At 37.9% G+C, this 144,179-nt stretch overlaps 1 long non-coding RNA gene across 3 annotated transcripts; it reads right to left on the bottom strand.

The window, feature by feature from the left end:
• Positions 1–16,267: 16,267 nt before the first annotated feature.
• Positions 16,268–112,949, bottom strand: LOC124275440. Of its 3 annotated transcripts, XR_006898289.1 has the most exons (5): positions 112,820–112,949; positions 111,877–112,024; positions 102,088–102,204; positions 29,642–29,718; positions 16,268–16,540 (listed from the first exon to the last, which is right to left on the bottom strand). It is a non-coding gene; the product is annotated as an uncharacterized LOC124275440 (long non-coding RNA). The 3 variants fall into 3 exon arrangements; XR_006898287.1 differs by lacking the exons at positions 16,268–16,540; positions 29,642–29,718 and having other exon boundaries at positions 101,376–102,204; XR_006898288.1 differs by lacking the exons at positions 16,268–16,540; positions 29,642–29,718 and having other exon boundaries at positions 101,376–102,204; positions 111,841–112,024.
• Between the last annotated feature and the right edge of the window lie 31,230 nt (positions 112,950–144,179).

A 144,179-nucleotide genomic window follows, 5' to 3' on the forward strand; every position in this document is an offset into this window, starting at 1 on the left:
AAGGTCTGTAGATTACATATTTTACTAGACATTCCATAAGGTCTGTAGATTACATCTTTTACTAGACATTCCATAAGGTCTACAGATATACATCTGTAGATTACTGGACCTAGACATTCCATAAGGTCTGTAGATTACATATTTTACTAGACATTCCATAAGGTCTGTAGATTACATCATTTACCAGACATTCCATAAGGTCTGTAGATTACATCTTTTACCAGACATTCCATAAGGTCTGTAGATTACATCTTTTACTAGACATTCCATTAGGTCTGTAGATTACATCATTTACCAGACATTCCATAAGGTCTGTAGATTACATCATTTACCAGACATTCCATAAGGTCTGTAGATTACATCTTTTACTAGACATTCCATAAGGTCTGTAGATTACATCATTTACCAGACATTCCATAAGGTCTGTAGATTACATCATTTACCAGACATTCCATAAGGTCTGTAGATTACATCATTTACCAGACATTCCATAAGGTCTGTAGATTACATCTTTTACTAGACATTCCATAAGGTCTGTAGATTACATCGTTTACTAGACATTCCATAAGGTCTGTAGATTACATCTTTTACCAGATATTCCATAAGGTCTGTTGATTACATAATTTACCAGATATCTACTTGAGACTGGTATAAAAAGTCTCTAATGATATACATTCACTCGAGATGATGGGGGAAGTGGTTGCTGAATGTCTCTGACCACGCTCCAGTTCAAGATCATAGAGAAAGTCAAGAACCACATCTACTTGATATTGGTGCAGAAGGTTTGTGACCAAGTCTCTAGATCCAGATCTTGTGGAAAGTCAGGTAAAAAACCCAAATAATAAGACAAATATATTTTCATCTATATAAACACTTCTTTCAAGTATTGGGGCAATATGAGGTTCAACACAATTATTTCCCAGAGTAGATTTTGACTTGTTGCATGTTCGGCAAAAGCTTGTAGCGTCTTGTCTGCAAGAGAAACTCTGGGTTGTTTTTCATGATAAGATGCTTTCACCTTCATAGACTGATCAAACAATGAGCCAGAGCATTCCTTTTCTTCGATATATATTTTTCATTGTCAGATCTGAAGGTGTAAGCGTGTAATTTGCTATGCTGGAAAAGTGTGTTAACTGCCTGTTTGGATTAAGAATCTGTCCACATTAGCTCTGCTGTTTACAAAGATCCTCGTGGATAATTTTACAAAGCTGGAATGTGAATCATTTTTGTTTACTATCACAGTATTCCTGTATTGAGATTGTGGGTGATCCCACAGAACTAGATAAGAGTCATGATGCAGTAGTTAGGAATTGCCGGTGTGTACAACAGTAAATAATGGATACAACAGGTATGTGAAGGAGATTAGTAAGGATGATGAATAATTTTCTACAAATAAATTCAATCATGCGTGTGTGTTAGGTTTTTAATCATATGAAGTTTAAAGTTAATATTGATCCCATCATGTTTAAATGTAGTGGTTGTGTTGAGTGAAATAAAGTGTTTGAAAATTATTGCTTATTATTTCAGTTAAGACAAGTTTGGTTTTATTTTTTTAGCTTCTAGAAGGAAAAGCAACAATATAATTTGCATTTAATTTGATTACATGCTTTTCTCCAATCCTGGTTCAGTTAAGTTGCATTCCTTAATTCTATTTTAATAGGCTTTATGTCAGGAACATACTGCAAGTAGCTTCATAATCATTAGCCATATTAAAACACATCCTCATGGTAAACATTTATAGTTTTAGATACAGGTATCACAGATCAAAACCTCTTTATTGATGTGAAATAAGTGAAATGTATGTGGAGATATAATGTTTTTCACAGATTAGATTAAAGTATTCTGTAAGCTGACCAACCATACTGTAAACAACATCATTATCATAAAATATTTGTATGGGGTAAACATCCTTGGTCCTGATCACAAGGCGTCAGCCATATAGGTTGAAAGGAGTATGGTCTGAATAATGAATTCCTGTGAGCTGAAAAACAAATGTCGCCAGACTTATACCCTTCATAAGAGTGAGCAGGTGATAATGTGTACAAACTTTTTAAATCCCTCTTTATGAGCAAATGGACAAGGTATCTGGTGATGTGACTGACAAGCTGGTAGCTGGATTAACCCCCAAGTCAACTCAGATGAAGAGGTATTAACAAGGGTGGTGATATGAATATGTACAAAGATATTGAGGATGGTAGATAGAGGCTATCTAGTTTCAGTTGTTTGGGATGCTAAATATCCTGTATTAGGAATAACCTTTTTATTTAGCAAGCCTCAAAGAGTTAAACACAATGTGTTTGTTCCCAATACAGTAATTAGTAATACATGCACACATGCTTTATGACTTTGTTATTATATAATATAATTTTTAAATTTTGTGTTCCTCTTCTTTAAGGTAACCCGTAAAGGTCCGGGTTAGAATATTGATCTTCAGTAACCCATGCTTGTCGTAAGAGGCGACTAACGGGATTGGGTGGTCAGGCTCGCTGATTTGGTTGACCATGTCATCAATTCCCAATTGCGCAGATCTATGCTCATGCTGTTGATCACTGGATTGTCTGGTCCAGATTCAATTATTTACAGACCGCCGCCGCCATGCAGCTGGAATATTGGTGAGTGCGGCGTAAAACTAAACTCACTCACTCACTTTAGGTGCTGCAATTTACAATGCAGGGTTATGTCCCTTTGACATACAAGTGACCTATGATCAGCGGTTTGAATCCTAGTTATGTCTCCAGGTTTGGCAGCACAATAGCCAGGTTTGGGAATTTCTCAAAGTCGAAAACATCTGAGATGTGCATCACTTTGAGTTTTCCAAAGCTGACCGCCATGATAAAGATCCATTAAAACTTGCTCACTAAAATTTTGTAATTGAAACACCTGTTCACATCTCTCCAAAGTGAATGCCATCCAAGCTCCTTTAAAGAAATATTCCCTGTACCAAAAAACACTGAAACAATCTCTTCTCAACTAGACTCCGATGAACTTTTACCAAGCTCCACTGAAGCAATCTACATCAAGACCTAAGCTACAATAAAGCTATCCCTTCAACCACACTCCACTGAAACAATCTCCTCTTAACCAAAAGTCCACTGAAACAATCTCCTCTTAACCAAAGTCCACTGAAACAACAAAACATAATTGAAATCTAAACCAAGCTCCAAACCCAAAAACCATTGCCACAATCTCCTTTCAACCAAACTTAGGTGAACCCTCAATCAAACTCCACTGAAACAATCCCCCCTGAACCAAGCTCCACTAAAACAATATAACCTAAACCAAAAGCCACAAAAGCAATCTCCCCTCAACCAAACTCAGTTAAACCCTAAACCAAGCTCCACTGGTTTACCATCACCACTGAGACAACCTCCCATCATCCAAAGTTCACAGAACTGTTAGTCAAGCTCCAGTCACACCTGGCCACATCCAAACTTCAACTAAACCATTTCTCATCGACCACACTCCACTGAAGAGGAGAGGGATATTCACCTGAAACCCCAACCAAACTTACTGAAACAATCTGCCCCCCAAAACTTTTACTGAAACATCTGCCCGCAACAAAACTTTTACTGAAACAATCTGCCCCCAGCTAAACAAACTTTTACTGAAACATCTGCCCCCAACAAAACTTTTACTGAAACAATTTGCCCCAACTGAAACAATCTGCCCCCAGCTGAACTTTTACTGAAACAATCTGCCCCCCAACTGAAACAATCTGCCCCCCAGCTAAACCCCAGCTTTTACTGAAACAATCTGCCCCTAACTGAAACAATCTGCCCCCAGCTAAACTTTACTGAAACAATCTGCCCCAACTGAAACAATCTGCCCCAACTGAAACAATCTGCCCCCAGCTAAACTTTAACTGAAACAATCTGCCCCCAACTGAAACAATCTGCCCCCAGCTAAACTTTTACTGAAACAATCTGCCCCCAACTGAAACAATCTGCCCCCAGCTAAACTTTTACTGAAACAATCTGCCCCCAACTGAAACAATCTGCCCCCAGCTAAACTTCACTGAAACAAGAGATAAACTACTTGAGATAAACTTTGATCACACTCAGATCAATTTAAGGTAAAATCACTCACAGATTTCCACTGAAACAAAATCTGATGAACCCCACTCAACTACATTCTACAGAAACAAACACAGCACTGGAGCAAATGTTCTTATCTAAACTCAATTCATCTAAACCAAACTCTACATAACAAATGAGCTCAGTATCAGAACACGGAACTGAACCAGGAGTAACCCAAAGCAACACAGATTCAACTACATACCAACCTGATATAAAAACTGTTTTCTTAACAGCTAACTCCAAAATAAAAAAGTATAATGCACTCTATTCTTGACAGGAACAAATGAAAAAAATCCAAAATATTTATTATATCAAATCTGATACCGTCAACTTCAAGCAACATGCCTAATGCTGACTGTTAGATACTTTCCTACAGCTCATCAGAGCTTGGCAGGCACTACCCAGTGGCACTTGAGAACAAATCCACATCCTCTGAGGTATTGCTTATGTTACCGTGCAGAGAACAGCAAGTGCTGACAGCATGATATGGAACTCACCTACATATCAATTCTGGCTTCACTCTCAGACATCTAACCCCTTACCCCGTCTGAAACTTGCAGGAATTTTTTTATGAGTATTTTTACCTCAACTGATGCCCGCTTTTTATCAGCCAACACCAGTCAGACCATCTTAGCTGTAGAGTGTAAAGCATTTATTGACGTACCCCCCTTGGACTTTGACAGGACTATGCTGAAAAGGGGATGAAAGTGGAGGTACTTGTTACCTACAAATTCATACCAATCAAAGGAGAGATAAAATCTACTTTCGTAATGACTTTTGGCAGTTGGGGACCGTTCTCCAGACATTTTTTAATTTTTTCTGCATGGTTTAAGAGCATTGTCTGAAAAAAAAAACATGCCCCGTTTAATTACGATTGTGAGCACCCTTAAACAGGTCGGTTACCCCTACTGTTTTGTAACCTAGAAACACTTTTAAAAACCAGACATCGAACATTATATGCTTTTTGATTAGGAATTTATGGAGGGAGGTTTGCCAAGTCGGCTTTTTTTATCATTTTTTTATGAATATGTGAATTTAGGATTTTATATGATGTAATTCTTGAAGACAGAGTTAGTGGTTTGGAAAGTAGCTCCAGATGTAATGGCCTAATAGTATGACTCATGTGAACTAGCATACATACAGCTTTGCTTATTCATAGTCGTAAAAGACTTTTTCGTCACAAGAAAGTGGCTTTACAGGTTATTGAGGCAGGTAATAGTTGGTTGGTAAATCAGAGATAACTGCCACAGTAGGTGAAACCAAACCATCGTCTACAGTGAGTGAGTGAGTTTTTAGTTTTACGCTGCTTTTAGCAATATTCCAGCAATATCACGGCGAGGACACCAGAAATGGGCTTCACACATTGTACCCATGTGGAGAATCGAAACAGGGTCTTCAGCATGACGAGCGAACGCTTTGACCACAAGGCTACCCCACCGCCCCTCATCGTATACAGAATATTGAACTGAAGTTCATTGCAGACATTATCTGATTTATGACAAATGTGTTGTATTTCAGTGAACTAATCTCGCTTTGTCAGTTATGACAAATGGCATGAGGTAATATTGTACATTTAATCCACAATGCTTCATCATAATATTATAGTATCATATCACTGGACTGGAAGATTATACTAATGGCAATATGAATTATATAGGATCAGATTTGACTGGCTAGGCAGGGAGAGAATGGGCATGGATTTATACCATATTTAGCAATGATAAAATTTTACTGCATGAGCTCAGTGTATTTATATCATCATCAGGGAAACTGGTGGTTCATAACATGTGATTGAGGATGAGCAGGCAGAAGATTTTTTTACAATATTGACTAAGGGAGTGAGTATATGGTTTTACGCTGCTTTTAACAATATTCCAGCTATATGAAGGCGGTCTGGAAATAATCGAGTCTGCACCAGACAATCCAGTGATCAACAGCATGAGCATTGATCTACACAATTGGGATATGATGACATGTCAACCAAGTCAGAGAGCCTGACCACCCGATCCCGTTAGTCGCCTCTTACGACAAGCATGGGTTACTGAAGATCAATATTTTAACCCAGACCTTCACGGGTCCTGAATCATGGAAGATGAGAGTGAGTAATTGATTGAGTTGTATTGAATGCTGCTTTGAACATGGCTTTGGCAACTTGATGTTGGAAGAAGCTAGGCATGTTTCAAGTCCTGGATGTTTGCCAGTTTGGTGGAGCCCATGAGGTTGGGTGGGTGCTGCTAACATCAATAGGGTGAATCTGCTATTTGAACTTATGATCCTAGGTTTCTGGCACACCTAAGGGAGACAACCCACTCAACATATTGCAGGCGTGAAACAACTAGGCCAGTCGTGCACCTGAAGTAGTGTGGACTGAAGTCAGGTCAGGTGAGATGGACAACCACACCTTGACAGGTATCCCACCTGCTGAACACGTCTCTCTGATAAAAAAACATCAGAAACCACTGACATGGATTTGTCAGTCCAGACACCCCCTCCCCCCAGATGGGAGGGAGCATCAGCCAGGAATAACTCAGTTCTCCATCATCAGTCAGCTTGTTACAGACCCCTTGCCCTTCTGACAGATCCGATACCACATTGAAGATAATACCAGATCCTATTCAAATAAAGCTAATTCCAGCATATATTGGTAGTGTTGAGGTAGGACGTGTTTACTGGCTACACAACTGAACGGGAGACTTCTCAAGCCTTTATGCTCTTTACTTGTAAATGTCATGTGGGTAATATACATTGCCTTGGGGGAACTGTTTCCATGTCTGTGTTCAGTAAAACATTTAAGCTTGTCATGTGTTATGTAAGGCAAGACCAATTAAATGTCGTGTTTTACAGATCAGCTCGGTCAGTAGGCCAAGGACGGAAGTTAAATAAGAAGATGCGCCAATGTGCCAGACAATCTTTTATCCATTGGTGTAATGAGCGAAACAATGTCAATTAGCTACATTATCTCAGTGTAATTACGATAATCAAGACTGCATGACCGACATAAAACTGCAGACTAAAAAGATAGATTTTCAATAATTCAAATCCAGCTTGCTTTGATCTAATTGGCAGGAACCTAGTCCCGTTTATAATCCAAAACAGCTATTGAAATAAAGGTATGAACAGAAAAGCATGAAACGATGTTTGTAAAGCATATTTCGGTCAAGGAAATCATCACGTTTTGTAACTTTAGGAGAGATGAAGGGTCTGCTGGTCTGTATAACAAGTAGCATTGTTGGATACGTTACTTGAAATAAACTCTTATCAGTAATTATATGCGATTTCTTCAAATACTGAATATATTCTTTGCTATAAAATAAAACAACATTATTAATCTGTACGTAAAAAGGTCAGTTAGCTGACAATTTATACTGAATAATAAATATTTAAATAAGTTCTATTAACAATTAATTATAGAGTATGATACTAATTGCATCATTTATATGTTTTACAAACAGTAATACCATACTTATTGTCAGGATAAGGACACAATGGAGTTGGATAATAGACTTTTCTATAGTTCAGAACCACAGAGTAGATGCTTTAATGTCCCAGATGCTTTCAACACAAGGAATTAGAACATCAACCAAACGAGGATGAAGAGAAGAAGAATCAACTTACTTCATCAGCTGACACTAATGACAAAATGTGCAATACCCAGTAGATCATAAAAGTGAGGCAAGATATTGACACCCAAGAGGTTGTCATCAATTTACTATTTGCTATAACAAAATGAAAACATTGATTGTGTGCAAATAATGTTTTATTGCTAATATGCGACTTGTATTATTTGTAGATAGTATATGACATTGATTTGTTTAATGTAATCATCTTCTTCATGGTTAGTATATTTTTATGTGAAGTAGCATCTCACCTGAATAAATGCCTATACATATATATCAAATATTTATAGTAGAGCAAGAAATTGTTATATTTTTTTAAAAAATAAAGGTCATCTTTAAAGAAATATTCAGAAATTATTCATCAGTCCTTATGAACATTTCACAAGGATGATTTAATTGAATAAAACTTACTATTTTTGATGTATTTCATCTCAAACCACTGTCTGTCTAGACCAAGGTCTTTGACAATGAATCTGTACTTCTATATCTGCAGTTTTCTAGCAAAACCAAGCAATAAATTGTAATTACCTCCCCTAGACAGACCACACAGTTATCAACATTATAACAAATCATGCAGACATGCAGAGTACAGTACGGTCATGTGGAATCAATGTTGTGAGTGATGGGTTGAGGCTATCTCGGGTTTCTTCTCAACCTCTACATCGGTGATCTCTGGGTGTTGAAATTTAGCAGAAGAATTCGAGGAACCAGAAGGAATAAATTCTTCAGTTTTATCACATTTACAGAACTAAAAGCCGGCGGTGCATATCGCTATCAACAAGGTGGTGATATTTACAAACATAAATCAACAGGTTGTAGAGACATGCAATTCCCGCCAGAGACCCGAGGTCATTGCCCTGATTCTAACCTTATGATACAGTTCCTCTGGGGGCCTTTATTGACGAATTATTCTGATAAATGCTTTAACTTTTGATAGCTGGTATCTCTATCTTGTCGGAAGTAAAACTGGAACTTTCTCAGAAAACAATATATCATATTTTATTACCTTGCAGAAATTCAACTTTAAAGTTTTTAATGATTTTTTCTCTCCAACTCAACATGGTGGTTATTAGATGATAGGGCTACTTTGAGGGGGTTCTGTAGTAACTATCAATACTGAGAGTCTGTATGTTTATTGATGATTGACACAAAAATTGTCAAGACAAGGCTGTTGGAAGACATGGATTTGACAGTCTGTGTTCTCTTTCTAAGATGGGGCGGTGGGGTAGCCTAGTGGTTAAAGCGTTGGCTCGTCACGCCGAAGACCCGGGTTCGAATCCCCACATGGGTACAATGTGTGAAGCCCATTTCTGGTGTCCCCTGCCGTGATGTTGCTGGAATATTGCTAAAAGCGGCGTCAAACCAAACTCAGTCAGTCAGTCAGTCTTTCTAAGACACACTAGCACATTGTAAGACAATCAAGTGGGTAAAATGACACTTTAGAACACCAAGTCTTTTCTTTGACACTTAGACACGTTTAGTCACTGGGGTAAGATGACACATTAGAACACCTAGTCTTCTCCACAGACACATGTTCAGTCACTGGGGTGAGATGACACACTAGAACACCTAGTCTTCTCCACAGACACATGTTCAGTCACTGGGGTGAGATGACACATTAGAACACCTAGTCTTCTCCACAGACACATGTTCAGTCACTGGGTCGAGATGACACATTAGAACACCAAGTCTTTTTTCTCCACAGACACATGTTCAGTCACTGGGGTGAGATGACACATTAGAACACCTAGTCTTCTCCACAGACACATGTTCAGTCACTGGGGTGAGATGACACATTAGAACACCTAGTCTTCTCCACAGACACATGTTCAGTCACTGGGGTGAGATGACACATTAGAACACCTAGCCTTCTCCACAGACACATGTTCAGTCACTGGGGTGAGATGACACATTAGAACACCTAGTCTTCTCCACAGACACATGTTCAGTCACTGGGGTGAGATGACACACTAGAACACCTAGTCTTCTCCACAGACACATGTTCAGTCACTGGGGTGAGATGACACATTAGAACACCTAGTCTTCTCCACAGACACATGTTCAGTCACTGGGTCGAGATGACACATTAGAACACCAAGTCTTCTCCACAGACACATGTTCAGTCACTGAGGTGAGATGACACATTAGAACTCCTAGTCTTCTCCACAGACACATGTTCAGTCACTGGGGTGAGATGACACATTAGAACACCTAGTCTTCTCCACAGACACATGTTCAGTCACTGGGGTGAGATGACACATTAGAACACCTAGTCTTCTCCACAGACACATGTTCAGTCACTGGGGTGAGATGACACATTAGAACACCTAGTCTTCTCCACAGACACATGTTCAGTCACTGGGGTGAGATGACACATTAGAACACCTAGTCTTTTCCACAGACACATGTTCAGTCACTGGGGTGAGATGACACATTAGAACTCCTAGCCTTCTCCACAGACACATGTTCAGTCACTCAGGTGAGATGACACATTAGAACTCCTAGTCTTCTCCACAGACACATGTTCAGTCACTGGGGTGAGATGACACATTAGAACACCAAGTCTTCTCCACAGACACATGTTCAGACAGTCCCAGGGGCAAGATCACACATTAGAACACCTAGTCTTCTCCACAGACACATGTTTAGTCACTGGGGTGAGATGACACATTAGAACACCAAGTCTTCTCCACAGACACATGTATAGACAGTCCCAGGGGCACGACGACACATTAGAACACCAAGTCTTCTCCACAGACACATGTTCAGACAGTCCCAGGGGCAAGATGACACATTAGAACACCTAGTCTTCTCCACAGACACATGTTCAGACAGTCCCAGGGGCAAGGTGACTAACTGGTGCAACTAGAAACTTGAGTTTAGTTATGCACCATGTGAAAAGCCATCTTATGTGTATCACTTTAAATAGAAAGTTGAAGCCAAAGCTGATGAGTCAGTGTCTTCATAAAACACTTTTCTTCAAACAAGATGGTTTAACCTCTGTTAACAGCTCTCCTTCAAGATCACTGAAAAAGCAGGAAAGATACCTGCTTTCACTTTTTACCAGGAAAATATACTTATACTTACCTTTTAATTGGAAGAAAGTGAAAACACCACAATTATGACTTCATTTCTTAAATTCAACTGACTGACTGAGTTTGGTTTTACGCCGCTTTTAGCAATATTCCAGCAACATCACGGCAGGGGACACCAGAAATGGGCTTCACACATTGTACCCATGTGGGGATTCGAACCCGGGTCTTCGGCGTGACGAGCCGATGCTTTAACCATTAGGCTACCCCACCGCCCCTCTAAAATTCAAGTGAAAGAACACTGATGTTTACCTGGTGACAGGTGAGTGACAGTTGTAAGAATGTATGATCCTGGCTGGTGCATGTATTGTCGTATATTTCAATTAACCTGTATTTCTCACACCTGTACCCCCCTGCTACTTCAGTAAGATATTGCCAATATGAAACCTTTTATACCTTCCAGGTGTAATGATTGACACATTTACTTTACCTTGCAATGTACACCACACCTGTTGGGGATGTTGACTGCTGGGACTTGGCTGCTCTCCCTTTCCATGTATGTTTCAATCAGATTTGATTTGGCTCAGAAAGTCAGATAAACTACACCTTGTGAGGTCTTTGTGAGGTCTTGGTGGGTGAATTAGTGAGTGATTAAAGTTGTAACAACTACTCCAAGCATGCCATCACATCCAGGGTTTCAGATGGTGAGTGAGTGATTTTACCATTGATCCCTGGGTTGAAGCAAATGAACTTTTATTTTATCACCTCAGTTTGATTAATTTTGATAATTTGTTTCTAATAATTCAAATTTTTCAAACCCTTTTTGTTAATGCAATATGCTGAATTGTTCATTTGTCATGAAAACTTGTGTTGCATTAGTGGTTTTTAAGATGGTCGAAGATGATGGATTTGTGAGTGAGTGAGTATGTTTTTGTGCTGCTTTTAGCAACATTTCAGCAAGATCACGGCGGGGAACACCAGAAATGGGCCTCACACATTGTACCAATGTGGGGAATCAAACCCAAGTCTTTGGTGTGAAGAGCGAACACTTTAACCACTAGGCTACCCCACTTTGAATGGAGCATGCCAACAGGCTGGGAGTAGTTGTGGGTGGGAAATGGTGTTGTGGGGATGGTGAACTGGTATGATACTGGTGAAGAACTGGTGAGGGACATGAGTGACTCATTCACCTAGGGCATTGGCATTCACAGTCCGTCTCCCTTCTGGTTAGCCCTTTCTGCAATGCTACCGCCCTAAATGAAGCAAGTCTAGATTTATTCAGGTTGAGTTCTGAATCTCCCATCTCACGAGGTCTCTTTTTCAATTTAAAAGGAATTGTTTGTTTCTATCAAAATTATAAATATCGGGGAGACTAAGTGTTAGTCTATAATTTACAATGAGTATGTATATGTACACAGTAGCAGAAACAGGATCCTGTCTTCCAATCCTGGCAATGTTTCTTTGTTGGTCAGCAACATAAATGTGCTGTCAGGTTTCAACAAAATGGTCAACATCTAAATCATGTCTCACTGCATAGTGTTCATTGGCATTATCACTCACTCACTCACTCACTCAAGTATTGGATTTGGGTGTTGGTGGATATATTGGTGGTGGTTGTGTTTTGTGTGGTGGATTGCAATAATGTTCAGAGAAAGTATCGGACTGTGATTGTGGTTAGTTGAAGATTGTAGATAATTGGATGGTCACGGTTTACAGATGTAGGGGATTCAGATGGGCATTGTTTAGAGGACTGATGAGAATTGAGTAGTTGTGGACAAGAGTGGGATGAATGTAGGGTATTCAGGGGGGTGGAAGATAAGGTGAGGTGAGGTGAAATTGGGTATGTGCGGCTGCTTGTACTAGCCCAGACCGAAGCTGGTTTTATAGTGCTAGCCCACTGAGATACCATGCCGCAGTGAAGCATGAATACCCCACTCAGACACATTATACTGACTGCGAGTACCATATTTTGACGTCTTTTGGTATGATGCGGTCGGGGATCGAACCTGTAACCTTCTGCTCTCCGGGCGCACACTCTAACCACTACACCACTGAGGCGGTTTTCAGGGGGTGGAAGATAAGGGGGAGTATGAGTGTGGGTATACCTCTGATCTGGTCCTGAGCTGGGAGTGAGATGTAGAGGACAGTGTATTAAGGTGACAGAGGCAGCGACACAGACAGCAGGCAATCTTTCAAAGTCCTTTCTCCATGTCAGATGATTAAAACAATTACTTGTTATCAATATAAACCACATTCTCTCATGTTTCAACATCAAGTATGTTCATGTTAATTGTTCTTGAACAACACTACAACTCATGATAGTTTACTTAACAGCAAATACTGTCATTAAGATGCCATATCTGTTATTTCCTGCTATAAAAGTCCCACTTTCTGCTTACAGTTTATGGTAATGTCGGGATCACAGTTGGGTTTTATTTTCAACAGGTGCAAAAAAACCTGTAAGTTGTAGTCAACATGTGAAATATAGCTAACCAGGATTACGCCATCACTCGCTGCTGCGTGATGGTACATTTTTCATTCTGTGTTTAACTTCCAGCAGAGACTGCCTGAAATCATCATGCCATCAGGCGAAGTTAGACGTTGATGTCTCCTACCTGGGGAATAAGTCATAACTACATCTGTACAGGTTTTATTGGGACATGTGCTGCTGTTGTTTATGTCACCTTGTGCTTCACAAATCTAAATGTTATATCTTACAGGTGTACATTGTGACAGGTGTACCTGGTATCGGGCTGTACAACTTGTGTGATGTCCATGTGTATTTGAATTTGTGTGCGTAGACTAACGCTTAGTCTCTGAATGTATAATTTTGATTGTAACAAATACACCCCCAGGGAGATGGGAGAATCAGCTGGGAAATCTTATTTTTTCAAAACTCATTTGAATGAGAGAGAGAGAGAGAGAGAGAGAGAGAGAGAGAGAGAGAGAGAGGTTGGAATTATATCATAAAATATAAAAAGCCCCAATGGATTCTTGAAAATGTTCTTCAAATGGCTGAAGATAGCTAATCTCCATACAAAGTCCGTCGATGATGAGAAGGAACACTCTACTGGATAAAGAAACATGTGATTCCCAGACATGCAATATCTTTGTAGACACATCTTATCACGTGTGGTGTTACATATAATGTAGAACTGACCGATCTGATGAAACCATCTCTAGACTGATACTGTGTGCCCAACTATCTTTGCACCAAGCAAATTCAGCCCCACGCTCAGCAGATGAGAGAGAGAGTATTTAAGCTCATTTCAGGTCTCTTTCACTTAGATATGACTGGAACATTGCTGATTTTGCCATAAAACCAAACTCACTTACAGATTTTAAGTTAGATTTACACTAAATTAACTGCAAATACGAGATTAAGTGAAGAATAACAGTTAAAGGTATGTTCATTAACACAAACAAAAATGATTTATTTAAACCACCATAACATACTTTCGTGTGTGCGTGTGTTAGAGAGGTGTATTTATGTAAAGAAGTCAACTGTAATTGCGAAATTGAAGGGTCAATTAATATTTGAAACTCTTTTTAGCTATATATATGCAATGATTATATATCTGTTTGGTTAATACAACCAAAACTGACACATTTAAACCACCATTAACTACTTTTGTGTGTGTGTAACAAGCAGACATTTCATGACATCATCTACAAATAGATGTTGCAGCAGATGACAGTCTTGTGACCAGACATGCAGCTACATCAATATTACGGCAAGATTGTAAAATCTACAACAAAATGAGCCCAGAAAAAATTGTCAAGAGGCAATCAATACATGTCTAGTAAGGAAAATTAAGGTAAAAGAATTCAAGCTGTAACATGGATAAAAGCACTGAGCACTGATGCATCTTTGAGAAGCCTAGTGAGATCTGGCAGCAGGTATCTCAGGAAGCATCATGGCCCTATAAATATACTGATGACATCATCTCACTGCTCACTGACTCAGCTACAGCTAGGGATTGTGGAATGAAGTGATTGGAACTGGTCAGAACTGATGATTGATTAATGATAGATGATGAGTGGGAATATATCACAGACGTATTTCCAGGAACCATCCTTACTGAGCCTGGCAATGTTGGTGCTTGTATTCATATTAATTTTGGTCAATGGTTTCATATTTAATTTTATTTTCATGATCATGTGTATTTCTATGTTTGAAACTGAAAACAAAATGTTTTAATTAATGAGAACACCATAGAGAGATTTGTATATCTTTGGTAATTCTGTTTGGCCTCGTGTTTGATCCAAACTGTTTCACACCAGTGGTCAAGGTGTATTTGACAAAGTGTCCACACTGAATTGAACTGAATTGTGTCTGAGCACTGGTCAGAAAGGTGTATTTATGTAAAGAGGTCAAATATAATTGCGAAATTGAAGGGTTAATCAATATTTGAAATGTTTTTCATTTTTGTGTAGATAATGATGGTATATGAATATAATCATATATATATGTAATATCATTTGTTCACGTACATATTTCAGATGTTTATGAGATCGTATAATACTCACTCATTCAAGGATATGTATAAGCAGATGACCGCATTGTTAATAGTTGCTTTGATATTAATTGAGACAAAAAGCCATATTGAAAATACAAAATGAACTTATAGAGCATGTGTTTGACATATCAAGTTACCAAATGATAAACTTGCAAAAAATAATATTAATTCAAAGAATATCATACAAATGTTGCTTATTTAAAGGAATCTTTAACATTCAAACCACAAAGTTATGTCAAACTTGAAAACTGTTGTCTAGTAAACAGCACCTCTCCTCCCTGTATTGAGGGCATTAGAAATGAGCAAGGCTTGTCTCGTGACCTCATCAGAGTGACACATGTCCAATCCTCCCCACATGGAGGCTTGTCAATTTCGAAATGCTGCTAATGGTTTAAGCAGCAGTTTGATGGGAAGTTTATCATTTCTGAAAAACGATAACATCAAAGGGCAAAATCTTTCGTAGAAATAATAAAAACGGCTGAGAAACAAAAACACAAGTGTTTGGGCTGAAAGGCAAAGAGATAAATCGCATCAAATAATTTTTGTCAAGCTAAACAATACCAGCAAGAAATATGTCTGATGTTGCTCTTTAAGTGTGTCTGGAATGTTTAGACAGTAACTATTAACAAAGAAGTATCTGGAAAAGAGAGCTAAAAGTTCTTGAAATGAATTTAAGTTAACTAATATTGTTTGGAGACAAATGGATGGCCTCTACAGCAGGATGAAGGGCTTCATGCCATGGGTGGCCCAGTTGTCTATGGTGCTGCTTTTCACCATGCAGAGTTATGTTGGCCCAAAACCAGTGATAGTGGGTTTGAATCGGTTATTATGGTCTGAGGTTTGTCTGTACCAAAACCATGCTTGTGGGTTTCATCAAAGTTGCAGATGTCCAAGATCTGCATCACTTCGTTGATTGGTTGCTTGTTGTATAACGATGCACTCAGCAATATTCCAGCTATATGTCGGCACTCTGTAAATAATCAAGTCAGGACCAGATAATCCAGTGGACAATATCCTGAGCATCAATCTACGCAACTGGGGTAGGATGACCAAGTCAGCGGGCTTGACCACCCGAACTGTTAGTCACCTCCTACAACAAGCATGGGTTACTGAAGACCAATTCTAATTCACAGGTTGCATCACTTCAGGTTTTCTACCTATATAATGTTTACATGCCATAATATATCTGGAATACTATTAAAACCAACTAATTCTGTCAATTATGTCAGGCTCAGGTCAGGGAGGGGTCGTCTGATGCCAGTGGTAAAGAATCAAAGCTGTCCATGACAGTTCCCCTGAAAGAAGAAGTAGATGTGTCATAATTGAGTGATCGCAGGTGCCATGACGTATGTTTATAAATAGTTGAAGTCATCACCACATGTGACCTGATTGTGATTGTGTGCCATCTAGCCAACCTGTAGACTGCCTGGTCCTGATTTCTACATGTGGCCATCAATGAAGTGTGGTATTGATGACTGAGGCATAAAACACTGTACAGTTACTCATTGCATACAGACCAGTCAAGTCACAAATAACCCTTGCTGACACGAGTCAGTGTGATGTCTAATGCCCTGGTACCTTGGTCAGTGTGATGTCTAATGCCCTGGTACCTTGGTCAGTGTGATGTGTTATGCCCTGGTACCTTGGTCAGGTCAGTGTGTCTAATGCCCTGGTACCTTGGTCAGTGTGATGTCTGGTACCTTGGTAGTGTGATGTCTAATGCCCTGTACCTTGGTCAGTGTGATGTCTAATGCCCTGGTACCTTGGTCAGTGTGATGTCTAATGCCCTGGTACCTTGGTCAGTGTGATGTCTAATGCCCTGGTACCTTGGTCAGTGTGATGTCTAATGCCCTGGTACCTTGGTCAGTGTGATGTCTAATGCCCTGGTACCTTGGTCAGTGTGATGTCTAATGCCCTGGTACCTTGGTCAGTGTGATGTCTAATGCCCTGGTACCTTGGTCAGTGTGATGTCTAATGCCCTGGTACCTTGGTCAGTGTGATGTCTAATGCCCTGGTACCTTGGTCAGTGTGTGATGTCTAATGCCCTGGTACCATGGTCCTGTCTACCTTGGTCAGTCTAATGTGTGTACTAATGCCATGTACCTTGGTCAGTGTGATGTCTAATGCCCTGGTACCTTGGTCAGTGTGTGTGGATGTCTAATGCCCTGGTACCTTGGTCAGTGGTCACCTTGGTGTGATGTCTAATGCCCTGGTACCTTGGTCAGTGTGATGTCTAATGCCCTGGTACTGGTACCTTTGGTCAGTGTGATGTCTAATGCCCTGGTACCTTGGTCAGTGTGATGTCTAATGCCCTGGTACCTTGGTCAGTGTGATGTCTAATGCCCTGGTACCTTGGTCAGTGTGATGTCTAATGCCCTGGTACCTTGGTCAGTGTGATGATGTCTAATGCCCTGGTACCTTGGTCAGTGTGATGTCTAATGCCCTGGTACCTTGGTCAGTGTGATGTCTAATGCCCTGGTACCTTGGTCAGTGTGATGTCTAATGCCCTGGTACCATGGTCAGTGTGATGTCTAATGCCCTGGTACCATGGTCTAATGCCTTTGGTACCTTGGTGGGGTGTGATGTCTAAGTGGTCAGTGTGATGTCTAATGCCCTGGTACCTTGATGTCTAATGCCCTGGTACCTTGGTCAGTGTGATGTCTAATGCCCTGGTACCTTGGTCAGTGTGATGTCTAATGTCTAATGCCCTGGTACCTTGGTCGTGGTGTGTGTGACCTTGTCCTAATGCCCTGGTACCTTGGTCAGGTGTGATGTCTAATGTGATGTCTAATGCCCTGGTACCTTGGTCAGTGTGATGTCTAATGCCCTGGTACCTTGGTCAGTGTGATGTCTAATGCTGGTACCTGGGTACCTTGGTCAGTGTGATGTCTAATGCCCTGGTACCTTGGTCGGTGTGATGTCTAATGCCCTGGTACCTTGGTCAGTGTGATGTCTAATGCCCTGGTACCTTGGTCGGTGTGATGTCTAATGCCCTGGTACCATGGTCAGTGTGATGTCTAATGCCCTGGTACCATGGTCAGTGTGATGTCTAATGCCCTGGTACCTTGGTCTGGTACCATGGTCAGTGTGATGTCTAATGCCCTGGTACCTTGGTCGGTGTGATGTCTAATGCCCTGGTACCTTGGTCAGTGTGATGTTTAATACCCTGGTACCATGGTCAGTAAGTCACACAAATGCCCAGCCTACTGCAACCCCAAAAACACAGCATCCCCGAAAACACTGACTCCACAAAACACTGACTTCCAGAGTCTAACCTCAGAAATATCTTGATTATGTTATATATCCTTAGTTATGCAATACTGTAATATTTTGAAAAAAATAATTATGATACAGTGTTTACTCACATGAAGTAGGAGGTGATGTGAAATGAGGTTTAACATCGTACTTGAGAATATTTCACTCATATGACGAGATGCATGTGTGTGTATGTGTGGCTGCTTGTACTACCCCAGACTTAAGCTAGTTGTATAGTGCTAGCTCACTGAGATACCATGCCGCAGCTAAGCATGAATACCCCACACAGACACATTATACTGACTCCGAGCCGACCAGTCCTTGTTGTACCCATTAATGCCGAGCGCCAGGCAGTGAACAACAAGTACCATATTTTAACATCTTTCGGTATGACGCGGCTGGGGATTGAACCTGCGACCTTCCGCTCTCCGGGCGGACTTTCAAACCACTACACCACGGAGGCAGTGCACATGAAGTAGAACTTAAATCTACTTAGTTTCTAACACGATGACAATATCTATTGCAAGGACTGTCACAACACAAAGTACACTTTTTCACAGTTGGCTATTCTGCTCATGAAGGTATCCATGTTGACAGGGTGCTCAATGAAATAATGTGCTACATGTGATATGTGATATCGAGTCAAGTAAAATGTGCAATGTAAAATGTATAACGTGAATCAACGTGCTGAAAGAAAGTTTATTGGTATCCATTTATGTGTTATGATGATATGTTTTGACTATTGACTTATTGATATACATACATAATAAATTTTCAATATACATTGTCAATACGTTTTGCTTGTTTGATCCAGTTAATCAGACGCCTCGCTATTGGACGATTTCCGAGTGTAACCAAAATGTCCGGATTAATGGGGTTCCACTGTATGTAAATTGAATAAAAATGACAAATCCTTCTTTTATCTCCGGGGCGGTGGGGTAGCCTAGTGGTTAAAGCGTTGGCTCGTCACGCCGAAGAACTGGGTTCAAATTCCCACATGGGTACAATGTGTGAAGCCCATTTCTGGTGTCCCCCGCTGTGATGTTGCTGGAATATTGCTTAAAGCGGCGTAAAACCAAACTCTCAGTCAGTCAGTCAGTCAGTCAGTCTCCATAACAAAAGAACAATCAAATCTGCAAGTTTCAATGATATGATATTTAATTATTCTTTCTATTGGGTATATTGGCATCTGGTTTTAAACAAACAGTGATATATTGCTGATAATATGAGTAAATAACTCCCTATAATGTTCTGACATATTGCACTGAAGGAGAGTTTTATGGACAGAGGTATTCTTTCAAAATGACCTTGGGATATCACATACCGGCAGCTTAAAGGTCAGAATGCATGTTTCACAATGTTCAGACATAATATACAAGAACTAAGCTGTCAGCGCTGTTTACTTTGAAATCAACTGACAGTGCGATCCTACTTGTAATGGAGGATACATGATCAAGAGTGGTGTTTATTACCAAATTATGGAAACATACTTGACATCCTAAATATCTTTTCAGCAAACACCCGCATCACATTTATCTTAGACTAACAACTAGTCTCTGAAATGAACATATTTTACAGAAAAAAAGTTTATAGTAAACAATATATAATATAATGAAAAGGAGCCCTGAGACTTTCTTCATTTTCAGAAGCTGTTGGAATCTAGACTTGCCACATTTTCTAGACTTGCGTCGGCTTTCTTGGACATTTGCTTCAGGGTCTGTACGACAAACTACATTTATCTATGATCTGTATGATGTTGTTGATCTGCAATTTCACTGTGAGTAAGTGAATTTGGTTTTACGCCACTTTTAGCAATATTCCAGCAATATCACAGCGGGGGACACCAGAAATGGGCTTCACAGATTGTACCCATACGGGGAACCGAACCCGGGTCTTCGGCATCATGAGCAAATGCTTTAACCACTAGGCTACCCCACCACACCTCACTGTGAGTGAGTGAGTGAGTGAGTTCAGAGATGAGTGTATGGCTGGGTGGCTTGGAGAGTGTGTTGTCTGTTTTTCTTGATCTGCCGATTATTAGGATAGAATTACTATACATCCATAGACAAATCATTCAGGAAAGAACCTGTGAAGGTCCGGGTTAGAATATTGATCTTCAGTAACCCATGCTTGTCGTAAGAGGCGACTAACGGGATCGGGTGGTCAGGCTCGCTGACTTGGTTGATATATGTCATTTAAATAAAACATAATATCAATCATGATTGAGTGTTAAACTAGCATATTACACATAAACAAAATTTAATTTAAGTAAAGTTGACATGCTTGTCATAAGAGGCGACTAACGGGATCGGGTGGTGAGGCTTGCTAACTTGGTTGACACATGTCATCGTATCCCAATTGCGTAGATAGATGTTCATGCTGTTGATCACTGGATTGTCTGGTCCAGACTCGATTATTTACAGACCACTGCCATATAGCTGGAATATTGCTAAGTGCAGTGTTAAATAACAACCAACCAACCAATCTTTTGAAAAATTACCGTACATCATCCAGTAAGAAGTGTTTAAAATTGAATAAGCTTCCAAACCTGGCAGCTAATGGAGGCCAAATGTTATAGACTTGGTGTTTACTTTTTCAACAATGGTGTTGCATAAGCTTCAGACAGGACCCTTCATTTATGGGCTTTTATTTAGTCCCGAGACAAGTAGTTTAAATCGGACATGCAGTGTTCTTAAGAGACCTGTCAGTATTAGTGCGCTGAAAGCCACTTCATACATAGTGCTAATTGGAGACCAGTACCTTTTAGAAAATGACGTAATCTTAATATTAAGGTCTATACATGAATAGATACTAGGCAATGGGGTAGCCTAGTGGTTAAAGCATTGGCTCATCACGCCAAAGACCCGGGTTCGATTCCCCACATGGGTACAATGTGTGAAGACCATTTCTGGTGTCCCCCACCATGATATTGCTGGAATATTGCTAAAAGCGACATAAAACTATACTCACTCACTCACTCACTGGGACGGAATGGGGGGAATGCTCATGAACTTTAACAGACACTGGTGATTCTTGGCAGCAAGGAAAGTTGTGGTAAAAAGAAAGCTGCTTCACCTTCATCACAACATCTCCTGTTTATAAGCTCTGCAACTACTACATCCAACTTGGCCTTAGTTGATATTATAACCTTTTGAATTCCAATAAATCACATCCAGTCTGTCATATCAGTTTCTATACCAGTTCATTGTGATTGATGTGTTGACAAAACATACACCTGAAAAACAGATACCCAAACAAGTAACAATTTTCATAAAAGGTTAAGTTTCAAGAAAAGCCATAAAAGCCTATTCTGATATTCACGGCAGTTTCAATGATTTGTGAAAACAGCACGAACCTCGTCAAGTTTCACCGATAATTTCTCACACTATGTTTAATGATCCGTCCCATAATAAAGCCAGGATCATGTTATAATTTGGGGTTTGTAGCAGACACTAACATATTGTATTTCACTGATAGTTACAGCTCTGCTGATGTCAAGTCCTCATCTAGGATGGGTTTTATTGAGGATTACAAATGTCAGACAATGTTTGTATGTCATTAGCATAGCATTGGACTTGAAAGGAGGCAGGTTATGTTTGTTTAAAAGTTTCATAGCCTTGGTTCATATAGGTTATCAGATTTAACTGGATATAGCTGCTGCTGCTGCTGCTACTACTACTACTACTACTACTACTACTACTACTACTACTACTACTACTACTACTACTACTACTACTTCTACTTCTACCACCACCACCACCAACACCGCCGCTGCCACCACCACTACTACTACTACTACCACTACTACTACTACTACCATCACATCCACTATCGCTACTACTGATTCCAGTACCACTACCACTACTACCATTACTGTTGCAGCTACCACTATCTCTACCACTACTACTACTACTACCATCACATCCACTATCGCTACTACTGCTTCCAGTACCACTACCACTACTACCATTACTGTTGCAGCTGCCACTATCTCTACCACTACTACTACTACTATTACTGACCCGTAAAGATCCGGGGTAGAATAGGTCTTTAGCAACCCATGCTTGCTACAAAAGGCGACTATGCTTGTCGTAAGAGGCAACTAACGGGATCGGGTGGTCAGGCTCGCTGACTTGGTTGACACATGTCATCGGTTCCCAATTGCGTAGATCGATGCTCATGCTGTTGATCACTGGATTGTCTGGTCCAGACTCGATTATTTACAGACCGCCGCCATATAGCTGTAATATTGCTGAGTGCGGCGTAAAACTAAACTCACTCACTCACTCACTAATATTACTGTTGCTGCTACCACAACCTTTTCTTCTACCAGTAATCCTTTGAACCACATTACAATAATACACCAAATAATCAGATCACAGCTGGTATTTGCCAAGCCAAACACTTTCCATATGCAGATGCCATTGTGACCAATCAATCCACATTCCAGTATCCCGATAGGGCATCTGGCATGCGGGCCACATACAGAAATGGTGGTGTCATCATGTTGATGAAGTGATTGAGTTAACAAATTAACTGTCACATCAGTGACTCATGATGATAAAAGGGTGTAGATATATCTACAGTTTAATCTTGTGGCTAGCTGTGTTGATCCGGGTTAGAATTGGTCTTCAGCAACCCATGCTTGTTGTATTGACTGACTGAGTTTGGTTTTACGCCGCTTTTAGCAATATTCCAGCAATATCACGGCGGGGGACACCAGAAATGGGCTTCACTCATTGTACCCTTGTGGGGATTCGACTCCGGGTCTTCGGCGTGACAAGCCAACGCTTTAACCACTAGACTACCCCACCTCCCCCATGCTTGTAAGAGGCAACTACTCTTAAGCCACTCTGTTTGTTTTCACTGCTATTAGTGGCGGCCAAAGAGACAGCTGGCAGTTCCGGCAATTACTGATTGCGCGAATAATTGACCGCGCGAAGTAGTCTAAACTGTCAATTCCGCGAAAATTGCACCACGCGAAAATAAGTAGGTTTACAGTATCTGGATTGGGTGATCAGGCTCGCTGACTTGGTTACCACGTCATCGTATCCCAATTGCATAGATCGATACTCATGCTGTTGATCACTGGATTTTTTGGTCCAGACTCGATTATTTACACACATTGCCACATTGCTGGAATATTGCTGAGTGTGACATTAAACAACAAACAAACAAACAAAATCATTCTGTTGGAAACATGAATCACACTGACATCCATATACTGGTATCATTTATGGTGTGAAAAGGAGTCTCTTTATGAAACCCACAACACTCTTTAGTTTAAAATATAAAAAACAAGCAAAAAGATACAAATCCTGAAGACTGGCAAATGAAAATATTATGAAAAACTGAGAAAAAATGTGGAAAATCCACAGTAAGAATCATCTGAGACAAACCTCCACCAGAAAATATTTACATAACACATGTCGAAACTATTTGCGCAATGTGCCAAGCAATGGACAGACATAATATAGCCATCGTTACCTCTGTTTGTTTGCCACGGAAACATGTCAAGTTCTATTTTAGCATCCAGGGCATAAGAAATGCCAATTGTCTCCCTTGCAGAACAGGAATCAAGGTTAGGCGTACCGAAATAGACACGACTTCTTATTTTCGCAGATTTTTTTAGCACCAAGCCCCAGTTACAGTAGTTACACCCACAATGTGTTACCTAACAACGTCTATAGCGCCTGATACATGTACATAGCCACAGCCAACATTCTCTCTAGCTGTTGGGTTTGTCGGCAGGTGATGTAGATATCACAGCGCTGGGGATACGTTTCATTTCCGTGCTGCATGTTAAATCAGGCACTGGAATGGTTCTATTATATGTCAAGTGATATGGAAATTGATTTTACATGAGGGACAGATGTCTTTGGTACTGTTTATTCAGATTTATGAAAACAGATTAAAGTATATACAAATAAATGTGTACATGTATAATATTAACTGGTAGCTTTTTTGTTCCATCTGCAATTTGGTGACACTTCAAGCATTAAACTCTTTTATTCGTTCTCTTGAAGGTCATCAAATGAAAAATTAGGCCAAACCAATTTTATTTCTTGTTTTACAGTTCCGCCGGTCATATATTTTCAAGAATAAGAAACAAAAATAAAAATTAATCTTCCTCACTTAAGTAATAAAATCCTAATGTTTTTATTGGCCAAAAATGTAAACTTACAAGAAAAAGTTTTTTGGGTTGTTTTTTCCCCCATATACATATCATAAATTGCCGGAAGTAAAATACTTTTAGTATTTAGAAGGAATATTACTTTGACTTGGGATTTTGTTTTAATTTTTTTCCTCCTGCCTTTAGGTTTTCTGAGGACAAAAATCCGTTAAACAAGAAATAAAATTGGTCTGGCCTTATAACAATATTCCACTTGTCAGGAGAGATTGGTGTGTATATTTCACCTTCACCCATAAACACCTGTCTTTACAGACTTCACACCAGTTACATAGTAAAGAGTATATCATACCGTTTAGCAGAATATGTCTTAAGTAAAATACCTCTAAAGACATTGCTATCTAAATATTATTGTCAATAAGGAAAGAAAAATATTTCACTCATTAAAGAAGACTTGAGAAATGAATAGAGGAATGCATATGACTCGTATTTCAAAATTTACATCGTCAGTAGACACAGGTTTATGACATCATGCTTGAAAGCTTGTGTTAAGACTTAATTGATGGCATATTATGTGGTGTTAAAAGCACTTAATATCATGTTTTATCTGTCTCTAGACACAGATATGTTCTTGCCTGAATCTGCCAGTTTTATCACAGAAACTCATTTATGCTGAAGCTGTCGTCAATACATCAAATAAAGTTGTGTATAACAGCGTTAGGTTTTGTAAAAATTGTTTGCTAGTGCATGTCATTATTTGATAACATACACTACATAATAGCTGAAATGGTGTTAACGACTGCATGGTTAGGACCACATTTGCAAAGTGGGCATATTTGGGTGTTATTATACTACATCCGTGAGATTAGCTTCGTTTAGAACAGATTATCTCTTTATGTTCCTCCAGTCAGTTAATTATACAGTCTGAAATACCTCGTTTAAAATCTTCAGAATGCAGTGTGAGTGAGTCTAGTTTTACACCGCTTTAGCAATATTCAAGCAATATCACTGGGGGACACCTGAAATGGGCTTCACACATTGTACCCATGTGGGGAATCGAACCTGGGTCTTTGGCATGACGAGCGAAAGCTTTAACCACAAAGCCACCCCACCTCCCCTTCAGAAAACAGTGTGAAACTCAGCCATCATCTGAATTTTCTCCCTGATAGTGCTCTGAAATTCCGTTATCCTTTTTACAATTTTCCTCCATTGCTCTCGAATCATTATCTCCATTTGTTACCTGTTGTTTTCATCCACTTTTTATATCTTCATTCAAGTTTTCTTCTTCATCTTATGGGGCGGTGGGGTAGCCTAGTGGTTAAAGCGTTGGCTCATCACGCCGAAGACCCGGGTTCGAATCCCCACATGGGTACAATATGTGAAGCCCATTTCTGGTGTCCCCAGCCGTGATGTTGCTGGAATATTGCTAAAAGTGGCGTAAAACCATACTCAGTCAGTCAGTCTTCATCTTATGCTTTGCTTGTGTGTCTTAACCATTTGTTTCTTTTCCACTTTGAGATTTTCTTATCACAAAGGTAACCAACACCTATCACCTAATGCTTAAAAACTCACCCCCCTAAACCTAATCCCATCTACCCCTTAATACAAGTAAGCCCATCCCTGATCCAGAATACAAACAAAATCAGTCACCCCTACCTCAATTCAAACAAAGTCAATCCACCCCTACCTAACAATACAAACATAATCAACCCACCCATCCCTACTGATACCCACAAATTCAACCCACCCTACCCCCAATACAAACGAAATCAACCCACTCCTACTCCCAATACAAACAAGATCCGTCAACCCAACTCACCAATCCGAACAAAATAAGTCCACCCTACCCCCAGTACAAACTAAATCAACCAACCAACCAATACGAACAAGTTCAACCCACCCTACCCCTAATGCAAACAAAATCAACCCACCCTACCCCTAATGCAAACAAAATCAACCAACCCCTAAACACAATACAAACAAAATCAACCCACCCTACCCCCAATACAAACAAAATCAACCCACCTACCCCTAATGCAAACAAAATCAACCCACCCTACCCTAAATAAAAACAAAATCAACCAATTCCTACTCCCAATACAACTGGAGTCAACCTAACAGTCAACCTAACTCACCAATATGAACAAAATAAGTCAACCGTACCCCTAATACAAACCAAATCAACCAACCAATACAAACACTTTCAACCCACCCTACCCCCAATAGAAACAAAATCAACCCATCCCTACCCCCAATACAAATGAAATCAACCCACTCTTTCCCACCAATATAAGCAAAATCAATCCACCTCTGCCCCAGTATAAACAATATCAATCAGTGCCTATCCCCAATATGTACAAAATCACCCCACCCCTACTCCCCGATCCACCATCTTTCCTCTCCCCGTATCACCCCTAGTGAGACTCACACTACCATCTTCATACACACACACACACGTCCTTACAATTTCTTTGGTGAAGGAATTTTTAACCGCTACAATACAGACATTGTTTTTTTAACTGTTCCTGAGCAGACAGTCTATTTCAACAGAAAACCAGGTGTGATAATGGCATACAAATATCTTTTGATGAAAACCCCCAAAATAAGTAAACAGATCATTTGGAGATAGCTCCTTTCCAAACGACAACGCTTCTGTATGGAGCTTACTGGCATCCAACATGCGAGGCATCCAAGACCTGGCAACGTTAAAAGACATCTCTTCCGGGAAACGTATCAACAGGATCTATGCACAGGAAATCCACAGACTTTTCCAAACAACTTCAGTGCAGTTTTTACCTGAAGTTGCATGCAATGTATATGTATAGATACATATCGGTGAATATCGTCAAAGCTTACGTGACAGAAAGAGAAAACCAAACCCTTCAAATACAAACATCAACAAACTTCGACACAAGAATGTCAGTAACAGCTTAACCTGCAATGGTGGAACTCAGCAGAAAAAATAACCAAATTTCTTACATAATTGTGAAACACTTAATCAGCAGATTTTGCAACTCTCCAGTGTGAGTGGGAGGGTGGCAGTAAGCTAACAATAGCTCCATGTATGATATAAACCACTTGCAGCAGGTATGGGAGGTGTTAACATCTACATCACAACCTGCACGCAGGGTGATCGGCTTAAAGGTGCTGTCTTCAGTAGTCCACCTAGACGTGGTGTGCTGTGTGTTCGTATTAGTATATAGTGATGGGGGGGATTGTGTAAGCTGGACTGAAGTGGGATTGTTGGGCATATGTGGGTAAATGATCATGATGGATAGGTCAGAGATTAATTCGTTGTGATGCTGGCCAGTTGGTGTTGATGATTGACTCAATGGTATTGGATGGTTGGTGTTAACAATTGACTGGTTGGTGTTAATGATTGACTGGTTGGTATTGGATGGTTGGTGTTAACGATTGACTGGTTGGTATTAGATGGTTGGTGTTGATGATTGACAGGTTGGTATTAGATGGTTGGTGTTAACGATTGACTGGTTGGTAGTAGATGGTTGGTGTTGATGATTGACTCAATGGTATTGGATGGTTGGTGTTAACAATTGACTGGTTGGTCTTGGATGGTTAGTGTTGATTGACTCATTGGTGTTGATGATTGACAGGTTGGTATTGGATGGTTGGTGTTAACAATTGACTGGTTGGTGTTAATGATTGACTGGTTGGTCTTGGATGGTTGGTGTTGATTGACTCATTGGTGTTGATGATTGACAGGTTGGTATTAGATGGTTGGTGTTAACGATTGACTGGTTGGTAGTAGATGGTTGGTGTTGATGATTGACAGGTTGGCATTAGATGGTTGATGATTGACTGGTTGGTAGATGGTATTGATGATTGACAGGTTGGTATTAGATGGTGTTAACGATTGACTGGTTGGTAGTAGATGGTTGGTGTTGATGATTGACAGGTTGGTATTAGATGGTTGGTGTTAACGATTGACTGGTTGGTAGTAGATGGTTGGCATTGATGATTGACAGGTTGGTATTAGATGGTTGGTGTTAACGATTGACTGGTTGGTAGTAGATGGTTGGTGTTGATGATTGACAGGTTGGTATTAGATGGTTGGTGTTAACGATTGACTGGTTGGTAGTAGATGGTTGGTGTTGATGATTGACAGGTTGGTATTAGATAATTGGTGTTAAAGTGAGTTAGTGCTTTTAGCAATGTTCCAGCAATATCACGGTTGGGGACACCAGAAATGGGCTTCACACATTGTACCCATGTGGGGAATAGAACCTGGGCCTTCGGCATGACGGGTGAACACTTTAACCACTTGGCTACCACACCGCCCCCAGTTGGTGTTAAAGATTAAATGGTTGGTATTAGATGTTTAATGTTAACAATTGACTGGTTGGTATTGCATGGCTGATGTTAGATGGTTGCATTAAAGATTGAGTGGTTGATGTTACATGATTGATGTTGAATATGAATGAATGATGTTATGTTGTTGATGGATTATGAGATGCAAAAATGGATGGCTGCATGTGGACGATGGCTGCATGTGGCCGATGGCTGTATTGCTGTTCCAAATTAATGACTAGTGCAACACATGATTGACTGCCATTATTTATGATTGACCACACATGGTGACAAATGATTGACTGCCAGCATGAATAATTGACTGATGGTACCAATCATAACATGGTGTGAGAAATGATTGACTGGTGTTTCAAAGATTGATAGTTTTGTTAAAATGTTTAACATTAAAGGCAGATATACAGGTGTAGGTGGTATCAAAGCTGTTAGCCAACTCTTCTAGGGAAAAAACCAACAGGAACTGCCACAAACAAAACCAATCCCTTGCAGGGCCTCAGCATAGATATCTCCACCCAACACCCTTCGTCTGGATGTAACCATATATCAGGGATTTGCATCATGAATCACAGGTTTACAGAACCTATATACTCCAGTCCAGTACATTAAGGGCACCACTGCCATTTGTAACCATACATGTACAGATTCAGCTTATGTTCCTGTCCTTCTCAACTTCATGTGAACTCACCAGTAACTTAGCATGCATTTCCAAGCTCTACACATCCTGCATCTGTTAGCTGTTAAATGATGGTAGAGGTCAAACATCTGAAAGAAATAACAGCTAATATGTAAGAAATACACCCATAAAGATCTCAAAAATACACAAAAAATTGCCATTTGCGTTTCATCAACCTGTTAGTACTGACAGGGTTTTTTTTTACAAAAACCTGTAAAAATTCTGATTTGATATGTTTTTCACAGTCTGAAAGTCTGATTTGGCAGGATCCAAACTGCTCCATGTTATGTGTAGGAGAAAAAACAGTCTGGAAGCACTGACATTTAAATCTTGAAGCAATCTTCAAAGTCACTCAAACTCTTTTTTTGCATATTTGGATAGGGGAGGATCAATTGAAATCAACCATGCAGAAGAGTTAAGTTGTGTTTCCATAGATGGTGTAGCTTGTAAACAGAAAAATAAGTTATCTGCACTTTGTAACAGGATAACCATTCCCATTTGAAACTCTGGGGACAGATCTCCTTCTCTAAGGCCTGGACTGGGCATGTTTATTTCCCTTCACCCTGGGTAGTGTCCTTGCTACCCTCGGTGTTCACCCCTCCCTCCACAGTTCATCCCCCTCCCCAAATATGTCATCCATGAGCCAGGGACAGCAGCCAGCTAAATATATTGCTGATCTCATTTCAGGCATGAATACTTGTGAAATGTATGTCAGTGAGCTGAATATACGCCTTTACATCATCCAGCTCCAAACTGGTATATATACATGAAGATGTGCAAAATAAGACTGTAAATGTAAGGATGCAACTGTACAATACATGTACATGCTGCTACAATTATCAAGGTTTCATTCCGTTGTTAATTTCATTTTTTAATGATTATTTCATTATCAGTTAGCTTTGGATCAACACACACAAATACCCCTGTAGGCAATATTCAATGACATGTTCATCCCATCAATCTCAATAAGTCTGACAGGCTGCACTAGTCCATATTCTCAATATCCCTGGAGAATAAACAGTGTCTATTTCAATGTATATATATTAAATATTTCAACATAGGTACTTTAAACTGATGTTGACTAAGTACTCCGTTATATCAATCATACCTTCCTGTTCTCCAGTTACTCTGTAATGATACTCTCCGTGACCAAACAAGCAATCATATTTCTCATATCCTCAACCCCTCACAGTATAATGAATGACTTACAGGTATACATTTCAAGTTAGAAATTGAAATTCACAATGTTCAAGGTGTCAAGGGAGCATCAAATTTGTGTAAATCTGTCCGGAAAGAAATCATGATATATTATTCATTAAGACAATATACCCAAACCCAAGGCAATGTCTGTCATAATCGTCAGACTTGTAATTTTTTTCACCTAAATCTGACAACATTTAACCTGTTGGCCTACAATCTAATTCCAGCTACTCCCTGTCGCTCCCCTTGTAAGCTTGACACACTCCCCTTTTCATCTGTCGGAAAGAAATCTGAGGTTTTTAACCTGAATTTTTCTGACAATATCTAGAAAGGCGTCAATTTCACTGCCCCTCCACAAATGCTCCAGAGTTGGGCCTAGCTGGTGTACAGAGCTATCTATCCAGAGGCGTGATGAACCACGTCTATTTCAGGCTTATGATGCAATGTGGTCTACATAGGGAGGGAATCCATGTCTTGTTTCCCAGCTGTATTTGGGACAAGTGACTCACTGTTACATTGAGACTGACCTGGTCTGACAAGCAGCTTAAAGCTCCTGAAGCCCTGTGTCTTAAAGCCATACTGTCTTGGACAGAATTGAACGTTGAAATCCAAATACGTCTTCATGAACTGGCTAGAAATAAGTATTCTGCCAATTTCAGAATTGTGCATTGAAGTGAAAAAAATACTGGTTGGAAATACACTGACCTGTCTGAAATGTGCATGAAAGGCCAAATGCTATTTTCCTACTACCAATTGGAAGTGCATACTGCCGTGCAAAGGTGCATTGAAGTCAAGATACTACCTTCAAGAAACCTGTTACATATCACCTTTGTCTTAAATGTGCTACTCAAGCAAAAATATTGTTTTCATGAATAATATATGCTACAATGGCTTGGAAGCAAATGAAATGTTCTGCACCATTAATACTAAAGAGTAGGCAGACACACTTAGATAAACCATCACCATGTACAAAAACACACACAATGCTGCAGCATTAGACTAGCAACTAGTCTCAGAAATGAACATATTTTTCAGAAAAAAGAGCTATGATGACACAAGATAAAATATGATGAAAAAGAGCCCTGAGACTTTCTTCATTTTCTGTGGAAATCTAGACTTGTCACATTTTCTTGACTTGTGTGGACTTTCTTGGATATATTTGATTCAGGGTCTGTTTGACAGGACTACTGCAACATGTGTGGACAGTGTAGTGCCGCTGGACCTGAATGTTGGATGATTTGTGCTGCCCTGTCAAAGAGGTAAATCTGATTAAACATAATCCTTTTGTCCCAGTAATTCAGTCAAGGTTCCTACACATGCATTTGTTGCAGTTGTACAAACTGATGCTGACAAGATATACCCAAAACATGACAACCACAATCGAGGAAAACTGTATTTCAAATAAATATGCATTGCATATGTTTCAGTAAATAAATTGTAAATTCTTAAACATTCCACCATGCAAAAGACAACATGGGCCATCATGAAGAGGGTAACGTGTCATCAAAGCAATAGACATGTGTTGTTATGAAGTAGACAACACATGTCATCATACAGTAGACAACACATGTCAACATGCAATAGACAACACCATCAAGTAGACAACACATGTCATCATGCAGTAGACAACACCATCCAGTAGACAACACATGGCATCATACAGTAGACAACACATGTCATCATACAGTAGACAACACATGTCATCATACAGTAGACAACACATGGCATCATACAGTAGACAACACATGACATCATACAGTAGACAACACATGTCATCATACAGTAGACAACACATGACATCATACAGTAGAAAACACATGTCATCATACAGTAGACAACATGTCATCATACAGTAGACAACACACATCATACATCAACACATGTCATCATAGACAACACATGACATCATACAGTAGACAACATGTCATCATGCAGTAGACAACACATGACATCATACAGTAGACAACACATGTCATCATACAGTAGACAACATGTCATCATACAGTAGACAACACATGACATCATACAGTAGACAACATGTCATCATACAGTAGACAACACATGACATCATACAGTATACAACATGTCATCATGCATTAGACAACACATGACATCATACAGTAGACAACACATGTCATCATGCAGTAGACAACATGTCATCATACAGTAGACAACATGTCATCATACAGTAGACAACACATGACATCATACAGTAGACAACATACAGTAGACAAACATGTCATCATGCATTAGACAACACATGACATCATACAGTAGACAACACATGTCATCATACATCATCATCATACAGAGACAACACATGTCATCATCATACAAGTAGACAACACATGACATCATCATCAGTAGTAGACACACATGTCATCATGCATTAGACAACACATGACATCATACAGTAGACAACACATGTCATCATACAGTAGACAACATGTCATCATACAGTAGACAACACATGACATCATACAGTAGACAACATGTCATCATGCATTAGACAACACATGTCATCATCATACAGTAGACAAACATGTACATAGACAACACATGTCATCATACAGTAGACAACACATGACATCATACAGTAGACAACACATGTCATCATGTCATCACAGTAGTAGACAACACATGTCATCATACAGTAGACAACACATGTCATCACATCATGTACAGTAGACAACATGTCATCATCATAGACAACACATGGCATCATACAGTAGACAACACACACACATGTCATCATGCATTAGACAACACATGACATCATACAGTATACAACATGTCATCATGCATTAGACAACACATGTCATCATACAGTAGACAACAAATGACATCATACCGTAGACAACACATGACATCATACAGTATACAACATGTCATCATGCAGTAGACAACACATGTCATCATCATGCAGTAGACAACACATGCATCATCAGACAACACATGTCATCACAGTAGACAACATGTCATCATGCAGTAGACAACACATGTACACATGTCATCATACAGACAACACATGTCATCATACAGTAGAAAACACATGTCATCATACAGTAGACAACATGCGATCATGCAGTAGACAACACATGACATCATACAGTAGACAACACATGTCATCATTTAGTAGATAACACATGGCATGCAGTAAAAGCACATGCCATCATTTATCTGACATACCATTATGTAATAGACAAACAAAACCAGGTTTCAGCGAACTTTTTTTCTAAACAAAAGCTCTCCAATTAAACAATAAACTACAACTGCTATTCAATATCCCCACTTTTTTATGCCTTTAGAATTGAAGGCAGGTTTATCTTCTAGCCAGTAAAAACACCGGCTGGCTGAGGAATGATAATGCTTCACCAATTTGATTTTTTGCACGAAACATTTGTTAATTAGTTACAAAAGTGTGGAAGGACAGACAATATGTCATGTCCCCAGATATTACTTCTGAGCCTTCACTGAGGTGATTCTTCAAGTGTAGGGTTCCTGAGAGGGAGCATATGCCCAAATGTCAGCATACATCTCGTAATTAGGTAATGTATTGTCAGTTCGGGGGAACCTGGAGGGGGTGCCAGTCATTGCTGGTGTCTGTAGGAATGGAAGTTGGAAGAAAGGGCCAGTCATTGCTGGTGTCTGTAGGACTGGGGTTGGAAGAAAGGGCCAGTCATTGCTGGTGTCTGTAGGACTGGAAGTTGGAAGAAAGGGCCAGTCATTGCTGGTGTCTGTAGGACTGGAAGTTGGAAGAAAGGGCCAGTCATTGCTGGTGTCTGTAGGAAGGGAAGTCATTGAAGAAAGGGAAGAAAGTCATTGCTGGTGTCTGTAGGACTGGTGTCTTGGAAGAAAGGGCCAGTCATTGCTGGTGTCTGTAGGACTGGAAGTTGGAAGAAAGGGCCAGTCATTGCTGGTGTCTGTAGGACTGGAAGTTGGAAGAAAGGGCCAGTCATTGCTGGTGTCTGTAGGACTGGAAGTTGGAAGAAAAAGTAGGACCAAGTTGGGAAGAAAGGGCCAGTGTCTGTAGGACTGGAAGTTGGAAGAAAGGGCCAGTCATTGCTGGTGTCTGTAGGACTGGAGTTGGAGTTGAAGAAAGAAAGGGCCAGTCATTGCTGGTGTCTGTAGGACTGGAAGTTGGGAAGAAAGGGCCAGTCATTGCTGGTGTCTGTAGGACTGGAAGTTGGAAGAAAGGGCCAGTCATTGCTGGTGTCTGTAGGACTGGAAGTTGGAAGAAAGGGCCAGTCATTGCTGGTGTCTGTAGGACTGGAAGTTGAAAAAAGGGCCAGTCATTGCTGGTGTCTGTAGGACTGGAAGTTGGAAGAAAGGGCCAGTCATTGCTGGTGTCTGTAGGACTGGAAGTTGGAAGAAAGGGCCAGTCATTGCTGGTGTCTGTAGGACTGGAGTTGGAAGAAAGGGCCAGTCATTGCTGGTGTCTGTAGGACTGGAAGTTGGAAAAAAGGGCCAGTCATTGCTGGTGTCTGTAGGACTGGAAGTTGGAAGAAAGGGCCAGTCATTGCTGGTGTCTGTAGGACTGGAGTTGGAAGAAAGGGCCAGTCATTGCTGGTGTCTGTAGGACTGGAAGTTGGAAGAAAGGGCCAGTCATTGCTGGTGTCTGTAGGACTGGGGTTGGAAGAAAGGGCCAGTCATTGCTGGTGTCTGTAGGACTGGAAGTTGGAAGAAGCGTATAGCATTAGACTAACACTTAGTCTCTGAATATATATCATTTTGAAAGTAACAAACAAACCCATATAAATTGAAAATCGAGCCCCCGGGAGACCAGGGATCCTGATCCTGAGGAAATCTAGACTTGCTTTATTTAGAGCTTTAGCACTGCAGATAGGGCTTGGCAGTAGGGAAAATAATGTTGTTCAGGGACTGTGAGACACCTACGTTCTAGGGACTGACTGACTGAGTTTAGTTTTACGCCGCTTTTAGCAATATTCCAGCAATATCACGGCGGACGTTCTAGGGAGGGCTAGGTATTAGGGGAAATGATGTGGTCCAGGGACTGTGAGACAGACTAGTATAACGTGTATATGGGATACTGTAGTTTCACATAGATGAACTTCAGGACATGTTGAACAATCTAAGAAAGTTGAAAATTGTCTGTGTTCCTTATATACCAATCAACTTTGGTCGGGAAAATAAACTACTCCACTTTTGGTTGGAATTTTTGTCTTTCCATGAGTCAGTTCTGATTTCTGATTCTCATGATATGTCAAGTGTATTTGTAAACATATCTGACATAATAAATGATGATAATGATAATAATTGGCTTGTATGGCACCTAGTTTCCATCACAGATGCTCAACAGCTCTGCATACACCATTAAAAACACAGTAAGAGTAAAAAGAATTCCTTTCAAAAGCCATCTTGAAGAAGTAGGTTTTCAGCAACTATTTGTATGACATCACTTCCGAACGTTCAGCCCCACGCTTAATACTTAGAATATCCTTATTAAAAGTTGAGTCATATACATTTGGAATCACAGTGGTGATTGCTTACACTAAAAGTAACCACATAACTAAGTTAAATAAAGCAAACAGGTCAGTTCCAATGTAATATTAAAGCTGGTTTGGCACTCAGGATATCCTTATAAACAATTGAGTAGTGTACCCATGAACACTTGACTGATCCCTGATGTAAAGCAAATAATCCGAACCTATCACAGTGTCAGAAATAAACACAAGTCCCCTGTGTGAACTTGTAGATACAGTATGGTATATTTGAAACAAACCACAGTTCCATAAAACATACACCACATTTGACATAGACTGGTTCACAGAGGAGAGATATCCACCAGATTGCAAGATACCCAGTGGATGTAAATCAGCTGGCTTTGTGGTCCATTTCATGTCAGGTGGAAGGTATAGCTGTCCGTCACAGAAATGAACCAGTGTATATACGCCAGACAATGCTGTTTTACACATAAGCTTTGTCCTTGTAACAAAACTACTCAGATAAGAAGTGCAACGAACGTGCAATGAACCATGCTTATAGCAGCTGATAGTTGAAGCGTTGTAAGACATTACATAATAGGCATGTGTCATGCGATGTTATGAACCTGATAGCGCTTCTCAGGTTGACTTTGACAATGTAAAACGTTATTTATCATTCATACAATCAATAGCCCCTCATTGTCCCTTGGACCATGAAGACTGCAGCCTAAGCATACCCATTAATATTACAGTTTCCGCTGACATTGCCTCAATGGTATTTTGTAAATATGGAATTTAACATTTGATTGCTTTTGCTCAAACCCTTTATGTATTCTCAGGCATTTTAAACAAATGAACATGTTGTGCAAGGTACATATTGATTTATGAGACTTTTGACTGCATTGGATATTTCCTGACCGGTTTCCATTCAAGTGTAAATCCGTTATAACCCAGTAAGATCCATATACTGTACTTGTGTGCTGCATTCAGATATTGGATGATTTCTGAATAAATTATATTGATTGGAAGTGATAATTGACCCGGGTATAATATACATTATCCTCTTGACAACAGACTCATTTAGGTAGAAACAAGTTCCTAAACAATGGTATTATATTTTTTTCAATGTTAAAAGATTTCCAAAGAATATGACTGTTCCAGAGGATCTGTTCAGTTATTGACATGTACGTGATGATTCATTACACAAGTTGATATGAATAAACATAAGCTGTTTTTGTAAGGTACCGGTACATGTAAGTTGTGGCCTATGTAATATAAAATGTATTACATAGGAGTGTTCATAATAAGGTCTGTTGCCTTGTATTACTCACATCACAACTGACTTCTCGTAGTGATGAAATGCAATTAGCATGCAATTAACATGTCAGTTTCATGTTTTGGTATCATTGCGTTAGCTTTTCGTCAATTGTGTGGCAAATTCAGAAGCATTGCTCACAGAAATTTCAACATAACTTCAACAAACAATAAAGCTTGTAATTAACTAACATTTTCATTTGAGATGTATCAACAATTGGTCACATCTGACATGGTATTACATGGCAAGCCTACATGACACATTGATGACATCATGATGGATTGCTATGTGTATTGGTCTATTTCATACTGGTTGTTGTCGACAGTTATTCCTGCATGTAAATGACAGGAAATAAGGACTTTTTACCATATAGCACAGCAGATGCACATGCATATTTCATGTGTCATAAAGTATTCAATTATGACACAGAATAATAAGTAACTTAAGATTGTCGCTTCGCTACTAACACATGCTGATATACACGTAACTATTCATATATGACTCTAACACTATGCAATGTGTTACGGGTATATGTATGTTTCATTTGTGTAGTATTTTTATACAGCTATTACTAAATGTTAAGAAGCTACGCATGTCATATACATGTTTAAACCATTTCTCTGGTATGCCATTGGCTAAAAATACATGGCATGACATTGCTTATGGTGTGTTTTGTATACATGTTCATTTCACATTATTTACACCGGCAGCTATATATACATCATTTGGCCAGACCAATATTTATTTCTTGTTTTACTGATTTTTTACCCCAGAAAACCTAAAAGTAGGAGGGAAAAAAAATGTTTAAAAAATCACCAGTTAAAGTAATATTCCTTTTAAATACTAAAATATTTTACTTTTGGCAATTTATGAAGTGTATATGGGGAAAAACAATCTAAAAAATATTTTCTTGTAAGTTTACATTTTTGGCCAATGAAAATATTATGTTTGTATTTTTTTAGCAGGTTTTTTTATATTCTTGAAATCATATGACCGGCACATCAGTAAAACAAGAAATAGAATTGAAAATTGGTCTGGCCTAAAGACATTATAGAATATGTGTTATAAAACACACACATTTCAAACCTGTGCTATACCAATACATGTAGCTATTCAAACATGTGAGACTTTCTTTCTTTCTTTCTGAGTGACTGAGTGAGTGAGTGAATATCGTTTTACGCTACTGTTGGCATTGATCCAGCAATATGACAGTGGGGACATAAGAAATGGGCTTCACACATTTTACCCGTGTGGGGAGTCGAACCCAGGCATTTGGCGAGCAAACGCTTTAACCACCGCCCCTCTATATTTATGATGTGTTTATTTTTGGTTAAGCGGTTTGGTAAAAACGTTGTGAAAAAAAGTGTTATCAAACCAGTTTATTGAACATCGGTCGGGTAGCTTAGTGGTTAAGGTGTTCGCTCGACACGCCCAAGACCCAGGTTCGATTCCCCAAATGGGTATAATGTGTTAAGCCCATTTCTGGTGTAATCCCACTGTCATATTGCTGGAATATTGCTAAAAGCGGCATAACACTAAACTCACTCACTCACTCATTACACTTGTTAATACTTGGAAACCTATATTACCACTTGTTTGCGGCATAATTACATGCAACAAGGACACATCTATTTCGGTTCTGTGCTATACTTAAACTGGATGCTGTTTATATTCAAGGATAAGATATGTGTTATAAAACATGTATATATATATCACATCCATGTAATATTAGTTACCTGCATTTGTATGTTAAAGACATCACGCCACTGATTCTCTGTATGCACATGTATATGTCAGGTATAATGTACGGTATCGTAAACTGCGATATTTACATCTGGATTGGTCCAGCTGGGGATTGATTTTATGGGTGATTGAAACAGCACTGTTATAGCAGCCGGCGTAGCATTGTGATGCACACCAGTTGCAGGAAGCGCTTGTAACGAACCGAAATCAGTGCCATAATACACGATCAGGCCATGATGCACGTGTCCGCATTATTGATGACTCAGTGCTTGTCAGTGGCTGAAACTGACAACACATGGAGATGAGATGGTTTGTGTATGAGCTTCCTCGTCTCTGCAGGGTGGAGAGATTTGGAGAATAGACTCCTAGGGTTGCTGATGCTGCTGATAAATGGTGCTTCCTTTATAGACTTACCGTTTCTAAACGGACTTTGATGTCTCAGTATTGAGTCATCCTGGATATTGACATTTGACAGCTGCTACTTACATCAACAGATGAGATATTATCATATATTTGTACATGATATTTAGATCTTTAGAGGTGAAAGTGATTAGTGTAAATATTAGGTTTGAACTTTTGTGTTGAATGAATATTGTTTGTGAAGTTTTGAGCTGGATATTGTTTAAGATATTCGAATCACTTACTTTTTGAAAATACTATTTTCAATCTAGTAGGTAAGTTGGGATTAATATTGAATAATATAAATATAATAATGTATATATGTCTGAAATATAATTGAGAATATGATTTATTTTATCAATCAAACCATAACAATGTTTTATTCAGGTTATACTTCAAATCTATCTATCAATAGTATACTCACCTAGATACAGCTTTAAAACATTGTTCTATTTACAGATTTAATGTTTTGTTAAGTTGTGATAAAGTAGATATCCTAATCAACTCAGCAAAATTTGTAAAAGAAGCTTTAAGGTTAAGAAGTGTTTGAAAGGTGTGGCTAACCATTTTGTCACTATCATTATTATTTTGTTGAGTTTTGTACTTGGGACTATGGCCTTTACACTGAATAAACTTTAAATTGAATTGAATTGATTCAACACAACTTAAGTGTAGTATAGTCTGGTGGTAAACATCTTCAAGCAAAACAACACCAGTATTCTATTACTAATGTACGTCCTGCGGATCATGTTGCATGTACATAGCCATCAATCAAGCATCATTATCAGAACTCCATTATCAAAGAGCAAGTATGGAGCCAGTGATTCTCATGTACATATCCATCCATCATCCATGGTCAGCTATGTCCAGGCTTGGTGCCAATATCAGTGGTCTGCTTCCAAATATTACCTCATAAATATGTCCATACTTGATGCCTGGTTTTTCTGTAAAAATCCAATTTGTCGTCTTAATGGTGTCTGGACTGAAAAAATGTTTATGGAACAAATGTGATGGCGGTTTTATTAACAGACCATTCTGTTTCTAACAGATCAGATCAACCAAGTCGGTTATGTTTGGGTTAATAAATTTCATTTCATTTTTATGAGAAGGTTGTCAGTTTGATAGTGCAAGGAGTGGCAAATTGCGGCAATATTTGTGGAGGTATATGTTGTTTTTTGTGCAACAACTGGTTGTAATCTTGTATGTAAATGAGATATAAATTGTTATTTTTAAACGAACACTTAGTCCCCGAAAAATATGTTCTGAGACTTTTAATTTGTTAAATAGCCATATAATATGTTATAGAGAGAAGCTTTGAGTATCTTACTGTGTTTTGTTTTATATTAAAGAAATCTGAGTTAGTTGAGTTTTACGTCACATCGGCATTTTCTCGGCCACATAGCGACTAAAAAAGTCTAGACTTGCGAACTATCATAGACTTGCACAGAATATTTGTTTTGCTTCAGTGCATGTTCAGGAGATAATTAGTTGTTTCTGGGTAGCCTGGTGGATAAAGTGTTCGCTCGTGACGCCGCAGACCCGGGTTCGATTCCCCACTTGGGTACAATGTGTGAAGCACATTTCTGGTGTCCCCCGCCGTGATATTGCTGGAATATTGCCAAAAGCGGTGTAAAACTAAACTCACTCACTGACTAACTCAATAAGTTGATTCTTTCTATGTTCTTGAAAGAAGGGGTGAGAGGTTTGGATGAAGGTATGGCAAAGTTTGTTATGGTGATGGTAATGGTGAAGGATGAAGGTGATGAAGGTAGTTACTGCTATACCAGAGACACCTGCAGGTTCATTTTCTAATTAAGAAAAATACCACAGGTAAAACATATATAAGAAGTAATTTTTGTATTTTTGTATGACATCCTAATCTGACATTTATATTGTGTGAGAAGGGTTTATCTTATTGTTAAGTGTTTTAGTCATAATCATATTGTGGTGTATTGATTAATGATAGGGAATATTCAATGTGATCCAGGTCATAGATAAAAGCTGTTTAAGTTAATTCACAAGCATGGTCCTCACAGAACAAGGATCATGATTTGGATGAATGTGAGATTCAAACCTATGACCACCAGCTCCTGGCCCTGCTAAGGAAGACAACTCTCAACCCACTGGGTCCTGCAACTGACAGATATGGGTTGGAATTGATCTTCAGTAACCCATGCTTGTTGTAAGAGGCAACTAACAGGAACGGGTTGTCAGACTTGCTGACTTGGTTGACACATGTCACCGTATCCCAGCTGCATAGATTGATGCTCATGCAGTTGATCAAAGGATTGTCTGATCCAGACTCAATTATTTACAGACTGCTGCCATATAGCTGGAATATTGCCGAGTGCGGTGTAAAACTAAACTAAACTCAATCAATCAATCAATCACTAACTCAATCAATCAATCACTCAATCAATCAATCAATCAATCAATCACTTACTCTCTCACTCACCCAACTTACAACAAGCAAGTTACCTGTCATCAGTCAACACTTCCAATACAATTCATCCAGAAAGGAACATCCTACACCATCTGGATATGATGACATGCAATGAACCATGTCATTTAGTTAGCCTTGCATGCCATGCACATGTTTCTGGGAAACTGTCCTAATTGATTTACCATGAAGCCGTAACGGTGTCATAGATGGAATTGATGTGTGAACAAATGTAAAAAATAGATTCTAGATTAATAGATTCTAACTCAATATTAGTCATCGTTTCAAACTGGAAGATAATAGTCCAGTTCCTGTTGAACCCTTTTTACAATCTCTATGTCTTTCATTGGGATTGGCATGTGAGAATAATATATATTTTTAATCACACATTTTGTGTAATTTAAGTGAAGATAGTGGTAAATATTGTAAATTGGTAAATGCAATAACCATTTAGTTTTTTTGTTGTGTTCATAATCATAACAATATCATTCATTTTAGCTGAGGACAAAATTACATTTGCATTGTAATGTGCCATATAATGCTGTCATTGTATGACAAAATGACATTGTCATTAACACTTGAAAAATCACATTACCATTGATATTTGTCAAAATGATATTATCATTGCCATGAATCAAATATCATTGTCATTGCCAGGTATCAAATGACATTATCATAGCAAGGTAGCAAATGACATTATCATTGCCATGTATCAAATGACATTATCATTGCCATGTATTAAATGACATTATCATTGCCATGTATAAAATGACATTATCATTGCCAGGTATCAAATGACATTATCATTGCCAGGTATCAAATGACATTATCATTGCCATGTATCAAATGACATTATCATTGCCATGTATCAAATGACATTATCATTGCCAGGTATCAAATGACATCATCATTACTATGTATCAAATGACATTATCATTGCCATGTATTAAATGACATTTATCATTTCCATGTATCAAATGACATTGGCATTGCCATGTGAGAAAATGACATCATCATTGCAATGTGAGAAAATGACATTGCCATTGCCATGTATCAAATGACATTAACATTGCCATGCATCAAATACCATTATCACTGCCATGTATCAAATGACACTATCATTGCCATGTATCAAATGACATTGTCATTTGCCATGTATCAAATTACATTATCATAGCCATGTATCAAATGACACAGCAAATGGAGCAAAATGACATTACCATTGCCATGTGAGAAAATGATATGATCATGGCTGCATGAAAAATGACAAACCCATTGCAGCATGTTGAACTGAACTGAATCATGTGACAAACAACGTTATCCACACCGTCAGGCAAAACTACATTATCATATCCTTATGGCCAAATAATTCATTACAATCGATCACAAACATAATGTCTTTATCATCTTACAACATCAAATTACCCATAGGTCAAGGTCAGGGGCCTGTTTTCCAAGGCAGTCGTAGCACCAAGGTGATAATAACTCCCACCCTCTACCCGATACTGAAGATAAACTACCCATCATAAGTTTAGAATCACTAGTGTAAATGTAGCCACTTACTTCAGTCATCTGTTCTTAACTAGATTTTGCAAAATATTCCATACTGTTTACAAATGAACTGATGTATTGTAATGTTGAAAAGATTATTGTTACAGGTTTAATAAATCATGAAACTCAGTGCAAATTGGTGAATTCTTAACAAAACTTTACACCAAAACACAGCTGTTCACATGCGCGATATTTGCACATGCTTTTCAGAAATTTGATGCATGATCCTCGTGCAATTCATCTGCATAAGGTTTGCAGTTGGTTCCCCTAAGTTAGTGGAGAAATTCATCTTCGATGTAACCACATATATATGCATAACATATAGTGAGTGCTTTAAGTGAGTCTAAACTTTTGATGGGTAGTATAGTCATGATACTGAGACAGCTCTGTGGAATATAGCCCAGGTAAATAAGTGAAATAGAAGCAATACCATTTATCATCCATACATTTGGGTGGTCAAAAAAAAACAAGGCAAACCAATATATAAGCAACGATGGCACCTCTGTATCAACACAAGCACAAGGAGAAAATCACACCCAAAATACAACCACTTTCATAGACAGGAACACTTAAGCATGCAGATGTAATTATTGGCAACTCTCAACCATTGTAGTCATAATATTGGTTATTTTGAGTCTAGTAGACCTACCGGTACCATTTCTCAAACAAGAATCAGAACTAATGCACACCCTAAAGCGATAAATTCCTTAAATACTACTACAGCTTTCATCATTAAATGAGGTGTAATTTGATAGAAAACAGTGTTTAGATGAGGATAAAACTGCCTTTCCTTGAAACAACCTGCGGGAAGATATGCATGCTGTTTCATGCAAGAGAAAAACATGGCTTACGACCAACAAGCAATGGCCAACATTTGGCTGCAGTTTAATGTCTGCCATTTGGCTGGTAGTACTTGTTTTACTGTGCTGGTTTATACATTTTGGCAAAGCTCGGCTGAAATACTTCACTTGGAACACTACAGTATATTTAATGGGTAAACATCCACTTCATTTACAGGCTCTATTTGACCTGTCTTTTTAATGCCAATCATTTGTTTAGGTTTTTGGGGTAATCTTGTGTTTGTAATATCATGTGTAATTGGTTGGGAAGGTTAGTGGTCCAGTTAGGATTAAAATATGCTTTGTTGCTAAACGGTTTTATTTCTTGAAAGAAACATCTTTGAAGCAGTAGCATAAAGTGGTAGAGGTATGTAAATTTGATTAACATTGCCGGTGCAAAATCCTATGTTGATTAAAATGTTTCTGTTTTCTCATCAGCCTGAAAAACACCTTCATTTCCATACTGACTGATGTAATGATCACAACTGACTTAATTTGTTTGTGGAAGAGTAATCGCTAATCTATGAATCTGTTAGACTGACTGACTGACTGAGTTTGGTTTTACGCCGCTTTCAGCAATATTCCAGCAACATCACGGCGGGGGACACCAGAAATTGGCTTCACACATAGTACCCATGTGGGGATTCGAAACCGGGTCTTCGGCCTGACGAGCCAATGCTTTAACCACTAGGCTACCCCACCGCCCGAATCTATTAGAAGTTCATGAGTCATAAGAAAGTAAGATTCTTTATGGATAACAACTTCTTTATCATATATGATGTAACGTTTCAGTATGGATTCATATACCCATTTCAAGCAAGCAATCTTGCTTGACAACAATATAAGAATCCATACCGAAACATCACATCATATATAATAAAAGAAGTTGTAATCCATAAAGAATCTTACTTTCTTAATCTATGAATGATGAAAAAAATGTATTGCATGTAATTCCTATAACATGGTCTGAGGAACAACTTGGGTGATAATAAACATCTTAATGTTCCGACAGTATTGTAAATCTTCTCATGAACATATGTATCCAAATTGTATGAAAATTATTAACGTTTTTGTCCACACTAATCAGTGTAAACAATCAATAGACCAACACTGGTCTCTGAAAATATATAGTCTTGTTAGAAACAACAAAAATCTCCATTCAGATAGAAAAGGCCTCCCAGTGAGATGGGAGTTTCTGAACCTGTGGTACAGCTAGCCTCTCCTGTTTAAGGCTATAACATTACATTAACGGCTGGGTTTAAGGGATAACAATATGGTTCAGGGTCTGTGAGACAGACTAAACATTAATGAATAGAATTCCAAATATGAAAGCTAAGGAATATAGTGAATATGTTCACCAGAGTCATCAACTCATCTTGAACCTGCATTTTGTAAAGTCCTGAGACATTTAAAACTTATTATGGACATCTGCTAGGAAGACAAGCTCTCTGAGTGAAAAAGTGTTCGTAACACTACCTCTTTGATAGACAAAGTTATCTTCAGCCTAAAACACAACAATATTTGATTTGCTGCACAAAGTTGCCTCCCTTTGCAGTGTCAGGATCTGCTAATAATGGGTGAATATCCCAGAAATGTCCTAACATTTTTCTTTGGTCTACTGATATCATATACATCAACATATATCACTCTAACTTTGCCATCAATGATTTTCAGTAATCCCTTCATATTTTTCATCATCATTTTGCCTTTTAGCATCCAGTGGAATGTTTCCGCGGATGAAGAACACTGATTACTCCATGGTATTATGTTCTAGTCTTTATTGTAATATTTGAAATACTACTAATAATAATGGACCGCCTCCGTGGTGTAGTGGTTAGAGCGACCGCCCAGAGAGCGGAAGGTCGCGGATTCGATCCCCAACCGCGTCATACCAAAAGACGTTAAAATATGGTACTTGTTGGTCCCTGCCTGGCGCTCAGCATTAATGGGTACAACAAGTACTGGTCGTCTCGGAGTCAGTATAATGTGTCAGAGTGGGGTATTCATGCTTCACTGCAGCATGGTATCTCAGTGGGCTAGCACTATAAAACCAGCGTAAGTCTGGGCTAGTACAAACAGCCACACATACACATACACGCGCATGCACGTCGTCATATGAGCGAAATATTCTCAAGCACAACGTTAAACCCAATTTCACCTCACCTCACTTCTACTAATAATAAGAGTATTTATATAGCGCGCTGACTTCCACCACACAAGGGCAATGCTCAATCAAGTCACAGTAAATCACAGACCTAAGTAACATTATTCAGGTTACAGATATCTGCAACTAAATCTAACTCACCAGTCACATTAACAGTCACATTCTTTTAATCTGCTTAACTCGAAGTCATTCTTGTGGAAATAGTGCAAAATGTGGAGGTTTAGCATTATAAATACCTAATTTTCTGTTAGCTGAACTTACATAATACCATCATACTGGCAATCTTTCACACCCAAAAGGAACCACCTGAATGTTATTTACCAGATTAAATGAACAGAAATAATACCATTCAATTAAAAAGTCATTTCATAGGGAATCATACCATATGTGTGTTATCACAAATGGCATTCAGGAAATCGGCCCCAGAAGTAATTCCTCACATACAGTTTCCACATTCTCCAGGTTCATACCACAGAATGTATTTACAGGCATTTTGCTTTAAAGACCCCCAAACCAATAAACAAGTCGAGTAGCACTTTAAGTGGTTACTCCAAAAAAACACAAGCACAACATGAGGGACATCTGACCATTCCCTTGAGAGAGTGTTTTGCTTCTTCTCTGCCTGGCCGGTGGAAATTCCCAGGCTCTGTATGCAACACTTACACTGGTCAGTGTGAGAATCGGTCAAGCCCTGTGGTCACTATTGCCCCCAGATGGGCAGCACCACGGGGGTTGTTTGTAGACCTTCTCCCAGTTATCATACACAAATGTTCAAACAGAGCTTCTGAGACAATTGAGACCAATTCTGGCACCAGAGTGTGTTCAGGGGGTCAAGGGGGTTAATTCCCAGACTGATGATGTCTGGCTCATTTGCAGGAAGTGCGGAAGAAATTGGTACCACTCTGTATCCAGACTGGCTTGATGAAGTTTATATAGACTGTTTCATTGACATGGGCATTAGCTTACAGGTTCGGTTGGCGACTGGAGACAGGTTTATGATCTGCGGTTCACAGGTTACTGTTGGTGGCACAAACATGTCTCCGGAGTTCTGGAAACACATGGTAAGAGGTTGGGTGATAATCTGTTAAATCCCAGCTTTGAAGGCATGTTAATGGCTGAACTTATGTTCAAGCTCTCAGCTTGTAATGGTGAGAAAAGGAAACTCATTAAAATTCTGGGATATCTACCAGCCCACACAGTCCCACCCAACTTGGAGTAAACTGAGACTGGTTAATTGGTTGAGTTTGAAAATATCCCAATGTAATTAGCCTTGAAGACTGTTACACCTCAGAGGTTTTATTGACAGTTTACTTCAATGTGTTCTTCCAGTCTGGCAGTTATGATGACAATCAAGCTACACGGTTGTAATGTGTTTTACAGTGGTTTAAAGCTGTTTATTACAGTGGTATTCTGTTTATCAAAGTGATATGAACCTGTTATTACAGTGGTATGAACCTGTTATTATGGTGGTATGAACCTGTTATTACAGTATATGAACCTGTTATATCAGTAATATGAACCTGTTATTACAGTGATATGAACCTGTTATTACAGTAATATGAACCTGTTAATACAGTGATATGAACCTGTTTATTACAGAGATATGAACCTGTTTATTACAGTAATATGAACCTGTTAATACAGTGAGATGAACCTGTTAATAAAGTTACATGAACCTGTTATCAAAGTAATATGAACCTGTTATTACAGTAATATGAACCTGTTATTACAGTGATATGAACCTGTTTAATACAGTGATATGAACCTGTTTAATACAGTGATATGAACCTGTTATTACAGTAATATGAACCTGTTATTACAGTGATATGAACCTGTTTAAGACAGTGATATGAACCTGTTATTATAGTAATATGAACCTGTTATTACAGTGATATGAACCTGTTATTACAGTAATATGAACCTGTTATTACAGTGATATGAACCTGTTTATTACAGAGATATGAATCTGTTTATTACAGTAATATGAACCTGTTAATACAGTGAGATGAACCTGTTAATAAAGTTACATGAACCTGTTATTAAAGTAATATGAACCTGTTATTACAGTAATATGAACCTGTTATTACAGTGATATGAACCTGTTTAATACAGTGATATGAACCTGTTTAATACAGTGATATGAACCTGTTATTACAGTAATATGAACCTGTTATTACAGTGATATGAACCTGTTTAAGACAGTGATATGAACCTGTTATTACAGTAATATGAACCTGTTATTACATTGGTAAGAACCTGTTTAATGCACTCCATGAATCTGCTTAATACACAGGTATAAACCTGTTTAATACAGTGGTATGAACCTGTTTAATACAATCGATGAATCTGCTTAATGCACTGATATGAACCTGTTTAATATAGTGGTATGAACCTGTTTAATACAGTGGTATAAACCTGTTTATTACACTGGTATGAACCTGTTTAATGCAATCCATGAATCTGCTTAATACACAGGTATGAACCTGTTTAATATAGTGGTATGAATCTGTTTAATACAGTGGTATGAACCTGTTTAATATAGTGGTATGAATCTGTTTAATATAGTGGTATGAACCTGTTTATTACACTGGTATGAACCTGTTTAATATAGTGGTATGAAACTGTTTATTACACTGGTATGAACTTGTTTAATATAGTGGTATGAACCTGTTTATTACACTGGTATGAACCTGATTACTATAGTGGTATGAACCTGTTTAATGCAATCCATGAATCTGCTTAATACACTGGTATGAACCTGATTAATATAGTGGTATGAACCTGTTTAATATAGTGGTATGAATCTGTTTAATACAGTGGTATGAACCTGTTTATCACATGCTTGTTATAAAGGGACATCTACTCTGTTACAAATGATATGGTATCCATAAGTTTTCAGCAGATTTTGCAATGATAATAATCAAGTCAGTGTAACATCAAACAGATCATGCTTATATTTGCCCCCAAGCATATCTTTCAGTATAGACGACCATATCAATGTCTTGAATACTGGTTTCTTTCTTTCAACTAATAAGGAAGATATCATGTCCCAAATAAAGATTGGTATGGACCTGTCAAACATGGAACAAGAGACATCAGGACAGGTCATAGCCCATGATCTGGTGCAGTTTGGAAATGGAGTTTGACGCTTTCTACCCATCCCATGTTTGGTTCGTTGCCATTTGATACCTTCAGTTCAGTGATGAAAAAATATTGCTGTTCAGCATTTCTGAAAATCAAAATCATCTTAAGCTACAAGTTTCACATCAAGACTGACCTGTATAGCAAGTGCCTTCTGTATCTTCAAGGAATATTTGAAATATTTCATGCTCATGAAATTTGTACTACCGGTGTAGTGTGTCATAAAACCACAGTACTTAAGAAACATTGCAAATCATCAAAAGACACCAGTTCACAGTCAGTTTCAGAATACATCCATCTTGCAGTCATATAAACATTATAAAAAATAAAACACCAATTAATCAAAATGCACTAGTTCACAGCAAGGCTGATGTGTATGGCAAATTCAACTGAGAAAAAATTGAAAAGTTGTTGAAATCTCCTTCAGACATCAGCCCTACTCAACCCGCCTCAGTATAGTCCTACGTGTTATCATGGAGACATAAAAAAATCCCAAATCATCAAATAGACACATATACCACTAGACTTATCTGTAAACCTAGTTTTGCCAAGAAATATTCACAGGAATTCTGAAACCGAAAACAGAAGATGGCCGCACAGAATGACAGACAGACGGACATGCAGATCATTATATCCCATTTCATCAACTGAGGAGATAAATATGATCTGGTCAAATCGTTCTTTTTGAAATACAACATAAATATGATGATACTGGATAAACAACAACGGAAGTACGCAGTTGTCAAGGTCACATGACCACTTAACGAGCAGCAGCCCATTTACAAATGCTTTAATCCTAACTGTTACGGGTCACTTCAATTCCGCACCAACTCCATCACTACTGCTGACCCATGGCCGGTGGTCACGCAGCGCTTGTTAGAGTGCATCCATATCACATTGGTCATTTATTAGGAACATTATGACAACATACTTGGCATTTATTCTAATTTCCTCAGGTTAAGTACATGTAGTTTCTTTTTGAAATAACATACACACATGGGTGGTTCTATATCTCTGTCAACAGAATACAGATGGATTCCTAATTGAGGCTATGATGCTTGTAATTAGTGGTTTGGTGTTGCAGATATGTTGTCTTGTATTTGCAGAGATGGTTAGAAAGATTTCAGAAGTCATGTCATTTAAGAAATATTCAATAGTTACAATACTACAGGCTTATTTCTGTATGTACTTTATAAGTACATGTTGTTTATAGTTGAATGTAATAATACTTTTCTTGATTGTCAGCGAGAAAAACAGTGTTTTCTTCATGTTATCTGTTTGAGTGACTGTGTCATCTTTAAGATGAGGACTATTTTTATGGTACATTTTTATGGATAACTTCTTTATAGTTGTACATCCATAAAACTTGTCCTCATCTTCATCTCCTCAAAGATCTAGAATGCCAATCAAAGATGTGTGATCTTATAGAGGAAGTGAGAGTGAGTGAGTTTAGTTTTACGCCTCACTCAGCAATATTCCAGCTATATGGCGGCGGTCTGTAAATAATCGAGTCTGGACCAGACAGTCCAGTGATCAACAGCATCGATCTATGCAATTGGGAACCGATGACATGGTCAACCAAGTCAGTAAGCCTGACCACCCAACCCAGTTAGTCGCCTCTTACGAAAAGCATGGGTTGCTGAAGACGAATATTCTAACCCGGACCTTCCGGGTCAGGAAGTGAGAAAGAGAGAGAGTGAGTGGGTTTAGTCATGTATTTGTACACTAATTCAGATATATTGCAACGTGTCAGATTAGGGAGGGAGGCTTGATGTCTAACATTCAGCAACATTCAGGATGGTAACTGTAAAATACAGGGACCAGACAAACCAGTGACTGACCTTATGAAGAAAGTGCAGTGGCATGCAGTCAACAAGGTCATGAATCCTGACCACCCATTTCATTTAGTTTCCTCTTATGACCAGAAGAGGTTACTGATGGCACATTGTAGACTTGTGCTGAATGGGAACCTGGTATCTGTCATCCCCACTTTCACCAAATGGAGTTAAGGGATGCAGGTGTATTGCATGGTGCTGAAAGCTAAGAGCTAATGGGTTGTTAGGGCTGAGAGTTAGTGATATTGTTAAGGGGTGAGAGTTAGTGATATTGTTAAGGTTGATAGTGATGTAGTTAAGGGGTGAGAGTTAGTGATGTAGTTAAGGGGTGAGAGTTAGTGATATTGTTAAGGTTGATAGTGATGTAGTTAAGGGGTGAGAGTTATTGATGTAGTTAAGGGGTGAGAGTTAGTGATATTGTTAAGGTTGATAGTGATGTAGTTAAGGAGTGAGAGTTAGTGATGTAGTTAAGGTTGATAGTGATGTAGTTAAGGGGTGAGAGTTAGTGATGTAGTTAAGGGCTGAGAGTTAGTGATATTGTTAAGGTTGATAGTGATGTAGTTAAGGTTGATAGTGATGTAGTTAAGGGGTGTGAGTTAGTGATGTAGTTAAGGCTGATAGTGATGTAGTTAAGGGGTGAGAGTTAGTGATGTAGTTAAGGTTGATAGTGATGTAGTTAAGGGGTGAGAGTTAGTGATGTAGTTACTGGGTGAGAGTTAGTGATGTAGTCAAGGTTGATAGTGATGTAGTTAAGGGGTGAGAGTTAGTGATGTAGTTAAGGTTGATAGTGATGTAGTTAAGGGGTGAGAGTTAGTGATGTAGTTAAGGGGTGAGAGTTAGTGATGTAGTTAAGGTTGATAGTGATGTAGTTACTGGGTGAGAGTTAGTGATGTAGTTACTGGGTGAGAGTTAGTGATGTAGTCAAGGTTGATAGTGATGTAGTTAAGGGGTGAGAGTTAGTGATATAGTCAAGGTTGATAGTGATGTAGTTAAGGGGTGAGAGTTAGTGATGTAGTTAAGGGGTGAGAGTTAGTGATGTAGTTAAGGGGTGAGAGTTAGTGATATTGTCAAGGGGTGAGAGTTAGTGATATTGTTAAGGGGTGAGAGTTAGTGATATCCTTAAAGGAAGAGAGTTTGTGATATAGTTCAAAGATGAGAGTTAGTGATGCAGTTAAAGGATGAGTCCTTGGATGTGTAGTAATTCTCTCCATACAATAAGCATGTTTACTAAGTAAAACTTACATAGGGAAAACTTTTGTTAATGTTCCTGTAATCAATAAACTACTATTTGAACCTTAATTATTGCCTTAAAGACTTGTGCAAGTCCAGCGATGAGGATAAATCGCATGGTTAAGTAATGGGGGTTGATGGGATGCAGTTTCCCAGAGTAAACTGCTGAAACTTTGCCACCTAGCCACCTGTGACTATTGGGATTCTCAGAGTTATACATGTATGTTTCAGTTACTATACCCTCTAACATCAAATATATGACCATGGCTGATGTACTTAGTAACCTTACCACTAGCAAGAGAATAAAATTTATTATACATATAGCAGCAATAGCACAAAGCAATTCACACTTCTTGTGCATGATCAATACATTTGCTCTGAGATGGAGCTATTTCATTGTTTTACGATATATCATTTAATAAACATTAAAAGAGTTTGATACAGATTATAGTAATTTTATCTTAGACTTAATATCAAAACGTTAGAAGGATGATGCATAAACACAACTGTCACAGATTGTATTGTCGATTTCATATATGTTGTTTATGGCCCAGTACCAAATTAAATCCTCCCACAAAACAAACCACCATCTGGGTGAGATAATATCGGTACTGCTTATTTTAGGACATTTAGGACATTACTGCTGAAGCATGCCTTAATATCTTGATGAAGACGTATAAAGCAATCACTCACATCAGCTGTGTATATTTCATCGTCAATATCAACTCGGTCGAGACAGTAAATGTGAATCTGTCTCGCATGATTGAATTTTCTAAATGCTATTGATGACAACTTTGGTGTCTTATGCTAAGCCAATTACTCGTTAAGCTTGGTTTATACTGAGACCAGCTGTCTAGTTTACTTACAAAGCACCGGGACATTGATCTTGGACCCAGGCTAAAAATGCAGGCACACTTATGAGATAAATAGGGTTTTGGTGACAGGGGTCGTATAACAATATTTTGAGACATTTATTTACATGGTTTTATCAATTCTGCCTGAAATGAATCTGGAAGATTTAGAAATTGAAATATTTTCAGAAATATAATTTCTGAATTTCACTGTTGCATTATTTATTGACATAGATTTGGATTTGTTTAACAGTGATGAGCTTTAGACAGTGAGTGGGTGGGTGGGTGAGTGAGTGAGTTTTTTCACCACTCATAGAAATATTCTGATTTGTTTAACAGTGATGAGCTTTAGACAGTCAGTGAGTGAGTGAGTGAGTGTTTTTTCACCACTTAGAAATATTCTGATTTGTTCAACAGTGATGAGCTTGAGACAGTGAGTGAGACAGTGATGGAGATTTGGGTGATGAAGTTGGGGATGACAGATGGAGTTTTGAGTTTGGTGAGTTTTTAATGGGTCCTACTGTGCTTTGTCTGCCTTTTGTAAGGGGTAGGGGTCAGGGTGGATCATGGGAGATGTCACTTTATGGTTGGAGATTCGGGAGGTGTGGGTACTGGGTAGAGTTTTGGCTTTGGGGGTGACAGTAGGGATGTGGTGGAGGTTTGCTGTGAAACTTGTATGCAGGCTGGGGTTGAGGGGGTGGAAATTGGACTGACTGACTGACTGAGTTTGCTTTACGCCGCTTTAGGCAATATTCAAGCAACATCACAGCGGGGGGACACCAGAAATGGGCTTCACACGTTGTACCCATGTGGGGATTCGAACCCGGGTCTTCGGCGTGACGAGCCAACGCTTTAACCACTAGACTACTCCACCTCCCCGTGGAAATTGGAAGGTTCAGGTGATAGATGGAGTTTGACGAATGTAGTTGGGGCTGCGGTTTGGGCTAAAGGGACGGAGGTGGGGGTTGGATTATGAGTATGGAGTTATGTGTTTGATTATGTAGTGTGGGGATTGTCTTGGTGTTATGTATAGTCTGATTTGATACAGATATGAAACTGGTGGAGAGAAGAGGTAGACTGGTATAAAAAGTGATGGAGTGAAGAACAGAAAGTATAATTTATATTATTATTCTCAAAGTATAGAAGCTAAATTAAATGACAGCCCTTTATTATTGAAATTCAAGATTAAAATATATCAGTAGTATTCTACTGATAGCTTAGAAACTAGAAATAAAAATGATAGCCCAATATCAGCATATGAAATAAGGCCCGTCGACAGCCTAAGAGGGGCTAGATTTCTGACGGACGGGCTAACTTTTACAGCTAGCCAGTCTGATGATCTGGTAAATATTTTTTGTTGATGTTCCATACATCTGAGTAAATTCACCATATCTTGATGTCGGGTATGGTTAAATCCATTTTGGACTGGTAACATTTTGAAGTTACCAGCCCTGATGTCTGGCTGGGTTTTTGGCTTATTTCATACTGCCAATATCATTCAAATTCAAATCTAAATATACCTATGGTATATTATACTCATAGCTCAGAAACTGATAAAGTGATACAGCATTGTCATTCAAATTCAAATTTAAAATCTATCTCTTGTACTCCACTCTTAACTCAGAAACTATAATACATTGATGGTCCATTATCATTCAAACTCAAGTTTTGAAAACCTTAAGTGTTGAATTCTTACAAAAAAATAAACAAACATTCCGCTTTTGAGATGGGCCTTTCATGAACAGGTGAGAGGTCGTGTGCCCAGCTGCAGCTCGTATTGTCATAGACAATGGGACTTGAGGCGCGTGCTACCCATTTCATTGACGACAACGCCACTGTTCATCCACATCAAATAATCTAGCTCATTATAGATCCGACCATCCAGAGCTACTAGGGATTTAAGACACATCAAAGTTTGGGTCGCCTGTCTAAATGTCAGTCATTAGATAGATGGCACAATTATTGGCTGGATGAAAAATGATGTGAAATTTATGCTGGTTTTGGTGAGGGAGATTTGTGTGTGAGCTGAGTATTTGGTTAAGAATAGGTTTAACTCAATGTTGGCTTGACCCTTGCTGAGAAACAATTTAAGGTTGAAAAAATGACCAAAGATACTTTTTTGCATTTTCTAGCGTGTTAGTATGAATTTTTAAATTGCACATATCTGTACTTTATAGAAATTATAGTTTTCGTTACGAAAATAATTATTTATCAAAATATTATAAATATTTGTAAATTATAAGTAATCTGTAAATTACAAAAATGAACATGAATGTGGTATATTGTTTGTAACTGAATTGTCAAAATTTAAAAAAAAAATTATTCGTAATTTCATATGCATATAAACTTTCCAAATAAACTTCAGTTTCAATTATTATCCCTGAATAAATCTTTTTAGTAAGTTGTATTTGTTTTTCTGCTTATTTTGTACAATGTACATATATCACTTGTCAATGTGTAATATATCTAACACACATTTCTCATCCAAATTTGATGACTTGGAGTTGCCTGGCAAAACGACTAATTAACATTCAAATTTGATGAGGTCATGGCTCTGAACTTCAACATATCGTGGGTCATGTACCATATTGAATAACAGGTCACGCAGAAGATAATATAAAATGTCAAACGGTAAAAACTGGTTTTACTTTATCGTGAAACTGAAGACAAAAGCAGATATGTGAAGTATCATTTAGATAATGTATATTTCATTGACATTTCACAGATGATAAGTTTGCCCATGAGCTTGTTCTGATAAGTGTATATAAGTATATTTATAAAGTAAGTATTCCTATTTTATTTTACGTTTGTTTTTTGAAAGTGTTCAAGACCTATTCATACAGTGATTAACTAGTTGTAAATATTAAAATATTAGATTGATATGAACACATGTAATAGGATGAATTTTTTACACTTTTTTTAAAACTTAAGTTAATTAAACATAGTTTTACTATAACAAACTGTCCTTTCATCAGCCTTAAAAGTTATAAAGATTTATATATTGAAAGCATGTCATAGCGTGACATGTTAAAGTTAAAGTTAATTGAGATTTCCGCTTATTTCCACATGAGTTATCTGAGTAAATTAATTGTGTTCTTGTGAGTGATTTATTGTTATAGCTGTATCTTAGCAGGTGGTGTGCGCATTGATTGACAGAGAAATATGTCCCTTCCCATAAAATTGACAGCAATCGGAAGTAAAGAAGCATATTGCAGAGATATATATACTGCTTGCCCAGCTTTTGAAAGTATTTCAAATTTCGTTTTTACAACTTCTATGAAATATGTTCATTGAATAACTAGGTACTACACGTGACCTGTACCTATAACGTTATAATCATCTTGTCACTGAAACCTGCCTGAAGGCATCTCGTCCCATTTATTTATACATGTTAATCTGCCGGAGTCATCCTGTGGCTGTTTCACACTTACGTTGTACCCACCAAATGTTGTCACAGGGCTGCAAGCTGTCTCTGTTGGGATCATCCATCATCGCATGACATGGTGGGGAAGAAATCAGAGGCCAGGGGTCCCACTACAGTTATTTCGGAGCCCTGTCTGCCATTTAGTTGTCACAGAAGTGAAATAAACAAGCCTGGATTGCGATCACCTGGTGTTGTGAAGAGTAACTGACGTATCCGTCATGTATCATCTGCCAGGATGTACCCTGCTACAGGCTGCATCCTGGTGCTGGGAGGTGCTGGGAGGTGTTGCAAGATGTTGCGATGGGATTACCTAGTACCTGGTGTATAGTACATCACAGATGGAGATGCAGGATGCTGATCTTCAAAATTCAGATAGTGTGTCAAGGATTGGTTGGTTTGTTATTTAACGTCGCACTCAGCCATATTCCAGATATATGGCAGCGGTGTGTAAATAATTGAGTCTGGACCAGACAATCCAGTGATCAACAGTATGAGCATCGATGAGATACGATTACATGTGTCAACCAAGTCAGCGAGCCTGACCACTTGATCCTCTTAGTCGCCTCTGACAACAAGCATTATGTCAAGGAAAATACAGGAGTTTTGTAAAATTTAATTTTTGCCTGATTGTAATCATTTGGTGCCATTTCTGCAAACTTCAGCTGAGAATGTGAACTGTAGCATCAGGAAATGACTTTACACACCACTGCAGCAGAATTTCAGCTCATGATTGTAAACTGTAGCACCAGGAAATGACTTTACACACCACTGCAGAAGAATTTCAGCTCATGATTGTAAACTTTAGCACCAGGAAATGACTTTACACACCACTGCAGAAGAATTTCAGCTCATGATTGTAAACTTTAGCACCAGGAAATGACTTTACACACCACTGCAGCAGAATTTCAGCTCATGATTGTAAACTCTAGCATCAGGAAGCTGATGATTGTAAACTGTACACCAGGAAATGACTTGCAGCAGAATTTCAGCTCATGATTCTAAACTGTAGCATCAGGAAGTGACTTTACACACCACTGCAGCAGAATTTCAGCTCATAGATCAGGAAGTGACTTTACACACCACTGCAGCAGAATTTCAGCTCATGATTGTAAACTCTAGCATCAGGAAGTGACTTTACACACCACTGCAGCAGAATTTCAGCTCATGATTGTAAACTCTAGCATCAGGAAGTGACTTTACACACCACTGCAGCAGAATTTCAGCTCATGATTGTAAACTCTAGCATCAGGAAGTGACTTTACACACCACTGCAGCAGAATTTCAGCTCATGATAGTAAACTCTAGCATCAGGAAGTGACTTTACACACCACTGCAGCAGAATTTCAGCTCATGATTGTAAACTCTAGCATCAGGAAGTGACTTTACATACCACTGCAGCAGAATTTCAGCTCATGATTGTAAACTCTAGCATCAGGAAGTGACTTTACACACCACTGCAGCAGAATTTCAGCTCATGATTGTAAACTCTAGCATCAGGAAGTGACTTTTACATTTCACTCATGATAGTAAACTGCAGCAGAATTCCAGCTCATGATTGTAAACATGCAAGTGAAAGTTTACACCACTTCAGCAACTTTTCAGCTGATGATTGTAGAATGTAGAATCATTAAGAGAAGGTAATTATCACTCCAGCATTATTTAAGAAGATAATGATTGACTATTGGGTTGAGCTCAAACGAAATCCCTTCCACTGAAATGATTTAAAATGAGTAGAACATTGAACTCTCCCCAGAGAAGTAACATTATAATACCATCATGGATCTTCAATGTATAACTGGTATATGTATGAATAAATCAAAGACCACTGCATCAATTCAGCGTTATGAAACAATTTCATACAAGCAATAAATCAATAAAATACAATAGATTATTCATCTTTTACTCAAAGTTACACAAACAAAAGGCATTTCTAGATTGCCATTTCCGACCTAAGAACATAGTCAAATAGTAACACCTGCCTATCTGAGCAACTGCCACTTTAGATAATCAGGAGTATTTCCCCACAGCCCCCTAAAACCCACATGTCCTTCAACAATCAATATGGATAAAACAGCCTTACAAAGGGTCAGGACAAAGTAACTTTTCCATCCAAACAGTAAAAATATTAATAAGAAATATTGGCAACATCAAAGTGTCTTACTGGGTATTGTAACATATGTATCACAATATTTGCAAAAATATTCTTTTAATACATTCAGAAATATATTACAATGCCCTCATCACAAAACTATAAGGGAAGGGAACTCATTTCATGCTTGTTAATCTATGTATTTAAGTGTATTATTTATCATCAAGTACAATGACACTGGAATCAATTTATGCTCCAAGCAAGTATCCTGCTTTTTATTCTTGTGTTAGGGCTGGCCTCGTATACAGGGCCAGAAGCAGCTGTCTCGGGACGAGGTATAAAGTTGCCCTCAGACCAGCAGATGCTGATGTGGTCTACATGATAGGTAATACACCACGCTTGACAGCCCACCTTACACCAGGCAGGTGAGACAGGCACACTTCAAAGGAGATTACCTGGCAGATGTCAACAGGAACACACCTGTGCTACAGAGTAGTGGGTGGTGGTGCTGCTGCTGACGCTGGTGATTGTTGTCACAGATAATGATATATGTTGTGGTAGATATTTGGGGTTGTTAGGTCGGGAGGCTGCTTGTCGGGGAGAACCGGGCTTGGTTCCTGTGTGTAGCTCATCGGAGTAAATTGCTGTGTGAAATGGAAATGTTCATGCTGTTTATTACTTTCAAGTCATTTAACATACACTTTTATTTATTGAAACAGGAGGAATAACCATTTAGCTAAAACATGAAGTCTGAAGTTGTACAGAACAAAAAGGTTAAAGATCATGAATATTCTGAGAATATTTCTTGTGAAAACTGAGCACACAATTGCATAAAAATCACCAAAAATATTCAAGATCCCCCAATTCAACCATATTGAATTAAAATCACTGACTGAAAGTAAAATCCAATTTCTGCACATATCATGTACAGTGGACATTTGTCAATCTGGACACTGCTATTCTGGACACACACTTAAGGGCAATTTTTGTTAGATGTGTGCGTGCGTGTGTGTACAAGAAAGGTTGATGGGTTCTTTTTGGTGTAACAATGATCAGGTAATTCTGTGAAATCTGTCTACACCATATTGTCTCTAATATGTATCTCGTTTGTTTGTTTGTTTGTTTAACGCCACACTCAGCAATATTCCAGCTATATGGCGACATCTGTAAATAATTGAATCTGGACTAAACAATCCAGTGATCAACAGTATGAGCATCAAACTACGCAGTTGAGATATGATGACATGTGTCAACAGAGTCAGTGAGCCTGACGCATCTCTGTCAATATGGGACAAGGTACATGCATTTCAAATAACATATGTTAAGTCTTCCTGACTCATTACTTCAGTTTAAAAAATCCATATAAATAAGTCCTAGTTCCTTCACTTTTAAACAAAAAACCTAACAGAACGTTTAATGCAGCCAAGTTAGTAGCTGATTGCGATGCTAGATAGCTATGATAATCTTCACTGATAGCCTTAATCAGAATGCCAGTTGATAGATCTGTGTGTTTCACACCCAGATAAACACTGACATATAACACAATCCACACAAACAGTACTATTATAATTAATTTTTCTATTGGCAGGTACTTGTCTTTATCTGTAATATAGGTAGAGTACTTCTCAGCTGTGATACAACCATACTGACAATTAGTGCTACTTATATAAGTGGGAGGTATAACTGATTAGTGGAAGTGCAGGAGAACTAGGGCACAGTGTTCTGGCTGATCTGGTATTGATCTCTTCACCTGTAATCAATTGACTGACCCCAGGACAATAGAGCAAGTGTTGTTGACGGATGAGAGTGGAGTTGGTGTAGACGTGGTGATAGATGGTAACAGATTGTATGTTGATAAAATAAATGCTTAAATTGATTGTTAGTAGTTGTTACACAACACATTCATTAGCTGATTGGTGGTGGAAATTGAACGAGGTGACACAGTTGGTGAGATGGATAACATGGGAAAATATGAGTGAGTTGAAAGTGAGTGAGTTTAGTTTTACGCCACACTCAGCAATATTCCAGCTATATGGTGGCAGTCTGTGAAGGAATGGGTGAGTGAGTGGAAAGGACATGAGGTGAGACTGATGGATAAATTGGGAGGAATGAGTGAGTGAGGGGAAAGGACATGAGGTGAGACTGATGGATAAATGGGTGAGTGAGTGGAAAGGACATGAGGTGAGACTGATGGATAAATGGGTGAGTGAGTGGAAAGGACATGAGGTGAGACTGATGGATAAATGGGTGAGTGGAAAGAACATGAGGTGAGACTGATGGATAAATGGGTGAGTGAGTGGAAAGAACATGAGGTGAGACTGATGGATAAATGGGTGAGTGAGTGGAAAGGACATGAGGTGAGACTGATGGATAAATGGGTGAGTGAGTGGAAAGGACTAGAGGTGAGACTGATGGATAAATGGGAAGGAATGGGTGAGTGAGTGGAAAGGACATGAGGTGAGACTGATGGATAAATGGGTGAGTGAGTGGAAAGGACATGAGGTGAGACTGATGGATAAATGGGTGAGTGAGTGGAAAGGACATCAGGTGAGACTGATGGATACATGGGTGAGTGAGTGGAAAGGACATGAGGTGAGACTGATGGATAAATGGGTGAGTGAGTGGAAAGGACATGAGGTGAGACTGATGGATAAATGGGTGGTGAGTGAGTGGAAAGGACATGAGGTGAGACTGATGGATAAATGGGTGAGTGAGTGGAAAGGACTAGAGGTGAGACTGATGGATAAATGGGTGAGTGAGTGGAAAGGACATGAGGTGAGACTGATGGATAAATGGGTGAGTGGAAAGAACATGAGGTGAGACTGATGGATAAATGGGTGAGTGAGTGGAAAGGACTAGAGGTGAGACTGATGGATAAATGGGTGAGTGAGTGGAAAGGACATGAGGTGAGACTGATGGATAAATGGGTGAGTGGAAAGAACATGAGGTGAGACTGATGGATAAATGGGTGAGTGGAGTGGAAAGAACATGAGGTGAGACTGATGGATAAATGGGTGAGTGAGTGGAAAGGACATGAGGTGAGACTGATGGATAAATGGGTGAGTGAGTGGAAAGGACTATGAGGTGAGACTGATGGATAAATGGGAAGGAATGGGTGAGTGAGTGGAGTGGAAAGGACATGAGGTGAGACTGATGGATAAATGGGTGAGTGAGTGGAAAGGACATGAGGTGAGACTGATGGATAAATGGGTGAGTGAGTGGAAAGAACATGAGGTGAGACTGATGGATAAATGGGTGAGTGAGTGGAAAGGACTAGAGGTGAGACTGATGGATAAATGGGAAGGAATGAGTGAGTGAGTGGAAAGGACACGAGGTGAGACTGATGGATAAATGGGTGAGTGAGTGGAAAGGACACGAGGTGAGACTGATGGATAAATGGGAAGGAATGAGTGAGTGAGTGGAAAGGACATGAGGTGAGACTGATAGATAAATAGGAAGGAATGGGTGAGCGAGTGGAAAGGACATGAGGTGAGACTGATGGATAAATGGGAAGGAATGAGTGAGTGAGTGGAAAGGACATGAGGTGAGACTGATGGATAAATGGGAAGGAATGGGTGAGTGAGTGGCAATGTCAGTGGGTGAGATGAACAAACAAACATGAAATAAAACTGTTTACGATGAACAATTCTCTTCAAGTTCCAGCACAAAGAAGTTGTCCAACAACAAACACCCAACACTACATCTGATAAACAACTGATCACGTTGTCATGGTGATGTTTATCAAATGTCACTAAGGTATGTCGGTCACCAATCAATACCACTTACCCATCAAACTGCCTCCCCACAATTGTGTGGGTTTGTCCCTCCTTAGTTAATGAACACAGTAATTGTCCTGTATGCCCACACAACCCCTGTGTGTCATCTCTATATGTTACAAGATGGAATCCTACACTAATGTTGGGGAAATACGATGACAGGTCATTCAGGCTTCTTGTCTCAGGTATAGAACGAAGTTACTGCATTCTGTCAAACATTTCCTGATCTTATCTGTATGTTACAGCAAAAATTATTACAACAGTGCATTAGGCAAATTTATTTTCTTGTTCTAAGTGGTAACTGATGTATAGAGACTTCTATTATCTCTTAGTAAAAGGTGCCTTTAACAACTTAAGATAATATAAATTAAACTGACATAGAAATATGAATTTGTGCTTAGTTTGTAGTGAAAGTTGCATGAAACAATTCAAGTCAAAACTGAAATAGAAAATCCATAAAATGGCTACACTCAGGTAGAGACAATTTGAGTTAAAGGTTAAGTACAAACTGAGAGGGCTAAAAACAAAGGTTGAGATAACACTACTTTTGAGATGATGTACTGAAAATATGTTTCTAATTCTGGTTAAGCAACCAGTTTATCTCATGATTTGTTTGAGAACGCTGCACAACAATGGGGGGAAATAACAACTATCTCACGTCAGGAGATGAGATGAGATTTTCTATCAAAAAACATATTTCATTTTAAGTAAATGGCAAAGTTCATATTTTCACAAGCAATTTGGTTTGATTGCTGTTTTGAATAGTATAACAGTTCTGTCACTGCTGACCTGGAGGTGATGCAGGTAAATGTATCTGGAGATAAGTCAATATAACTTCTTTGGGTGGCATTTAGTGAGTGAGTTTAGTTTTATGCCGCACTCAGCAATATTCCAGCTATACGGCAGCGGTCTGTAAATAATTGAGTCTGGACCAGACGATCCAGTGATCAACAACATGAGCATCGATCTGCGCAATTGGGAGCCCATGACATGTGTCAACCAAGTTCGCAAGCCTCACCACCCGATCCCGTTAGTCGCCTCTTACGACAAGATCGATGCTCATGCTGTTGATCACTGGATTGTCTGGTCCAGATTCGATTATTCACAGACCGTTGGCATATAGCTGGAATATTGCTGAGTGTGGCGTAAAACTCAATTCACTCACTCACTCACTTAACATATGAACTGGATGCTGGAGACCAATTCTAACTAGATGGTCATGTTCTAATGCAGCAAGGAATATTTACATTATAAATTTAAAATTAATTTCCTGTACTTTTATAAGGAGGAATGTGAATGCAAATCAAGCATAATCTATTGCCATTTGAGCTGGAAATACATCACATAAATAATTTGTCAGCTTATATGTCAGTGAAGAATATGTCACATAGCTGTAACAGCTAAACTGACATTCATAACTAATATAGATTGCATTACACTTACATGATCTACTTGGTGTACTTCTACTTCACAATGATAAAAAACATATATACAGGAGAGGATGATATGTATCATCAAAGATAATTAACATATTTTTAATGTATTTTTTTTCTTCAAAGTTGATCATCAAATCAGGTGTATGCCAATTTCATTTGAAGATGAAATTTAAGCAACTAAGTGCTAAAATTAAAAAATGTAATCTAATCAAAAACAACTTTTGATGCGTTAAAGTACCCTGGGGCATGTATCCCTTTAATCAAGTTTAGAAATCCTTTACAAATTGATTTTTTATTATTATTTTTTTATGAAACGGATATGTTTATAAAGCAAGATCTAAACACATGAATGTCTTCAGGTAATTGCATTATCAGCTGAGATCTAACTACCATAAATGATGGTGGACTGAATCATAGTATCATGAAATAATACATTTGTTGAAATCAACAACCATTGTCTTTAATAGTCACTTAGATACATACTTATTTCATAATAATAAATGAATTTAAAGATAAACATGTCGATATGAAGTTAATGATATATCTTGTCAGTTATCAAAATACTTAGGCTTAAACTACCTCAGCTTTGTTTCTAAAACATGTTTTTGTCTTCCTGCGAATCATCTTATTGTAAATATGTAATGATATATTATATACTGTGATCTGTAGATGTATGATGGGCTATTAGGCCATTACATACTGAATAAACTGTCTGTCATATGATTTAATGATGATTTAATTAATTCTTAATTAGGAATGTTGACATTTATTTTTGTTTATTCAAAATTTACATGATAGAATCATGTGCATCAGTTTGTGTCAACATTATTGATAAGTGCCTGAGAAAATATTTTCACATGATTAGAAACATATATTTTCTAAAAATTGAAATCAGCACCACAACAGGTGACATATACGCTTGTCAGTTTCACACAATCACTGACAGGCATGCATAGGGAAACAAGAACCTGATAAGTACCTGCAGTATGTGACAGCACATGCTTGCAGTGGGATACCTTACATATTATGAATGGTTCACTTACTACAGGTTGGTTCAATGAAATACAAAACCTCATTTGCATACAAGACTGGAATTTTAATTGCTGTTACTCATAAATGCTTTAACACTTTTGCTGCAGTGTCAATTGACCCCATGGTCATAATTCAGGAGGATTTTCAGGTTCAAAGAGTGCTTTTGCCATTAAAGTTTTACAAAGTATTTTGCAAGGATCATATGGCTAAACTTAAATAGGTACCACAAGTTTATCAGGAGATCTTAATAGAACATGGCATGAATTATAGACTGGTTGAAATGATCCATGATATGTATGTTGGTGTAATAGATGGTTGTGTCTAATGTCAGCAGTGTTTTTGGAAGCTTAACAACATGAAACCAACCTTTTTTCAGTTTTCTTTAACATATGTCTGAATATATTGCATAAAAATAAATTTAGTAAATTCCAGAAAACTTGAGATTAGAAAACTATAAGTAAACATATTTAAATATATCAAGAAAATTCTGGAAGTGACTTTATTAGTAACATAAATTTTCATTTTTAATGCCTTTATACATTTATATATACAATTTTTAATTAAAAGTAACAAAACACTTTTCCCATCCACGAGAAATCTCTGCTTAAGGCAAAGTCAATCACATGATTTCAGCAACATCATGATAAGATGTTTATGAGTCTTATCAAATTGTGATTTTATCCCAGTTTTTCAAAGAACATTTTTTCAACATACATAGTAGTTACATTCAATGATGTTTTTTTAGGTGACTCCTTTTAGTGTTTTTAGATAAATGTTTTTGGTCAATATGCCAACAGGCAGATGGAAAATTAATATACTGGTAGTGAGGGAGAGGGTGGGGCAGGGGGGTGGGGATGAGGCAGTGGTGCAGAAAGCCAGAAGCCAAGTAGCAGAGAGCTGATTACATTAGCATTCATTAGACCTTAATGCACTTCAGAAACAAGTGCATACTTTACAATATGTTGACATGTTGGATTGCCAGGCTAAAGGACATTTGACAGGTAAATGCTATGCATTAAGGGACTACAATATTGACCATTAAACACTGGGGCAATGTCTAATGCACTCTCAAGCTCGTGTTAAATTTGAAATGTCCAGAATGACTTTTTTAATTAAACACACCATTTTTCAAACAATAATCAAGCAAGTGTGCTCAATCAGCTGGCACAACGCCTTCTCAGCACACGAGGAGCAAATGTTACAATAATGACCAAGAATAGCCATTTTAATTAGTAAAGACTGGTTTCATAAATGAACTTAGCAATAGAGGGTAAGTGTCCTGTATTCTTTAACCAGTATAAAGAGAATATTAACACTGAACCTTTGTGAAAGTGACTAACAGAATATTTTCATGATATTACCAAATGCTACAATTATTAACATGGCTCAAATTGTTGGATACGGTTCATAATTTTGAAAAGTATGCTATTTAATTCAGAGGAGATTGTGAAGTACGAATGTAGGTGTGAAGATTACATTTGGGTGCAATGTTTGAATCCCATTCTTGGTATCCCAGCTGTGATATGCTGGAATTTTTGTAATACTCAATTTTGATTATTGTCCTAAAATATTTTCACTATATACATATTAGTAGTTAGTGATTGAGTGAGTGAGTTTATTTTTGCGCCACACTCAGCAATATTCCAGTTATATGGCGGCGGTCTGTAAATAATCGAGTCTGGACCGGACAATCCAGTGATCAACAGCATGAGCATTGATCTACACAATTGGGTACCGATTACATGTGTCAACCAAGTCAGCGAGCCTGACCACCCGATCCTGTTAGTCGCCTCTTACGACAAGCATGGGTTACTGAAGATCAATATTCTAACCCGGACCTTCACGGGTATAGTAGTTAGTGCATCATTGAATAAAAGGGAGTTATTTCTTTAAAGTGTGGTAGTATACATTCACTTGTAATCATGATACTACCATAAGGATCAAATGCCACAAGATTGATGCTCACGCTGTTGATCACTCGATTATCTGGTCCAGACTTAATTATTTACAGACCACTGGAATACTGCTGAGTGCGGCTAAAAACTTTGAATGCCACAAACATAAAACTACATATCAGTGTCTTAGTAGGTTCATAGTTGTAGATTGTATGGAAGTTTATATTTTACAATATGCTATCATGTCAATGATTTACATCCAGAAGTAAACCCGGTCTTATGAGTGGTCAGCAATGACCCTATCCTCTACAAATACTGTTCAAAACAAGAAACATTCTGACATATTACCATATTAAATCTGTCATTCCATGGGTATTCATTATATATGTACATTGTATACTTACCACATTAAGAGAGTTTTAAACCCTCATCACAGAGGCCTCAAAATTGAAGTATCAGTGTTTAACCCATGACATTAAGATACACCTGGCCATAAAACATGAGACTGACCTAGTATCTGACCAAGTACTAATTCACCTAATATGAGGTAGTTGACATTTGAATTTTTAGTCAACAAACAAATATTGACAAGGTACAACCCTGTTAATGGTTTTAGCCAGTTTATGTTTCAGTAAAACTAAAAAATTATCTCTCCTCTGATGCAGGAAGTAATTTGACATTATATACATATAAAACATTTATCAGCATAATGTTATGTGAATACTGTTTAGCCTTGTTGATATAATTGTGTAGTTCACTTTTGATCAAATTTATTGGAATTTGTGATTTTTTTGGTGAATTATAAATCCCGTCTCAAATTTCTTCTGGAGTTAGTTTTCGAGAATTGTATAACCAGAACAACATTGTCAGCTGTTTGACATTTATTTCCAAATATAAAACACTGTTTACAATACATCTGTGATATATACATGTTCAAAGTAAAGTTTCATTTTAATAAAGAATGAAACTATTATGCCAGAATAATTGAAGTTTTCAGTTAAAAGTCTAAGTAATAAAGCTTGAAGGCTTGGTATGAGGTGAAACTCCTAATACTAAATTATCTTGAATTAAAGTTGTAACTGAAGAGAGGAGACTCATGTTTTATATTTTTAGGATAGTGCTGACAATAGAAGCAACAAAACCCCTTCCACATCCATGAGAAATCTCTGCTAAAAGTAGAGTCAGTTGTACAATCATGACTATATCATGAGTATGTATTTGTTTCAGCAGTATTACAGCTGTACGATGTTGTTTGTAAACAAATCGAGTCTGGACCAGACAATCCAGTGATTGTCAATGGTGATCCGCAATCACCATTATTACAACAACAAAAAAAAAAATCAATTCCACATTAAAATGAATAAAATCTCTTTATCTGATATGGTATCTGACATTTAGCTAAATTTAATTATTTTATTTTTTTCAGAACTCGCTCACTTAGTTAATTACCAGTGAAATACAAGTTTGTGAATCTCACGGCCCTGAGAAGTAAAAACATGTTAAGAGCTAATACAAGATGACTATGCTCTAGCGTGTGTCCACTTCAGAGCTTCACCGCTTGACCGTCAAGGTTATTTGTGTCTCCCCAAAATATCTACATGACTGGCAGTGAAATCAACTATTTAAGTCTCACACTATTTCCCTCAAAACAAACCATACCTATGGTTGAACCCCAGGCTGAACAAACTCGCATTGTGATGTACAAACACATAGTCCCCTTCACTCAAGTTCAAGGCTGTGTCAGCTTGACATTCCATCAGGGTAATCGGTTAACGATGTCAGTTTTGTAATCTGCAGTCTTTCAAAAAAACATGGCCACAAAGATGATACTCTCTTGTGACCTCTCTGTGTTTATCTTCTCAATTGTCTCCCTGTTGTTTTGAAATTGACATTGCCCTGTCGTCGTTCATTTCCTCGTCACAACAAGCTGAGAAAAAAACGACTAATTAGCAAAAGCATGAGAGTACAACTTGAGAAATGGGCGCTGTAAGCCTGCTGAAAGCTAAAGGTGCACTGCATTATGTCATCCTCAAGCCATACATATATATATGTATGGATGAAGAATGTCAACTATTCGAGAATATATTTGAACAATTATTGATTTAAACTGTATTAACAATATTTTCATACATCATTAAGATGCACAGTTGAAAACCTGATGGATATGCTCATCAGCAAATACTTAGTGCAATTGTTTAATATTGTTATAATTTGAGTCATTTCTATTTTGGCTAATGATATTTATCACTTTCCTTCCTTTAATAAGTATATGGAATGTTTTAAGGAACCTAGAGTACGTATCTTTAAACTGACATAAGAATTATGACATTCTCTCTTGTACTTTATAAAATTTTATTTTTTTAAATAAATGCGCATTTTCTATTTAAAGCCAAACTGTTTCATGATTGATGTGGAATTGGTAACAGGAACTACCCAGATTGGAATTATCCAGAAATTTAAAAAACTATATAGATTTCAATTAAATATTTGCAAATTATTTTTGTTTTTTTATCTGTATTCACATATATATTTTTTCTCCAAAATACCATATGTAATGACTGTCACACATATACATTGTATAACTAATGGCAGCAATCTTATATATTTTATTATTTTTACCAATTATGGAATATTAACACAATAAAATCTATTAACAATAATGTCTGCAGTAGTAATAGATTCCAAACTGTGTACAAGCCACATGCTGTCCGTATCAACACTTTTCCCTGCCATGAGTTTAGTCTGTACTTGGTAACACTGAGAATGGATATTTTAACAGTATTTCTGTACAGGCCATTTAACATGCTCACTGAGCCATGCACACCACCACAAGGCACTGGCAAGCGCAACTTGCTGCATTGAGCAGAATCATTGTTCAGTTCATGTATTTAAAAACACAGCAAATATATTCACTTTTTTAATTCTGAAAGTGAATACATTATTCATGAAAAAAATTGACACAATTTTTATTCAATGTTATCAGATTATTTTTTATGATATACTTCAATGTGTTTGATACAATTTATAATTAACAGGTTTGAAAAAATATCTCAGTTAGCAGTACTTGTGAATACATTATTCCAAAGTGAAGTCATTAAATACGAATCACTTTGAAAATATTCTACCATCTGCTAGAAGAATAAGTGTGTGCATGCATCTGATGATTAAAGGCATTAATTTGAATATGGGTTTAGAAGTGTTGAATGTTTGTGTAATGGGGCATTATCATATTCAGTATCATTTCTTTCTGTTTGAGTTAAAGGTTTGGAATGAGGAATTTAATTCTGAAGGATTTGTCTGAAAGATTAGAACTATAGTATGAATTGAACTGAGCAATAAATTATAAAATATCCCAGTTTGATTATGTAAGAGTGTTTGTGAACTCATTAGTAATGATCTTAGAATAATGCTTGTGATCGATGATTAGTCTTCTTGGAGTGATTGGAGAGAAGAATTATAATTACTGTGTTTGTTTCAGTTATGTCAGCTCTTAAACAAATCCAGCCTCTTTCAGGTGAGGTGAGGTGATATGGGGTTTAACGTGGTACTTAAGAACATTTCACTCACACTACGACATGCATGCGTGTGTATGTGTATGTGTGGCTGCTTGTACTAGCCCAGACTTTAATCTGGTTTTATAGTGCTAGCCCACCGAGATACCATGCTGCAGTCAAGCATGAATACCCCACTCAGACGCTTTATACTGAGCCGACCAGTCCTTGTACCCATTAATGCCGAGCACCATGCAGGGAGGGACGAACAAGTACCATATTTCAATGTCTTTTGAGATCGAACCAGCGACCTTCCGCTCTCTGGGCAGACGCTCTAACCACTACAACACGCAGGCGGTCACCAGACAAACTGGTGGTCGAGAGAGTGAGCATCAGCCTACTCCATCAGGGTATGATATTCTTCTCAAAATTAGTATAAAATATATAAAAAAACATTCACATAAATAACCTAGTCTGTCAAACAGACCATGAAACAAACATATCCAAGAAAGCTCATGCATGTTTAGATTATGTGGCAAGATTACATTTCTGAAAATGAAGAAAGTCTCAGGACTCCTTTTCATTATATTTTATGTTTTTTATTAAAATTACAGTTTTTTTCTGTAAAATATGTTCATTTCAGAGACTAGTTGTTAGTCTATAAACAACCCAGTCCATACAGTTGCTATGTGCAACAAACATTGGTTACTTGAAACCTGTGCAAATACAGACTCCCTCAAAATGGCAAAATGAATAATTCTCTCATACACATGTATATGTACTACCTTCGCATGTTTCTCTGATTTTGGGTCACTATCTTTATTTTCATAAATCAAGGTTCTTCTTACAATTCTGACTTAATAAGGAGCATGACTTTAAGAATCAGTTTGGGTACAGTTACAGAATACCGGATACCTACCAGACATATTCTTTAGTGTCACATGCTCTTCTATTATAGGAAAGCACGAGCTATAAAATTAGGAAAAATAAGGCAGCATCAAAATAAAAAATACCCATAAAAATCAGATTATTTGGGATGACTTCCGGTTAGTAAAACTAACCAACGATTTTGAAAATGAAAGTTAAATTATCACAAAATAAAAAATAAATCTTTGAAAAAACGGAGCTACGGAATTATGGGAGTTTGAGTGAATGAGGATGGGAAAGTTGCCTAATTCTAACCTAACCCTAGCCCTAACCCTAACGGTATTCATTAAACTAACCCTAAAGAAGATAGTAACAGATATCCAAGGGCTAAAAAAGTAAGTACACTAAGATAGCGAAGTACTAAGAACTCGAGTCGAGTTGCTCACATTTTTTGCGCAGTTCTAAACTTTTCAAAGATGGTATTCGGTATTCTGTAACCTTTCCTCAATTTCAAATATTGATCATACCAGGTGTTTGTGAAAAGATGAGTAGTGGCACTTGTTTTCAAATTTACTAATTTTATTTACTATCTAAGGAGCACCGAGGGTTAAGCTGGTTCCCGGCTCCCTTTGCGCGCGCTAACGTTCGACAAAGCTAGGAGCCGGTAAAGGCTGCCATTTAAAACGCTCTGCTCGTTTATTTGACGTCACATCCGGATTGAATTCAAACTGGATTCCGTCACAAAGAAAGATCTGGGAATCATAACACTTGAAAAATGAACGTAGTGCGAGAATTGCGCTTATGTGGTCCAGGATCTGCGTATGGCTATAAAATTACATAGAAATGTAAAATATTAAATTTCCTATCCGTTGGTATTAAATATAAGTGCACCTACCTCGGCGGTAGAAAATAGACACTGTTATATGTTGTCCAAATCTTTGTTATGCGTTAAAAAGCAGTAAATATCTCCGCTTTTGATTGTGTATTGATGAAAGCACTGTGCTACGATTTTTTTAATTTGGCATCGTTACGGAAAGTGTGAGCGAAGAAAATACAGCCTGATATCTGAACGACATAAGTATATATGAAATGTGTGTGTGTGCTTATGCATAACGGTATACGCTCAATCTTAAAAATGACTCGCAATAAATGTCGAAAAAGGATTTTGTTCTATGACGTCAAACGACGACAGAGAAGCCATACACGTATAATGATAAGGGGTCATAACTCCCACATGCTTAACGCTAGGTCAATGTAACTCTGAATACTTGGAGAGAATTCTTTGTGGATATGGACGCTATATTTTCGTTATGGTTTGTTCACCATGAACCAAACTATACTAATACAAAGTTCCACAATGTGAGCTGATATGTTTTGATAGTTGCACAATTCATAAGAAAAGATGACAAAGTACTACATGAGAAAGCACGTATATAGCGATTTGGATGGCCCTATCTGATACATAATTTAGTTCTTAGATTCCCATATTCTCCTGTTATTGTAGATGTATTTTGACTAATTTTGCATCATTATTAATGGAGTACTAGCCATATCTTCAAATGTAATGAAATTACTGAAAATAGTACCTCTGGATGCGGAAGTATTTTGTGACGCAGTTTCATAGGATCTGAAATGTGAACGTTGCATTGGATCTACGGTGCTCCGACTATAACATTATGTTCAGATGTAGAATACATTTAGATCTCCTGACACTTGTCTAAAGGTACGAGGTTTTGTATACAACACCAACATTGTCAATTTCCTATCAAAAGCATGTTCAAACCAACTAATTATCAAACGTTCATAAATCTATAAAGTACACAGTATAAGATCTGAATTGTGATGATTTGTTTACATTATAAAATAAGTAGAGTTTGCTATGCCTTCGTTTTCACACCTTATCTATATTGCTCAATTTCATATAACCACTTTGTATTGATGACAAGACCATATTGGCTTAAAAAGCCTACCCATGTTGATATAATATTTGGTGAAAATTGATGAACAATGAGTTTGCCGCGGTGTTGATGCATCGCCTCAAAAGTTTTCTTGTTGCTGTATTAAAGTGTCTTCAGGACACATTCAGCATTTTCTAAGTGAATAATTCAATACTTATATATCGCCACAAAATATTATAAATTCATTTTCCGTCTTACTACTGATTTTGTGCCAGTGTTGGCACACCTACCCACTCTAAGACACACATACCTTTCTAACGTCATCCGCGAGGAAAGTTTAGAATATTTGCAATACGAGATTTAATTTGTATGCGTGCCTCGACCGATGTCCACATGTATAAATTACCTGCATATTTGTGTCGTTCATACATCAGAGATGATTTTATTAAGCTCACAGTTTTCTGACAAGCTTATAATAAAAATCTTTGTCGCATAGGGAAATGTGGGTGTGCATTTAAAAGCGACTGTCCTTTCACATAAATAAAACGAATATTTACGTTTACTATTATTTTCGTGAATATTAATATCAAATATGTACAATAACAGAAAGTAAGATTTTGAAAAAGAAGTTTCCAGAAAATATGAACAATTTAGATTTTCAAAGGTCTTTCAAGCGCCTGCATGACCGATTTTTGAAAACGATACAAAATGTGTTTTGGACGTCTTCCGATGAAGGACAGCGCGGTCGTCTAAAAATAGCAACCAATGGAAAATGACATAACATTGTCAATGTTGGCTTTTCGTAGGCCTTCTCAGCCATCGTCTCTTTGGCCTGTACCGGCTCGTATATTGCGATATGCGAGACGGGGCCCAGCTTACACCGGTGGTGTACTGGTTGAAGGTTCTTCAGGTGTCTGTGTAGAGTTACATCCCTCAGATGCTAGTATCCTCTCAACATGGGTTTGAATCCAGGATTCACCCTGTCCATTGTGTCTATGTACCTGATTATGTATTTCCTCCAGTTTCTGAGGTTTTCATCAACATAAAAATGCATTGGTAAATTTGGACTTAAATCCCAAACACAAATTCACTGAATAACTTCTATGAATCATTAGTCTACGCTGTTATGGTCACCAGTAGTCAGTGATAGTCAAACAGTTGACCCAATGAATTGGTTGTTGGGTTCATTGACTCAGATAATTGCTGGTTTTCCCCTATGACATGGGTTGTTCTACTCAATATTAATCACTGGATTGTCTGACCAAGGATGCCACCATGTCTCTGTGCTGTGGCCCGCTGTGACATTGTGACCAACTGATACACAGTTTAGTTTATCTTAAGATGGAGTTCTCAAATTCATCCCCAAAGCTGCCATAAGCTTAGATATGCACACCTTCTGTAAAATATACCTAAATGTCAGCTGGACCAAATGGTTTTGTGTGTGCTGTTCAACAGCAAATTCCATCTATATGACAGCAGTCTGTCATTATCTCTCTAGATCAGACAATCCAGTGATTGACATCATGAGCATCGGTCTTGGGATATGATGACATGTGTCAACCAAGTCAGCCAGCCAGTCCCCCAGATCCTGATAGTTGTCTCTTAAGACGAGCATGGTTGTTGAAGATCAATTCCTGCCCATACTGTCACGAGTAAATAGCTTGTTAGAGTTGTCATTAACCACCCAGTCAACCAACAAACCATCTGGTAATGCAACCCATACCGATTCAATCAGTCATATACAATTCCACACATCTGCATACATAATTGGTCACTCTATCACCATGAAGCCAGCCAGCCAACAATACACCTACTCCAATATCTAGCAGTTGATGGGAGGAACCTTTACTGTCCCGGCTTTGACTCTGAAGTTTAGTTGTATCTCTATCAGAGTCATGATTACCATTCAATGAGCAAATATGTTGCACTAATTTGTTAAATTATCCCCTGGAGCAATGTCCTATAACCCAAGTTAGTACAAGGGAATGAATGGATTCTGTCTTTTGCTGTTGACAGCAATAAATAGCTTGAATTGTCAGGCAGCAGATAGCCCAGTGGATAAAGCAATTTATCATCCAAAACTGTGTTCCACAGGAGATATTGCTTGTGTGAGATCATACGATATCTCCTAGGAGATATCATTTTGATAGTAGATTTTGTACAATGCCCTGACAATGCTATGACGTCATGACCTGGATGACGTCACAATGCTATGACATCGCTACACTGCAAGTCTAATGGCAGAACCGTGTGCAGAGATGTACATTTTTCATTGAAAACTAATGAAGGATTTTTTATGATAAATAGAATCTCACCCTCGTGTCTTCTGATATCAATTATATCAACACTCGTTGATAAAAGTAAAATTATCCTCGGCAAGCCTCGGATATTTGTAACTTTATCAACTCGTTAAGATATATTTGATATCAGAAGACACTAGGGTGAGATTCTCTATCACTTCCCCAACTGGGTACAATTTGTGAAATCATTCTTTTGGGTCTCCCCCATCATTATGTGGCTGGGTTACTGTTGGAAGTGGTTTGGTTTGGTTGTTGTTTGACGCTGCACTAGGCAATATTCCAGCTATATGGCGGCAGTCTCAATATAAACACCAATAAGCCAGTCTGGACCAGACAATCTATTGATCAACAGCATGATCTTTGCAATTGGGATGCAATGACATGTTCCGACCAAGTGAATGAGCCTGACCCTCTGATCCGTTAGTCGCCTCTTATGACAAGCATGGGTTACTGAAGACCAATTCTATCCTGGATCTTTACGAGTCTTGAGTTATTAAGCCTGGACTAGTGAAACCAGGGGTTGATAGTGTCGGCACATATTTATCATCATGTCTGTGGGCAGGTTTGCCTACTGATCGCTCATTAGAACAGTACATTATGCCACTCAATCCCCATCGTGGATAGTCCTCACGAAATACATCAGGCACTATTTGCCTGTCCTGTAAGTCTAGAAGTAGGAATGACCCTATTTGGTCATTCATCGCATTTTGTAAAAAAGAATAAGTAAAATTAATCAGAATCATATTTACATGATCAAGATTATATGCAGTCTTATTATTTTACTCATAAAGTATCTTCGTCACCATCAACAACTCCTAAAAACCAAATCAATCAGTCAATCAACCAGTCAACCCATCAATCAATCAGTCAGTCAATCAATCAGTCAAATGACTACTCAATTAGTATCCAAAAATGTCATTTCTTAGAAATCTTCGATCCGATTTGTCAAAATAAACAAAACATCATCATTTCTATTCCTCCTAAGAAACATTTGAAAATCTTATCTTTGACGACCAAAACTAAACTTATAAGTATGTTTGTTTTGTTTTTGTCTCATTGCTTCAATTAAAGTTCTTTTTCGCTAGACCAATTTTATTTTGTGTTTTATGAAGGACACACATAAGTATGAACCTGTAAACAAATATGCTGAGTTTGAAAATAAAAATACATTGAATAATGTGCATTTATGACACATTGTGGTTTTCATATTTGTTGTGTGCTTCCATTTTGATTAATCATTTTTATGGAATTCACAACAAATCAACCATGACAATATGGTGTTGTCAACTCCAATTCAGCTCCCTTCCAAAGCAAGAGCATCTGTAAAACTACAAAATCTTTACAGCCTTAATACAATAATTCCCTATTTCAAAGAAATTCAATTTAATCACAGAATCTTGTTAAAGTTTGTCAAACTTATACCAGTAGTTGAGTCATGTTTGAATCTTGTTATCTGCATGAAATCAAACACTGTTCATTGCATTTGAAATACATGCTTAACATGTGACAGATGGACTGAAATCAATAACCTTTGTAATACATAATTCTTTTCATGTAATGCTATTACACCCAGCCAACCAAGAAATACCAAATTTTATTAATATAGTATCACAAAAGCAGTAAAATGATCAAAATAGTAAATTAATGCAAAGAAAATATTGAAATGCATACCTATATTGCTATATTCATTGTAGAAAGTCATTGATTGAAAAGGTTTACTTTTTGAAAATACAACATGTGGCAATGATGGTTTCTATTGATCCTGCCACAATAAACCTACTCTAGTGTTCACAGATATTCTTAAATAACACATAAACATCCATGTGACCAGATGCTGCCATCTATTGTTGACACAATTGTAAGACATTCCTGCAGGTATTGTCTGTATGATGTTATCACATAGATTGAATGTAACAAAGAACCGGTACTGTTGGTTATGATGACATACACTGAACAGGTTCTACCTGCAAATATACAGAACTCAGAATGTGATGCAGAATTAGGAGATAAACAATATGTGACGCTGTCGGTTCCAAATGAATTCCCCGTGCTTCAAATACTCAATAACACCCGGAAATTGGCCAACACATGATGTTTATCGACATTGTAATTATAAACACAAAAGTAAACCAAAAGGTCCACACACGTTTTTGTGTCTGCACTCATTGACATCGAGTACGGGTACAGCAGTGAAATGTCATCAGCCGGCCGTTTCGGCTGTCTCCTATGGTACCATCTGGAACTGTTCATTTGTGACGTCATTCCGACTTTACGTCACAATATGATTTGAATGACGTCATCACAGCTGACGACGTAACAATACAATGAGCGATGTTTGAATGTATTAATACGCAGCGAAATTCCGGGAATCGAATACCATTTGATCACATTTTTCAACCAATCAGATTAAAGAACACAGTGACTTTTGGTTTACAATGGATGTTAATGAACACCAAGTGAACAGATTGAACACTGGTGAAGATGAGTGAGTTTAGTTTTACGCCACTTTTATCAATGTTCCAGGAATATCACAGGGAGGGACATCAGAAATGGGCTTCAAACAAGGTACCTATATGGGGAATCGAACCCGGGGTCCTCGGCCTTTCAAGAGAACGCTTTAACCACTAGGCTCACCCAAGGTGAACATGAAAACCATTACGGTTAGCTTGCACATAGTACATTAATTGTCACAAATTATGAACAAACAAATTGATTGAAATGAACAGACACTATGGTCATAGAGAAAACAACGATGTACAGACAAATGATGGATGAACATGGTAGCGAGGATTGATAGAAAGGATTTATGTACAGTGAACAAGAATTAATAACCTGTGACAAGAATACACCTGCACACTGACTAAGACGGAACAAGAAAGTGTTTTAGTGAGAAAATATAGATACATTAAACAGAAGTCATGTTTGTTAAATAAGACTATGCTCTCAAAAAGTGAAGGAGAAGTGATAAACAGTAAATAATTTACAGTGGAAAAGAAGGAATATTCAGTGAACTAAAAATAATAAACAGTAAAGAAGGATTTACTATGAACAACAATGAATATTCAGCGAGCAAGAAAAAATAATTATTAAGAAGAATTTACAGGGAACAATTATTTACAGAGAACCAGAATGAATAAACAGTGAAGAAATAAAAAGTAAGCAAGAAGAACGGACAGTACAGAAGAATTTACCGTAAGAATGAATATTCAGCGAGCAAGAAAAATAAACAGTAAAGTAGAATAAAAAGTGAACAATAATGAACAGACAGGGAGGAAAGTGTGTGTGTGCGGAAAGATTGGTAAGCAACTGGCTCCAAGTTTAATGCAATTATCATGAAAATTACATGACCACGGATACTGACACAACGTCAGGGCATGCAATGAGCTGTTTCTCTATGTCACAGTGACACTTGTTTGGATGCAGGCTCCGTGAAGGTACTTGTCAGAGGAGTAACAACAGAACAATTTGATCAGATGCAAGGAAAGAAAATACAAACAGATGTGACATGATCTTTCATTGCTTTTCAGCCATTGGTGTCACTGAAAGTTGATACAGTTCGATACAACTCTACTATGTGATGTAAAGTATTAACATCAAAGCGGAAACCTTAAACTCAATATTTTAATGTCATTTCATTAACTATGAAAAGAATATAATTTACATCATTTTTTGTATATGAATTATGACAAAGTGTAAACTTTTGAAAAGTTTAAATATTATGTCAAAAGCTCTCATGGCAAAATTTGATTTTCTTTTTGAATGGTTCTGTTTTAAAGCATGAAGAGCGATAATGTAAGTTTAATTACTGTGAGATAAAATAAATAGTTGTCTTGTTTTCCTTCTTACAGAGAAGGAAGGCAATTAGAAATTGTAAATTAACTTGATGAATAACGCATCATTGAAAAACACACCACTATTTACATATCTCATCTCGTCTCACTATAAGGGAGACTCTGTTTATCTGGAACAATACTGTCCCGATTGGGAAATCACAAACATAATTGATTTTACGTTAATGCCAATGTCAAGGTCGTGTTAAAGCAACGTCTGGCCACGCACCGACACGGTACCTCCTCAGAAATGCATTTAGACGAATTAATGGCCTTATTGATTCCCTTATATCTGACATTGGAAAAATTTTATACATCTTGTTTGCAGTGTACCATTGACATCAGGCCGGGCTGGTGTGACATGATCAAACACTGGAACATTGTCTTGTGACATGTTTGTTGCAAATATCAACATTGACATTAAGGCTTGTACATTTCAACATTGATCTGGCTGCAAAAGTGCATACAGTGTCGTATTAGACTGGTAGCAACAGAAATATATGTTACTGTGTAAGAAGCTGTGGTTTAAGGATTTGAATTATTCAGTTCCATCCATATTCAGAGTGAGTGAGTGAGTTGAGTTTTATGCTGCACTCATCAATATTCCAGCTATATGGCGGCGGTCTGTAAATAATTCCTTATTCAGAAGTGGAGGATATCTGAAATTTATCACATTTAGTTATTAAGCCTGTTAAGGATTATCATTTTGAGTAGAATTGTCCCAGTTTTCAAATTTTTAAATGGTTATTTAAGTGATAAATTTAACATTAAATTAATATTTAGATATTATCAGGGTCAGTAAGCTTGAAGGGGTCTGTTTTTTCCTGTGTACTAAATGTGATACACTGGACTCTCCACAGAGTCAAAAACTACACAACACAAATGAAATAAGGACAATTACACTAGCAACCACTATCAACTCAGCAATGGTGTTGTTTGAACATGGAGATTAATTCCTGAGGCCAGTTCTACTAACTGGTCTTTGCACTGTAACTATATCTAAATGCTTATATTCTAAGACATATTCATGATAGTTGAAGCACTAAGATCATTTTATGGAGCAAGGCCTTGGTAGGTGAAAAATGTGTGCATTGATATGCAGTTCTCAGCTTCCGGGGAGTATGAAACCCAAGGTGATGTTGTTGTTTTTTTGTTTTGTTTTTTTTGGTTTTTCCCATTTTTATGTTACAATTTCCATTACAGCAGCTTTATGTTAGGTACTAGAAGGTTTTGCGTTGACATCACCAACACAAATGGGTGAACAGAGGCCATTATTTAACAAATACAAAGGGAACATTCATCATGTCTTTTACCTACTGTTTCAGTGTTTCTAGGTGAAAGTTTGGGATGGTTTCAGAAGTCAGTCCAAATTTTTATCAAAAACTCAAATTTAATAAATTGATCCATAATTATAATATCCTTCCTGGCATTAATTCAATTTATTATTGTAACAATTTTTCAGTGTTCATAAAAATTAAAAGATAACTTCAGTTCAAATGATTGATCTTGTAATTTCAAAACTGACTTAGTTTGAAGTTCATTTTGGTCAATAATAATACTTGCTCCAACAATAAGAATCAATATCTAGTATCATCATGTTTAGTCAAGAACAACTGGAACATCAGGAACAACTCAGTGATGTGAAAAAATCAAGGAGCTTATGTTATGATCCAGGGATTGTTTACAGTAATATTTTTTGGCACTTCTAATTGTCTTGTTCTTACCTGATATCTATTTGTACATGTATCCCAGCTGGCAATCATAGTCATAGTTAATTATCTTTTTTGTTAACAATAAATATAAATTTATATAATAAAATCATTAAAAACTATTTGTTGGAGAGGTACGTACCATGGTTACATTAGTAATACTGTACTCTCATGCATTCAAATTTCTGTGAATAACTGTGAAATAAATGCCATTAATGATATTAATACACAAGCATTAAATTTATGTTTTTGTTGGTTTTCTTTCTTTCCCAAACTTTCATGATCATTATCAAATGATATGTACCATGTAAGTGATAGCATGAAATGATTTTTCAGAGATTGAGTGTAATGCTTTCATCTCTGGAAGGCCACAAAATTAATCTCATTAAATCTGAATTTTACAGCCAAAGCCCTCAGGGCCCCCCTCGAAGAAAACACTTGTATGGGGCACACACATTAAAAGCAGTCGAATGCGGACACACTCCGATTAATAAACATCTCCCATCTGCAAGCTTCCTAATTGTCCAAGCACTCAAGCTGTGAGGGATGCTAGCTTGATAAGTATCTCAAATTTGGGATGAAATTCATAATTGGTGGCATTCTTCATCTGATTATTCAGTTGCCATGGTAACCATTGTTATTGTAGTATTTTCAATTTCCTTTCTAAAGACGAGCGCATGATTAAGTTTCCCATCGTTGGGCACCTAGGGATGATCATTACTAAGCTAATACAAGTTCAAACAATGAGTCAGTCATTTTCTAATAAAAAAACGCACAACTTGAGAAGTGAAGCCTTATTTGCTAGCCGTGCGTGACAGCACACTTAGTAATTTTGATCAATATTCAGTTGACAGGGTTTTGTATACACAATTATCCAAAGATTGCACTGCCATATCAAAAGTCAGAGTTTGTTGTTGAATGTTACTTTTCATTTAAAAACGGTCCCCCAGACTCAATAACCTTTCAGTTCAGTGAACATTTATTATAAATGTTGCGGAAAAATATTGAAAGTTTTAAGAAGTTTTTTCTATAAGTCATTATGGAAATGTGATTTGAATAGGTGTTTATGAACTATGACATGATGATGATGATGATGATGATGATGATGATGATGATGGTGATGATGATGATTAAATATTTTAGAGAGACAACCTGAATACCACCATGATGAGAATTTTTCTACACTGTCTGTTTTAAGTGGATTAAAGTACATATACCTGCAAACGTAACATTCATACTATTTCCCAAAATATGTGTGTAGAATAAAAAAAGCTAAATCTGTTTCCCCTTCACTGAATGAGATAATCCAAGTTTTCAGAAAAGCATTGTAAGTATCATATATATATTCATCAGCTCATAGAATAGTTTTCAGTTAAATCTTACATGATGCTGACTTTTAAACATCAACATTCCTTCCAGAATACACATTTTATGTCATTTACAAAAAAATCAATACTTAAGAACCAACACATGTCAGTTTATAATGCAAGGAAATGCAGATGAACAGATGCAGACAACATCCTTCTATTGACAAATAACACCCATTGAAACAGTCTCAATACATTTTTGCTGTTCATCATTTCAGACATAGACATCACCTGTCAACTTGTCCTAATGATATATGTTTCACTTGTCAGATTTTGAAAGAGGTACATTTCACCTTATCAAGGTTGTCTATTTAATGTTTCCTGTAGCTATGGGAACAGGTTGTTCCTATTATACTGTGACTGGTTGTCGTGAATGGTTCATGTGAATAGCTGTATTTCTTGGTCATATATCGTTGCATCACCACCTGGTAAAGATTTCCTGTCGTTATTTGACAGAGAGAAATCTGTCAAAGGTAAAACAGCGAAATGTCAGTGAGCTGTAACTGGGTGGGTACAGTCTGAAGCAAACAAAGCTTTCACTGACATCAAGAAGTGTTGTGGGTGAGAATGGTTTGATGGTGCTTCTAACAGTATTATAGTGTGATAGTATAAAGAAAGGAAGGAAGAAAGTGATGCAGGTTTGTAGACAATTTGGTGAAACTCAACTATCATTTTGGTACTGACAGAGAAGGTTGTTATGGTATCAGGATAACATTGTCATCTTGGTAATACTGACCATCTTGGTCACATTGTCAACTTGGTCACCTTAACCATCTTGGTCACATCATCAACTTGGTCACATTGTCAAATTGGTGATATTGTCATCAGGGTAACATTGTCATCTTGGTAATAATGACCATCTTGGTCACATTGTAAACTTGGTGATATTGTCATCTTGGTCACATTGTTAAATTGGCCATATTGGTCAAATTGTCAACTTGTCACCTTAGCCATATTGGTCACATTGTTATATTGCCATGTTGGTCACATTGTCAACTTGTCACCTTAGCCATATTGGTCACATTGTTATATTGCCATGTTGGTCACATTGTCAACTTGTCACCCTAGCCATATTGGTCACATTGTCATATGGTCACCTTAGCCATATTGGTCACATTGTCACCTTAGCAATATTGGTCACATTGTCATCTTGTCGCCTGAGCCACATTGGTCACATTGTTAACTTAGCCATATTGGCCACATTGTTAACTTGTCACCTTAGCCATATTGGTCACATTGTCAACTTGTCACCTTAGCCATATTGGTCACATCATCAACTTGGTCACATTGTCAAATTGGTGATATTGTCATCAGGGTAACATTGTCATCTTGGTAATAATGACCATCTTGGTCACATTGTAAACTTGGTGATATTGTCATCTTGGTCACATTGTTAAATTGGCCATATTGACCACATTGTCAACTTGTCACCTTAGCCATATTGGTCACATTGTCAACTTGGTCACCTTAACCATCTTGGTCACATCATCAACTTGGTCACATTGTCAAATTGGTGATATTGTCATCAGGGTAACATTGTCATCTTGGTAATAATGACCATCTTGGTCACATTGTAAACTTGGTGATATTGTCATCTTGGTCACATTGTTAAATTGGCCATATTGGTCACATTGTCAACTTGTCACCTTAGCCATATTGGTCACATTGTTATATTGCCATGTTGGTCACATTGTCAACTTGTCACCTTAGCCATATTGGTCACATTGTTATATTGCCATGTTGGTCACATTGTCAACTTGTCACCCTAGCCATATTGGTCACATTGTCATATGGTCACCTTAGCCATATTGGTCACATTGTCACCTTAGCAATATTGGTCACATTGTCATCTTGTCGCCTGAGCCACATTGGTCACATTGTTAACTTAGCCATATTGGCCACATTGTCAACTTGTCACCTTAGCCATATTGGTCACATTGTCAACTTGTCACCTTGGCCATATTGGTCACATTGTCAACTTGTCACCTTAGCCATATTGGCCACATTGTCAACTTGTCACCTTAGCCATATTGGTCATATTGTCAACTTGTCACCTTAGCCATATTGGCCACATTGTCAACTTGTCACCTTAGCCATATTGGTCACATTGTCAACTTGTCACCTTAGCCATATTGGCCACATTGTCAACTTGTCACCTTAGCCATATTGGTCACATTGTCAACTTGTCACCTTAGCCACATTGTCAACTTGTCACCTTAGCCATATTGGTCACATTGTCAACTTGTCACCTTAGCCATATTGGTTACATTGTCAACTTGTCACCTTAGCCATATTGATCACATTGTCAACTTGTCACCTTAGCCATATTGGTTACATTGTCAACTCGTCACCTTAGTCATACTGGTCACATTGTCAACTTGTCGCCTTAGTCATTGGTCACATTGTCACATGATATATTCATCATCTTGACCTGTCTTAGTCTCTTTTGCAATCTTGGTCACCTTGGCTATCTTGCTCCCTTTAGACATGGTGGTCACATTGTCACCGTATCTGTCTTGACCACCTCACCCTTCATTGACATTGCAGTCTTTGTCACCTTTGCTATTTTTGTCACATTGACGTCTTTCTCTCCTGGCTATGTTGGCCACTTGAGCACTATTCATATTCATATATTTTTGTCATATTCAACACAGGCATATACTAGTATACACACATACACAGTTATGTCCTGTTTTCAAACTGCTAGGACATAAGAATTAGATATTAAAAAATAGAAAAGAGCTAGTAGATATACATATAGTCATATGTATGATTGACAACATATTGTACCAATTTAGGACAGTATCTGTGAGTGTTGGGACACGCGTCATTAGGCGAAAAATAACAACAATTTTGGGACATCCCTTTAGGGTGGGTCATTGGTATTGCACAAAATATTGTATATCAAATTTCCAATGTCAAATGAAGCAGATATTCATCCATGCTTGACAAGTGACACTGTATTAAAGAGCTGTATTAAATATGTCCAGTTGTGTTGGTATTCTTGACAGAAAAAGGGTTCCTCCATAATTGCTATTTTTTTCAATTAAAATAGCTTTTCAACCCACCTCAATTCTGACACACTAAAACATACCCAAGAAACATTAAATGTTTCATGAAGCCTTTGTCAATAAATTTCTGATATATACTGATTATGATTATTTAATATCTTTGATTATCTTATGCATGATTTTGTTCAAGTCATGTATTGCAAATGATATCAACTATAACCTTTAGAAAAAGTCAATAATTATCATAAAAGAATCATGTAGTTATCAACACCCAAAATATGTCTGGTTATCATTACATTTTATTCAAGATAACATTAAAGATTCTTATGAAAGTTTAAAGGTGCACATTGCTATTCATGATGGTAGTTATTTCTGCCCTGTATGGTACTACACTCCTGACAACCAGGAGTAAGGGACAGTGTGGGAAACAGAAATTTGTTGAGTAAGCAGTTCCCTCTTGGGGGGCTTGGTAAAAGGAGTGGTGGTGTTCTGGGTCTTTCCTGACATTGAAAGGAACAAAATTATGTTTAAAACCCCATAACCCATCCTTCATCAACTATTCCTCTGCAGTGTCCCCATGTTACAAGATTCCTCTATCACCCTTCCTCCTGTTAACAATCTTACAATAAATCTCCACACACAAAGCTGCTGATAACTTTGAATCATTATCATTGATAAAATCTATAAATTTATTGACTCAAAGAACATTTCATGTGTTAATTTTATTTGTGAAGCAATTTAATTTTTTAAATGAAAGGATTGATAAAAGATAAGGTTTTTAACTTGGGAATCATTTTGTGCCAAAAATTAAGAAATAATATCATTCAGGTTTAAAGTGGGGTGCAGAATATTTATCTAAACTTCCTCAGACAATTATTGAAAAAAGTGACTAGAATGATGTTGTTTAGAAAATATCTTTTTTTTTTAATTTTTAACTTTAATAAATACTGTTGGTTACAACAATATGACAACTAAATGTGATCAGTATATAATATGAAAAAGCAAAAACAAACTTTGCGCACATTTTCATGCATCAATAACGATAGTAAAAATCACAGTATTACCAAAATATGTAAATTTACAAGATATCACTTAACTCTTTCGCTGATAAACGAGAGATTGAGGAATTTAAAAGCATATTGTTTTATAGTACCAACCAAATGTTCGTGATTACATAACAGATTACTTTCAGAATAACTTGATTACTTAATTTCAGTCATAATTATGAAAACAACATCAATGTCATTATCATGATGCAACCTTTTCCTAAATGACAGTACATAATTGCAGAGCATAGAAATAATTAGAGAAAACTCCAATCAATATTGGCCCTCTGAAAGGCTTTGGTTAAATGTGTATTGTGATCTGTCATGCAGGAGAAAAGTACTACAAGCGTCATAACTTCGGCAAAGAGAGGGCTACTGTAGCGTAAATAGCAGGAACTATGCCATGGTAAATCTACAATTCATTAATGACGTAAATGTCATGAACTCTGGACGTTATCAAAAGTTCCAGTATAATTTCTTCTCTTCTTATTTTCCAAAACGCAATATGTACTGACATCAAAATTTATTAATTCTTCATTACTCAAATATTAATTTTAACAACTTCAGTTTGAAAAGGTCAAATATGAAAGAAAACAATATCAGAGTCATAATAACTTTAAATGCAAATTATATTCAATCGTCCTCCCAGCAAAGAAAGTATTTAATAAAACTTATTTTAGAATTTAAAGAACAGAAAGAGAATTGATTAAAAATACAGTTAAGAATATAAAAGTGATACAAATTTGTGGTTCACAATTTCATTAAAGATGTGACAAAATTGACAAAGTCTGACATATTAGCTGCAAAACCATTAATTTTTCTTAATAACAATAAAAGAAAAGAGGTTGAAAAACCCAAACCTTCGTAATGCCACCCTTCTCTTAAGGGTTATTGCATTGCAATGCCGCTTCAGAATGATTACAAAGTTAATAAAGCTTAAGCCTGAAACACAGGTGCATAAAAGCGTTTGAAATCTTCCCAACCAGGAAATAATTGCAAATCGGGGGAAATTTCTCGTCTCTATTTTCTCGAGCCGTCAGAAGATTAAAAAACATCATAACCCATAGTACCCAATAGCTAATAGGGCTTATAGGTCCTAATTAATTTAGCTCGATGGAGGACGCGCTATCCTTCGAATGTCCCCAGGGTATAAGAAATCTGAGGGCCTAATAACACTGCTGTCTGACATTGAAATGCGAGGATGGATTCTGTTGAAGATTAATGTAAATGGAGTATTATCGACTGGCCAAATCAATACCCACATTTAAATGCGGGTTTGGATGAGCGACAACTTCCTACCGAGAAGCTCTTAGCAAAACATTACAATTTCGCGCATTTTGGCTGCAAGATGAGTCATAACGTGATGTCATTTTTTCCTAAAGTGACGCGGACCACGACACTGAGGTCTCAGCAGGGAGGACACAAATCTATCGATCGTGACGTAATTAGACACCAGTTAAGATTTATCGAAAGCGTATGAAACATGACCAAACTACAGTGAAAGAAAAAGTCGAACTATTGGTTTCTGCTAGTTTGTCTGCTAAACCTGTCCGGACATTCCCAATGCGTTGTCGATCATTCAATATCCATATTTCATGGGGAAATACTAGCCCTGGCTCAAGATCAATAGCCCCTTTTTCTGTGTGATAGTGTTAAATGTGAGTAGAGGAAAGGATTATTTGATAATGTGATAGTTCATACATGCTTGGCTTTATACTGAAAACACACGGCACCAACTCTGAGCAGATGAAATGGGAACCCCCTCCCTTCCTGATGAAATTTCCCTTATTCTCACGATCGGAAGCTGAATTGTGTGTGATACTGGTGTTTTGGAGCAAGCCCTTTCGGGGATCTTTCACTCGCCTGACACAGAGTTGATGGCTCAGCTTAGTGATTGTGATTAATCTAGTTCGTAATATGCTCTTTCACAACTGTAATAACATTGAAAGCGATTGATTTGGTTTCAAACTTGCTAAAAACGTTCAAATGCATTTTTATATCAAAGGATTATTTTCATTGATAAAAGAATATTTGCTTTTTCAGAACATTTCTCAATATTTTAGTTTCAATTTCTTCGAAAAATATTTTAAAAGAAAATAAATGTTTGAAACAATCTGAATTTTTTTAAGTATCTAGGTGAGAACTCATATTGCAAATGAATGAATAAATGCACTTTTCTTTTAATGTTTAAAAAAGAGTGTGTGAATGACATTATTAATGTTTTAGCAAGTGAGTGAGAAGGATAATAAGAGGGGGCAAGTGGATAGGTTACTCAGAATATAAGCAATGAGTGAGTGAGTGAGTGAGAACCATGATGAACCTTTATGTTATGCTGCTAGCCTTCTCCTCTAGGAAAGACAAACAGGAAGAAAGAATATTATGGAAAGAGGTCAGTAAGAGTTCCATTGAAAAAAGGATTATTTTAAATCCCTGTCATTTTAATTTGTCACATAGCTAATGTAAAAGATGTTTTTAACGTGTTAGAACTACATGTTTTTATGCATAAATGACTAAGTGATATTTCCTTATGCAAAGTAGGAGGAGAATGTGTTATTCCCGGACTGCCCATTAATCTCTGTTATCAAGCCTTATCAATATTCAAGAGCTATGTTGACTGTCCCAGGAATGCATTGATATCTGCAGTTTCAAAAGTCCATTTACATTCTTGTATTTGATGGCTTGATAATAGGCCTCTACAGATGACCAAAACTTGATAAAACCATCAAAGGGATTTTGACCATGGACATCAAGCCATCTGCTAGTAAAGGGAGACAACTGAAAAAAAATCAAACTTTTAAGATATCGCAGATGGTTAAGTGCACCGGTGTTGAATGTATTAGGTGATGATTTCATTTAGTGCTTGTTAATTAGCAGTGGTTGCATAAGAGGGTTGAACGATTATAATAATTAAGAAATTGGTGACAACCGCAGTTTTCATTAACTGTGATCAGGGTTGTGGTTGGATTTGGGTTGAAGGTCAAGGTGACACTGGAGGTGTGTCATGTGTGCTTGTCAATGTCTGTCAAAGACAGTATTGATTCTGGGCATGCAGGTGTAGTTATCGGGCATTCGAACCTGGGGACATAATCAGGCACACCCCACCCGTACCATCAATTACAGGAAAAACCTCCCACCTGAGGTTTAATTATTTCATTTGAAAGCCTCCTGCATAGAATCCTAGCTATGGCTCTTAAAGCCTGAATTAGGATAAGTCTTACTGCCACTTATTTCACTTTTGTAATTAGTGATTCAATTAACATGAAATAGATCCAACAGTTAAGATATTTAATATTTTTGATGAGAGAGTTCACAGCAGGATCTCTGATTATCCTTCCATTTAGTCATTAATTTTGGAACTTTTTTTGTAATTATTAAGCAATTCCTTCTATCAAAGAAAACACAAAAATGACTAATGCCATTAATTTTTGTAACAAACCCTTAAAAAGAGACTTTTAAGATAATGTTTGAAAATTAGATTAGACCAAAAAATTACAATCTGTATAAAAACGTTACTTGGCTGAAAATTGTTGCTGAAACATAGCATGCATGTCCATAACATAACTGTCCATATCAAATACAATACCACTGGATAACCATTTTTCAGCTTATTTCATTTTTAGCTACCATTTGAACCAGGTGTATGCAATTTTGTACCTTCCATAGTAGTACTACATGTTTGGTCCATTGTCACATGGCTTACTACATGTTTGGTCCTATGTCACAAGGCTTAGTACATGTCTGGGCCTATGTCACACTGCTTACTACATGTCTAGGCCTATGTCACACTGCTTACTACACATTTGGTCCTATGTCACAAGGCTTAGTACATGTCTGGGCCTATGTCACACTGCTTACTACATGTCTAGGCCTATGTCACACTGCTTACTACACATTTGGTCCTATGTCACAAGGCTTAGTACATGTCTGGGCCTATGTCACACTGCTTACTACATGTCTAGGACTATGTCACACTGCTTACTACATGTTTGGTCCTATGTCACACTACTTACTACATGTTTGGTCCTATGTCACACTACTTACTACATGTTTGGTCCTATGTCACATGGCTTACTACATGTCTGGGCCTATGTCACACTGCTTACTACATGTCTGGGCCTATGTCACATGACTTACTACATGTCTGGGCCTATGTCACACTGCTTACAACATGTCTGGGCCTATGTCACATGGCTTACTACATGTCTGGGCCTATGTCACACTGCTTACTACATGTTGGGTCCTATGTCACATGGCTTACAACATGTTTGGTCCTATGTCACACTCCTTACTACATGTCTGGGCCTATGTCACATGGCTTAGTACATGTCTGGGCCTATGTCACATTGCTTACAACATGTCTGGGCCTATGTCACACTGCTTACAACATGTCTGAGCCTATGTCACACTGCTTACTACATGTCTGGGCCTATGTCGAACTACTTAATACATGTTTGATACTATGTCACATGGCTTACTACATGTTTGGTCCTATGTCACACTACTTACTACATGTCTGGGCCTATGTGACACTGCTTACTACATGTCTGGGCCTATGTCACACTGCTTACTACATGTCTGGGCCTATGTCACATGGCTTACTACATGTTGGGTCCTATGTCACACTGATTACTACATGTCTTGGCCTATGTCACATGGCTTACTACATGTTGGGTCCTATGTCACACTGATCACTACATGTTGGGTCCTATGTCACACTGATTACTACATGTTTGGTCCTATGTCACACTGATTACTACATGTTTGGTTCTATGTCACACTACTTACTACATGTCTGGGCCTGTGTCACATGGCTTACTACATGTTGGGTCCTATGTCACATGGCTTACTATATGTTTGGTCCAATGTCACACTGCTTACTACATGTTTTGCCCTATGTCACATGGCTTACTACATGTTTGACACTATGTCACACTACTTACTACATGTTTGACACTATGTCACATGGCTTACTACATGTTTGACACTATGTCACACTGCCTACTACATGTTTGGCCCTATGTCACACTGCTTACTACATGTTTGACACTATGTCACACTACTTACTACATGTTTGACACTATGTCACACTACTTACTACGTGTTTGACACTATGCCACACTGCTCACTACATGTTTGGCCCTATGCCACACTGCTTACTACATGTTTGACACTATGTCACACTACTTACTACATGTTTGACACTATGTCACACTACTTACTACGTGTTTGACACTATGCCACACTGCTCACTACATGTTTGACACTATGTCACACTACTTACTACATGTTTGGCCCTATGTCACACTGCTTACTACATGTCTGGTCCTATGTCACACTGCTTACTACATGTCTGGGCCTATGTCACACTGCTTACTACATGTTTGACACTTTGTCACACTACTTACTACATGTTTGACACTTTGTCACACTACTTACTGTTTGGCCCTATGTCACACTGCTTACTACATGTTTGACACTTTGTCACACTACTTACTACATGTTTGACACTTTGTCACACTACTTACTATGTTTGATCCTATGTCACACTGCTTACTTCATGTTTAGTCCTATGTCACACTACTTACTACATGTCTGGGCCTATGTGACACTGCTTTCTACATGTTTAGTCCTATGTCACACTCTTTATTACATCTAAGTTTTCATCCTTCCCCTTGAACCTTGTAGCATGTGCATGCACATCTGTCTGTAGCTTAAATCTACCATAATCAGGTCCATCAAACACTCCACAGTCCAACTGACACACCCAACCTATCAGGCTCTAATGTCATTTGGTTCACAAAGCAACAAAGCTGTGAAGGAAAAAACTTATCTTATTGGTATTACCAATTCACACTTTCGTGTGGAAAGTTATTTCCAAACCGCCTCAGCAACGCCCTGCAAATTGTGTCACGATGTGTCTAACTCTGTTACACAATGTACAAGCTGCAGCTGCATGCTTAAGTATCCGATCACATTGATTTTGGCCAATAACACTATCATTTGAACATGTGTATGTCAAATCTGCCACCCTTGATTGATATATTCCATGTGATGATGATTGCAGTGTAGTACAAGTTATTGAGTGCAGTGAACTCCATTACATCAAAGACATTGGTGGACAAAACTGATGAGAAATCTTTCCAATTCTGAAGATTATATTTCCCCTTATGAAGAATCTAAATGAAATGGTTGATAGCTACTTTGAATAAATATAATTAATGAAAAGATCACTAAAATCAATATTTAACTAGTTCACCAGTGGTGCTGGCCAAGTGCATGGGTAGAGTTTCTGCTTATTGTACAAGAGTCTCAGAGCTTGATTCCCAACATCCATACTTTGAGTCATCAGTCATGGTGTTTCCTACCATATTTTAGAAAACCCATCCAAGGTAGTATATGCTAAATGCATGAATTATTTGCACTAGCCATAAGCAATACATATAAAAGTATCATCCAAGATTAAGTCAAGTGGTGAGGGATGGGTGGGTGGATGAGTTGAATGGAATAAATGAATAAGTGAGTGAGTGAGTTTATTTTTACGCCATTTTTAGCAATATTCCAGCAATATCATGGCGGGGGACACCAGGAATGGGCTTCAAACATTGTACCCACTTGTCAAATCATACCCGGATCTTTGGCATGACGATCAAACACTTTAACTACTGGGATGGGTTAAACACCACTCTGAACAGTGTTCCAGTTACAACATGGTGAGCTTGATGGGGGGAGGAAAACCCAAAGCGATGCAGGTCTCAGAGATTTGGTAAACTCCATGAGCACGACATGCCGGCAACTCAAGAGTGAGAGCGTGAGTGAGTGTAGTTTTACACCGCACTCAGCAATACTTCAGCTATATGGCGACAGTCTGTAACTAAGCGAGTCTGGACCAGACAATCCAGTGATCAACAGCATGAGCATCGACCTGCGCAATTGCGAACCGATGACATGTGTCAACCAAGCCAGCAAGCCTGACCACCCGATCCCGTTAGTCGCCTCTTATGACAAGAATGGGTTACTGAAGGTTCACGCTAGCCCGTACCTTCACGGGTCCGACAGCTCAAGCAACACAACACGCTTTAACCACTAGGATAATCTGGGACTTGAACCCACAATCATAGTTTGGTTTCCTGCCCAAGGGAAGAAACTGCACAGCAAATTGGTCTGCCATTGACGACCTGCATGCCCAAACTGTGTAAAGCTTGGTGGGATGGAGATGGGAAGGGTGTTTATTGCACTAATTACGGTATTCCCAATATTCAACCAATGCATTAATGTGTCAATCAGCTGTACTCACACATACACTCTTTCCCACAGGGCATATATGTTGCGTGTAATGTCTAAAAGATAGCTTCGATTTACGAGCCTTGTAAGATCTGTTTTGTTATTTAATGCATGTACACAACATAAAAGTATGTTAATAAAAACTCAAAATATGAAAATCAATTTGCAAAGTAATAAAACCACATAAGTGCACTCATCGCCATTATATTGCATTACCATGGCTGAACTATCTACTGATTGACTGATCACTTCACTGATTGGAAACTTGACTGGTTAACTTACACACCCTGTGATCAATTTCACCACTGATTAGGCAGTTCAGTGATCAGAAAGTATAGTTTTCTGATTGATTAGATGGCCCAGTGATCAGAAACAGATCTCAATCTAATCTCAACCCAAAGACTGACTTTACTTTGTACATAGACAAGCAGATTTATTCCTACAAAAGGATGTTCGTTTCAAACATGGGGATCTATTTCCTAGTCAATTGCATGTCAGTACCTCTTTCATATAAAGATGTGTAGGTAAGTGTAACTGTGTTATCTATTGATAGATCAAAGTAGGAAATGTATAGCAAATCCATTCACTCTGATACAGCGATCACATTCTTTCATCTCACATTGGCTTTAGCTTTGCATCAGCAATCAGCTGGAAGTGAATCTTTGCCCAGGTAAATCAAACTGTCAGTGTTCAGTCAGAAGATGCTATACATGCAACGTAGCTTAGATTGAAATTGACAAAGAGAATTGCATGGAAACATCATCTCGGCTGTGTCAGTTCAGATGTTCTCTACCGACACCAAGCCTCTTACCCTATTGAAGACTGTAATGTCAGTACATATTGTTATCTATTGATTGATTGGGAGAGTGAGTGAGTGAGAGAGAGAGAGAAAGAGAGTAAGTCATGTTTCTTATGATTTATTGAATGATAGAGAGAGAGAGAAAGAGATGTTTCTTATTATGAAGGACATATAAAATTGGTTGTCACCATCAGAGAGGGAGAGTGAGTGAGTGAGAGAGAAAGTCATGTTTCTTATGATTTATTGAATGATAGAGAGAGAGAGAAAGAGAGATGTTTCTTATTATGAAGGACATATAAAATTGGTTGTCACCATCAGAGAGGGAGAGTGAGTGAGTGAGTGAGAGAGAAAGTCATGTTTCTTATGATTTATTGAATGATAGAGAGAGAGAGAAAGAGATGTTTCTTATTATGAAGGACATATAAAATTGGTTGTCACCATCAGAGAGGGAGAGTGAGTGAGTGAGAGAGAAAGTCATGTTTCTTATGATTTATTGAATGATAGAGAGAGAGAGAAAGATGTTTCTTATTATGAAGGACATATAAAATTGGTTGTCACCATCAGAGAGGGAGAGTGAGTGAGTGAGTGAGTGAGTGAGAGAGAAAGTCATGTTTCTTATGATTTATTGAATGATAGAGAGAGAGAGAAAGAGATGTTTCTTATTATGAAGGACATATAAAATTGGTTGTCACCATCAGAGAGGGAGAGTGAGTGAGTGAGTGAGAGAGAAAGTCATGTTTCTTATGATTTATTGAATGATAGAGAGAGAGAGAAAGATGTTTCTTATTATGAAGGACATATAAAATTGGTTGTCACCATCAGAGAGGAGAGTGAGTGAGTGAGTGAGTGAGAGAGAAAGTCATGTTTCTTATGATTTATTGAATGATAGAGAGAGAGAGAGATGTTTCTTATTATGAAGGACATATAAAATTGGTTGTCACCATCAGAGAGGGAGAGTGAGTGAGTGAGTGAGTGAGAGAGAAAGTCATGTTTCTTATGATTTATTGAATGATAGAGAGAGAGAGAAAGAGATGTTTCTTATTATGAAGGACATATAAAATTGGTTGTCACCATCAGAGAGGGAGAGTGAGTGAGTGAGTGAGTGAGAGAGAAAGTCATGTTTCTTATGATTTATTGAATGATAGAGAGAGAGAGAAAGAGATGTTTCTTATCATGAAGGACATATAAAATTGGTTGTTGTCACCATCAGAGAGGGGCGTGTGAGTTTATTTTTTTCTGCCACTTTTATCAGTATTTGATATCCATATTGTCATGTCAACTTGTGTTCTAGTGATGCAGATCTCAGATGTATACCATTTTGGTGCAACCCGAGAGCACAAGCGAACACTTTAACCATGAGGCGCCTCACCATCCCTCGTTTATCTGATGAAGAAGCACATGAAGATAGTAGTATCTAGTCTGTAGCACATTTTTTTTTCCATGGTTGAAATTTTAAGTCTCTTCCTCACTGGAAATTCCTGGGAAGACACTGTAGATATGATGTCATTTTTGCTATGAGTGAGTGAGTGAGTTTAGTTTTACACCACACTCAGCAATATTACAGCAGAGACCATATAATAGATAATATTATATGGTCTCTGATTACAGCTATTTGGTGGTAGTCATCAAATAATTGAGTCTGGACCAGACAATCCAGTGATCAACAACATGAGCATTGATATACGCAATTGGGATGCGATGACATGTGTCAACCAAGTCAGCGAGTCTGACCACCCCATCCTGTTAGTTGTCTCAACAAACCTGGACACAATTCCAGGGTAGATGTGTCATTGTGGACAGGGTTTTGTCACATTTATTTGTATAATTTCCAGCACTGTTCTAGCTGTATGCCAGGGTGGCCTGGTAGCCCAGTGGTTAAAGCGTTCGCTCATCACACCAAAGGCCTGGGTTCGATTTCCCACATGGGAACAATGAATGAAGCCCATTTCTGGTGTCCTCACCATGATATTGCTGGAATATTACTAAAAGAGGCTTAAAACCCAACTCACTCACTCACAAGCTGTCACTCATTCTCAATAAATCGTTGCATTACTGTCGCCGACAGTTTTCTTTTAAATTTATGGCTATGAACTTGTTATCGTATGTTTTATAAAAGCACAACAACTTCATGATTCCATGCAACATAAGTTAGATTTTCCTTGTTGTCTTCAAACTTTTCAAATTTGCTTTTAATGACCAGTTTTGTAATGTACGTTACTGTCGCCAGGCAACATTGAACGCTTTTGCAGATTTCTAAAATCGTGTTCACATTAATAACTCATATGACTAAGGTGAATACATTTTCCCTAATATATAAAGAATCATTTATATTCATGGGAGGCTCCAGTGAAAGCTGATACTTCATTTTATTACTCTCCATACCTGTGTCGCTTGGTTTTTCATAAAACAACTAAACATATATGAATAAGGAAAATGCTCTCATTTGAATGACAAAAAAAGACTGTTAAATGTTGTAATAATATTGCCTTGTGAATGATAAAACCGTAAATAAGACCATTATATAGCAAAACATCATCGTAATGAAAATATTGGACATCAAAAGTGAAAATCTTAAGGGTTATGGATAAGAATGCAATGTACGTTACCTACCACATACCAGGAAAACAAAGTTGTACATTTTGCACACTATGTGGTTTCAATGTGTTAGAATGTGAAAGTCATGAACAGTGTAAATTTGAATAAAATAGCATCTGCAATTTTGTGTTTTGTTACTTATTCTGAATATTAGTAATGAGCGTTACTGTAATATGCGTTACTGATAAATCTGAAACTCTTGGAGAAACACGGATTTATGCTGTAACAGCTTTGCTTCTGACATGTGATCAGAGCGACGCCATTTTCTCACGTCACGTTGGCGTCGAATGAAGGTTGAAAGATCAACATTTATGAAGTTGCAAAGCACTCCAAGTAAGTTTGAATTGTGGTGTATTTTGTGGGAGTTAAAGAATAGTAACATATATCCACATTTTAGCGAACGTGAACGTTTTTGATACATAACAGGCGGTAAATATACATAAATATATGAAAGTTGTCATTTGTTAACAAACACTCCATGTTCAATTGCTAACTACATAGGGAAATGTACGTTACCGATGGTAGCGATACATTACCAAAATCTTATCAGCTAAAACATCATGAAATGGAATAGTTTTCTTGATTGTTAAGCAAATTACTCATAGTGATGTTAAAGGTTAAAGCATGTTTTGTGTTGAAATCACGTTTGTCAAAAATATTTGAATTTACTGATGAATTGTGATGAATGAAAAGTGCTCTAGAAAACAAATGCTTAGAATTATTAATGTAGCTTGTTAAAGTGATAAAACGTGATTAAAACGACAATGGTTATAGTAATTTCGGAATTGTAATTCAAGGCAAGTATAATTTTAATAAGAATTAGCTCCACTATTGTCTAATTATGTTCTACCTTTGGAACAGTAGTCATCACAGCGATGGTAACGTACATTTCTACACAGGTAACGTACATTTCTCTTGCATTAACTCATGTTTTATTTTCGTTATTTCACAGAAATGACAAAGACACGTGCTGAAATCCAAAAAGCCTATACACCTCATGTTGTTTTGAAAATCATTTCTCTTGTGTTTTGTACATATGTGGTAATAAGAAACACCATTTCCAAAGGTGTATGTATAAAAAGAATAGTTAAAAAGCACAAATCCTTCAATAGGAACCCAAATCACGTACATTTCAGGAGAAGTTTATGTGGTATTTACGTCCCAAATGAGATGCTAAGTGATGAAAAATTGAAAGCGAGTTGTATCCTGTTCCTTTTGGAAAATGTTACAATAGGTATTGAATATTTTGAAAACGAAAGACTCTTTATTATAAATATACTTTGGTTTTTCTAAAGCTGCCTATATCAATTGCAACGATTTATTGAGAATGAGTGTGTATGCCAGCACAGACATCTTGTACCCAAATGGAGCATCAGACCCTCTGGTTTGTCAGTATTTTGAATGAAGTAGCCCAGAGGCCCTGATAACACTCATGTGCCTTTGATACAACCCAAGCAGCTATGGCAATGGAAAGGCTTTTACTGCTACATGTAAAGACATACGTTTGTTCCAACATTAAATCCTTGGGAGCTAAGAAAAAAACACTGACATATCAGTGTAAAATTAGTCAACACAATGTCATAAAGTCCAGCCATATTCTTCCCAATGAATTACATTGGCCTGTGTAGATAATCTATCTGCCCTGTTGCCATATAATGCGTGATTAAATTAGCATGTTGTTCCTCTGAGATTAGTGTAATTGTCAGGTGACCATACTGTGACAGGTGATTGACATGTGTAAATATTGATTGATGTGATCAATTGCGCTCCCATGCTGACCCTCTGTTGGCAGCAAACTTTGTAATGCTCTTAAGGCTGTTCTGGGATGAAATGAACACAAGATAAGAAACTATGTTTATCTGCATGTGGGCAGCTTCGGCAGTGGCAAATGGAAGTGGCAATTTGTGATTATCTTGGTAAAGGGAATTGTGATAACGGTATTTAGGAGGTATGAAATTTGTTCAATGAAATATTTCATCCATGGTTTGTCAAGGGCTTGTATAATGTTTCAGGACCGAAAACACAATCATTTGGTTTGAAATTGACATTTATCTGATGAATGAATGAGTGGGTAATATTTTATGCCACTTCAAATATTCAAACAAGACAGCCACCAGTGATACAAGGAATGAGCTTCACACATTGCACCCATAAAGGGAATCGAACCCAAGTTTGGGGCATGTCAAGCAAACACCTTAACCATGAGGCCACCATCACCATCCCACATTTTCTTTTTCAATGATGAAGTTTTAAGTCTCTGTCACTGGACATTCCTGGGAAGACATCCTAGATATGATGACATTCCTGGGAAGACATCCTAGATATGATGACATTCCTGGGAAGACATCCTAGATATGATGACATTCCTGGGAAGACATCCTAGATATGATGACATTCCTGGGAAGACATCCTAGATATGATGACATTCCTGGGAAGACATCCTAGATATGATGACATTCCTGCTATGACGATACATCATATTTTCAAACTCAACAATCTTAGTGTAATATGTTTTCATATATGTGGCCGAGTGGATAGAGCATTTGCTCAGAGAGTGGCAAGTCCGTGGTTCTATTCCTGGCTGCACCATACCAAACTGCCTGACATTAAGGACGTAAAACAAGGACTGGTCAGCTCGTATGGAGTGTGTTGTTCTGACTGGGGTATCCATGTATAACTGTGCCATGGTATCTCAGTAGGCCAGGACTATAAAACTGAATGCAGTGTTAAACTCGATTTCACCTCACCTCATGTGATACTATCAAATTCATTCATGCGGTTTGGTCTTGTGTCCCCATCACTATTCTTTGGGTTGGTGGTAGATTTGGTGGTAAGTGTTTACCGATTCACTATGTTTGCTGGCCTACCATACACAGAAAGTATGCCGGATATGCTCAGTGTGACACACAAACCAGTGGTTCATAGCATGATCCATCCCATCAGTGGACAACACACTGTCAGTCAGCTCACTTATTATTATTTTTATATGGGTATTTATATAGCGCTATAGTCTATCCCATCTACATGCATGCTCAAAGCACTTTGGACCCGTGAAGATCTGGGGTAGAATAGGTCTTCAGCAACCCATTCTTGTCATAAAAGGCGACTATGCTTGTCGTAAAAGGCGACTAACGGGATCGGGTGGTCAGGCTCGCTGACTTGGTTGACACATGTCATCGGTTCCCAATTACGCAGATCGATGTTCATGCTGTTGTTCACTGGATTGTCTCGTCCAGACTCGATTATTTACAGACCGCTGCCATATAGCTGGAATATTGCTGAATGCGGCGTAAAACTAAACTCACTCACTCAAAGCACTTTGTTTTTTCCCTCGAGCACTTGATGTCAATCTCAACTCCCTGGGGATCATACAACTCGTGCAGCCACTAGGCGCACCAAGTTAATGTGGCTTTCCCATCCTTACTGTGAACCACATTTTAATTAGCCCTTCAGAAGAAACAAATCAATATTAAAGCCTGAGGAATCAGCATCAGCCTTTAAAAAAATTATTATCAAATCTTTTTCCACTACTGCTTTTTGTTTGAACATACATTACATAATCAGTTGGTCTTTTACATCTGCTGAATATTCAAAACTGTCAACTGTATCATCAGAGCCAGGAATATGTGTTTACATACTTGGATGTATTTTCTGACTTTCAAATCCATTCACAGAAATGTTTCAACTAAGACGTTGATATCAATTCTTTATTCATACCAATGTTGAAATATGACATATCAATTGTTGTTATTATTGTTAATTGTTATAATTTAGTGAACTGTCCCATGTATTTAAATAACTTGTAAACAAAACAAAATGGAATATCATTTCATCTCAGAATTACCCAGTATACACCAAGTCAATTTATGGTTAGATGTAAGCCAAACTTATCCTTTGATAAAAAAACATGCAAAGTTTGACAAGAACAAACTTCTACGGCATCAACAGCAAGACACATCAAAGAGGAATAACTCTGCAAAAAAAAAATCACCCCAAGATGTAGTCTCGAGCACCCTGGTTCTGCTGCAGCTACTGGAGAATTCCCCGAGTCCCCATCCAATCAAGTCTGTCTCAATCCTTCCGGCTACGTGGGAATTGATCATTTCCAATTTTGTGCTAAGTGAGAGAACACCCCACTTCGACTACGTCTACCATGTCGCTTTTTGCAATATTTTTTCAAGACGTCAACATTAAAACATCAATCTTAGCCAATACCACAAAGTTCTCATAAAAGTGGTTTCCCAAATCAACATCTACAAGCATTTTGAAAATGCAATAAAAAATAGCATTCTTAAAACATATACCTCAAAGTCCTGATATCTAGTGCAAGGGTATGAAATGAGTGCTATCCATTCCTAGCAGACTTTGTTAAAAAAACTCCTTTTAAGTGTTGTTAGCCAGCACGTAAAGTATGGTAAATAAAATAATGAAGAGTCCACATTAACTCCCTGGAGCCTGACCTGTATAATTGACACAACTTTGATGTCATCTTACACTGCCAAGAAGCACCGATCTCAGGGAGTGAGGCATCTCTCTAGGGGGTGGGGCATGGTGGCAACATGGTCCTTCCTGGAGCCCTGAAACACATGTGGGAAGATTTAGGTTTGCTTCCAAACAGGAATTTAAAGGCCTAATATCCTAAAGCTATTATTTTAAAAAGATGTATATTCGAAAACAATTTCACAAATAAACTGAAAATTAAAGGCATATTTTCCAGCTTTAACTCAATCAAAATGTTTTGAACATGTACGAAAGTATTTTCAAAAATAAAAATGTTCACCATTCCTGAATGCCAAATGCAGTGGAACAATCAGTATTTTGATGAGGTGGGTGAGTGTGTGCAGGGTTTAACACTGTATGGAACAATTCTTGCATTACATCATGGATAAACAAGAAGCAAAGCCCTAAGTGCTGCAGTTCACGGATGCCCTAAGTGCTGCAGTTCACGGATGCCCAAAGTGCTGCAGTTCATGGATGCCCTAAGTGCTGCAGTTCACGGATGCCCTAAGTGCTGCAGTTCATGGATGCCCAAAGTGCTGCAGTTCACGGATGCCTAAAGTGCTGCAGTTCAAGGATGCCCAAAGTGCTGCAGTTCAAGGATGCCCTAAGTGCTGCAGTTCATAGATGCCCAAAGTGCTGAAGTTCACGGATGCCAAAAGGGCTGCAGTTCATGGATGCCCAATTGCTGCAGTTCAAGGATGCCCAAAGTGCTGCAGTTCATGGATGTCCAAAGTTCTGCAGTTCAAGGATGCCCAAAGTGCTGCAGTTCATGGATGCCCAAAGTGCAGCAGTTCACGGATGCCCAAAGTGCTGCAGTTCACGGATGCCCTAAGTGCTGCAGTTCAAGGATGCCCAAAGTGCTGCAGTTCAGTTCAAGGATGCAGTTCAAGGAAAGTGCTGCAGTTCACGGATGCCCCGTTCACGGATGCCCTAAGTGCAGCAGTTCACGGATGCCCAAAGTGCAGCAGTTCAAGGATGCCCAAAGTGCTGCAGTTCAAGGATGCCCAAAGTGCAGCAGTTCACAGATGCCCGAAGTGCTGCAGTTCACGGATGCCAAAGTGCTGCAGTTCATGGATGTAGACTTAGAATCACAAAGAGCTTATGGACTAAGGAATATTATCAGACTGAATATAGGATCCAAACCCATGAAAACAACATTCTTGCTGCTAATGGATGCAGCTCAAGATGTGAAGGTTGTGACATCTTCATCAACTTAGCCAGTGGAGCCCACTATGATACAGCATGATTCAACTGAGTGTTTCTATGATCAGTTCCTTCCGAGATAACCGAGTTGACATAAGTACCACATTCATAGGAATTTGTCATCAATACAATCAATACAATTCCATGGTTGTATCTTCCAGAATATCATACAATCACTGTGAGTGATTCATTTATATAATTTTCACCATTTTACCATGCCCAATGGAATCTGTTTTGACAAATATTTGAGACTGAATATTGCTTGGCAATGACATTTTGAACAACATGAAGTCAAAAAATAATATATTACAATCTCTTTCTTAAGTACCGCCATGCTGAGAATGAAATAACTTCATAAAATATGAATAAACATGTACAAGTTGGAATTATCTTCGGTAGTATTGAGTGTACATGAGTGAGTGAGTTTAGTTTTACGCCCTTTTATGCTATATTAAAGCAATATCAGGACACCAGAAATTGGCTTCACACATTGTACCCATGTTGGGATTCAAACCGGGGTTTTCTGCATGATGAGCCAACACCTTAACCACTAGGCTATCCCACTGAACCTGTGTGGAGATGAGGTTCCCTGCTCATGGCTTGACTGCGGCAATATCAAGAGAGGCACCAAGAAGGGGCCTAAAATAACAGTACTCACTCAAATTGTAAAAGTAAACACTCGACTCTATACACACATCATAAAATCATATCCTTTGTTCTGATTTTCACATTCCCGTTGCAGATTTACATCCAAACCATGAATGAACAACAAACAAATGAGTTTCACATGAAATAAATTACACAAACTATTTCTTACATTCTCATAAAAACATTGCCCTTTCAGAAGAAAAATAATCCCAGGATAAAAACATTGCCCTTTCAGAAGAAACATCCTCCTTGATCTCTTTCCCATTGACTCATATCCATTAGAAAATAGTCTGTTTGCCAACACACAGGATATATATAACACGAAGATTGTGCAGGAAAAACACCTTGTTGTATTATCCTACTCATGTAATTGCATTTTTTCTCGTGGGGGATCGTTGGAACAGCCAAAAGAAATACTCTTGCATCAGTGAGGAATGATGTCGGAAAGTAAGTACATCTGGTCTGATCGTTAGCTTTGCCACATTGACTCTTTTCACCTAGGTGAGGGATTATGAAGTAATGTTTTATGACTATTGAGAGGTATGTCTTGTGAGAAATTCACCCATTAAATGGCTGAGTTAAAAATGTCAGAAAGGCTTGAATGGTGTGCTGTTGATGGATGTGATGTAGTTTCATTCATTCCTTTGCCTCAGTGGTTGTGGATGGATTGTTCAATCATTTCTCAAGATGACCCTTCACCTATGTTTCCAGGTTGTCGTTTTGTCCATTCATCATTCAATCTTTAAAAGTGTAACCATCATCCTTTCATCTGTATGTCCATTTGTTTGTCTCCGCTCGAATGCTTCATCTATTAATAATTCATCAAAGCATTTATCCATCTATCCATTTATTTGATCCTTCTAGTATATCCGTAATAGTATACCCATTCATGTGTTGTCCTTCAATTTCATTCCACACATGTTCACCTTCTATCAATTCATTGTTTATTTCCATCTTTGATTCATCATCCATGCATATATCTATTCATTCATACTTACATCCATATATTCGTTTTATTCATGCATGAATCTATCTTTCATCTTGTGATCAGTCCATCTGTTCAATGATTTCCATTTTGGCATTTATTCATTCTTGGATTCTGTTCTGTAATGTTGTTACCTATTAATTAGTCTGTGTGTTTATGTCACTTCTGTGCTTTATCTTCTGTTGTTCTGGGCATTGCGGTAGCCTAGTGGTTAAAGTGTTCGTCTGTCATGCCAAAGACCCGGGTTCAATTCCCCACATGTATACAATGTGTGAAGCCCATTTCTGGTGTCCCCTTCATTATATTGCTGGAATATTGCTAAAATTGGCATAGAATTAAACTCACTCTCCTGTTGTTTTTGTTTGTTGTTGCCAGACTGTTGCCATACATGTACGTCTTTATGTGCCTTTGGCACAAGAATTAAAGACAATCAAAAACAAAGAAAAATCTGAGATGGTTTTATCACTTTACATTTATAGCACTTTCTTTTACAGTCTCAAAACATGCTTCTTAAAGATGTTTCAAAATTAATGAACGGTTATCCAAGATTATGTGCAACAGCAACAATAAATTCCTATATAAAGAATCCAAAATGCATATTTAATTTGACAAATTCAAGCCATGTAATATATGTGACTGCTAGTTTCGACCTCATCTTGTCTGAAATAGCATCATTATAAAAACGAATTGGTCTAGGCATTGTCAGAACCAATTATCAATGAGGCACTGAAAGATGTAATGAGTAAAAAGCCTGCATCACTCCGAGATCAATTACATGATTCATGAATATAGACATGGTTTCTGCCTTAATGACAAGCATGGTATAGCATCACTTTCCCTGTCAGGCTGTCTGGACGATGTGTCCTCAGGTTGATAACACGGTCTGGCCTATTGTATTTCACAGGACACTTTGATCCATTGTGGAAAGGGGCTTCATATCCTGTCAAAATGCTGGTAATCAATCAAAGTGTGATAAAATCTTATAATGTTTCCCATTTCAATCCATAAACAAATATTGATTTCGAGTTTTCATTTCTTAACGGGTATAGGGATGCTATAGACATTGCCTAATGTTGTTTTGGGAATGGTGTAATTGATTTGGGAATGGGAGCTGCGACAGGAACATGTGGTCTCAGGATATGGACTTTTAAATATTGTCATGGTTTTATTGCAGTTTGTGTTGACTGTATGACATGTGTGATGTGAAGCAGCACATGAGCACATCTCTTTGATGTGATGTGTAAATCATGCATATACATATCATGCAGTATTGTACAGATATAGCATTCAGTGTTACATCTTTATCATACATAATGCATTGATGACCGTATATAACAAACATGCAGAATTGAACACACACACAGAACATGGCTCATATATATATATATATATATGTAAAGCAGTATTACATCTATATCACACATAATGCAATGTTATGCACATATGCATTTATGGCCATATATATCATGCAGTATTGAACATATCTATATATATAATGCAGTATTATATCTTTGTCACACATAATGCATTAATGACCGTAGATAACAAACATGCAGTATTGAACACACACACATACACACACAGAGACACACAGAGAACATATATATATATATATATATATAAGGCAGTATTTTATATTTGTCACACATAATGCAAAGTAATGCATATATCATGAATTAATGCACTTATATATCATGCAGCATTACAGCTTTCTGGCATTCGTTATGCATTCTAATTCAACTTGGTATGTAACACGAGTTCTGATTGGTCAATGCTATAAATTTCCGACCGTATAATCAGCATATACGGTCGCAATTTGAAAACCGATTCACCGAAACCTTTGAATGTATCCCTACACAATGTGGGTAACGCTGTTTCACAGGACATTGTCATTTGCAGAAGCCATTGGTCAATTAACTCCCCTATCCAGCTAAAATGGGTGGAATTTGTGTTAAAAAAGACAAAACAGTATCATAAATTTAATTATAAGTTCAAACAACTTACTCGCAACGGGCTGTTGACCCAACACTGTTAGATCATGAAACAAGGTTTATGACGTCATTATGGAGCATGACGTCACCTGCTATGACGTCATTTGACAACAGAACTGATAATGGCCCGTAGTTGAGGAATCAGCGGCCGCTCATTTCTGTAACTAGAGGGCGGTTTCATCATAATACCGTCCATTTTATTTATAATACTATGATCTATTCACCATTGTAAAATTTAGTCTGTGTGCACATAATAAACGTGTGTAGTTTGAAAAGGGAACTACTTTCTCTGGCGATGGTGTAAGTTGAAGGAGTGATATGATTCACCTTTGACCTAGAGGAACTTTGACCTGGTTTAAATAATGAATTTCTTTCACGAAAAAACAGCGTAAAACGAGTTGAATTAGAATGGGGATAACTGTACTCGCGTCGCCGATATAACGTTAAATTTGCGGCTATATAACCACCGGTATACGTCCCCAATTCGTCAAACACAGTACAGTTATCCCCTAAGTATCATGCAGGATATATTCTGTTGGTTTCCTTATACATAGCTACCAGCTGAGCAGGACATGGTACCATTTCCTTTTGTATACTTTTCACCACTATTTTGCCTTTTGTCCCCTATGGCTTCTGTTTCATCAGATATTCAAGACTGGTGTTATTGTTATATAATATATATCATGAATATGGTACCTCTCAGCCCGTATCACATGTCTAGCATACAGAACATGGCTCATAAAACATGTTTATCAACCAGTTACCTTGGCACATATATACAATATCACACATCATTGTATGTATATGTTGACACATTTCACTGTATATATCTTGAGGGGGCGGTGGGGCAGCCTAATGGTTAAAGCGTTGGCTCGTCACGCTGAAGACCCGGGTTCGAATCCCCACATGGGTACAATGTGTGAAACCCATTTCTGGTGTCCCCCGCCGTGATGTTGCTGGAATATTGCTAAAAGCGGCGTAAAACCAAACTCAGTCAGTCAGTATATATCTTGAGCATTGCAAGTGTATCATGTCTCACATGTACAATGAAGCATTTCATGTGTATATATGCAGTATCAAATTCCTGTCATTTTCACATCAGGTGCTATAACTTCTGGTATACCTTTCAAACATGCACTCAGTTAATCCCTAAGTTACAACTCTGTTTTTGTTTAAAACCCTACAAACACATCCCGAATACTTGTTGATGAAACATTTCATGATAAGGATGTTGTTCACAGAAGTTCCTTGCCTTTAAAAAATCCTTTAGATGAAATAACCATTTCACTAACAGTAATTACTAAAGACCTATACCTTGCTATGTGCTTATTAACCATCTGTGATAATTTAATCTACCAGGCTTAGAAAGATTTGCGCTGAAGTAATCCATGGGCACATTTTTTTCTCATTGAGTATATAAGCCCTGAAATACAAATCAAGTCAACTGTGAATAACGATGAAGAAATACTTTCATCACTAATTTGGTAGGTAATTTGTTTATTTTTATTTGCAGAGTGGCTTGTAGGAGTGCCAATCATTTCTCCCGGTTCACCAAGTGTAGAAATGCAAGTTCCGATTCAACGATTTTCCATTTAATGGGAAAAACAATGTGGAAAACTATATTTTGAGCTGTATTGGATTCCTTGATTTTACAATTATTTGGGCACAGATGGTGATCTGAGAGATGCTGTGACATTAGGGTTAAAACACACTGATAATGACCATCATAACGGAATACTTCATTTCTTAAAAATGTTTCGTGTAATATTACAAGAACTCAATTTAGTTTCTTTTTGTACAGAATGGGAATATTCCTGGTATTTCAGTATCAGGTTTCTGTTGTTGTTGAGCAATATATTATATCAGCTGCTGTGAGTCCCGCTGTTGTGTTGTATTACATACCTCATGACAGGTATTATTGATGCTATTCATTTCTTTTTTTACAGAATGTTGCTCTGCTTGCTGCAAAAATGTTGTAATATGCTTAGAATTCTCATGATATGTAAAACAACATGAACTCTTCATGCTGTAGTAGCTCAGTGTTAAGTGCCTCTGTCTGACTTTCAGTTTCTTGACCAGGGCCTAGATTTTCGAAGCTCTCTTAGCGCTAAGATAGTCGTAAGTGCTATACATTAACATTAACTTACGATTATCTTAGCGCTAAGAGAGCTTCGAACATCTAGGCCCTGGTTCTAGTCTTCTTGCTGTCAAATTACCATCTCAGTGAATTATTCAATGCTGGCTAAAACTTAAACTATTCACACTGCACTCAACAATGTTCAAGGTATGTAGTAGTTGGCTTCACATGATAAAATCTTTACTAGACAGTCCAGTGTTTAAGATTATGAGCATATTCACCAATGCTGTCCATAAAATCCATTTAGACTTCTTTTACCAAAGTAGGTGAGAGCTATTCAATGCTGGAACCTCCAAAATTGGCTGTTGAGTGGGTGAGTGAGTCAGTTTAGTTTTATGCCGCACTCAGCAATATTCCAGCTATATGGCGGCGGTCTGTAAATAATCGAGTCTGGACCAGACAATGCAGTGATCAACAGTGATCTGTGCAATTGGGAACCAATGACGTGTCCACCAAGCCAGCGAGCCTGACCACCCGATCCCGTTAGTCTTTTATGAAAAACATGGCTGTTGAGAGGGTTTGTGAATGTTTGTTTTTTGTTTAATTGTTTGTTATTTAATGTTGCACTGACGGCAGCACTCAGCAACTATATGATGGGGACAGTCAGTCTTGACCAGACAATCCAGTGACTGACGTTATGAGACACAATTGGGGTACAATGACATCAGCCAAAACACCAAGCCTGACCATCCATTCCTGTTAGTCATTTCTTACAACAAGCATGGGTTACTGAAGACCAATTCTAACCCAGGGGTGTTGTTTGTGAATGAATATGGAGATTGATTGATACACAGTCAGCCTTGCCACGCAGTCAACATTACATTCTAGCTTTAGCTCATCCTCTATTAAAATAGTCTAGTGCCAAATGAAAACCTGCATTCACTCACCTCTGTTGCCAAAATTATTGTCTGAAAACCTGAAAACAGAGTCCTTTCTCATTCAAACATTTTAGTTAAAAGCTGTGGTCAATATTTAGCAACATGTATGTTGACCAACAAGCATTTCCGTGCTTCACTGATTCAAATGTATACATATTTTATAGTGTACTTTTAAATTTAGTTTCAAACTGTAAAACTACTAAAAAATGAATCTAGGGCCCAATATTTCATATTTCGAATACATTTACAAAATATGTCTTTCACTTCTAAATGAGGCCAATAGAGAAGTACAAATAACTCTTTGGGCATAATGTTTGAAAACTATTGCTCTATTCCACTTAACTAAAAATACTTTTGAAAAACATCGTTTGCTATTGTGTTTTGGTAGAATATCTGTAAACCACTCCAATTACCATAAGCATCGATACCCAAGATCTGGAGACAATGTCTTGTAGTAATTAATCCTGGGTTCTAATGGAATATACAGCCCAGTGTCTATCAAACTTCTGACAATTCTGCCCAACACTAATGAAATAATGGCCAAGTAGAGCTGTTTCTCCCTCCCATAACTACAGAGAACCAAGGATGGAAACCTGATACTCATTGATCCAAAAATACATGTATACAGCTTCTCCCTCCCCATCCCTCCCCCCATGACCCCACCCATCCCTCCCTCAAGCATCAGGACAATGTCAAGCCAGGTATAAATCTTCATGTTTCGAAAATCATTTCCACTACTCCGAATGAAGCTGGTAGTATAAACTTCTAGATGATAGGTGCTTCCATCAGGATAATTACAGGATCAGGTTTGTGGAGAAGAATGATTCACAATGTCGTTTGTATGCTACAGTTGTGATGGTCTCGGTTTAAAGCAGAATTATTCAGCTAATTAAAACATGAGACCGTTCTGATCATTTCTCTCCTTAAATTGATATATTTTTGAGATTCAAGATCATATGTTCTGTTCTGCAGTCTCATGACTTGCTTTGGAATTGTTTTCATTTTAATATTTTTTCATGAGATTTTATGAGGTTTTGTCTAAATGTTAAATGTCAATCGTCTTTGGATATCAGAAGGGTCAACTTGAACAAATGTCTTGATTTTCGGAGCCAAAGGTGAATTTAATCACTCAACATTATTCAGTCTCTCTCATACTGTCTATTATATTACACAATCAAAATAATATTTGAAAAAGAATTTTCAAAGAATTATTGCCTTCAAATCATCTTCTTGAAAATATTATCAAAAAGAATAAAAAGTGCTACAATGGGAATATCAATTTATATTCTTGTGTGTGTAAAACTCATTGACATTGTTTTTCCTTAATAAATATAAATATGATTTTTACACTTTTGAGTTCAGACCAACATTTTTAAACAATATGACAATAGAACATTGAATACTTGTCATAGCATGTCCAGATTTCAATTCAAATACCCTGAAAATATTTGACAAAAAATACAAACTTGATATTAGGGATGTTATCAAATTTTCAAAATTGTTTAAAATAAATAATCTGACCAAAATATCATTTTGAAAGATGAGAACGTTTCACCTCAGCTGCGAGTGACACTTTGGACAATACAACGTATCAATACAACTGGATTATCACAGAGCCTTGTGCTCAGTTTCAGAGCAAATCCATTCATCCTTTGTCTATGAGAGCCTTAGGGCAACGAGGTCCATTCCAAATATTATCTCAGTCGGGTTCCCGTGTCTATCTGCTAAGAACTACTATAGGCCCTAATTTGCACTTAAGCTAGACCAAACTGATTGGAAGCCCAAAGCCTCATGCAATATTTATTATTAAGGGATAATCAATCAAGTTAAATATTTCATCCCTGACTGGCATTATGATGTTCTACAATTACCTATTGACAACTCCCGGAAGTAATTGCCAATTGTACCTTGAGCGGTCACATGATGAGGCGGTGATATTGTCGCTCTTGACTCAGATGCCAAGTCAGCCAAGCGAGACGTGCTCCGGTGCAGCTAAAGTATCCCTCATGAGTCATGAACATCCAGCTATGGCTGATTGCCTGAAATCCTGTCATTCTGCAAAATTAATGACCAAAAATGATAAATGAAAAAATGGTCTCTTTTATTTCATGGCTGGCGGTTGTCATTGACCTAATTTGGTCCAAAGTGTCAATTTTGTACTGATATTAATAACATTAGCTTCAATCAGTTTTGGTCTCTCGTCTACGTCGTTATAACAGTTTGAAATTGACCACTTCCTTGATTGCAGTCTCCTCCATTTCAGGTTAATTATAATTATTAATACCATCTTTGGCTGCTATAACTGACAATACCATGTGTATTCATACATACTTGTTGTTTTAAAATATTAACAAAGTTCGATCAGTTCATTGTGTCAATTAGTTCCGTTAATGAAATAAATGTTATACTTTGTTGACACTCACATACATTTCATATTCTGTTGAGTTAATACATATCAAACTATTATTCCACACAAAAGTTCCATGAGATCAGATAAAATCTAGTTATTGCAAATCGTCTATATTAAACTTCCGACAGACAATAAATCTTGTAACAGCCTGGCAGCTGATTAATCCTGTGTATATGCATGCGTGTCCATGAACATGATAATGACGAGGCATGAGTTGAAATTTACGTGCATTATGGATGTTATCACACATCTGGGATGGAAATTTACATATTATCTACACAGTTTAGATTGCATTTGCATTGAACTGACAATAGAGTATATCTGGTTCATATGAAATGTGCAAAGGCAGCTTGGATGAAGTTAATGCTACACCTTTATCAAATGACTCATGAATGACACATTGTCTATTACAGTTTCAGTCAGTTACTAATCATACTTACTGAATCGTACGCAATATTTGATGAGCTAAGTGTGAACTTGTATCAGCTGGCGATTTAAAGGTGCCTGGCTCTGAGGGTGTGGGTTCAAATCCTGGATGGGACTCAACCCGACAAAAGTACTAGAATCTGTACTTTATTGACAAAGTGTAATCCCAAATATAACATGTGTTACAGCTGTTGACATAGTTGGCAGTTCTGTCAACACCTGATTGTTTACTGTGCATGGAATCGTTATAAAACAATCATCAGTATTGATTTAGTATTGATGAATTATCATATCTGTCGTGTATGTCCCGCTGCTAACTGTCTTATCAGTCACTAGTGACTAATAACATGAAAACATGCTGTCATCGTGACTAACAACGTGTTATGACCGATTGATTGCTGACAGCATTGGTACATGCATATACTAAATAGAAGTTATAGAGCACTGAATGTTTTACATATGTCTACGGTAATCAGTCACATCTAGAGACATGAAAATATAAGGTGTTCTATGACTTCGGGTCAGTCTTAAAGTTTCTTCTGAAACAAGGGGCGGTGGGGTCCCCACATGGGGGTAGCCTAGTGGTGAAAGCATTCGCTCGTCACATTGAAGACCCATGTTCGAATCCCACATGGGTTCAATGCGGGGACACCAGAAATGAAGCTTCACACATTAATACCCAAAGTGCATTTCTAGTGTTCCTCGCCAAAATATTACATATGTAATATGAAAAGATACAAAACTAAACTCATTCACTCACTCACTCTTCTGAAACAAGCTGTTAGTTTGAGACTAAACACACACATCTACAAGTTTAATGAATATGACTGACTGACTGAGTTTAGTTTTAAAATCCGCTTTTAGCAATATTCCAGCCTGTATAGCTATATAATATCAGGGCGGCAATGAATATGAAGTTTTCCCTTAAATGATAAATATGAAGAATGATGAAAAGAAACAAACATTCTGTGAGATACTGGTGAGAAAGTACTGAGCTACTTATAGAGAATACTACAAGAGATCTCATTACATACGAATTATACGAAACGAGTGTCCTTCCTATGGTATCTGACCGAGCGAAAGCGAGTGTCGTATAATTCGTATGTTATGAGACCGAGTGTGGTATTTTATTTATTACCCATGTCTTACATGCATTAAATTGACAAAATAGCGTATTTTTGTTATTGTTATGGTTTCAAACCGAAACCGGTTTCATAAAGAGGTTGCGGAAGAATGTTGTTCTGTAGTACACTTTTTGCATGACGTCACACTGTAATGACGTCACTATGCCTTGCTCGTCTGCCCCCTTGGTAACCGACATCACGATGCATGTCATTTGTCATCGCCTCGTACAGCCTCCTGCATTAAACTACTCTGTAGCACCCCGTTTCTTGGTTTGCGGTTGCTTCACTCGGCTAACCTCACTGGTGAAAACTTTGAGTTTATGTTTTTCGATGCATATAATGCCTCAGTTCGACTCTCAATTAAACAGCGATATGGCAACGTTCGCAATGTTTACATTCCCACAATGCATATAAGTTGTAGTAGAATGAATGAATTCACGTGTTTGTTATGAATGAAAAAGTAGTTCCGTGACAACGTGACTTATATGAGTGGTCATCGGTTATCCAATCAAATCGCTAGAATCTCAGGTCAAGTTGTTACGACACAGGTCAACGCGATACGACACTCGTGTAACGTACGAGATTAGTATGCAACTACCCATACGTTGGGTAATAAAAAGCATTATGACTGCTGAGATACATTATGATTGCCAAGAGCCACAAAGTTTGTTATGTGGTATTCTTGAGAAACATCAGAATTATTACTTTGATGACAGGGGTATTCTGTCTTGATACTTCTGTGATATTGTGAAACTGCATTAATAACTATATTAATAACTATGGACCATATTTTGTAAGTTGCTGTACTGGTACCAAATCACATCACCATTCCAAGAACTTTTGGAACCATTAACAAAAAAATCATGGTTGTTGAATAACAACATATTCCATCACACATGGATAATCTAAACATTATCAGCTTTCAATCATATGTTCCATAACTCAATTCATGAAATCAAATTATTTGGCCAAGCTATTGCTTGAAGGGGAATAACTCTAGTTTGTGATTAGGCGCCAATGGCAACAATCAATAAACTGCGAAACAATTTCCCTCTACAAAATCGTAACAGAAGAGAAACTGATTGTTCGTTGTTTACCGGAATCAATGTCATGGTGATTGAATGCCACGATATGCATGATCTCACCTGGCATGCCTTTAGCTGACTCAGGTGACAACTAATTATTGGTAATGTCGATGGCAAATTGATGAGCATACATGTCACAGTTGTAATTTATGCAGCGCAAGAATGAATTCAGGGGTTAGTCATTGAGTGTGTCATAACCGCACTAGAATTACCAATTTTGGTCAAAGTCTTTTGCGAGAGAAATTGGTGATTAATATTGCCATGAGCTATCTGATTAGAATCAATATTGGCCGATGACTGTTTGTCGCGTTGATCTCTAATATTCAGAAATGTCAGAAACTGTAAGGATATTGGTTTAGTACAGGCTCTTTATTTTGGACGAAAAGAATATTTGAGGTGGAAGAGAAATGTAAACAATTATTTTTCTTTTAAAATATTAACATCAGTTTGAAATTTGTATCTACCTTGTCCAATAATTTCTCTCTGTCAACTAATATAATCATCATAATCAACAACAAATCATTAGTGGTTCATCAGGTATCTACATATGCAATCCACCTACAAATATATTAGCATCTGTTAAGACAGATACTAACCTCCAATAATCCATGTACATGACCAAATATACACCGATCTAAAACTTTTCTGGCCCAGCCATTCATCCAATTACGTATTCATCTTCTTGTCTGACTTTTCATCTGCTTAACAATTTGCTGATGCTAACATTCATTCACTAATTTGACCACCTGATAATCCCAGCATCTGTACCTTGACCAACAAAACTTCTGACACAAACTCTCAAACATCTACCAGTCTATCAGTTGAGTCACTCATACATCTACTGATCTAGTGATTCAGTCACTCATACATCTACTGATCTATCAGTTGAGTCTCTCATACATCTACTGATCTGTTGTTTCAGTCACTCATACATCTACTGATCTATTAGTTGAGTCTCTCATACATCTACTCATCTATCAGTTGAGTCTCTCATACATCTACTGATCTGTTGTTTCAGTCACTCATACATCTACTGATCTATTAGTTGAGTCTCTCATACATCTACTCATCTATCAGTTGAGTCGGTCATACATCTACTGATCTATCAGTTGAGTCACTCATACATCTACTGATCTATTGAATCAGTCACTCATACATCTACTAATCTATTGATTCAGTCACTCATACATCTACTAATCTATTGATTCAGTCACTCATACATCTACTAATCTATTGATTCAGTCACTCATACATCTACTCATCTATTGATTCAGTCACTCATACATCTACTAATCTATTGATTCAGTCACTCATACATCTACTCATCTATTCAAGTTCATACATCTACTAATCCACTATCTTCAATCTACTACTCCAAAATGTACTCATCCACTATCATTAAAACTAACTGTTTATACATCTACAAATCAATCAATCTGAAATCTACTGAAAATCTAATCGAAGAATGCAGGCATCTAAAAATCTACGAATCCAATATCAACTAATATTTAACTGTCATATGTTTCTATCACCTGCTTATAGAACAATAAACTCTGTATCTATCTACATTGTATAAACATACTGACTAGTCCTTGTATTTCCATTGCAAGCAGTGGTGTGTGAAGTGGTTATAGTGTTTGCTCATCACACCGAAGGCCGAGTTCAATTCCCACATGAATGCAGTATGTGAAGCCCATCTCTCATCTCCCATACTGTGATATTGCTGGAATATTACAAACAGCATCAAACCTCAAACACTCAAGCCAGCCAGTTGCAATATTAATCTATCCATTGACAGATGTACAATTATTAAACTGAAATATGAAATAGATGTATATGAGTTTAATGTCAATTTGCATTCAACAAAAAGTAGAAATTTGTTATGTGTGATTGCATTTTACACTCTATCAACATCAAAGGTGAAACTGATGTAGTTTATATTCTTCATAATTTCACCATTTGCATAAATTGATGTACTTTATCCACATCTCTAGAGTAATCATATATCAGGACTCAATTATTATGGTAATGTCGGCTGGAATTCAATATTAATATGGAAAAATATGAATTTCAGAACAATTCTTTAAATTTGTGTATTACACAATGGTTTAACTCTGCCAAAATCAATTAAGTAATTTAGTCAGCGGTATATAGAGAAATTGTGACTCATATGCAATAGATTAGTGTCCATGTAAGACATTAATTAATGTTCACGCAGATGAATTAACAATTTAGGCTAAATTTTTCCCAAATTGTTTATGTGAAAAGTACTTTCTTTGTATGTAATCTCGCTTTGAACATAACAGTATGACATGGAATTCTGAAGATGGAGCAGACAATGAAACCATTCCAGGATCAATTCGCTGCATATATTTTACATGTATATTATTTTACATGCAGATGTTTTACATGCAGATATTTTATACGCAGATATTTTACATGCAGATGTTTTGGTGACAAAATACCTACATTTGAAATCATCATATTTTTAAAATAAGATCGCATAATCATATTCGAATCCCAGACTGCAATATTGTCAGCATTCGAAATACCTGCCTGCCTGACTGCCCGGGACGGGTTATTTTCAACACGGACTGCCAGATTCTCAAATTCACCTGCCCGATGGTCGGGTTAAAATTTCAACATCTATATGAATATATTTTGTGGGCAGGTAAGTTTTGGTCAGGGCTGGCAAGTTTGACATCTAACCAGCCATGTGGTCTGACTGAAATTTATGGGAGTTTCACACCCTGATATTGTGTAAACAATTGCTACAATTCACTGAAACACTTCCAAATTTTTTAAGTCAATTTACCTGATGACACTAATGATGTAGATTTCATGTTGATTGACAGCACCAGAGTGTTCATTGCATCACAGATGCTGCTGTATATCCCCCTCGGTTGATATCATTGATTACATTTGCATATCACACCATGCTATTGACATCTGTTATTGACAACATTTTGATATACAGTATTGTTGTGCCACATCCTATTAGAGTTGTGTCAAATTTAGTGTAACTTGAGCCTAAAGCCACTCATGCCATAAGTAATATTAAAAATGTGTTCTATTTGCATACTCTACTGTATTGATAACACCAATATGATACACATAATCAAATTACACATTTAATTAAATGAAAACTGTGCATTTACCTGATGGTAATTTTAAAGCTAATTTTAAAAAATTATTGAATCTACTGGTTATTAATTTCTGAACAGATCATTGGATCATTGTTCTTGTGAGAAAATATTTGTAGAATTGTTTGTTGATGGCTCAGAGACCAAAAGAGGAGGATTTATATGATTCTCAGTGTGTTTCTTCATACTAGTGAATTTCATGATAGTTTGGGGTGGGATAGCCTCGTGGTTAAAGCATTCACTCGTCATGTGAAGACCCGGGTTCATTTCCACATGGGTGCAATGTGTGAAGCCCATTTATGGTGTCCACTGCCATGATATTGCTGGAATATTGGTACAAGCGGCAGATGACTAAAGTCACTCACTCACTCACTCACTCACTCACTCACTCACTCACTCACTCACTCACTCACTCACTCACTCACTCACTCACTCACTCACTCACTCACTCACTCACTCACTCACTCACCCTGATAGTCTGGGACCAAATAAAGCTTTTTCAGAAGCTCCCATCACTTGTCTCAGATTTGACTTTGTTATTTGTAAACCTGAGTATCCCCAAACCAGAGCGTCTGACTGAGTTGGTTTTTAACTTTGATGCAGCTTTGGGGAGTCTTGGGAGGACATCCAAAATGAGCTGAATACCACTTAGCAAACCCATGAGCATGGATATGGTGCTGAAAAACTGGGATTCAAACCCATGATGATAAGTTCCTGGAGTGCCCAAGGTAGGCAACTCTGCACAGTGAAATACAATGCCTGAGACAAGTCAAACCTGCAAACCAAATGAAATGAAAGACTACCATTATCTTTGTGTCAAATGAAATTAGACAAGATTCATTTTTTTCATATCTTATAATCTGAAAAAAATTATACTCAACTCTCATTAGGGGCAGGCATTAAAAGCATTTAGATAAATTGAAAATAATGATTTTATAATATCTGACACACATTTTAATGTTAATACAAGCAGAGTTGCTTTAACAAAGATTGACAAATATTAAAAGAGATATTCAGAAAAATTCACACTTGAACTCAATTTCATCTCCAAACTGGGTACAATTTCAACATAAAATGATAAAAAGCAGTTAAAATTAAATACATGAAACAATTCTTTACTGTGAAGATATATCACAAAGAGTGACCAGATGAAACAGTTATCAGGAAAGCTCCCAAGGACTCCTTCAAAAATGGTAATTACACTGTGCATCCAAGAGCTGTGTGAAAATTATAATAGTTAAGTGTAATTACCGACTTGCTCAAAGATGGCAATTCATTCATTAGCAAACCTTAACGATAGCATTGGGGAAAAAAGTCGGAGCCTTGTACTGAAATTTTACGACCTAGGGAATTTTCCCGTTATGGTGTCGCCATCTGATTGTCACATTTTGGAGAAAGATGATTCTGCACTCTATCACACGTGACATCAATTGAATTTCTGGCTGAAATTTGCATAATTGTTCTCTGTAAAATTTGAATTATTTTGCCATTTTTTTAAATGAACTCGGACAATCAAAAATATAATGACACATTCTGCTGCTTGCATATTTTCAGTTACATAATTAAACTTGTCATTTATTGCATATGAGATATGGTATGATTGGGGAAAAAACATGTTGTACCTATCATGGTGAGTGAGTGAGTCAATTCTAACATAAAATATTCAGTCATAATTTACAATTTATTAAACACGTTGTTAAAAACAATAACATATTTTACATATACATCTCAGAATTCACCTGATGAAGTAGCAAAACGTTGCTCTGAAATGTCACAAAAAAGAATAAATGAAGTTGTTCTTCATAAATAGTGTCATGTATTCATGTTCTTCCAACTTTCAAGAGCATATCAGAGGGTCCATCACAGGAGGTTTCTGTGCAGAGCAAGGTTACCTGTGGCTTAAACCATGCAAAATTTAATTGTTGCATTAAAGTTGAAATTTGGTGCCAGCAGCAGCTGACAGGATAAGGAGGTCAGGCTAACTGACAGGACTGGGAGGTCAGGCTAACTGACAGGATTGCAGAAGTGGGAGGTTAGGCTAACTGACAGGATTGGGAGGTTAGGCTAACTGACAGGACTGGGAAGTCAGGCTAACTGACAGGACTGGGTGGTCAGGCTAACTGACAGGACTGGGGGTCAGTCAGGCTAACTGACAGGACTGGGAGGTCAGTCAGGCTCAGGCTACTGACAGGACTGGGAGGTCAGGCTAACTGACAGGACTGGGAGGGTCAGGACTGGGAGGTCAGGCTAACTGACAGGACTGGGAGGTCAGGCTAACTGACAGGACTGGGAGGTCAGGCTAACTGACAGGACTGGGAGGTCAGGCTAACTGACAGGACTGGGAGGTCAGGCTAACTGACAGGACTGAGAGGTCAGGCTAACTCACAGGACTGGGAGGTCAGGCTAACTGACAGGACTTGGTGGTCAGGCTAACTGACAGGACTGGGAGGTCAGACTAACTGACAGGACTGGGAGGTCAGGCTAACTGACAGGACTGGGAGGTCAGGCTAACTGACAGGACTGGGAGGTCAGGCTAACTGACAGGATTGGGAGGTCAGGACTAACTGACAGGACTGGGAGGTCAGGCTAACTGACAGGACTGGGAGGTCAGGCTAACTGACAGGACTGGGAGGTCAGGCTTACTGACAGGACTGGGAGATCAGGCTAACTGACAGGACTGGGAGGTCAGGCTAACTGACAGGATTGGGAGGTCAGGCTAACTGACAGAACTGGGAGGGAGGTCAGGCTAACTGACAGGATTGGGAGAGTCAGACTCAGGCTAACTGACAGAACTGGGAGATCAGGCTAACTGACAGGACTGGGAGATCAGGCTAACTGACAGGACTGGGAGGTCAGGCTAACTGACAGGACTGGGAGGTCAGGCTAACTGACAGGACTGGGAGATCAGGCTAACTGACAGGACTGGGAGATCAGGCTAACTGACAGGACTGGGAGATCAGGCTAACTGACAGGATTGGGAGGTCAGGCTAACTGACAGGACTGGGAGGTCAGGCTAACTGACAGAACTGGGAGGTCAGGCTAACTGACAGAACTGGGAGGTCAGGCTAACTGACAGGACTTGGGACTGGGAGGTCAGGCTAACTGACAGGACTGGGAGGTCAGGCTAACTGACAGGACTGGGAGGTCAGGCTAACTGACAGGACTGGACTGGGAGATCAGGCTAACTGACAGGACTGGGAGATCAGGCTAACTGACAGGACTGGGAGATCAGGCTAACTGACAGGATTGGGAGGTCAGGCTAACTGACAGGACTGGGAGATCAGGCTAACTGACAGGACTGGGAGATCAGGCTAACTGACAGGATTGGGAGGTCAGGCTAACTGACAGGACTGGGAGATCAGGCTAACTCACAGGACTTGGAGGTCAGACTAACTGATAAAACTGGGAGGTCAGGCTAACTGACAGGACTGGGAGGTCAGGCTAACTGACAGGACTGGGAGGTCAGGCTAACTGACAGGACTGGGAGGTCAGGCTAACTGACAGGACTGGGAGGTCAGGCTAACTGACAGGACTGGGAGGTCAGGCTAACTGACAGGACTGGGAGGTCAGGCTAACTGACAGGACTGGGAGGTCAGGCTAACTGACAGGACTGGGAGGTCAGGCTAACTGACAGGACTGGGAGGTCAGGCTAACTGACAGGACTGGGAGGTCAGGCTAACTGATAAAACTGGGAGGTCAGGCTCACTGACAGGACTGGGAGGTCAGGCTAACTGACAGGACTGGGAGGTCAGGCTAACTGACAGGACTTGGTGGTCAGGCTAACTGACAGGACTGGGAGATCAGGCTAACTGACAGGACTGGGAGGTCAGGCTAACTGACAGGACTGGGAGGTCAGGCTAACTGACAGGACTGGGAGGTCAGGCTAACTGACAGGACTGGGAGATCAGGCTCACTCACAGGACTGGGAGGTCAGGCTAACTGACAGGACTTGGTGGTCAGGCTAACTGACAGGACTGGGAGGTCAGGCTAACTGACAGGACTGGGAGGTCAGGCTAACTGACAGGACTGGGAGATCAGGCTAACTGATAAAACTGGGAGGTCAGGCTAACTGACAGGACTTGGAGATCAGGCTAACTGACAGGACTGGGAGATCAGGCTTACTGACAGGACTGGGAGATCAGGCTAACTGACAGGACAGGGAGATCAGACTCACTGACAGGACTGGGAGGTCAGGCTAACTGATAAAACTGGGAGGTCAGGCTCACTGATTTGGTTCAGGGATGTCATCGCATCTCAGTTTTGTGGATTGATGCTCACAATGTCAATCACTACTTCGTCAGGTCCAGATTTAATTCATCAGAGACAGACGTCTACCTGGAAGATTGCTGAATGCAGCATTAAAAGCAGAAAAAACATGGACAATAAACATGTGTGACCTTTCTGAGTAAAACCTACAAGTACAACAAATACTGTCTGAACTTGCAATCGAGAGAAAACATTTGGCTACAAAAAAACATAAAGTCTCATATTGATTATTCAAGGAAAAAGATTTTTATGATATGACATTGCGCTATCTTTAACTTGCGTCAAAACAAAGTCCATCAACACAAACCATATTTATCCTTCACTTCAACAGTCTTTCCTGTACATATTGAGACAACCAAACAGACAGAAGTCCTATGTAAATCTATGATTTCACCTTCGATATTTTGAGTCGCCATTCTAAGTCGCTGATGTGAGACTCGTGTATTTATTTTTGGCAGCAGTCACAGAAAACATCACATGTCAACTTCACACTGTGTTTGTTTTATTTCAGAGCAGCAGACTTTCCAATGAGGCTCATGAACCTACTGAAATGTCAGCTTCACTGATGAGTACATTCTGAGAGTGAGTGAGTGAGTATGGATTTACGTTGCTTTTAGCAATATTCCAGCACTATCACGACACAGGATACCAGACATTGTCCTCACACATTGTACCCATTGGGGAATTGAACCCAGATCTTCGGCATAAGGAGCGAACACTTTAACCACTAGGCTACCCCAATGCTCCCCTTCTTAGTGATATAAGATATGATTTTGACATACTTAGAAATAATATGTCCACATGGGATTTCATGTGCTTAGGAACATCTGTTGTTTTCTTGATTGTCACATTAACAATTGTATAAAGATGTCATGGAGTGATTAAAGTCAACATTATCTTAAATACAAGCCATCATCCAAGTATTTACAATGTCTTTGTGACCAACCTGCCCCCTTATAGAGAGAATTACACAGCCAACTGATAATGATGTACCATGTCCGAAAACATATATTCCAATGATATCTGGAGAAGTAAAAATAACAGCATTATCTCACGTGACATTATATTCAGCTCATGGGGGCAGTGAAGTAGCCCAATGGTTAAAGTGTTCGCTCATCACGCTGAAGGCACAGGTTTGACTCTCCACATGGGTACAATGTGTGAAGCCCATTTCTGGTGTCCCCTGCCATGATTTTGCTGGAATATTGCTAAAAAGCAGTGTAAAACCCAACTCACTCACTAATTTGGCCCAGGCTGTTACCAGAACATCTATTTCAGTGCACAACACACACCAACAAAAGAAGAAAATACTTGTCTTGATACATGTCTAATGATGTATATCAGCTTTTAATACACCATGTACGATATATCTGAGTATAACACTCCTGGAATCCGATATCATATGTAGATGTGGTATAGTACTCAGTTAACCATAAAGGCTTATGGTATCTGTCAGACATGTTTTGTTGCAAAACATTTCTTTTTCACAATTCCTTTACAGGAGGAGCCTGTCATAAATTTAAATTCAAAGAAAAGAAGTGTTGTGTATTTACATGATTACATCTTCAACAAAGACAAGTTATCCCTGTTTCGTTGTTACTTCACTGAGTGACATTGATGCCATTCACTAGCGGTTGAATGACTGATGTTAGCTTCCATATTGTCCTGAGTCGTTATTTTTGTTAGCTCCATCAAAGAAGCTTTGTACACACTCTCGAATAAACATCTTCATATTTGGCACAAACGAAATCCAAATATGTTTTCTCTGAAGTTCTTAGAATTGAATTTGAAATGGATTCCTTTACGCAGTCTCCTAAACAATCTGAGAACAGATTTCAAAACAATCAGAAAATATTTCCTTGCCTAAAAAATGTACATTTTATGATGTATTGTCTAGGCGTTGAAAACAGACAATGATGTTTTTGCTATTGGTGTAAAGAGCCATATATACCTAATCATCCTTGTGAGCTCGTGAGTAAGCTCGTTTGTTTGAGAATTCGTTTGGTTGTGTGTGAGCTTGTTCATGAGTGAGTGACTGACTGATATTACTCTCTTTGACAGGTACTACTTTTATAATGTAATAATTTAAACAAATATCCGTGACTATTGTACTTATACCTCTCTTATGTGATATATTTTAATTATATTTTAGCGCTTTTGCGCCGGCGAGTACTGTGAATATGTGTAATTTTTTATCTATTGAGAATGTACGTTGTGTGACACTTAAATTAAAAAAATTCTTCTTCTGTATTAATTGGAACACACAGGAATCCAATCAGGTGCTGATGATTGTGATTGAAATCACAACATCATATATCACAAAATACCATACACCTGCAACACTTGTATGATGTGTGAATACACCATGTGTAAATGGTAGAACTGCACAGTACTACCAGTATACAGATATACCGCAATACGCTTTTTAAACGATATGTATTGTCATATTTTTGTTGAGAACCGGTATATTGGGTAAAGAACATATATGAAGTTTTTGTGATTATCTTTATGGTTTAGATTACAATCTACACAGACTTTCATTCACAACAGATGTTTTACTTTGTTATTTAACAACAAAACGGCATACTGTAAAACTATAAATTTATGCAATTTATGCAAATTATAATCCCTGATTATGCAACCTGACTTTGAGATTGCTGTTATGAGAACCATAAAATATATTTTTAGGGACTTATAATGTAGAAAATTGGATCACCATGTACAATTAGTGTCACTCACTGTCAATCACTTATGTTCCCAATGTATCGCAATCCATATCAGAATATATTGCAATACAATTTATATGCCAATACACAGCCCTAGTAGATGGTAAAGAAAGATCTTATATCTACAGTACCCTAAACATGTACAATCGAAGATAATCAGAAATTTATCCACTGAAGTATATAATGTATTGCAATCCATAAACAAATCATGTTATGAGCTCAATACTGCACAAAAATCACATTCAACAATATTTTCAAAATGCTTAATATTTTTCACAAGCTTCCAATGATGTTTGTTGAAAAACAATCAGGACATAGAAACTGGTATTGCCCTTTTTAAGGACCATTTGTCCCTAACATCATCTTTAACAACCCGCAGCTCTGTCTGCTGTACAGAGACACTGTCACCGCAGACAGTGACAAGTCTTAGCTCAATACGCCCTGGCATCCTGCCAACAAGACAGTGTTTGACAATGTTACATAATGGATCTAAGAAAGCTCTGGTGTCGCCTGCCTGCCAAAACAAACCCAAATGGATCTGCAGGGGTTACGCAAAGATCTATCGGGGCTACGTGTGTCAATGTCAGGTCCTGGCCAGACAAGACATTTATAGACACAAGGTCATGATCATCATGAATGAAATTTGCCGCTGGGTTTTTATTGATTTAATTTTTTTCTGACAGCATCAGTTGTATGGAGCCGTGCTTCTGGTATTAGGGCATGCATTTTATATCTGCTTTGTAAATATTTCTTTTTCCGACATTTTTTGTTCCCTGCCGTCAAGCTTGGATCTTGTGGTGATTCCATTTTTTAATCAAGAAAGTGTCTTAAATATTTCAGAGATATGAAATTGCAAATTTTAAAACGTTTTTGTTGTCATTTGGTTCTTACAACTGCTGCAATACTCAGATTGGATGTTTGTTATCAACATTTTTCTGATATAACAAAGTTCAGATTTCATAAGTATATTCGATTGCATTCAATAAGGTCATCAAACGCAATATAAATCTGACAGATATTTTATTGTATTATATTATTTATTGTGGAGACTTGTGATGAGAAGGGCTAGGAATGGCATCAACAACCCAGATAGCATTTGGATGTTGGCCCAACGTTGGCAATGTTGGCAAAACCATTGCCAACGTTGGGCCAACGTCTGAATGCTATCTGGGAACATGACAAGCTACAAATGGAGGGGCCACTATCACTATTTCATTGATGCTCTCCATAATAGGAGTTTATTTTTTAAACAAAAAGGAACCTTTTCTTGACTTTGATAAAACAATTGTATAAATAACATGAAGAATATGCCATGGAGAAAGCCATTTTATGTATCCAGGAAAGTCAGTATTTTTTTCACATGACACTGTCGGTATTTCCCTATGTAAAACGGATATGAAGTCCCTAATGGAATGTGTTGTTTAGCTCATGCTAAGGTATGTACCTGGTGCATACATGAATTTAAAGTCATGTGCCTGTTTGATGTGTGTCTGAAAATACTTGTCACAGCACTCCTGTTTCTCTAAACCAGGGTGGGTGTGAGGTGTGTTGGGTGGAGGGGGGAAATGGCAGGCAGGTTTGAAGGGGAAAGATGACTGTAAGAGCAGGGTGGTTTGTAACACATCTTCATGGAGATGACATTGTCAATTGTGCTAACACAGATCCAAGCTGTCAGGATGATTAGATAAGAAAAGTCTTACCTGAAAGTTCATAATTACCCATCCAAGTGAGATTACCCGGCAATCATTGTGACCACCCAATTCACATATCATTTCAAGCATCAGTAGTAGCTATTATGTATTCACTGCAAAATTCAAAAGACAAAAATACAGGTACATTAATTAGACCTGAATGTATAGGTCTTATCAGAGGGGTACACAAAGTCCGCAGTCTAGACTACCAGTTGTCCGACTTCCATTTTTGCTCTCAAGGCAGATGCTTTATCCTCTACACCATCGAAGTGGTCGATAGATATTAGAACTAGCACACACTGAATATGAAAGTGAAATAGTACTTATAAAATTGAGTTTAACAAAGTATATAACTGGAGAACAGGATGTTTTTATTACTAAAGATGAAAGTGAAATAGTAATTTTATAAAATTCAGCAATACAAAGTAAATAACGAGAACAGGATGCCTTATAGTAGTTACTTTTCCCATGCCATGTTTTTCAAGACTTTTTTTTTTGATAACTGCACACAGATTGGGGGGGGTATGGTGGGGAGTGTTGGGGGGGGATATTTAACAGGTGTAATGTTGAATTTTTTCACTTATCAGCTGTACAAAGTGGGTGTCCTGTACTGGGTGGGTGGGAGTGCACGGATGTGTATATAAGCTGTGTTGACACATATTGTCATGTATGTATGTCAAGGGTGACGACCGTTGGTACATTTCATGATAAGAACATCCGGTGGACTTATCTTTGTCAACAACACTAAATAACTCAATATCCTTGATAAGAAAAGTAGATCTTGCTTACAGGGTTTAGTCAACTTATATCGAAGTTTCTAAAAGGGTCTGTCATAAAGGTATGCAATTAAATGGTTCAGTATGAACCTTAAAACTGTTGTAGAATGGTGAAGTGTTGTATAACAATCTTAATGAGTGAATAAGGAGTTCAACAGCCAAGGAAATTATCCTATTACAATTCAAAAAAGACACTTAATCAGACACTCCTTAATCATCAGAAATGCTTCTTAAAAGCAGTCATTTAATCCATTATGACAATACCATGAGCATGTATTTATGAATCAAGTAGAAATGTCAAAAACACATGCAAGGGCAAGTCAACTGTTCATTTGAAAAAACAACAACATCAAAACATCTGCAAGCTAAATAAGGAATCAAATCAGGCAGGATTTTTGTTATTGACACATCACATTTGGAAATTCCTTCCACATGTCTTCCATTAAACCTTTTTGAAAGGTTTACTGAGCTCTTTAATGTGTTTAATACATTATTATAGTGCACATTGTATTATGTTTGGTTCTCAAATTTGAAATTGAAAATAGAAAACTGTTTTTAGTATTAATTCATTTAGCATACATAAGATAGCAGTTTGTCCCGCATCCCAGATAGACTAATTGCACTCTATGCTGGAAAGAGAGTGAGTGAGCAATATCACGGTGAGGGACACCAGAAATGGGCTTCACACATTGTACCCATGTGGGGAATCGAACCTGGCTCTTCGTTGTGACGAGCAAATGCTTTAACCACTAGGCTACCCAACCCCTGTCACAAGACAGGATCTTATAATAATTTATCCAAATCCAAGAACCTCCCTCACTATGATTAGAGGTTGGTCTGACTCCATACCCAGTTTCACCAAAGTATTGAGACCTCCATCACTTATATATTCCCCTCCAAAGCTCTGTCTCAATATAACTCACCCACTCATCATCCAGTTATTATGAAAGATAATGATTACTTTTACTGTAAGGTCAAAGGGTGTTATAATATGGGTTAATAAGTATGGAGGTTAATTTAATAGATGTTAATGAATCAAATTTCACACAATTGACGAATGTAGCAGTGACAACGATTAGCAACATCTAAGAAAAATCTATCAACCTTTTAGTTGAATGTACGCATTTATCTCTGCTGGTGGCCAATTACATCATAAAATAAACAAGTACACAACCTCTTAATCACCTCTGCCAATGACTTTCTCATCGGGTTATGAAATCAACAAGGTCAGCACTTCCTCCACTGTGTTTTCACCACTCTTTTCTTCAGTTGTCAACTGTTACATAACAACAGTGGCTAGCCCCAAGACATCAAAGGCTGAAATTGACATTGTCATCAAACATGAAGTTGTTGCTTATAGCAGGTGCCCCAGGTGCTTGTAAACAGCTTTGGTAGTAAGCCAGGCAGTATTTCTCCTTGTTCATTTCAACCAGTGATGTGAATCACTGACTCCTATGTGTCAGATTGTTTGGTTGATGTTGATGTGAAAAACACACTTCATGTTGTTGATTTCACTCGAAGCATGTTTTTGTACTTTAGCGAATACCTAATTGATGATCGTTTTTACTCTCATCCAGCTTGGCTCATTTCAGATGAAGGGATCATTTTCGCATTAGAATTCAATTACAATAAATCAGTGGTATGGACGCAAATTCAAACAGTTTTTACAGTGGTGAATTTGTTTAATTAATTTTGTACATGATTTGTTAATTAATGTCAGATAAACAAATGAACCTGAAAATATAAAATCCAAATGTGCAACACATTTATTGGAAAATGTGTATATATAATATATATCTTGTTGATGTTATGCTTATGATAATTCATGATTAGCTAAGCAAATTGTACTGTATGGCATATACACTGAAACCATCTTCCTCAATGGAAATATATATCAAAGAAAACACATTAATCTAAACTGACACTGCTGTGACTATATCATTGCAATATGATTTGGGGATGTGAATGGTTTTGGTATGACGGAATAATTTTGTTTCATCTCTGATTAATAAACTTTATGTCAGTGAATACGTCGAAATAGATATGCTTGACAAAAATTATTTACGGTCACTGTTTCTTGGTGCAGATCGTTTTTACTCTCATATACTTTGGCTCATTTGAGATGAAGAGCTCATGAACTGACAAACTGATCATAATGTTTGGGAATACATATCACTGTCTTGTGACTACTTCATGTGGAATTAGTTGTGGTGGTGTAGCCTAGTAGTTAAAGCATTCGCTTGTCATGCCAAAGACCTGTGTTTGATTCCCCACATGGGCACAATCTGTGAAGCCCATTTCTGGTGTCCCCCGACTTGATATTGCTGGAATATTGCTAAAAGTGGCATAAAAATAAACTCTCTCACTCACTCATGTGGAATTAAAGGACAATTTCATGTATATCTACTAGATACATATAGAACACTACATATGAATTCTAGTTTTCATTCATGGAAACATTATCACATGCTTTTATTGTATATATTCAGGTATTCAATGTATTTTTATTAATTTAGTTGCCTATGTATATATATTTACATTATTTTTTATTCTACTCTGGATGAAACACATTCATTCATTCATTCATTCAACAAGATAATAGGTTTTCAACATATCATAGAACATACTGCATGTGTGTTACCTGGCACACGCTGATTACAAATACACTTGTTCCATGAAACACAATGTATCATATCAATGCCGAAAGGTTTTCATAAGCTACATTGATCAATTATTACATAGTCTGTGAAATCTTTCATTGCACAGGGACGGTGGGGTAGTCTAATGGTCATGTCGAAGACCAGGTTCGATTCCGCATATAGGCACAATGTATGAAGCCCATTTCTGGTGTCCACGGATGTGATATTGCTGGAATATTGCTAAAAGTGATGTAAAACCATACTCACTCACTCTCATTGCACAATACATTACACTCCCCTAAAATATATTTTTCTCACATGCACACACAACACACGCAAACCATTACCACTCACTCACTTCACTATATAAGTGCAATAATTCTTAATGCCTCTTAAACACAATTTAACCTCAACTCGTTGAAGGATGAGTCTACCCTTAAATTTCACCCTCACTACTAAACAGCTGACTGATTACTCAGAATACCCCCCTGTCTACAGTCCCTCCATTTATCACTACATTTACAACATTATCTTCCTAAGGGTACATACCGGTACTGGTACTGGCCTACATCACAATCTATAATGAATTCTTTTCTAAACTTTACTTATACCTACTGAATAGCATATAAGCTTTAAATTGAAAAAAAATGTTATCTGTCAATATGCGAAAAGGTTTTCATATATTTTAAAAAGTAACCCCACCTCTTATGTATCCAAATATATCATATATATGTTACATAAACTTTAAATAACATTTTTGCTCAATCATGCTGTGAAAAATGCAATAAATGAATCTACTACTTTGAAGTAAAAACTCTGTGACCTCAATAACCTTTTAACTAAATGTAGATGTAAGCTTGAGATTATTGTCTGTTGTCAGATCTCAAATACATCTCACCGTTCGTAAATTAAACTTATATTTTGGGTCAAATTCTTTATGGTCTGGGTCATATGAAATAATGCATGTAGTGTTAAAAGGGTTGCCCTTGTTGGTGTATGTACATACGCCCTCTCTGTGGAAGCGAATTTTATGCTTCCATTTGTTGAAGATTGTTTGGAAACGCATGCTGGGTTTCACTATAAAGAATATCAATATTCATAGTGAAAAATACCTCACAGAATGTTTTACCAGTATAATATCATTCTCATACAACAGCTCCATCTGACTGGAAATGTTGAATACATCTTCGACAATTTCACATTTAAGTGTATCTGTCTACACTACAGGTATTGCCCCATGGGGATTCCAGATGAAAATAGGTCCAGTGACCTATATTGGTCATAAGAGGTAAAAACAGTGATCTGTAATCAGGGTCAGTGACCTGTTTGATAACATCGTTATCACATCCTAGTCAACCACTGGTTTGCCTGGTCCTGGCTTGAACAACAGGATTTTCTCACTTCATGAATGTGCCACCATAATGATACAATAGACTGTCTATAATTTTATTTCGTCAGTGTTAGTGAGTGAGTATGACTGGTGGTGTATAACTAGTGGTATGGCTGGTGGTGTATAACTGATTGTATGGCTGGTGGTGTATAACTGATTGTATGGCTGGTGGTGTATAACTGATTGTATGGCTGGTGGTGTATAACTGATTGTATGGCTGGTGGTGTATAACTGATTGTATGGCTGGTGGTGTATAACTGATTGTATGGCTGGTGGTGTATAACTGATTGTATGGCTGGTGGTGTATAACTGATTGTATGGCTGGTGGTGTATGGCTGGTGGTGTATAACTGATTGTATTGGTGGTGTATAACTGATTGTATGGCTGGTGGTGTATAACTGATTGTATGGCTGGTGGTGTGATTGTATGGCTGGTGGTGTATAACTGATTGTATGGCTGGTGGTGTATAACTGATTGTATGGCTGGTGGTGTATAACTGATTGTATGGCTGGTGGTGTATAACTGATTGTATGGCTGGTGGTGTATATCTAGTGGTATGGCTGGTGGTGTATAACTGATTGTATGGCTGGCTGGTGGTGTATGATTGTATTGTATGGCTGGTGGTGTATAACTGATTGTATGGCTGGCGGTGTATGATTGATTGTATGGCTGGTGGTGTATAACTGATTGTATGGCTGGTGGTGTATAACTGATTGTATGGCTGGTGGTGTATAACTGATTGTATGGCTGGTGGTGTATATCTAGTAGTATGTCTGGTGGTGTATAACTGATTGTATGGCTGGCGGTGTATGATTGATTGTATGGCTGGTGGTGTATAACTGATTGTATGGCTGGCGGTGTATGATTGATTGTATGGCTGGTGGTGTATAACTGATTGTATGGCTGGTGGTGTATAACTGATTGTATGTCTGGTGGTGTATAACTGATTGTATGGCTGGTGGTGTATGATTGATTGTATGGCTGGTGGTGTATAACTAATTGTATGGCTGGTGGTGTATAACTGATTGTATGGCTGGTGGTGTATAACTGATTATATGGCTGTTGGTGTATGACTGATTGTATGTCTGGTGGTGTATGACTGATAGTATGACTGTTAATCACCAATCCACATTGGGTGTAAGCCGAGTTCAGACAAACTGGTTTCAGTGAATAAAGAAGCGAAGTACAAGGCACCTTTCCAACAGAACCTGTTAATGTAGCATTAATACTAGGAGTGAGTAAATGTGTGATCATTGCTTAAAGCCACAGCAGCAATCAGAATCTATTGTATTAACATGTTGGTAACTTCAAGCCATGTGGATAAAGAGCGAACACCCCATCCGCTGGGCCACACTACTGCTTTACACTGCTTTCCTAATACTTGGATAAATTATGCCATCTGGAGAATATTTTGTGAATGTCACAATAGACAATATTTTTATTCAGAGATTACTTATGATTAGGGAAAGCATGTTTGCAATTTTACATGGTAAGTTTGTGACACAACTAATACACAGTAGAGTAAGTTGATAAATTCTAATGTATCTATTAAGCAGCACTGATTCTTTGACTAAGACTTAGGAACCTCACGCATAGACAGGCCGGTGATAAGGCTATCTATCATATTTGATTCACACCTCTATCAATATCTATGTTGTAAGGCAACATATATTTCAAATTTCGATGTATCTATCCACAAGTATTTGATATATGACAGGATTCAAATAATGGTTGATTTAGAGTCATCATGAATGTCTTTGAAAACACTTCAGGGTTTTATTGGTACAATTTACTACATGTCAATTTTGGTCAAGATTGGCCCTATTATTTCTCACTATTCCCCTTTAGACGTAGTTATCCCTTCAGAATCCACTATCTAAATCTCCTTCTTAGGAGACCTTAAAGGTGACTATGTCATATTTCATATGATTACCCGACTTTAGTGCTATGATTGAAATATACGACGTAGATGTCCCTGTCAGTTTTAGTGTACATACCATTTGACCTTAAGGGACAAGAGTCCTGGATAAACTTCCTACTGAAATGAACATGCAAGATAATTTCAAGAAAGCTTGACCCCCCCAAGAGGTGTTAAACTGTTTGGGTGGTAGCGTCGAGTCAGTGGTATTTCCTTTCACTGACCGGATTAAACAGTATAGTGTACCCATAACCCAGTTGCCAATTATATTTATTGTCCCACGCATATACCAAACTGCTACCTGTGTAAACCTTGTTTCTTTTATCTGAAGAAGATTATTGCCTTGTGATTGTAAATATAGACCCCCGGTGTGATAAATGACTCAGACAAAAGAAGCTTTGGTCCTGAATGTCCGCTGTTATTCAGCAATGGCAGACCAGGTATTAAGTTATGTAACATTTGCTTTTACAAGCACATAATCACCACTATCCAATTTAGTCAGAGTGCTTAATAGAACTTGTTACAGTATCTTCATCGTGTGAGTCTTGGTGCAAACAGCTCTCAGGTGGGGGTTTAATCACTGACTTTGGCAGGTCATTAACATAATCTCATTTTATGTCTCCTCAGATGTTTACAGTGGCAAGTTATGTCAGTCTCTTAAATACTTATTAATATTTCAAATGTGTGTTTTGTATTTAATTATGGTGTTTGAGGACATTAAACAAGTGTGTTATCCTGTATAGCAGTAAAACATACTCTGCATAAAAAGTTTTGAAAAGGATCAATCATACATTCATTTGAAGCAATGATAGAAAAAAAGAAGAAAAAGTCAAGGGTCAATGCCAGAGATTAACAAGTCTCTACTATCAGCAGGCGGTGGGGTAGCTCAGTGGTTAAAGCATCCGCTCGTCAAGCTGAAGACCCGGGTTTGATTCCCCACATGGGTACAATGTGTGAAGCCCATTTCTGGTGTTCCCTGCCATGATATTGCAGGAATATTGCTAAAAGCGGTTTAAAACCATATTCAAACACTCAGCTATCAGCCAAAATAATTCCATAGGCTGTAACAGGACAAAATTACAGGTGTTCACAAAAGAAGTAAGTATTTTTCCTCCTTCATTATCCTCTAATGAATTAAATACTGCTTTTCAAAGTATGTGTACACCATAAATCCCTGTAATGTTAAGAAGGTAGACTAAGAACTCATTTTGACCCATAGGGTCGGCATAATTTATGAACTGAGAAATATGTTAGAAACTGTTTGGAACCTGAGGATGAACAAAGGTTTGACCAAAGCTGCTTCTCATCATAGATGCACACAAATGCATTACAAATATAAGGCTAGAATTCATGTCACAGACAGTTCGTACTTTGATTTTTATTTGAAGTTGTAAAAGTTTTTCACTAATTGAAGCCAGATATGCATTATGTTTCATCGAAGTCCAAATGCTGCAAGTGTTAGAAAGAAAACTATTATAGAAAAACTACTTCCAGCAGAACAAATTGGGGCCCTTATTCTATCACCACCTTCCCCATTCCAGTTTCAAAAACATATGATGTCAAACTAGGGGCCCATGTTGGCCTCTAAGAACACCAAGTGGGGATTGTAGGTTAGAAAAGGTCCTAAACAAACTCAGGTCATCTCTGTACATGTGATGCACATTTCTTTAATATTAACACTCATCTTTTTACAGTCATTCTGATTTCTTGGACCAAATTTTTAAAATGTCTCTTTTGGAAGATTAAATCAGCACATTCTGTGATGAAAAAGGGACATTTGGTTTCATCTTTGAGTCTTATGATGAAAGTAATTGATTGCAATTGCAAAACACAAAAATTCTTTTTACTTCTGACGAATCTGCAGCAAAGAAAAATGATACCTGAACATTATCATTTTGGATGTAACCCATGACACTTTGCCAGCTTCCTTGGTGATAAGGTGCTTCATCTTGACACAAATCTGAAGGCTGCACAGTAAACAACCACATGCTTGTTAATAACATAGACGTATCTAGAAGAAAATGTGCATTCCAAGGAGTGAGTGAGTGAGTGAGTGAGTGAGTGAGTGGGCGAGCAGTCAGTCAGTATTCCTTATATATCACAGGTTTGGTGCTGACAAACCTGGTATTCTAGAAGGGTAACACATGACGCGGTTGGTTAAACATGACCATGTCATATGTACACAGATCACATCCATGTCTTTACTGGTAGTATGATGTATCCTTTTTCTAGGATTCCATGCGTGTTGTGCCTACCTGGCCAAGTCTGTATATCTGTATGTCTTGGCTTAACACTAGTAGTTGCTGAAGTCACAAATTGTGACTAAATTTTCAAGTATTAAGTTGGGGATAGGGGTAACAAAGCTAAGTTTGACTGTGATCCTTCACCAGAAGATGGGTGTGCTGGGTTTATCATCACATTGCATATATTCCTGTAGTGTCAAGTCGGGAGAAAACTGCAAATAGGCTTCAGGTTTTGTACCCATGCCGAGAATAGAAGAATTTGGAACTTTGTCATGATGAAAACGGTTTATGCACAAGGCTTCAAATTCCCCATAACATTTATCAATATTTTGACAAAGTACATAACAACTGAAATATTTCAAACAAATATCTTGTGACAGTTTAGAAAAATCCATAAATATGACCCCTAAAATGAACCAAATGCTAAGGGACTGTCACAACTGAGAGTACACAAGTGATGTTTATAACTGTGTAGGACAAATCCATGGTTATCTTGTCAGAGCACACATAAATTACCCTTGTATTGACCAACATCCTCCCTAGCATACTGTCACAGCTTTAGGAACTCCAGCAATAACGACCTCAATCTGAACAAATTATCCCCAAATATACCACTTACTAAGCTTCGATATGGAGCCCTCCAGCAAAATCACCTCTATCTGAACCAATTCTTCCTGAAGTTAATAGTCAATACATTTAACAATCTAGCAAAAGTGACCTCAATCTGAACCAATGCAGCAGTCACAACACAGAACCATCAAAAAATAATTTTCTATATTTTATAAACTCATTACATGTCACAATTTTGAGACCACCAGCAATAATTATCTTTATATGAAGACACTGTCACAACTTTGAGCCTTCTAGCAATAGTGGCCTTTACATGAACATTCTTCTATGTCACATAATTACAGACTTCAGCACGCTGACAATAATAATGTTGTTATGAACCAATTCACCTCTTGAATACAAGTCCAAACTTCAAGCACTTCAGCTATAATGACCTCTATATGAACTAGGGGTGAAACAAAACAGCAATGTAAAGATACAATACATATCATGGTATATAAGTCACGATACAATATGTATTGTGATACACATATCCACATCAAATTTAATGTAAATATTTTTACTCTTAATGTTTGCCGGCAGGTTCTACAAGAAAAACTTGTCTCTGAAGCGTGTCTGTCACTGCTTTTTATAGAAATTATTGAAATTAATTTTGTGATATCTGACAAACTATGGGACAAGGAGTGTGTGTAAACAACTAGTAAGTATTTCAGCAAGTGTATTGTCTTGCATCAATACAGAAAACACTTTATCATGTATTGTATCATTGCAAGTGAGTGAGTGAGTGAGTGAGTTTAGTTTTACGCCGCACTCAGCAATATCCCAGCTATATGGCGGCGGTCTGTAAATAATCGAGTCTGGACCAGACAATCCAGTGATCAACAGCACGAGCATCGATCTGCGCGATTGGGAACTGATGACATGTGTCAACCAAGTCAGCTAGCCTGACCACCCGATCCCGTTAGTCGCCTGTTATGACAAGCATAGTCGCCTTTTATGACAAGAATGGGTTGCTGAAGACCTATTCTACCCCGGATCTTCACGGGTCGTATCATTGCAAGAAAACTCTGTATTGGTGTATTGTTTCACCCTGATATGAACCACTTCATCCACAGGATATTGGTTCAAACTATCAGAAGTCCAGTATCCATATCCTCAGTTTCTCCCCTGAATACCAGTTCAAACTTTAAGCCCTTTTGCTGTAATGACTTCTGTTTGAACCAGGTCCTCCCTCGAATACCAGTCACAGCTTTTAGCGCTCCAGCAATAATGATGTCAGTATGAACTCACACCCTCCTGAGTGCACTAGAAACAGTGGGAATTCTGTTCTAAATCCTCCCTAACACCATATTATGCCAGAACTCTTGCTTTCACGACTATCTTGGGATCAGTTAGTATAATTATCACTGGAAATGCTTCTCTTTATCTCACAGGAAGAACCCAGTTGGCATTATACTTCCAAGATGTGAAAATAGAGGAAAGTCACTGAGTCCCTTTGGACTGCAAGTGATAATGATTACTGGGTTCGAACACAACCTGATAGAAGATGAAAGTTAAACTGCTCAAGGTGTTTCATCCCATGGATCTGGGGGCTGTGGGGTAGCCTAATGGTTAAAGCGTTGGCTCGTCACGCTGAAGACCCGGGTTCGAATCCCCACATGGGCACAATGTGTGAAGCCAATTTCTGGTGTCCCCTGCCGTGATGTTGCTGGAATATTGCTAAAAGCTGCGTAAAACCAAACTCAGTCAGTCAGTCAGTCCCATGGATCTGTCTCATAACATTACATTGGGTGGTTGGTTTGTTGTTTAACGCCGCTCTCAGCAATATTCCAGCTACATGGTGGCGGTCTGTAAATAATCGAGTCTGGACCAGACAATCCGGTGATCAACAGCATGAGCATCATAATACGCAATTGGGATATGATGACATCTGTCCACTAAGTCAGTGAGACTGACTTAACATTACAAAACATTTAGAAATCTGACTATGTGGATATTGTTAGAATATGGAATTTGTATGGATTCCATGAAATATTACATGGAAACTGTGTTTCAGTTTGTAGAGTTAAGTCATCATTACTTTGCTTGTATTTGTGTACATATCATGCCACAAATATTTTACACGATGTATGGATTTTTGTTCAAAGGTGTTAAGTTGGACATGTGGAGGACTTTTCAAATTTGAAGCATCTGTGACAGTGATATCCGATTCAATTACTGATCATGAACTGTACTATTTCATCCTGTGTTTTTTTCTGGTAAACCATTTACCTTCCTTTGCATGTGTTTGTAAACGGTACCAGCAGAGGGACAGTGTTAACTTGATTTTTCACAAACACCTGGTGTCATCACAGTTTGAATTTGGGTCTTTAAAGGGCATTTAGACGTGATACACATAATGAAGAGAGTTTTATGGAAGTCAACTTTATTATGAGGAACACAACGTTTCGAAGTATGTATATATAAGCACAGTTTAAGTGAGTATGAGAGAAGCATTCAAGGTTGTGTATTTGACAACAGCAGAGTTAGTATGAAACAAAGACTTGTTTCATTTTAAATCATATATAAAGTCAGTAAATTTTGATCAGTATGTCCAAACCATGAATTTCATGAAAATCTAAAATCTAAAATAAACTTTCCTCAATAAACTGGATTTTCTTATAAAAAATGTACTGACTGACCATTACAACAATGTCTAAAAATCATCCAAGTCAGCTATTAATGGCCACCTCTGTCACTTAAAAGTATGGTATGACAGTTAAACTTTAAGACCAAGGGTAGATCTATGAGCTTTTCAAGAAACACTTCCTTTTGATGAGGATTAAAGACGACATACCACACAGTTGCTATAGTGTACAGACACATAAAATGAGATCCGAAACCCACCACTGACTTTATGTAGCCATGAAGAGTTCCTAACAGTTTTTCTGCAAAAACAAATGACACCCTACATGGTTTAACAACCACATCAAGTCCAGGTCTGCCTGGTCAGTGTGTGACCATGACAATGGAGGTCTTCCCAGGGTATGTTTATACCCACATAACTGTCCAGGTTGTCCAACAGGGACCATCCCACCCACATTGGCTGAATCTCAATTGGTCAGTCTGTATGTCCGCTGATGGAAACTGGCATGGACAATGAACGAAGTGTTGACAAAATCTGTTTTCAATGGACGGATTAAACCAAGGTTGATCTGACAATGGGAGGGCAACTACGACCGGAATATTATTTTACCGTTAATCAGTGTCACCTCTGACAGATCATACCTGGATTAACCCCTCATATACACCTGTTTAACCTTACGCTTTTCAACTAAATTCCTGAAAAGCCATCCTCAACCTGTTTGCTGAATCAGCAATTCTCCTACCTCGGTGACAGTGAAATTCTGACATGCTCAACATGAGATATCTATTTAAAGGTGTACTCATCTTCAAATTGGGCCTTGAATACATCATGTCTCTTAAATTATAAATGCGCATATATAAGGAAAGACTACTTTTTTCGAAAGAATACCGGTATATGAAATGTTTCATCTGTTCACAATTTTACTAAAGATATATTTTGTTGATCTGAAGAACCTTCAGTCATCATTGTATTAAGCATTCTTCAGCAATATTTCAATCACCCCTTTCACGTTCCATGTCTGAAAATTGATATCCAATGTGGGACATCCAAGACATGTAGGTAGTTATAAAGAAGTCTTGTCATGTTAATTGGTAATAAGGAGAGTCCATCATTAATCAGTTAAATACTGAAAATATGTCAGCATGTGTTCATAATAGTAGTTTATCACAAATTTGATGATAACTGTACCTATAAGACGTTGCTCAGGCAGAATGCTGGTAAAATCCTTTTATGTAGCAATGTTTTTTCAGCTAAAATTCATTAACATTTATTAAATTAATTGAAAGAGTGTATACATTCATAATGAAAAAAAACACCACATTTAAATAACTAATGCTTCCAGTTCGTAAAATATATGCATAATGATGACAATCTACATCTACACCAAGTTAATATGGTTTTTATGTCTAGCAGATAGTTATAGAATATACAACTCAATACAAATTCAAACATATACTAACTTAAATATGACATTCATATAAAATATTATTCAGGCAAATTGTTCAATGAAGCACAACAAAAATCATTTTAAAATTAATTCCCATCTGTTATGTTGGAATTGTATCTAAAAAATCGAATGTCTCTTCGACACAAGTCACAGAGCAATTACAGAATGTATAGAGCAACAGCTGGAAAGCAGAGGGATTTAGTGCCATGCCCTGGGTAACCCCTCTGTCACTCGGGATTAGGGGACTCTCAAAAGTTGAGAATAAGTAGGGGGTGAGTTCAGGTTCAGCATACATCTAGAGGTTTATTTTGAGAGTCTAGTGTGAAGTTTTTCCACCATGTGACAGATGTCTGAAAGCAAATAATCACCAGGCAAAAAACATGTGATGACATACTTTTTGGATTCAGGTGTTGAGAGTATTGTAAAGGATATTTAGTATGTGAAGATTTTTATGAGCATTGGTACTAGACATGAAACTGATAAAATATTTTATAAAATATCAACCCTCAGAAAGTAATACAATTATGATCTCAACATTTTGCCAAATGTAATTTGTTATCCTGAGATATAGTTTGAAGCACTTCTCCAAATACCATACTTTTAAAATACTGAAATAACACTTAAAGACACTTAAACTGGTTTATAGACACTACAGAACTGAATGACACTCACATACAGAGTATAGAGTCACTGCCCATGAAAATACCTCCTAATCATAGGCTCGAGAGACAAGTAAGTGCAACAGCTCAACAGCCAGGCCCTTGTTGAAATTACTTTTTTAAATTTTTAACGTGCCCATCACATTTCTTACTGACTGTAAACGACATCACCCATACAGTCATTACTTCTGTGTTGTATAGAACATAAGTAGCACCCCAAATTGTTAAGTGCCTTCTATTAAACTTACTACACAGGGGGCCTGACAACGAAATATACAACGTCAGATTCGTCAAAGGGCTACATTGTACTTAGCCTGAGCCCCTGAAATTGACAGCTTTTAGAAATATTTGGATAAATATTGTCAACAATGTGCTTCAAAATGATGGCTAATATTCAATTATCTGTGGTCTTTTTTGTCTCTCAAGTGTCACAAATGCAACAAATCTCTTCTCGTTCCCCCACATACCCATTCTTATGTATGATATAAGAATATGAAGTTGTTGAAAATTTACTGACTTCGCCAAAAGTATACACATTTACATAATAAAGACATGAGACAGACATGGTGAAATTGACAGCCCGACAACATGGGGCATCCCACTATTACCATGGGCCATTAACCTTCAGTAATTGGCAAATTGACACAGGGCATAATAATGAGTGTCTTCACATTGAAAAGATGTCTTCACTGAGTGGGTTTTATCTCAGATATATGGCTCATATGTTTTAGCGACTCCCCAAAGTTTGGAACCCCTATGAGGGATTTGGAAATAAAATTGAAAAGGATTTCCTAAGTGATATAAATTATATATTGTGAAGCAACTAGGGTGAAATCCTGCCTGATCTTGTCAGGTCTTGAATGGCAGTGATAATGCAGAAAACAGCGCATCTCAATATAGTTTCATTATTTTCTTGATATACATTAAAAAAGTAGTAATAAGTGCATTAACATATCAGCACCTTACAACCTCAGGGAACATCTCAAAATCTTACACAAATGGGTGGAGGAAAAACTTAGGGTTCTAAGTTTGCAGCCATAACATGCATGCCCTGACTTGTCATATCATAACTCTTGTCAGTTTCGTTACCTAATGTTAACTTATCATAACCATCTCATCCCAAGTCATCCTACCCGCCTCCAAGACACATTACAACCCCCACCACCAAGTAATCTTATCCTGTCCCCTGGTATCCTTTCCTCCACAATGTCATCTTTCTTTCCCTCATGCCATCTTACCCTCACCCGTATCCTGTCATTTGTCATTCTATCGAATGTCCTCTTACCCCACGTTTTCTTGTCCTACCTAATGTCATCATATCCTACCCAATGTCATCTTATCCTACCCAATGTCATCTTATCCTACCCAATGTCATCTTATCCTATCCATTGCCATCTTATCCTACCCAATATCATCGTATCCCACTTAGTGTCATCTTATCCTACCCAATTTCATCTTATCCTACCCAGTACCATCCTATCCTACCAACTACTTCTTATCCTACCAACTCCATCTTATCCTACCCAATGTCATCTTATTATGTTATCTTTATCCTACCCACTCCATCTTGTCCTACCTCATGTCATCTTATCCTACCCAATGTCATCTTATTCTTATGTAATCTTATCCTACCCAATGTCATCTTATCCTACCCAACTCCATCTTATCCCAACCCAATGTCACCCAATTTTATCCCTACCCAATGTCATCTTATCTATCCCAACTCCATCTTATCCTACCCATGTCATCTTATCCTACCCAATGTAATCTTATCCTACCCAACTCCATCTTGTCCTACCTCATGTCATCTTATCCTACCCAATGTCATCTTATCCTACCCAATGTCATCTTATCCTACCCAATGTCATCTTATCCTACCCAATGTAATCTTATCCTACCCAATGTCATCTTATCCTACCCAATGTCATCTTATCCTACCCAATTCCATCTTATCCTACCAACTCCATCTTATCCTACCAACTCCATCTTATCCTACCAACTCCATCTTATCCTACCCAATGTCATCTTATCCTACCCAATGTAATCTTATCCTACCCAACTCCATCTTGTCCTACCTAATGTCATCTTATCCTACCCAATGTAATCTTATCATACCCAATGTCATCTTATCCTACCCAATACCATCCTATCCTACCCAATGTCATCTTATCATACCCAATGTAATCGTATCCTACCCAATGTCATCTTATCCTACCCATTTTATCTCACCCTCCCTATATCAACTTATCCTACCCAATATGAGGGGTACAGGTGACCCAGTCATGTAAGAACAAGAAACCCATGGTCATGGATTCGAACCCCAGATTTACTCTCATATGTCGAGGTTCATTAGCACCATACCCCTTCCTTATAGGTTCACCAAAGTAGTACATATCTGCGTCACCATGTGCTTTCCTCCATCATCATGATGACATGCCTTCATATAACTCCCTATAAACTCCACACTCCGACCCAACATTCAATTGTCCCAACCTCTTGTCATCACACCCACCCCAATCTGCTCCCGCTCCCATCCAACCCCCCTAATCACCACCTATAGATGGCACCTCATTACCTACCCATGCTACAGATCATATAATGACCCTGTGAGGTTTGATATTTCCCCCTCACCTCACCCTATGAATAACTAAAAGGTCATTTTACTTCATATACTCTTGTGTTCACCAAAATCTCATCACAGCAGGTCACTCCAGACAAGACAAGCCTCGGTACTTAAAATACATTGCACTGTGTAACCTCAGAAATATTAGGTCTGACCCCTGATGATTAATAGAAAATATGGATATCCATACATGATATCATTACATGGCATCAGTTTCTGGAGTGATCAAGTATTGATGGAGAGGAGCTGTGGTGATTGGCAATCTGGTTATATAATTCATGTGAGTGGTACGCATTAGCTATGTACTAGTATCGGGTTTCAAGGCACAGATATACACGAAATATTGCACTAGATGAACCCTGGTCAAACTGACATCAGCAGTGTCATATGATGTGACTCAGGAAGTTGGACAGATATAAACATAAAAATACCAAATAATTTTCATAAA

The sequence above is a fragment of the Haliotis rubra genome, unplaced genomic scaffold (assembly GCF_003918875.1).
Source record: "Haliotis rubra isolate DU_JTF1 unplaced genomic scaffold, ASM391887v1 Scf2, whole genome shotgun sequence".
NCBI classification, from domain to species: Eukaryota; Metazoa; Mollusca; class Gastropoda; order Lepetellida; family Haliotidae; genus Haliotis; species Haliotis rubra.